Raw genomic sequence first — 144,179 nt, forward strand, 5'->3', positions numbered from 1 at the left:
GTTGTTGACCAGATGCCTAACTGCAACCCCTGGTCACATATGGCTAGAGGAAGAGACTAGCTGACATCCGTTTAGCTGTGAAGCTCTGTTGGTGCACATTCATGAGGATACAGGTGTTCTTAAACTCAGGAGTACATTCTGAGAAGCTTTTTCACGAGCTTCTTCCCCTGACTGACTTTCATGCATTGAGCAAGTATTTACTGAGTGCCTGTCAATGCAGATACTGTTATAGGAACAGACAGCTTAAAAGTGAAGATAATAGTTTAAAGTCCCTGTCCCCATGGGACTTACATTCTAGTGGGATAAAGAAATAGACATAAACAAGATGAATAAACTATGTAGTATATTAGATTGTCAACACAGAAGGAAGAAAGGGTTGAGGGGAGTGCAATTCTATACAGAATGTCCAGGGAAGATGTCACTAAGAAGGTAATATTTGAATAATGACCCAAAGGAATTGAGGGGACAACCCATGTGGCCCTCTGGTTGAAAAGCATATCAGATTGAAGAAACAGCATATGCAAAGGCTCTTTGGTAAGAATGTGCCTGGTTTGTACAAGGACCAGCAAGGAGACCAGTGTGACTAAAGCAGAGAGCGTGAGGGAGATGAGAACAGTAGTTGAAATTAGAGTGTGAGTTAAGTGCAGGTGTGACCAGCTTGTTTCTTATCTGTCCTGACTGGCTAATCCATATGATGTATGCTTGCAGTTGTACCCACTGGGAAAAAATTGTTTTTTCAGTGTCCTTCAGAGCACTGCATTCTCCTTAGATTCCCTAATATGCCAGCAGATCGCTTTTGGCTAGTGCCACACTTAATGCAGAGCCATCTGTAAGCCAGGCTCAAATTGTTTCCCTCTCAGTCAGCTAACTCCTACATAAGGCCCCAGATACGGAAGGAGAGGGCATTATGACAGGATCAGACACACTGGGACTGCAAGTCACATTTCTGAAAATATACTGGGCCTTTGGGACCAACTTGGGCCTGTTCTTCCATATCACTTTATGATGGGTGCAGCCACACCCACTCAATGTTATGACTTATGGATCAGAGAAGACCTCTTAGCGTCCTGTGGCCAGTAGATGAAGGCTCAGTAGAAAGCCTGGAGCTGTTTCTGAAAAGGAGGTATAGTTATTTGCTGAAGAGTACCTGGCTTTATGCCAATCTAGGAAGCCTGTGTCATGATTGGTCTATGAGGACCTGCCTAGACCAGCCTCTGTAAAGTAATCTGACACACAAACTTAGGGCAGCAACATCACAAAGATGTCTGCACTGCAGCCTGGACCAACTAGAGAGCGTTCTCTTGCTCTGAGCCTATTTGGGTCCTGGACCCAATTCCAGTGTGTGGGGTGGAATTTTCCCAAACCACCAAGCAAATCTCTGGACACGAGCTAGATGTCCTACAATTTGACTCAGTTCTGACACTATCAACATGAAGATAGTATCAGATTCTACATGTGAAGGGCTCAGTCCTGTAAAACTGCCCTCCACTTCAAATGCAGATCCCAAACCCAGGTTATCTGTGCTTCTAATTGGCTGTACATCAGAGATTCCCACAAATTCCCTCGGTGGATTTCAGTAATTTGCTAGGGGACCTCACAGAACTTCAGAAACCCATTTACTCACTGGAATAGTTATTTATTGTAAAAGGATGTAACTCAGGGACAGCCAGGTGGACGAGATGCATAGGGCAAGTTACGGTGGAAGGATGTGGAGCTTCCACACTATTGCCCAAAAATCTCCCCATGTTCACCACCCCAGAAGCTCCCCAACCCTCTCCTTTTGGTCTTTAGTGGAGACTTCATTGTTGTTGTTCTTTAGTTGCTAAGTCGAGTCTGACTCTTTGCAACCCCATGGACTGTAGCTCGCCAGGCTCCTCTGTCCATGGGATTTTCCAGCAAGAATACTGGAGTGAGATGCCATTTCCTCCTCTGGGATCTTCCCTACCCAGGGATCAAACCCATGTCTCCTGTGTCTCCTGCATTGGCAGGTGGATTCTTTACCACTGAGCCACCTGGGAAGCCTATACCCCTGCCTGACTATATCACCTCTCTCTATTCACCAGGGAAACAGGGCACAGTTCCTGAGATGCCAGCCTACTGTTCCCGCTTTGCCTGGCAAAGCAATAAAGCCGCTCTTTCTCCTCCATAACTGTGTCTCCATATTTCATTTTGGCATTGGTGCACAGAGAGGCAAGATTTTGGCAACACCAGTGTAAGATGGATTTAGGCCTAACTTCATTTGTTACCTGATTCCCATAGCTCCACCCCACCCTCCGTCCAACTGTAATCTACAATGATGTTCTGAATTTCCCAGGACTAGTGTTAGCTCATCAGTAATATATCAAATTTTTTGTTTTGATTCTAGACATAAGAGCTATTTACATATTAATTTAAAATTTATGGCTTTATTGCTTTGTGATGAGAGATTATTGGCTAATATTTTTACTTTTTAGAATTTAAGGTTTATTTGCAACTTCTGTGCATATTTGAAAAGAAGGTATACTCTGTCTCCAGGGTGCAGATTTTGATATTTATCAGTTGGATTCACCTCAATAATTATGTTACTCATTTCTTCCTTATTTTTTCATTAAAAAAAATGTATACTTGACATACAATATTACATGAGTTACAGGTGTACACATAGTGATTCACAATTTTTAAAGGTTATATTCCATTTACAAGTACTACAAAATATTGGTTGTATTCCCTATGTTGTACAATACATCCTTGAGGCTTATTTATTTTATGCATAAGAGTTTGTACCTCTTAGTTCCCTAACTCTATCTTCCCCCTCCTCACTGGTAACCATTAGTTTTTTTAATATCTTCCTTTTTGTTGTGGCCACATTTCATTTTTTATATTCTACATATATGTGACATACACTATTTCACTTTCTCTGATTACTTAATATTCTTGAAATCCATCCATGTTGTTACAAATGGCAAAATTTCATTCTTTTTATGGCTAAGTAGTATTCCAGTGTGTGTGTATGTATTGGGGTATTTGAATTAGTGTGTATTTGAATTAGTGGGGCATTTATATATATATGTGTGTGTGTTGTATATATGTGTGCATATATATATATATATATATATATATATATATATATAAATAACTGAGTCTTCCCTGGTGGCTCGGAGGTTAAAGCATCTGCCTGCAATGCAGGAGACCTGGGTTCAATCCCTGGGTCGGGAAGTTCCCCTGGAGAAGGAAATGGAAACCCACTCCAGTATTCTTGCCTGGAGAATCCCATGGACAGAGGAGCCTGGTGGGCTACAGTCCATGGGGTCGCAAAGAGTCGGGCATGACTGAGCGACCTTACTTTACTTTATATATGTATATAAATTCCCACACCCAGGATTGAAATTGCTGGGTTATGTGGTAGTTTTTTGAGACACTTCCATACTGTTTTCCGTGGTGGCTGCACCAATTTACATTCCCCCTGAGCAGAGTACGAGGGTTCTCTTCCTTGCCAGCATTTGTTGTGTTTTTTGATGGTAGCATTTCTGACAGGTGTGAGGTGATATATCACTGTGATTCTACAACTTGCATTTCTCTAATCATTAGCAATGTTGAACATTCTTTCGTGTCCCTGTTGGCCGTCTGTGTGTCCTTCTTGGAAAACTGTCATGTCTTAGTCCCATTTTTTAATTGGATTGTGTTTGTGATGTTGGGTTGTATGTGTTGTTTCTATATGTTGGACACTAATCCCTATCAGTCATATCATTTGCAAATATTTTCTTCCATTCAGTACATTGTCTTTCTGTTTTGTCGATGGTTTCCTTTGCTGCACAGAAGTTTTTAAGTTTAATTAGGTCCCCTTTAGTATTGGGCTGGCCAAAAGGTTTGTTCATTTTTTTCCTGTAAGATGGCTCTAGTAGTGCTTAGTTCTCTTTAACTTCATTCAAAACAATTTTGTTAGACTGTATTGTGACAGCTGTCATATCAGGGTGCAGGTTTTTTTTAAAAAATGGTGGATTTTTGTGTAGACATTTTAATGTGGAAGAGGGAAGAAGAAAGCAACATTTTCAGCATATTATGTTTTATTATTTCGAGAAAGATAAAAATGCAACTGAAATACAAAAAAAGATCTTTGCAGTGTACGGAGAAAGTCTTGTGATTGACTGAACATGTCCAAAGTGGTTTGCAAAATTTCATGCTGGAGATTTGCTGGATTGTGTGCCACAGTTAGGTAGACCAGTTGAAGTTGATAGCAATCAAATTGAGACATTAACATTGTTGAGAACAGTCAGCGTTGTACCATGTGAGAGAGGGGTGACATACTCAAAATAACCAGATCAAGCAAGGAAAATCATTTGCACCAGCTTGGTTATTAAATTACTTTGATATTTGGATTCCACTGAAGTTAAGCAAAAAAAAAAAAAAACAAAACCAAAAACCTTTCTTGACCGTATTTCTGCATGTGATTGTCTACTTGAACATAACGAAAATGTTCCATTTTTAAAACAAATTGTGACAGGTGATGAAAAAGTGGTTCTGTACAATAATGTGGAATGGTAGAGACCATGGGGCAAATGAAATGAACCACCACCAACCACATCAAAGGTTGGTCTTCATCCAAAGTGCTATTGGAAAGGAGTCTTCTATGAAAAATGGCAGAAGGTAGTGGAACAAAACTGTGAATACACATAAAAGTAAAAATTTAAGTTGAAAAAATGAAGCATGGCTAAGTCCCTTCACTGTTCACCTGAAACTATCACATTGTTTGTTAATTGCCTATCAGTTCAGTTCAGTTGCTCAGTCATGTGACTCTTTGCAACCTCATGAATCGCAGCACCCCAGGCCTCCCTGTCCATCAATAACTCCCGGAGTTCACTCAGACTCACGTCCATAGAGTTGGTGATGCCATGCAGCCATCTCATCCTCTGTCGTCCCCTTTTGCTCCTGCCCCCAATCCCTCCCAGCATCAGAGTGTTTTCCAATGAGTCAACTCTTCGCATGAGGTGGCCAAAGTACTGGAGTTTCAGCTTTAGCATCATTCCTTCCAAAGAAATCCCAGGGCTGATCTCCTTTCGGATGGACTGGTTGGATCTCCTTGCAGTCCAAGGGACTCTCAAGAGTCTTCTCCAACACCACAGTTCAAAAGCATCAATTCTTCAGCGCTCAGCTTTCTTCACAGTCCAACTCTCACATCCGTAATGACCACTGGAAAAACCATAGCCTTGACTAGATGGACCTTTGTTGGCAAAGTAATGTCTCTGCTTTTGAATATGCTATCTAGGTTGGTCATAACTTTCCTTCCAAGGAGTAAGCGTCTTTTAATTTCATGACTGCAGTCACCATCTGCAGGGATTTTGGAGCCCCAAAAAATAAAGTCTGACACTGTTTCCACTGTTTCCCCATCTATTTCCCATGAAGTGATGGGACCAGATGCCATGATCTTCATTTTCTGAATGTTGAGCTTGAAGCCAACTTTTTCACTCTCCACTTTCATCAAGAGGCTTTTGAGTTCCTCTTCACTTTCTGCCATAAGGGTGGTGTCATCTGCATATCTGAGGTTATTGATATTTCTCCCAGCAGTCTTGATTCCAGCTTGTGCTTCTTCCAGCCCAGCGTTTCTCATGATGTACTCTGCATAGAAGTTAAATAAACAGGGTGACAATATACAGCCTTGACGTACTCCTTTTCCTATTTGGAGCCAGTCTGTTGTTCCATGTCCAGTTCTAACTGTTGCTTCCTGACCTTCATACAAATTTCTCAAGAGGCAGGTCAGGTGGTCTGGTATTCCCATCTGTTTCTGAATTTTCCACAGTTTATTGTGATCCACACAGCCCAAAGGCTTTGGCATAGTCAATAAAGCAGTATACCCCAATAAGAAGTTTAAAACAGCAACAAGAAAAAAAGAAATTTAAGTTAAAAAAAGTGAATATTTTGTTGAATCAAGTTCTTGGTGAAAATGAAAAATGTGTCTTTTATTCTTTTAAAAAACCAAAGGAATTTTTTGGCCAACCCAATCATTTGAGTTTTTATCTCCTTTGCTTTAGGAAACATGTCAGAAAAATAATACTGCTATGATTTATGTCCAAATGAACTGCCTGTGTTTCCTTCTAGGAGGTTTCTGGTCTTATCTTTACATCTTTAATCCTTTTTGAGTTTATTTTTGTATGTGGTGTTATTAGAGTTTGTCTGCTTATTCTTAATATTTGTCCACTTGGCTACCATGAACTGAGAGAAGCAAACCAGAATCTCTTACTAATGGGTTTCTTCATTTCCTAGTATCTCTTGTAGCTTCTGCTTCTTATGGCTATTTGGCACATATCCATAATTATTATTATTATGAATTGCTCTGCCTAGACTTATATTTTCCTTTAATAGAGCTTTGCCTTTTCATCTCCTTTTATATTAAGATGACACCCTTGCTTTCTTTTTGTATTTTTCTGGTATATCTTTGTCCATACTTTTATTTTCAACTTTGTGTAAGTGACTTTGTTTTAGGTATAACTTGCATCCAAGTGCTTGTTATCCCATCTGAAAGACTTTTGTTTCAATAGGTGAGTTTAGCCCATTTGCATTTATTGATTTGACATATTTGGGTTTAGGTTTACTTCTGTCATGAATATGATAGGCTTTTTTCTTAGTCCTAAAATCCACAACATGTTTTCTTGTTTTGCTTTGTATGTTTCTAAAATTTGTGCCTGGGATTTATTTTAAACAGGAATAAGTTGACAGACATGAGACAACTGCCTTTGAAAGAATTTATTACTTATATTTCCCAAGAGAAAAGGGCAGTACCACACCACAAAGGGCCACAGAGTGAATCATCAAGGCTGGTCAGGGGGCGGGAACAAAGGGAAATCCTAGGTGTTTATTGCTGTGGTGGTGGGAAGTGGTTAGGTGAGGACATCCTATATTGAGCAGGAAGTGAAACACAGTTATTGGGACTTGCGGTTGGAGGATTCATAATCAGAGAAAGCCAGATCCCAGGAGAGATGTAAACAGCTTTGGACATTAGTTTGGCCTTGTGAATAATTGATGCCAAATAGACAACAGAGGATTTAAGAAACACAGTAAGAGTTTTTTCTGATAATTTAGATTGTATCATCTTTTTTCTATAATTTCATCTAATTATGAAAAATCAGAGAAGGCAATGGCACCCCACTCCAGTACTCTTGCCTGGAAAATCCTATGGATGGAGGAGCCTGGTAGGCTGCAGTCCATGGGGTCGCTAGGAGTCGGACACGACTAAGCGACTTCACTTTCCCTTTTCACTTTCATGCTTTGGAGAAGGAAATGGCAACCCACTCCAGTGTTCTTGCCTGGAGAATCCCAGGGACGGGGGAGCCTGGTGGGCTCCCATCTCTAGGGTCGCACAGAGTCGGACACGACTGAAGTGACTTAGCATAGCATGAAAAATCAGATGAAAAATCATCTAAAATAATTTTATCATTTGACTTTTAAAACAACATCTATTGTTTTCCCCTTTGAACAATGTATATTAACATGGTATATTTACACTACATCAGTTGATTTCAGTGCTGTCATGTCCGACTCTTTGCGACCCCATGGACCGCAGCACACCAGGCCTCCCTGTCCATCACCAACTCCTGGAGTTTACCCAAACTCATATCCATTGAGTCAGTGATGCCATCTAATCATCTCATCCTCTGTTGTACCCTTCTCCTCCTGCCTTCAATCTTTCCCAGCATCAGGGTCTTTTCAAATGAGTCAGCTCTTCACATCCAGTGGCCAAAGTGTTGGAGTTTCAGCTTCAACATTAGTCCTTCCAATGAACACTCAGGATTGATCTCCTTTAGGATGGACTGGTTGGATCTCCTTGCAGTCCAAGGGACTCTCAAGAGTCTTCTCCAACACCACAGTTCAAAAGCATCAATTCTTTGGTGCTCAGCTTTCTTTATAGTCCAACTCTCACATCCATACATGACCACTGGAAAAACAATAGCCTTCACTAGATGGACATTTGTTGGCAAAGTAATGCCAATGCTTTTTAATATGCTGTCTAGGGTGGTCATAACTTTCCTTCCAAAGAGTAAGTGTCTTTTAATTTCATGGTTGTAGTCATCATATGCAGTGATTTTGGAGCCCCCCCAACTAAAGTCTGCCACTGTTTTCACTGTTTCCTCATCTATTTGCCATGAAGTGATGGGACCGGATGCCATGATCTTAGTTTTTTGAATGTTGAGCTTTAAGCCAACTTTTTCACTGTCATCTTTGAGTTTCATCAAGAGGCTCTTTAATTCTTCACTTTCTTCCATAAGGGTGGTGTCATCTGCACAGCTGAGGTTGATATTTCTCCCAGCAATCTTGATTCCAGCTTGTGCTTCATCCAAGTATGTATTATAGAAACATCTAGTGTATGTAAGATTTATACAGTCTGAAGAGAACTCTTTCCAGTACTCTTGCCTGGAAAACCCCATGGACAGAGGAGCCTGGTAGGCTGCAGTCCATGGGGTTGCTAAGAGTTGGACACGACTGAGCAACTTCACTTTCACTTTTCACTTTCATGCATTGGAGAAGGAAATGGCAACCCACTCCAGTGTTCTTGCCTGGAGAATCCCAGGGACAGGGGAGCCTGGTGGGCTGCCGTCTATTGGGTCACACAGAGTTGGACACGACTGAAGTGACTTAGCAGCAGCATAGTGTATGTGTGTACTATGTATGTAATATATTTCCTCTTCCCTCTCATATCTGTCACTTTATTTCATTGATGTTGTCTGCGCTAACTTTTGTAAAATGTGCTTTTATACTATTAATACCTTTTAACCCTCTATCCTACACATACATATTTACATCACTATCTACCTTCCTTTCTTAAAGTCAGAACTTAATAATTGCCTTTTTTTTTTTTTTTGGTTTTAAATTTCCATTCATTTAATCTATTGGAAGTTGTATTTTAAAGGATTCTCCAAGAATGGTTCACACTTTAAATTCTTAGTTAGGAAGTATCTGTTGGCTTTAGTTAGGAAGTTTTTTGAGGGGCAAATAACATCAGTGGTGGCTGACTTTGTGGCCCCATAGACTGTAGCCCACCAGGCTCCTCTGCCTATGGAATTTTCCAGGCAAGAATACTGGAGTGGGTCTGCCATTTCCTACTCCAGGGGATCTTCCCAACCCAGAGATTGAACCCAAGGGTCTTGTGTCTCCTGCATTGGCAGGTGGATTATCATTAGCATTTATACATGAATGATAATTGTCTGGCAACCCAGTACCACTTGAACTCTCAACATATAGGAAAAAGGCTGGCTTTACTGGTGCTGCCTTCTCACCTAGAACCCAGAAAACTCCTCAGCATTCTAGGTAAGGGGCGTATAACCTAGGCATCCATCCTAGGTTATACCAAATGCCATCCATCCAGTCAGGCATTTCTGGATGAGATTTGTTTTTTTGGGTTTGGCAATTTAAGGAGGCCCCATGAAGAATCCTTTCTTGCTGTTTTGGTGTGAGTGGGGCCATTCTTCCAACTTTCTGCAGAGGCAGTGGGTTCCTTGTGTTCCTGGTACAGAAGTGGCATCCATGGGACATGGAGGCAACAGCACCTTCCTCTCATGCCTTGTGTGGCAGTGGAGTGGTAGCAGCTTCCTCTTCAGAACAGTTTTAGAAATTGCTCCTTGAAGCTTATCCTTCAGCCTTTCAACAGTTCTGACCACTAACCAAAATTCTTTCAAAACCCTCCTTTTTCTGCTTATCCAAGCGTCAGTTTCTTTTTCTATCCAATAGTGTGCAAACCACAGTTCATGGGCCAAATCTGACCCACTACCTGTTATTGTTCAATGGATGGAAAACATTAAGAGTATTTAGCATTCTAGACACATGAAAATTTTATGAAATTCAAATTTCAGTGTCTATTAGTAAAGTTTTTTTGGCACACAGCTACACTCATTTGAGTGTTAAAATGGCACAGTTGAATAGTTGTGACAGGGGTTATATGGCCCAGAAAGCCTAAAATTTTTCCAATCTGGTCTTTTACAGAAAAAAATTGACTCCAGATTTCCAACTAAGAAACTTGGCCAAAATATCTGGGTATAAAATTCTTTGTTAAAAAGATGTGTAGGTATTACTCTACATGCTTCAGTGATGAGTGTTGCTTTGAAGAAATTTGACAGCCAGATTTGTTTTCTCCTTCAAAGTGGCTTATCTATATGACTTCTCATTTAACCTCTCCCTTTACTTCTTATACTTCAGCTAGGACCAGAGAAACTGCTGCTGTCATCTGTACACTCTGTTCACACTATTGCAATGGTAGTTTTACTTTTTGCTCCAATAGGTGTGCAAAGTACACTTTGAGATACTTTATTGCTTCCTTGAGAAATCTTCAGTCATAGGCATTATCTCTGCCTCCCTCATGCAAGGCTGCCTGGAAACTTTTTGCAGTTCTTCCTAGTGTTGGGGTTTGGGGGGTCTCAGTTGTTTCCTAGTTCATAGAAGATGGACTATTACTTTCGTTCTTCAGTTTCCTCATTGCTTTTGAGCAACCTCCCAGGGAGAAATGAAGGAGAATGCCTCCTTGTTACTAGAAACACCTTTTATTCTCTTGTTCTTTTTCTATATTCTTTTTAAAAATATTTTTGGCTGTGCTGGGTCCTCATTGTTGCCTGGGTTGCTGCAAGCGGAGGCTACTTTCTAGTTGTGGTGTGTGGGCTTCTAATTGAGGTGGCTTCTCTTGTTGCAGAGCACGGGCTCTAGGGCCTACAGGCTTCAGTAGCTGTGGCACCCTGGCTCTAGAGCAGTTTCAATAATTGTGGCACTTGAACTTACCTGTTCTGCAGCATGTGGGATCTTCCCAGATCAGGGATTGAACCCATGTCTCTTGCATTGGCAGATGGATTCCTTACCACTGAGTGGTCAGGGAAACCCTTTTTCTATATTCTTAAGTCAAGTTGCTTAAGTACTCTGGTTATATAACACTCTGTGTCCTCATTTATAAATGGTATAATCACCACTTTATATTCACTGGAAGGACTGAGGCTGAAGCTGAATCTCCAATACTCTGGCCACCTGATGTAAAGAACTGACTCATTGGAAAAGACCATGATGCTGGGAAAGATTGAAGGCAGGAGGAGAAGGGGACAACAGAAGATGAGATGGTTGGATGGCATCACTGACTCAATGGACATCACTGACTCAATGGACATGAATTTGAGCAAGCTCTGGGAGTCGGTGATGGACAGGGAAACCTGGTGTGATGCAGTCCATGGGGTTGCAGAGTCAGGCACAACTGAGTGACAGAACTGAACTGAACCCACTTTATGTGTGTTTACCTCACAGGGGTATATAGTCAAAATCTGTTTTACATGCTAGGGCCATAGTGGTGAATAAAACAGTCTTTGTCCTTGTGAAGCTGGATAAAAGATGATTAATTGAGCCAGAATATGGAACTGGAAGTAATGAAAAGTAATCAGGTTTCAGATAGATAGTGTTCTAAAGATAGTGCTAAGAGGATTTGTTGATGGACTGATTAGGGGATAAGAGAAAATTAAGATAACTCCAACATTTCTGGCATTAGAAACCAGCAGGTTACTAAACACTATAAGAAATGTCAGAACACCATGGCAAAAGGGAAGATACAAATAGCTTGTCAAGAGGAAATAAAGGTCACATGCCAAAAATAAAAATGGCTTTGGAAATTCCAAACAGCAACACTGAAAAGTAAAAGCAATAGAGCAATATCTAAAATTCTGAGTGAAGATGATTTCCAAACTAAAATTCTATGTCAGTCCAGGAATAAGGGTAGAATGTATCTCATAAACTCTTCCTCAGGAAGCTACTAGAAAATGGATTCCACCAAAATGAGGGAGTAAAATGAGAAAGAGGAGCCAGAAAATGGGAGAGAAAATGAGAAGTCTCAGACAGATGTGTAGTTCAGATTGGAAAGGGCCAGAGAATTCCAGGAGAAGTCTCCAGTTAAAATAGGTTTTTTGGCTTATCTGACTTGTATTGGAGCCTTGGGTTCAAATTAGTGGTCGGTACATAGAAAGCTAAGTAGTTGAAAAACAAAATTATTAATTTTAAGGGGAAAAAAGTATACAAGGAAGGAGATGAATAATATTCAATAGACACAGTGACATTAAGACTATGTTCAGTTCAGTTGTTCAGTTGTGTCAAACTCTTTGCGACCCCATGGACTGCAGCACACCAGGCCACCCTGTCCATCACCAACTCCTGGAGCTTGCTCAAACTCATGTCCATCAAGTCAGTGATGCCATCTAACCATCTCATCCTCTGTTGTCCCCTTCTCCTCCTGCTTTCAATCTTTCCCAGCATCAAGGTCTTTTCCAATGAGTCAGTTCTTCGCATCAAGTGGCCAAAGTATTGGAGCTTCAGCTTCAGCATCAGTCCTTCCAATGAATATTCAGGACTGATTTCCAAAATCACCAGTTTAATCTCCTTGTAGTCCAAGGATTCTCTAGAGTCTTCTCCAACACCACAATTTAAAAGCATCAATTCTTCAGTACTCAGCTTTCTTTATAGTCCAACTCTCACATCCATATATGACTACAGGAAAAACCATAGCTTTGACTAGATGGACCTTTGTTGGCAAAGTAATGTCAATGCTTTTTAATGTGCTGTCTAGGTTGGTCATAGCTTTTCTTTCAAGGAGCAAGCACCTTTTAATTTTATGGCTGCAGTCACCATCTGCAGTGATCTTGGAGCCCAAGAAAATAAAGTCTGTCACTGTTTGCATTGTTTCCCCATCTATTTGCCATGAAGTGACAGGACCAGATGCCATGATCTTAGTTTTTTGAATGTTGAGTTTTAAGCCAGCCTTTTCACTAGATTTAACTAAAAATTATGATATATAACTAAACTGGAAATAAATGGGGAAGTATATATGTATGTATATACATAGAAGGGTTTAAAAGAACTACACTCTTACATTCTGAGGTAGGTAAAAAGTATAATTTTTGAAACTGAAAATTCAAGAATGAGCATTACTATAGATAGCAAGAATTTACTGTATAGCATAGGGAACTATATTCAATATGTTATAATACACTATAATGGAAAATAGAAAAAATAATATAATATACACATATATATGCATAACCAAATCATTTTGCTGTACACCTGGAACTAATACAGCATTATAAATCAAGTATACTTTAAGAAAAAAAAAGAATTAGCATTAGGAGCATGTCCTTTAGAAAAATGGAGGTAAATGGGAGAACAGTTGAGACTGAACAGAAAATTGGGGCATGTGGAAGAGTGGAACAGAGGCTGCTATAGTCTTGCACAGCTATTTAAATTTTTTTCATTAGCTATAATGTTAAGCTTAATATGTCAATATATGGGTGGACACTAGACTTTAGGTGAGCAGGAAATAGTATATACAGAAGTCTAATTACACATGAAGCTTATATCATGTTATAAATCAAAGTCAGTAAATAAAGCTAAGGGAATTCCCTGGCAGTCCAAATAGTTAGGACTCCATGCTTTCACTGCCAAGGGTCCAGGTTCAATCCCTGGTCAGTGAACTAAGATCCTGTGAGCTGCACAGCACAGCTAATAAAAAAGAATAAAGAAAAAAAATTAAAAATTTAAAAAGTCAATATAAAATATTTCCAAAATTTGGGGGAATTGAAAGTTTCTATAAGATGCTTAATTTTGTGTGTCAGAACTATTTAAATACTTAAATGTAACCCTGTGACTGTTTACCCAGATGGACATTTGATATGCACAACCATGAAATAATTATAAGAATAAAGATCAAAAACAAAACTATAAATAACTTCTAATTACATCATTTAGATAAAATGTAAAATATTTTTAGTCTTCTGGAGAAGTAAAAAATTAACACATGATTTTATCACTTCTTAAATTAGTTCAACTCTCTTTTCCTATTACATTTGGGATGTCATTTTCAGAGAACAGTTTTTTTTGCATATTCTTCATAACAAACCCAGGACAGCCTGGCTTGGTAGTCCTTTTACATAGTTTGAAGTTGGTAAACCTTTGGGCCTTTTTTCAAGAGATAACCTTGGTCATTTAGTGATCCAATAAAATTTTCAAAATCAGCAACCTAGTAGAAAATAATAAAAGAGCCTGTTAAATAATATGCAAAAAATGTGATTTTTAAAATTAATCTCTCAAACAGTAATATACAGTTGTCAAGTTTTGGGGGCAAATTAAATTATTTGTACTTCTTACAGAGAAAGCTGCCTACATACGAACCTTGGATTCTATAACACCTAGCTAATCAAAAATAACTCCAGTATGCATAGAATCTTTTATATTTGTTTTAGCTTAGCTTCAAAATAAAAACTAGACTAACTTTTGAAATTGAATGAGCAATTTTCCATATAAACTGTTTTACATGTTTAAAGTGCTATTATACCCATTTTCACGAAGACTTTTAAGTAGTTAGATCAAGTGGAATCATGTCCATTTAACAAATGAGAAAACTGAGGTTCAATGATGTGTAAGATGACTTGCCCAGAGACTGTCAGAATAACATGGAAACTTGCTATGATGTTTCTCCCATCAAGATGTTGAAAACTCTTTTGAAAAGAAGTTTGAATTTTAGATAAAAACTTTTTTTAAAGCTCTGAGCAACGAATTTTATATCTTAAATAAAACAAGCGTTTGTTTTAAATACACCAAAACAGCCTATTCCATGATTTTAGTCTAAATCTTTTGACATTTAAAAGTTCTTCTATACTAATAAAGCCCTCCTGAAATTATTATAAAAAGATTTACTAATTATTTATTTTATCATACCTGAATGTTTAACTCTTTGGCAATCTGTTGAAGTTGATGAAACTGAAATAAATTATTGTAAGTTCTTTCAGCAATATTGTTGAGAGCAGAAATAAATCTTTTTGCTGCTGACCTGTTGCTCATTCCAGAACCATGCTGGGATCGTTCAAAATCTAGGTTCCCAAATTCATCAGAGTAAGTTCCTAACATGCTTATGGAAGGAAAGAAAAACAGTTACCCAGTGTGTTTCAGCTATAGACATTTTTGTCCAAGTTATAAAAAGAAAAATGTGGAAGTAGCCCTGAGGCTCAGGTAACAAAGATTTAAACATGTATTTACTGAGTGGTGATTGTGAATTAACTATGTATGGACTGGTTGGGGATAAAAATATTTTGGACATAGCTACCACTTTTTAAGAAACTCCCTATATTTAGAAAGAGAAATACAAATGAATTTTTGCATAAAAATACAAAGTTGACAGGCTACAATATAAATACTTGGAACATTCTCTTTGATTCATGAAAAAAAGAAATTCTAAACATACTAAATTTAGGCTTTCCTTGGTAAAGATGTCTAACCAGCTCCTAGGGCAGCATCTGGCAAATAAAATGTGTTAGAAATACTCTGGGAATGAAGTAGAAAGGTTCTGCTGAGTTGCAGTAATGATGGTTAGATATTAAAGGATACACCTATTTCTCCAGCTCTTGCTGCTTTCTTCTTATTTTCACAATATCATCAGGCAAAGAAATACATAATTCACAGTGAATTTTAGCCAGAAGTCTGAAAGTACCAGTTAGAGATTAGCCATCCTCTCTAGTCCAGCCCTGTTGCTGATTGCCTGCCTTAATTCTCGGCTTATATATAATCTCACAGCCAGGCTCAGAGGCAAAGATGTTATTTAATGAGTTAATTAATCAAATATAAATTGGTCACTAGACAGTAGGCTTCCCATGGTAGAACAAAACAGGTGCAATTCCTGCCCTTAAGGAGCTCATAGGAATGAGTTTAAAGGGTTATTAAAAACACAGCTTCATTTTGTTCCCTGAATAGATAAGAGCCCACATGAAACAGAATAAGCTGTACATACAGGAATGAGTCATCCAAATAAGACTGCAGTAACTAATCAAGCAATTAGATGAATATCTGTATTCCCTAGAAATAGAGCATTTTTTAAAATAATTAACTACTTTATTATTTGTTGTTGTTGTTTAATCACTAAGTCATGTCCCACTCTTTTGCGACCCCATGGACGGCAGCCCGCCAGGGGAGCCTCATGTACAGGCTCCTCTGTACATGAGATTTCCCAGGAAAGAATACTGGAGTTGGCATTTCCTTCTCCAGGAGATCTTCCCTTCGTTGGCAGGTGGATTTTTTACCACTAAGCCACCAGGGAAGCCCATACCATATAATTTACCTTATTCTTATTTCTCATCGAACAGTCGTCACAAATGCTTTAGGCTACTATGTCAATTATAATAGCTAGTATTTACCTTAACTATATTTATTTACCATGCACTGGTTTGATCTCCTTGCATCAAATCACTCAATCCTAAAAGAAATCAACCCTGAATATTCATTGGAAGGACTGATGCCGAAGCTGAAGCTCCAATACTTTGGCCACCTGATGAGAAGAGCCAACTCACTGTTAAAGACCCTGATGCTGGGAAAGACTGAAGGCAGGAGGAGCAGGGGACAACAGAGGACAAGATGATTGGATGGCATCACTGACTCAATGGACATGAGTTTGAGCAAGCTCGGGGAGATGGTGAAGGACAGGGAACCTTGGTGTGCTGCAGTCCACAGGGTCACACAGTCAGACATGACTGAGCAAATGAACTGAACTGAACCATGTGTCCAATTTAGCCCTTCCAGCAATCCTATTACTTGAGGATTATTCTTATTTCCGTTTTACAGATGAAGATACAAAGTCTTGTAAGGTTAAGTGACTTGCCAAAGGTTACAAAGCTAATTAAGTGTCATATCTGGGATCTGAGTCTGAGCTACACTGCTTCAGATTTGAAGAAAAGTATGTAAAATGTTTGAGTTACTTTCCTTACACAGAAATAGTTCACAATGATCTCTCAACCTCTGAAGGTGGCTCTGTTCTCTTCTACTTCCTAGTATATTTACAGAGAGAGCTTACATGAACTGTTTCCCATAAACACGGGGTTTTTATAGCTATGTGCTCTATGATATACTGTCAGCAGTTTAGATTTTTCTTATTTAGGCTTCTGCTTCCCAGTTAAAATGTAATTTTACAGGTTCAAAACCATGTTAAGGACAAATATTCAAAGCTAAAGAGACAGAAACTCTGAAATGGAAGATTTAATGAATGAAAAATGATTACTAAAATCAACCTAAAAATCAATGTAGTATATTTACTGAGAGCCTACTGTGTGCAAGGCATGAGTCTAGGCCCTGGGAGTACAGCGGTAAATATGACAGATAACTCTCTTGTCTCAGAGTTTAGACTAAGGACAGAAAGCATGTTAATTGTAACAAAGCAGATAATTCACAATCTAGTCTCAGTTGTGTTTAATTGGGTCTTGATCTCTACCATGGAAATAATGCTAGGTAATTCCAATCATTTGGAATCAAAGAAAGAAGAAAGTGAAGTCGCTCAGTTATGTCCGACTCTGCGGCCCCATGGACTGTAGCCCACCAGGCTCCTCTATCCGTGGAATTTTCCAGGCAAGAGTACTGGAGTGGGTTGCCATTTCCTTCTCCCTTGGAATCAAACTAGCCTTTTTTTTTTTCTCTGAACGTTTTTATAAAAGTTGGTAAATACTCAAGCAATTCAGGGACACCAACTAGTAATCTGATGTGGGTGCTATTTACACTTAATCATGAGACCTCTTTTTTCAGGATCCCAGAAGAAAACTGACAGTCTGAAGTTAATTCAGTTTCATCAGCAAGGCAACTTTGAGAAGTAGAAACAATACAATTTCCATTAGGAAAAGCACATGCAAACATTGTTTGACATGAGTATTCACACATGTAGAACTATTCATAAATGAGAACTATAGCATTTTTATTGAAAAGGCAATTAAAATTTAAGTATAATGCTCACATATGAGAACTAATCCATGGCATCCACAGAACCATGGATTTACTGTAGAGAAACACCAGAGTGGCTACTTGAGGCAGTCTGGGGTCTGAGGTCTTTGGAAACTGATGAAGGGTAAAGCCTCAAAAAACCAATGTTACAGCTGAAGGCAAGTTGCTGAGGTAGTCTGACCCTTGATTTGCCAACAGTCAAATGACGTAGAGCACGTGACATTCTCTAGTAGAACCAGGCACTAGAAGACCCAAAGAAAGGGCAAGAGTTCAATAAAAAGAAAAGAAAACCAGGAGTGGCTATCTGGGTCCACTGCCAAAGGTGGAGAGCTAAAGGCCAGGATACACTGGCCTTAAGAGAATGAAAGAGAATGATACATGCACTTGAGATTGTGAGCAAAGCAGCAGCTTCCTGTCATTAAACAAGAAGTCTCTATTGTTGGTCCCTATTTTTAATTAGGAAAAAAGTTTATAAAGATTTCTAGAATTTTGGTTGGTTTCAGTGACTTACTTTGGATCTGTTAGGTCAGATTCTCAATTTCCTATTGGTCTCATCCCACTAGAAGTCAGGCAGGTAATTGGTTTTTGTGGCCATTCCTTTACTTCATATGCTGCTCATTATAGTGAGTCCTGGCAACATTCTGTATGAAGAAATCTAGTAATTCTAATATTTATAAGGTTGCTTATAAATAGCAACTGGAGGTTCTCTAGCACAAAGAAACAAGTTTCGTAATTTTTACCACAAGACCTGTTAAACCCTAGTACTGAGGCATGTAAAAGAGAAAATTGATAGTTCAAGCACAGTGTGATGCTCAACCAGTAAGATACTAAGATAGAGAGGGTAAAAGTTAGCAACTGGTTGAAAGGGTTTTTTGTTGTTTAGTCGCTTAGTCCTGTGGCCACTGCTGAGTTTTCCGATTTTGCTGGCATATTGAGTGCAGCATTTTCACAACATCATCTTTCAGGATTTGAAATAGCTCGGCTGGAATTTGATCATCTCCACTAGCTTTGTTCGTAGTGATGCTTCCTAAGGCCCATGTGACTTTGCACTCTGGAATGTCTGGCTCTAGGTGAGTGATCACACCATCGTGTTTATCTGGGCCATTAAGATCTTTTTTGTATAGTTTTCTATGTATTCTTGCCACCTCTTCTTAATATCTTGTGCTTCTGTTAGGTCCATACCATTTCTGTCCTTTATTGTGCCCATCTTTGCATGAAATGTTCCTTTGGTATCTCTAATTTTCTTGAAGAGATCTCTAGTCTTTGCCATTCTTTTGTTTTCCTTTTATTTCTTTGCACTGATTACTGAGGAAGGCTTGCTTATCTCTCCTTGCTATTCTTTGGAACTTTGCATTCAGATGGATATATCTTTCATTTTTTCCTTTGCCTTTTGCGTCTTTTTTTCTCAGCTATTTGTAAGACTCCCTCAGACAACCATTTTGCCTTTTTGCAGTTTTTCTTCTTGGGGATGGTTTCAATCACTGCCTGCTGTACAATGTTACGAACCTCTGTCCATAGTTCTTCAGGAACTCTGTCAAATCTAATCCCTTGAATCTATTTGTCACTTCCACTCATAATCATAAGGGATTTGATTTAGGTTATACCTGAATGGTCTAGTGTTTTTTCCTATTTTCTTCAATTTAAGTCTGAATTTGGCAATAAGGAGTTCATGATCTGAGCCACAGTGAGCTCCAGGTCTTGTTTTTGCTGACTGTATAGAGCTTCTCCATCTTTGGCTGCAAATATAATCAATCAGATTTCAGTATTGACCATCTGGTGATAGCCATGTGTAGAATGGTCTCTTGTGTTGTTGCAAGAGGGTGTTTGCTATGCCCAGTGCAGCGCATTCGCTTGGCAAAACTTGTTCGTCTTTGCCCTGCTTCATTCTGTACTCCAAGGCCAAACTTGCCTGTTATCCACAAATCTATTGACTTCCCACTTTTGCATTCTAACTCCCTATGATGAAAAGAACATCCTTTTTTTGGTGTTCATTCTAGAAGGTCTTCATAGAACCATTCAACTTCTTTGGCATTAATTGTTGGGGCATAGACTTGGATTACTGTGATGTTAAATGGTTTGCCTTGGAAAAGAACTGAGATCATTCTGTTGCTTTTGAGACTGCACTCCCAAGTATTGCATTTCAGATTCTTTTTTTGACTGTGAAGGCTACTCCATTTCTTCTAAGGGATTCTTGCCCATAGTAGTAGATATATTGATCATCTAAATTCACCCATTCCCATCCTTTTTAGTTCACCAATTCCTAAGATGTTGATACTCATTCTTGCCATCTCGTTTGACCACTTTCAATTTACCTTGATCATGACCTAACATTCCAGGTTCCTATGCAATACTGTTCTTTACAGCCCTGGACTTTACTTTCACCACCAGACACATCCACAACTGGGTGTTGTTTCTGCTTTGGCTCAGCCTCTTCATTCCTTCTGGAGCTATTTCTCCACTATTCTCCAGTAGCATATTGGACACCTAACCACCTGGGCTTCCCAGGTTGTGCTACTGACAAAGAACCCACCTGCCAGTGCAGGAGACATGAGACATGGGTTTGATCCCTGGGTCAGGAAAATCCCCTGCAGCAGGAAATGGGAACCCACTCCAGTATTCTTGCATGGAGAATCCCATGGATAGAGGTGCCTGTTGGGCTACAATACACAGGGTTGTGAAAAGTCTAACAGGATTGAAGCGACTTGCATGCACAGAATTACCTGGGGGATTCATCTTCTGTATCATATCTTTTTGCCTTTTCATAATGTTCACGGGGTTCTCCAGGCAAGAATGCTGAAGTGGTTTGCCATTCCTTTCTCCGGTGGACCAAGTTTCATCAAAAGTCTCCACCATGACCCATCCATCTTGGGTGTCCCTACATGGCATGGCTCATAGTTTCATTGACTTACACAAAGCTGTGATCCATGTGATCATTTTGGTAATTTTTCTGTGACTGTGGTGTTCATTCTGTCTGCCCTCTAATGAATGAGAATAAGAGGCTTGTGCAAGCTTTCTGGTAAGAGGGGCTGACTGTGGGGAAAACTGGGTCTTCTGGTGGGCATGGCCATGCTCAGTTAAATCCTTAATCCAGTTTTCTGATGGGTGGGACTGTGCTCCCTCCCTGTAGTTTGGCCTCAGGCCAAACTATGGTAGGGGTAATGGCAGAACTCCTCCAAAAGGATTTATGCCAGCATGCTGCACCTCCAAGAACTGCTGCTGCCAGTGTCCCTGACCCTGCAGCAGGCCACTGTCAACCCACACCTCTGCCAGAGACTCCCAAACATTCACAGGCAAGTCTGGCTCAGTCTCTTGTGGGGTCCCGGCTCCTTTCTCCTGGAAGCTGGTTTGCACAAGATTTTGTTTGTGCCCTCCAAGAGTCTCTGTTTCTCCAGTCCCGTGGAAGTTCTGTAATCAAATCCCACTGACCTTCAAAGTCAGAATCCCTGGAGATTCTCAGTCCCTTTGCTGTATCCTCAGGTTGGGAAGTCTGCTGTGGAGCCTAGAACTTTCACAACAGTGCGAGTTCTTCAGTATAATTGTTCTCCAGTTTGTTGATCACCCACCCAGAGGTTGTATGGTGGGGTTAATGGCAACTCCCTCCTCCAAGAGGACTTACGACACATGTCATGCCTCCCAGGATTACTGCTGCCAGTGCCCCTGTCCCCATGGCAGGCCACTGTTGACCCATGCCTCCACAGAGACCCTCAAACACCCAGAGGCAGGTGTGGCTCAGTCTCGTGTGGGGATCACTGCTCCTTTCCCTGGGTCCTGGTTGAAAGGATTGGTAGTCATTAGTTGTTAGTAATTTTACTCATTATGAGACAGCTGCTCTTGTGCTAGCAACAAAAAATTAAGAGGTATCAATTCAAGAGTCCTTAAAGCTTCAAAAACTGTAAGCATTAACTTCACAGTTGCTGACAAATTCTGACATGTTGATTTAAGAAGAAAAGTTATGCTTCTTGCACAGATTACAAATAAAAGGGCAAGAAACAAGTTGCAACTTAATGTTTAGACCTTTGGGAAATAGCATGGGTACCCTTCTACCCATACAGCATGCTTCCAGAGGCAGTAGAGGGAACAGGGTGTCCTCTGGGGACAAGTCAGGGCCAGCCTGGGGATGAAGAAACAACTAGGTAAATCTCTCCCTATAAAGACAGGGAGAAAAGGATCTGAAGCTCAGAGCTACTGGACAATGTATATGGAGAGCTCTAAAGGTCAGAACCAAGAAATTCTTTGAAAGGGGCAATTTTGGAAACTTCTGATCTGTGACATGAGATCTGCCAGTTTTTGAAACCTTCAATGTGTGTAATGAGTCACAGATTGAAGTTAAAAGTTATCTACACAGTCTCATCATCATATCATCAAAGCTGGCAATATTGATAGTGTTTACTGAGTGTCCACTAATGTGTCAGAAACACATTTGTCACTTTATTTAGCCTTAGTGCATGATATCTCTGGAGAAGGCAATGGCAACCCACTCCAGTACTCTTGCCTGGAAAATCCCATGGATGGAGAAGCCTGGCGGGCTGTGGTCCATGGGGTCGCTACGAGTCGGGCACAACTAAGCGACTTCACTTTCACTTTTCACTTTCCTGCATTGGGGAAGGAAATGGCAATCCACTCCAGTGTTCTTGCCTGGAGAATTCCAGGGATGGAGGAGCCTGGTGGGCTTCCGTCTATGGGGTCGCACAGAGTCGGACACAACTGAAGCGACTTAGCAGCGGCAGCAGCATATCTCAGAGCACAATCCTTTGTGCTGAGTTCTACACAAAAGGAGACTGAAAAGCAGAGTGTAACTTGCCATGGCAGCTCCAGTTCAGTTCAGTCGCTCAGTCATGTCTGACTCTCTGTGACCCCATGGACTGCGGCACGCCAGGCTTCCGTGTCCATCCATGGCATCCTTCCCTGTCCATCCCTGTCCATGGCAGCTCCAGGTCAGATTTTAAAGCCCACACTCTGGCAGCAATGCTATACCACTTTTACTCAGAGCTAAAGAGAAACAATTGGTTCTGACTCCAAGCAAGCCCAGAACAGTAGCTCTTAGGGAAAAAAAAATTACTTAAAATAATTTCGTCTTTAAATTAGTATTTTTGCAGCCTCAGATTCCTGACAGATTTATATTTTAAGTACTGTGAGAGCATATTAAGAAGAACTAATTTCTACATTATGATAAATCCACACAATGAAACACTGCAGTTGTGAAAAATAAACGGACACTCTTTAGGCATTGACACGGAATGATTTCAAGATCATTTTCTTAGTGAAAAAACTGAGGTATAGAATGTGTATGCTACCCTTTGTTTATAAAAGGGGAAAAAGAGTATACAGATAGAGAGTTATAATGTATATTTTATATCTGAAATCACACAAAAATTGATTTGTTGTCACTAGGAAAGAGGAAGAACTAGGTAGCTAGTTAACAGTACATGAAGAAACTTTTACCATTAAATAGTGTTTGAACTTTGGAATTTTGAGGTATATGAATGTAAACCTATTAAAAAAATTTTTAACTGAAATGCCTATCTAAAATAATCAGAATAAGATGTTTTCTCATATGCCACTTCTTAAAAGTTAATATGTGCATAACAGGAAACCAAAAAGCACAAGAAGGAAAAAACAAAGGCATCCATGACCACAAGCAGTTTACCATTTGATGTGTTCTTCTAGGTTAATTGATTTTTTTCAAAAACCACATGTCTAAGGTAGTCATATATTATCAGTTAAAATACAAATTTTTTTCTTTTCTGTATAAGAACTATGATCTACCAAATGATATAAAATGCAAAGGTCACAGATTAGTAATATTAGTCAAATCCTAATGCATTTATTGATCCCTGAACCCAGAAATATCACTTCTTAGAATACACTTACCACACATGAAGTATCTCAGAGATTACTCATTGTGGCACTGTTTACAATAGCAAAAGAATGGAAAATGTTCATGTGTCTAGCAGTGGGAGACTGATTAAATAAACTATGGTATATCACAGTATATCTAAACAATAGAATACTATGTAGCTGTAAAAAAACCTTTCTATGTCCTAATAAGGAAAGATCCCTAGATATACTGTCAAATTAAAAAAACAAAAAGATATAAGAAAATGGATTGGCAGTTGCTACAGGCTGGTGGGGCAGGGTGGGGGATGATAAGGGGTGGGGTGGGTAAAATGGATGAAGAAGGTCAAAAGGTACAAGCTTCCAGTTATAAATTTAAGTAATATAAGCATGGTGACTAGTTAGTAATACTGTATTGTATATTTGAAAGTTGCTAGAGAGGAGCTCTTTAAGGTTCTCATCCCAAGAAAATAAACTGTAACTGTGTGGTGATGGACATGTGCAGTGTGGTAATCACTTTGATATATAAAGTACAGAACAACAGTGTAAGTCATATGCTATTTATAAGAAAGTAATGGATGTCCTGGTAAAGAGGAAGGGTAGACGGTAAATAGGATGGGGCAAGCCTTCTCAAAGTACGTATTTTTTTTTAATTGATTTTAGAACTATATGAATGTATCAGTAATCATTCAGGGACTTCCCTGGTGGTCCAGTGCTTAGGAATCTGCTATGCAATGCAGGGGACACAGGTTCAATACCTGGTCTGGGACCTGAGATCCCACATGCCTCAGGGTAACCAAGCCTGTAGAGAGTCTACGGGCTGCAAGATCCCACATGCTGCAACTAAGACCCAAGGCAGCCAAATAAATATTAAAAAATGACCCAATTTTTAAATTACCCATTCATAAAACATTTTTTTAACATGTAAAGATTATTTACATACGAATATTTCAAGCCAGGAAAGTATAATTTGTTCTGAGGAAAACAAGTGATCAAATGCGTTAACTAAAAATAATTTTGCTTGGCCTAATTAAATATATAAATTGAGACAGAATGATGACCGTTTTATTTCATTTGATGAATGTTTTATTTCACTTAAAACAGCACTTAAAAATGTATTCTTACCTGTATTTCATAATTTCAACTATGTCCTCAGCATCTTCTTTAGTTGCTTCCTCTCTCAATTCCAACCTTGCTCGTGCCTTTAAAAGAAAACAACCATCTTTAGATAACAAAAGATAAATATATTTAACATTGAGCAGCTAGAGTATATCTAAGCTTATTTCATTTATTAACTTTACACAAAAACTTCTGTAAAGAGAGACTACAATATAAAAAGTCAGAATTTTAAAATACTATCAACAGCTTGATTATGACAATTATCACTCATTTTTTTTTTTAAGTTGAGGGTTAGGTTTTATTTATTTTTTTTTTTTTTAATTTTTTTAACTTTACAATATTGTATTGGTTTTGCCATATATCAAAATGAATCCGCCACAGGTATACAAGTGTTCCCCATCCTGAACCCTTCTCCCTCCTCCTTCCCCATACCATCCCTGTGGGTCATCTCAGTGCACCAGCCCCAAGCATCCAGTATCGCACATCGAACCTGGACTGGCGACTCGTATACATGTTTCAATGCCATTCTCCCAAATCTTGGGAGAATGGCATTGAAACATGTATAATGCCATATATCACTCATTTTTAAATCCATTTTTATCTACTAACACATCTTTCTGAATGTTCATTCCAGAGGATTTGATTATACCTTTTACTTTCAGGAAATCATGCCTAACTATTAATTTGTTAAAACAACAAAGATGAGTTAATCAGATTCTAGAAGCAAAAAGCTCAAACTGTAACCCAGCTAACTTTAACTGCCAGAGTTCTCTTAGCATTCCATACTTGTGAAGAGATAAAATGCTGTTAGAAAAATAGGCACTTACAGACCTGTCATATATCAAATCAAACACTGCTGAGATATTTGACACATTCCATCTTACCATATGCTCATTTTTGAATACCTAAATTCTTATTCAACCTAAGCAATCTTCAAACTTCAAGAGTTCCCTAAGTGTCATTAAAGAAAAAAACAAAACAAAAAACCCACTACATGGTATGTAACTGGTCCTGCTTTTAAAAAGTGGCTAAACATTGCTTGATATGTTAAATGTACCACAATCTTCTTTTTAGACTTTGCCTTGGGGCATGCAGGATCTTAGTTCCCCAACCAGGGGTCAAACCAGTGCCCCCTGCATTGGGAGCAGGGAGTTCTAATCACTGGACCGCCAGGGAAGTCCCATGACAACCTTTTATTTTTTTTATTTATATTTTATTGAAGGATAATTCAAAAAAGCAGAGACTTTACTTTGCCAACAAAGGTCCGTCTGATCAAGGCTATGGTTTTTCCAGTAGTCACCTATGGATGTGAGAGTTGGACTATAAAGAAAGCTGAGTGCCAAAGAATTCATGCTTTTGAACTGTGGAGTTGGAGAAGACTCTTGAGAGTCCCTTGGACTGCAAGGAGATCCAACCAGTCCATCCTAAAGGAAATCAGTCATGAATATTCATTGGAAGGACTGATGTTGAAGCTGAAACTCCAATACTTTGGCCACCTGATGCAAAGAGCTGAGTCATCTGAAAAGACCCTGATGCTGGGAAAGATTGAAGGCGGGAGGAGAAGGGGATGACAGAGGATGAGACGGTTCAATGGCATCACCGACTCAATGGGCATGAGTTTGAGTAAACTCCAGGAGTTGGTGATGGACAGGGAGGCCTGGTGTGCTGCAGTCCATGGGGTCACAAAAAGTCAGACACAACTGAGCGACGGAACTGAAATGAACTGAAGGATAATTGGTTTCTGGAATTTTGTTGTTTTCTGTCAAACCTCAACATGAATCAGCCATTGATATACAAATATCCCCTCCCTTTAGAAACTCCCTCCCATCTCTCTCCCCATCCTACCCCTCTAGGTTGATACAGAGCCCATGTTTGAGTTTCCTGAGCCATACAGCAAACTCCCGTTGGCTATCTAATTTACATATGGTAAGTTTCCATGTTACACTTTCCATTCATCTCACCCCCTCTACCCCTCTCCTTATGTCCATAAGTATATTTTCTATGTCTGTTTTTCCACTGCTGCCCTGTAAATAAACTCTTTAGTTCCATTTTCCTAGATTCCGTATATATGCGTTCAGTCGTTCAGTTGTGTCCAACTCTTTGCAACCCCATGGACCACAGCATGCCAGGCCACCCTGTCCATCACCAAGTCCCGGAGCTCACCCAAACTCATGTCCATTGAGCCGGAGATGCCATCAACCATCTCATCCTCTGTCATCCCCTTCTCCTGCCTTCAATCTTTCCCAGCATCAGGGTCTTTCCAAATGACTCAGCTCTTCACATCAGGTGGCCAAAGTATTGGAGTTTCAGCTTCAACATCACTCCTTCCAATGAACACTTGGGATTGATCTCCTTTAGAATGGACTGGTTGGATCTCCTTGCAGTCCAAGGGACTCTCAAGAGTCTTCTCCAACACCACAGTTCAAAAGCATCAATTCTTCAGTGCCCAGCTTTCTTTTTGTCCAACTCTCACATCCGTATATGATTAATGGAAAGACTATAGCCTTGATTAGACAGAACTTTGTTGGCAAAGTAATGTCTCTGCTTTTTAATATGCAGTCTCGGTTGGTCATAACTTTCCAAGGAGTAAGCATCTTTTAATTTCATGGTTGCAGTTACCATCTACAGTGATTTTGGAGCCCCAAAATATAAAGTCAGCCACTGTCTCTCCATCTATTTTGCCATGAAGTGATGGGACCGGATGCCATGATCTTAGTTTTCTGAATGTTGAGCTTTAAGACAACTTTTTCACTTTCCTTGTTCACTTTCATCAAGAGGCTCTTTAGTTCTTCTTCACTTTCTGCCACAAGGGTGGCATCATCTGCATATATGAGGTTATTGATATTTCTCCCAGCAATCTTGAATCCAGCTTGTGCTTCATCCAGCCCAGCATTTGTCATGATGTACTCTGCATATAAGTTAAATAAGCAGGATGACAATATACAGCCTTGACATACTCCTTTTCCTATTTGGAACCAGTCTGTTCCATGTCCAGTTCTAACTGTTGCTTCCTGACCTGCATACAGATTTCACAGAGGCAGGTCAGGTGGTCTAGTATTCCCATCTCTTTCAGAATTTTCCACAGTTTAAAATACAATATTTATCCTTCTCTTTCTGACTTACTTCACTCTGTATAATAGGTTCTAGGTTCATCCACCTCATTAGAACTGACTCAGATGTGTTCCTTTTTATGGGTGAGTAATATTCCATTGTGTGTATGTACCAAAACTTCTTTATCCATTCATCTGTTGATGGACGTCTAGGTTGCTTCCATGATCTAGCTATTGTAAATAGTGCTGCAATGAATAATGGGATACATGTGTATTTTTCAGTTTTGGTTTCCTCAGGGTATATGAGAGAAGGTGATGGTACCCCACTCCGGTATTCTTGCCTGGAAAATCCCATGGACAGAGGAGCCTGGTAGGCTGAAGTCCATGGGGTCTCAAAGAATTGGACACAACTGAGCGACTTCACTTTCATGCATTGGAGAAGGAAATGGAAACCCACTCCAGTGTTCTTGCCTGGAGAATCCCAGGGACAGGGGAGCCTGGTGGGCTGCCGTCTATGGGGTTGTACAGGGTCGGAAACGACTCAAGTGACTTAGCAGCAGTAGCAGCAGCAGGGTATATGCCTAGGCGTGGGATTGCTGGGTCATATAGTGGTTTTATCCCTAGTTCTTTAAGGAATCTCCATACCATCTTCCATAGTGGCCATATCAATTTATATTCCTACCAACAGTGCAAGAGAGTTCCTTTTTCTCCACACCTTCTCCAGCATTTATTGTTTGTAGACTTTTTGATGATGGCCATTCTAACCAGTGTGAGGTGATATCACATTGTAATTTTGATTTGCACTTCTCTAATATAATGAGCGATGTTGAGCATCTTTCATGTGTTTGTTAGCCATCTGTATGTCTTCTTTGGAGAAATGTGTTTAGGTCTTTTTCCCACTTTTTGATTGGGTTGTTTGTTTTTCTGGTATTAAGTTGTATGAGCTGCTTATATATTTTGGAAATTAATCATTTGTCAGTTGTTTCATTTGCCATGATTTTTCTCCCATTCTGGGGTCTGTCTTTTCACCCTGTTTATAGTTTCCTTTGCTGTGCAAAAGCTTTTAAGTTTAATTGGGTCCTACTTGGTTACTTTTGTCTTTATTTCCATTACTCTCAGAGGCGGCTCATGGAGGATCTTGCTTTGATTTATGTCATCAAGTATTCTATGTTTTCCTCTAAGAGTTTTATAGTTTCTGGTCTTACATTTAGGTCTTTAATCCATTTTGAGTTTATCTTTGTGTATGGTGTTAGGAAGTGTTCTAATTTCATTCTTTTACATGTAGCTGTCCAGTTTTCCCAGCATCATTTACTGAAGAGGCTGTCTTTGCCCCATTGTATATTCTTGCCTCCAATTTTTGGGCTATCTTGTTCCATTGGTCTATATTTCTGTTTTTGTGCCAGTACAATCCTGTCTTGATGACTCTAGGTTTGTAGTATAATCTGAAGTCAGGAAGGTTGATTCCTCTTGCTCCATTCTTGATTCTCAAGACTGCCCTGCCTATTCGGGGTCTTTTGTGTTTCCATATGACTTGGGAAATTTTTTGTTCAAGTTCTGTGAAAAATGCCATTGGTAATTTGATAGGTATGGCACTGAATCTATAGATTGCGTTTGGTAGTATAGTCATTTTCACAATATTGATTCTTCCCACCCAGGAACATGGAATACCTCTCCATATGTTTATGTCATCTTTGATTTCTTTCATTAGTGTCTTATAATTTTCTGTGTACAGTTCTTTGTCTCCTTAGTAAGTTTATTCCTAGATATTTAATTCTTTTTGTTGCTATGGTGAATGGGATTGATTCCTTAATTGCTCTTTCTGATTTTTCATTGTTAGTATATAGAAATGCAAGTGATTTCGGTGTACTGATTTAGTATCCTGCAACTTTTGCTAAATTCACTGATTAGCTCTAGTAATTTTCTGATACTATTTTTAGGGTTTTCTATGTACAGTGTCATGTCATCTGCAAACAGTGAGAGCTTTATTTCTTCTTTTCTGATCTGGATTCCTTTTATTTCTTTTTCTTCTCTGATTGCTGTAGCTAGAACTTCCACAACTATGTTGAATAACAGTGGTGAAAGTGGACCTTCTATGCCCATTTTTTGAAGAGTTTTAATCATAAATGGGTGCTGAATTTTGTCAAAGGCTTTTTCTGCATCTACTGAGATGATCATATGGTTTATCACATTGATTTATTTGCATATATTGAAGAATCCTTGCATCCCTGCAATAAACCCAACTTGATTGTAGTGTGTAAGTTTTGATGTGTTGCTGAATTCTGTTTGCTAAAATTTTGTTGAGAATTTTTACATCTGTTTTCATTAGTGATAGTGGCCTGTATGTTTCTTTTTTTGTGTTGTCTTTGTCTGGTTTTGGTATCAGGGTGATGGCGGCCTTGTAGAATGAGTTTGGAAGTGTTCCTTCCTCTGCAATGTTTTTGAAAGAATTTTAGAAGAATAGGCATTAGCTCTTCTCTAAGTGTTTGACAGAATTCTCCTGTGAAGCCATCTCGTCCTTGGCTTTTGTTTTTGGGGAAATGTTTGATCACAGCTTCAATTTTCAGTGCCTGTAATTGGCTTATTCATAATTTCTATTTCTTCCTTGTTCAGTCTTGGAAGACTGAACTTTTCTAAGAATCTGTCCATTTCTTCCAGGTTATCCATTTTATTGCCATAATAGTTGTTCATAATAGTCTCTTATAATCATTTGTATTTCTGCATTGTCTGTTCTAACCTCTCCTTTTTCATTTCTAATTTTGTTGACTTGATTCTTTTTCTTGATGAGGCTCACTAAAGGCTTGTCAATTTTGTATATCTTCACAAAGAACTAGCTTTTAGTTTTATTAATCTTTAGAAAGAAACTATCATTTCTTTCATTTCTTTTTCGTTTATTTCTACTCTGATTCTTTATGATTTCTTCTAATTTTGAGGGCTTTTTTGTTGTTCTTTTTCCAATTGTTTTAGGTATGAAGTTAGGTTGTCTATTTTTCTTGTTTCTTGAGGGAGGATTGTATTGCTATAAACTTCCCTCCTAGACTGCTTTTGCTGCATCCTGTAGGTTTTGAGTTCCATGACCTTTAAAATTTTTTTTTATCTACCCATTTCTAATGTTACACAGTAGGAAGAAAAGCAAATAATTACACAAAAAATTTAAGAGAAATCTTATAACCCTCTACCCCCTTTTTAAGCCAAAAGAGCAAGAACTTAAAATAAATGAACCTCTGTTAGACGAATCAAAGATTCCAGCTGCCTAGTAGTGATTGGTGAGCTACTTAACCGCTGGCTCTGCTTCCGGAGCTCAAGGTAAAAATCCTGAAGAATCTGAGCAGCTTCTGTGGATAGCCTTGGATAGACATACTGCCGAGAGTAGCCAATGTACTTTCTCAATAACTGGTGGGGAATTGGATCTATTGTTTCTCCAGGAACCACCTAAAACATGATAAAAAAAAAAGGCCCAAGATTATAAGGATATGTAGCAAATAAAATCTTTCTGCTAAAATAACTTGTTTAGATAAATATAATATTCTAAAAATATTCTAATACTTAGATAAATATTATATTCTCCAAATAAACCAAACTCTGCGGTTCTAGCTCTTGGTCTAGCTGACTTAGATTATTTCAACTGAACTTTATACAAACTCTAGTATTATAATATAAAAGGTGTTTGCTAAGAAAGTTTACATACTACTGCTCTACAACAAGCAACACACTGAACTCTTTCAAACAAAACTGAACCAAATTATTAAAGAGAAGAAACTTACCTTTAGTCTTTCTGATAGTGGCTTATCAGAAACCACTTCAAGTATAGAAGTATTTGAATCCTGACTATTCATACGAGCTACTGTGGCACTGCTAACAGCTCTCTGCTTTCCAGCCCTTATTGCAATCACATGCTCAGAGAGTAAATGATCATGATCTTCATTTGGAGTGTCTAACAGGATAAAGACCAGATCAAATCTGGATAGTAGGGCACTCCCCATCCTAAAGGTATGAAAGAAAGAAGAAACAGTGATTGGAATTAAACAGAAAACCTAGAAAGCTGTTTATTCACTTCTTTACTAATCAAGTTCCATGTAGAACTTAAATAATGAAGCTTTAGGTTAAGGAAACAAGCAATAGCTTCTGGATTCAATTTGCCCACCAACTCCAGAGACATACCAGGTCACATGTACACAGGCTTATATGTACCCATATGTTGAGGATGCTTTTTCTCTCACCATCAAAACCACTAAATTCTTCTCTATGTTCTATAAGACTTCTGATGATTTAGGATCATTGAAATTACAAGCTAGAATGCTTCATGATACATTGAAGATTATCTGGTTGAGAAATTCTTAATCTTTTACATCTTTTGTCTCACCAAAACGCTAAGTCTCTAAAAGCACCTATGCCCATTTAGAAGCAAAAATACCACTTTTTATTAAATATACATCTATATGCCTATTAGTCATTATAGTAAAAGTGCTATGTTCTACTTAATCATTTTTGAATCTACCAATCACATAACTCCTTTATTTGAGACCAACAAACTGAAATGCAGAATGATTAAAGACTCTGACTAACATTCTAGTGGTACCACTAAAACCAGAATCGAAGTCTCCTGTATCCTTGTTCAATAGGATCTTTCTGATCTTGCCAATCTAGGACTTTGTCATTTTACTAAGAAACACTACTAGTAAGATGGCTTTTTTGGTGCTGGTAGTACAGAAATACCCAGAATCTCAAAGTAAAATTGTGTATTTTACTATGTACCATTTCTACAATTCCCAGGCAGTCCAGTAGTTAAGACTCCACCCTGCCAATGCAGGGGTGAGGGTTTGATCTCTGGTCAGGGACCTAGTAAGATCCAACAAGTAGCAAAAAGATTTTTTAAAAAAAGGAAAAAAGTAGCTATTATTAAATATTAGGAAATTAGCATTTTTTTCCCACTAGAATTTTTAAAGTTCTAAATTTTCATCTGAGGCATCTTTTTGTCTTTTTTTCACTTGTGCATCACTTGAGTCTATTTTCCCCTTCCCAAACATTTTGTCCAACCTGTACAGAACAAATTAGAAGAGAAAGCATACTCACATAAAGATATAAACAATGGTTTTGGAAAAAAGTAGGATCACATCACATATACAAATAAGCAGGTAACGTGCTCCTGTCACTTAACAGTAAAGCACAGACATGTTAATTATTAGAGTATATGCAAAGCTACTTTCATTCTTCTAATTGCTGCTTTCCACAGTATAGTCTTACTATAAAGTTCAACCACTTCCCTATCAATGAGCATTTTGTTTCCAGTTTTTGATGGTGATAAACAATGCTGTAAAACCCACCCTGTCAACATATCTTTGTGTATTCTTGTGCCTGTTTCTGTGAATATAACTCCTAAAAGAAATGGCTGGAACAAACAGAAAGTACATTTAAAATAGTGATAAACATGCCAAGCTGTCCTTCAAAATCTCAACTATGTATGTGAGGCCCCATTTCCCCACCCCATTGACAATAATGATTAATATTTAAAATGTTTGCCAAACTGGTAGATGTCAATAGCACTTCATTGCTTTAATGGAGTGTTCTAACACATTTTTGTACATTTATTGGAAACTTGAAACTTCTGTAAAATATCCATATGTATGTCCACAGTTATCTTTATCTTTTTCATATCTATAGGGATTCAATATATTAAAGTATAAATATTTGAAGAGACTTACTTTAAATTCTCAGAAACTGTTTTGGCTTTATTGTAGTGTCCTCCAACTGGATTTGCAGCAGCAATGATGGAAGTTCTTGCAGGGAGGCTACAAACCATGCCAGCCTTAGCAAGACTAATACTTTGCTGTTCCATGGCTTCTAACAAGGCTTGATGTTGATTCCCCATTTTATCAAATTCATCTATTCCACAGATACCTGCAACCACAGTAAAGTAATTCAGACAAAAATTTTTCCTTTGGTCAAGTTTCAAACTTAACAGGAAAGAAATTATTCCACAATATAGCATATTTCCAAAAGTTTCCAACAGTTAAAATTATGAAGTGTCATACAGTCCAAAATTTGTACTTGATTTACAGCAAATAAAATATTGGTCTTATTTAACTGTTATTTAATTAGCATTTTCCACAGGCAAAGCACTACATGTGAGGGTTACAAAAATGAAGATATGAGAGTAACCCTCAAAAAGCTTAGAGTTAAATCTGAATAGATGAGGTAAGTATATACACATTCAAGATAGTGTATTTTAACAACTATAATAGATATGCATCATCATATGAACTTTCTGGGGGTGGGGTGGGATTAAAAGAGGAAGGGGAATCTGGAAAGGTTTCAAGAAAAAGGTGCTATATGAGCTGGGTCTTTGGGAACAGTGGGCAGCATGATTTGAGAAGGAACACATGGGCTCTAAAGTCAGAAGACTGGAGTGCAGGTCTCAGCAATACCCGGTGTTGACTATAAAACCGTACAGTTAATTGTACACTCAAACTCTTTAAATATGAAGACCCACCACTGAATGAAGGCATTTTATGTGCCAGATGTATTTTACATCTAATCCACAGGTTATTGGAGGCCCTCTAACATTATCTTGTAATATTTTTCCTCTCCTCCTCTTCATACCATGATAATTTGGTGGTCATGCCCCAAGGGCTTTGCTATGGTTAAACCTTTGTATACCTACTCTATGACGAGTCAGTGCAGACCTCTCTGGAACTGATGGTATTATTGGAAATTCTCAAGATTACTAGTATAGTTCCTCAGAGGTGGGGACAGGGTAGGAACAAAGTCAAGCTACCTCTTTGCCACTTTTCAAAGTATAAAGCAGGACCTGGCAAACTTTTCCTATAAATGGGCAGATGAAATTTTGATGTTTTGTGGGCCACATACAGTCTTGTCACATACTCTTAGGTTTTTTGTTTGTTCTTTACAGTCCTTTAAAATGGCTTGTGCCCACACACCACAACTACTGAAACCCACATACCCTGTGCTCTACAACAAGAGAAACCACTGCAATGAGAAGCCCTCACACTGCAACTAAAATGTAGCCCCTGCTTGCTGCAACTAGAGAAAGCCTTCAGGAAGCAATGAAGACCCAATGCAGCCAAAAAAAAAAAAAAAAAAAGTTAAAAAAAGATTTAAAAAAAAAATAAAATAGCTTGTGGACTACACTAAAACAGGCTGAAGGGTGGGTTGATCTGTGGACTGAAGTTTGCCAGTCCCTGGTTTTAAAGCATAAAGTTTAAATTATGAACATTTTAAGCTCTTTCTAGTCTGTCTACAATTGATATATCTTGTTACTTGTTTTCAAACAATTTTTGGTCATTTCATCAGATATTGAAGAAGGTAAATATAAAACAGCTCTATTTCTCATTTTTTCCCCTGAAAGTCTTCAGTAGAGATTTTAGTAGGATCCTATTTATCATTTGGTAGGATTATATTTGTTTCTAGAATCTGGTCTCTGTTGACTAATATTCTTTTGTATTTTAACAGTAATATATATATATAGAGAGAGAGAGTTAACGGTGATATTTTTACCATCATAATGCTTGGCTTATCTACATAGATTTGGAAGAGATGGCCATGGAATTTTAACACTCTGCATCTTAAATCCCATTAGCGATCTGCACAGCTAAACACTGTTATCACCTTCAACTTTTTTAATGGAAGATCTGACAGTTTAACAAAGTGTGAAAGTGTTAGTTGCTCAGTTGTCTGACTCTTTGCAACCCTGTGGACTGTAGCCCACCATGCTCTTCTGTCCATGGAATTTCCATGAAAAATACTGGAGTGGGTTGCTATTTCCTTCTCCACGAGGTTTTCCTGATCCAGGGATCGAAACCTAGGTATCCTGCATTGTAGATACATTCTTTACAGTCTGAGTAACCTCTTCCTGTTTCTTATTTTCTTCATCTGCTAACTTAGTAAAAATACTATCACTTCTAACCAGAGAAATGTTTTAGAATTTATGAATTCATCAAATATTTACTGAATGCTTTTTATAAGAAGAGGTGGCAAGAATACACAAAAGAATTATACAAAAAAGGTCTTAATAACCTGGATAACCATGATGGTATTATCACTCACCTACAGCCAGACATCCTGGAGTGTGAAGTCAAGCAGGCCTTAGAAAGAATTACTAAAAACAAAGCTAGTGGAGTTAATGGAATTCCAGCTGAGCTGTTTCAAAGCCTAAAAGATGATGCTGTTAAAGTGCTGCACTAAATATATCAGCAAATTTGGAAGTCTCAGCAGTGGCCACAGGACTGGAAAAGGTCAGTTTTCATTCCAACCCCAAAGAAGGTCAATGCCAAAGAATGTTCAAACTATCATACAATTGCCTTCATTTCACTTGCTAGCAAGGTTATGCTCAAACTCCTTCAAGCTAGGCTTCAACAGTATGTAAACTGAGAACTTCCAGATGTACAAGCTGGATTTAGAAAAGGCAGAGGAACCAGAGATCAAATTGTCAATATTCTTGGACCATGGAAATATTCTTGGACCATGGAAAAAGCAAGAGAGTTCCACAAAAACATTTATTTCTGCTTCATTGACTTAGCTAAAGCCTTTGATTGTGTGGATTACAACAAAATGTGGAAAATTCTTAGAGATGGGAATACCAGACCAACTTACCTGTCTCCTAAGAAACCAGTATGCGTGTCAAGAAGCAACAGTTAGAACCAAACACAGAACAATGAACTGGTTCAAAATTGGGAAAGGAGTACAAGACGACTGTACACTATCACCCTGTTTATTTAACTTATGTGTAGAGTACATAATGTGAAATGCCAGGCTGGATGATTCACAAGCTGGAATCAAGATTCCTGGGAGAAATATCAACAACCTCAAGATATGTGGATGAAACCACTCCAATGACAGAAAGTGAAAAGGAACTAAAGAGCCTCCTGATGGAGAGTGAAAGAGGAGAGTGAAAAAGCCGGCTTAAAACTCAAGATTCAAAAAACTAAGATCATGGCATCTGGTCCCATCACTTCATGGCAAATAGAAGGGGAAAAAGTAGAAGCAGTGACAGATTTTAGGGCTTCCTTGGTGGCTCAGATAATAAAGAACCTGCTTGCCAATGCAGGAGACCTAAGAGACATGGGTTCAATCCCTGGGTCTGGAAGATCCCTGGAGGAGGAAATGGCAACCCACTCTAGTACTCTTGCATGGAGAATCCCATGGACAGAAGAGCCTGGCAGGCTACAGTCCGTGAGGTCACTAATAGTCAGACCCAAATGAGCAACTAACACACACACACACACATACACAGTGACAGATTTTATTTCCTGGGACTCCAAAGTCACTGCAGACTGTAACTGCAGCCATGAAAGTAAAAGATGCTTGCTCCTTGGAAGAAAAGCTATGACAAACCTAGACAGTGTATTAAAAAGCAAAGACATCACTTTGCCAACAAAGGCTTGTATAGTCAAAGCTATTGTTTTTCCAGTAGTCATGTACAGATGTGAGAGCTGGAACATAAAGAAAGCTGAATGCCAAAGAATTGATACTTTCAAACTGTGGTGCTACAGAAGACTCCTGAGAGTCCCTTGGACTGCAAGGAGATCCAACAGTCCTTCATTGGAAGGACTGTTGCTGAAGCTCCAAAACTCTGGCCACCTAATGCAAAGAGCTGATGCTGGGATTGAAGGCAGGAGGAGAAATTCATGTCACCAATTCAGTGGACATGAATTTAAGCAAACTCCTGGAGACAGTGGAAGACAGAGGAGCCTGGCGTGCTGCAGTCCATGGGGTAGCAAATAATTGGACATGACTTATCAACTAAACAACAACACTATATTCTAGGCATGTGGATATAACACTGCAAAGACAAAATTGTCAGTCCTTGTTGTGAAGGTTACATTCTGTTCAGTGTTGGAGGCAGACAATTAAAAAAAGTAAACCATATGGTATATGAGCAAGTAAGAAGTGCTCTGGCAAGAGACGTAGAGTAGGATAAGGCGAACAGGGTCAGTGGGGGTGGGCATTACAGTGTAAAATATGTTGTTAAGGGAAGGTCACACTGGGGTCTTTTGAACCAAAAATTGAAAGAGCCCTGCAGACTATCTGGAGTAAGAAGGTTCCAAAGTACAAAGGCTGCGATGTGGGAACATGACATGCCTGGAGTGCTGGTGCTATACTTCAAGGTATAGCAAGGAGGCCTATGTAGCTGGGGAAGAGGAATAAGAGTGAAGAAACGGGCAGATAATGAGGCAAAAGAGGTGATTAAAGGCCAGAATATGAAATGGTGATTAAAGGGCATCTGTGTCAATATCAAACCTGGCTTTCACCAGGTAAGATGGGAAGGCACTGGAGGGTTTTGAACAGAAGAACAATGTGATCTAAGTTTTAATGGGATTGCTCTGCCTTGTTACAAACAATAGAGCAAGGGTGGTCACAGGCATGCCAACTAGATCAAAGTAATAATCCATGTGAGAGATGATGGTGCAGCAGCAGTGGATAAGTGGTATCCAGAAGGTAGAGCAAACAAAGTCTGCTGACAGCCTGGATGTGAGGTATGAGAAAAAAATCAAGAATGTCTTCATGTTTCCTGATATAAGCAAATAGCAGGATGGAACTGTCATTTACTGAGAGGGGAAGATGAAGATTTTGGCTTTGGACATGCTAGGTTTGAGAAAGTTGCAGAGATACTGCATAGGCAAAGGGATATATATGCCTGGAGTTCAAGGGAGAAGAAACATAAATCTAGAAAACTTCAACATATAGGTAGGTGAAGAGCCATGAAACTAGATAAAATAACCAAGCAGATATGTACAGGCTGAGAAGAAAATACTACAAAACCTAAGTACTCTGAGGAGCCAACCAGTTAAGAGGTTGGGGAGATGAAGAACAAGTAAAGACAGACTCAACAATGAGTAAAGTAAGAAGAAAATCAGAAGAGTGCAGTGTCCTAGAAACCAAGGAGATCAAGTATTCCATTGATGCAGTGATCAGCCTTGCCAAACACGGCTGACAGTTACTGGATTTAGAAATGTGACACTGCTGGCAAACTGGAAGGAATGATCTCAGCTGGACTAGAATCTGGGTACACACCGCCTGACACATACATAGGTATGTTTTCCCAGTAGGGTTAAAACATCACAAAGAGAAACAGGCAGCAGAGCCCAACTGTCGAGCTCTTCCTGCTGAGCCTTCCAACTAGATGTCTTATAAAAAATATTTGTCATATCCTGAAAACATAAAACAATGAGATGGGTATTTCTAGTTTTTTTGGCACTCATTCTCAACTCACTGGTTGGGAAAGTGCTGTCCAAATGACTCTTGGAACAGAATGTAAAGAAAGTAATTGAAAAAGAAAAGACTTTAAAAAAGCCCCAGAATTATTATTATCTGCTTTGGCCTCTTACCTTGATCACCAAGTACTAGGGCACCAGCTTCCAAAGCAAAATCTCCAGAGGAACTATCTTTTGAAAGAGTTACAGTCAAACCAGAGGTGGTTGTGGTATTACCACAAACATACACGCCACGTGGAGCAACACTGCATACCGCCTAGTGAAATGGAGAGTTTAAAAGAATCAAAGTACAAGGGAAATAATACAGTAGTGGCTCACAAACATTAGCTATATGCCAGTCACTCTTCTACAAGCTTTCCCATACAATCTTCACCACCACAGTAAGAGTATTATACAGTATTATACACAGTACTACACACCTGTTACTCATGTAGAACTAAGGTCTGAAGAGAGTAACTCACACAGCTATGAAGGTGTGAGGTTAGGATTAAATCAAACCCAAGCAGCCTGATTCTAGTCTGTGGTCATGTGAATACACAATTGCAATTTATGCTTCAAGTTAAAATAGCAAATATATAAGTATTAATTTTAGTTTCAGAAACCCCACTGCTTCTTTAAACACCAGGAAATAAAATGGCTTAATAGTGTTCACCTTCAAATAAGGTAACAGTACACAGAAAAGTAGTTAAGTAGTGCAAGAGCTAAAAGCATGGACCTCTGGAGGCAGGCAGATCTGTTTAAATAGGTCTTGGCTCTATCTTGTACCTACTGGTGGTGGTACTCTTGAACCTCTCTTGAAACATCAGCTTCCTTATGTTTTATTACATACTGCCTTGAGGGTTAAATGAGATCATATATGCAGACTTAACCTGGTACATGGCATAAAATATGTGCCTCGTACAAGGCCACTGTACACCTCTGTGCACCTCATAGCCCTAGTAGGCAGTGCTTACCCTGCTATGTCAATAGTGTGCTCTGGACTGATGTAGCACACACCTAAGGGAAGCTTTGGTGCCTAGCTAAATAAATGGTAGCTATCATTATTTTTGTTACTTGTAATTTCTTAGTTGTTAGTTTGAGAATATGCTGGCTTACTAAATGGTCAGAGGAAAATAGTTATTTAAAAATATAAATGACTCATAACTGTTCAGTTCAGTTCAGTCACTCAGTCGTGTCTGACTCTGCAACCCCATGAACCACAGCACACCAGGCTTCCCTGTCCATCACCAACTCCCGGAGTTTACCCAAACTCATGTCCATTGAGCCAGTGATGCCATCCAACCGTCTCATCCTCTGTCGTCCCCTTCTCCTCCTGCCCTCATTCTTTCCCAGCATCAGGGTCTTTCCCAAAGAGTCAGCTCTTCGCATCAGGTGGCCAAAGTATTGGAGTTTCAGCTTCAACACCAGTCCTTCCAATGAACACCCAGGACTGATATCCTTTAAGATGGACTGGCTGGATCTCCTGGCAGTCCAAGGGACTCTCTAGAGTCTTCTCCATCATAACTGTTAGTATTAGCCTAATTTTTAAAAACCTTGGCTTAGTGGGGCTAGCAGACTTACATGAAATTCAGATTCCCACACACACTTTTACCCGCATACCTTACCTAAGTATACTGTTTTCATTTTTACCATCTACTCTGTTTCACCTATAACTGGATACTCTGTGTCTCAGTTATCAGGCTTGCAGCAAGGGTTCAGAACAGAATAAAAACAAGTTGGCCCAACTGGCCAAAACAAACAAAATATGAAAACACAGGATTTAAAAAATGTCAGATTAGAAATTAAAATAACTGAGTGATTTTTTGAAGTATACTTTTTATTTAAATATAATGTACATAATTATAGTACATTTAACTGTACAGTTCAACAAATTTCCATGCAACTGACACCCATATCAAGAAACAACATAACTAGCATTCCCAAAGTCCCTTTCCAGGCACCACGCAGTTAGCTTGTAACACAATAAACTAGTTGTGATTTATATGAAACTTTAAATGAATAGAAAAAAAATAAAATAACTAATTTAACACTCAGCCATAGGGAATAATGACTCTGATGGACAGGTTTATAATACAATGAGGAGACCAGAGTTTTCAATTCTGGCTGCACTTCAGAATCACCTGTGGTTATAAACATATAGATGCTAAGACCCTTAATCAAGAGATTCTTAATTCTTAATACTGGGGAAGGCCACGGTATTTTCAAAAAGCTCCAAAGCTGATAGTGATAGGGTTCCTAACCATTCTTACATTGGCTTGGCAGGTGTCACTCCAAGCACAAGCATTCCAAAGGCTGCACCTTCTAGGGCAGCACGGGGAGAACTACTAGGCTCTGATGGGCAGAGCTAGAATCTTGGGGACCAACAACATATTGGTCATGGGAATTTCCTTGTTTTAGACTCAGAGAGAAGCAGTGGAGATGGATGTGATTGACCTCTATCAGACTATTCTTAAAGCCTAATTCAGTGTTTATATAGTTGTATAAAGAGATATTGGGTGAGCCTGCTTTACTTTCTTGAACTATTCTATTCATAGGTAAGGTCACAACAATAAAGACTAGTATAGCAATGCTGGATACAAAAAAAGGTTAGGGGGACTTCCCTGGTGGTCCAGTGGCTAAGACTTCATCCTCCCAATACAGGGGGGGGTGCCCCCCAAGTTAAATTCTTGGTCAAGGAACTGGATCCTGAATGCTGCATCTAAAGATCCCACATACCCCAGTGAAAACTGAAGACCCTGAATGTCACAACTAAGACCCAGTACAGCCAAATAAATAAATAAATATTTTTGAAGAGAAAGAAATCGTATTTTTTTTTTTAAATAAAAAAAAAATAGGGGTTAGGGAAATGGTTAATATTTTACAATAGTTGACATCTTAACAGAGCAGTATGCTTATACAGCGTGTGTGACAGGAGACTGGCTCAATTTGAAAGGATGGTCAGATACAAGTTACTCACTCACACAAACCCCCAACTCACTCACACTATTTGACAAATGATATCCTCTGGAATACAAATACCACATGTTTTAGGAAAATTCATTTGTGAATTATTCATGCATTTTATAAGCAAAAGGTCAAATCCTAAATGTCTGATTTCCTACCTGTAGCATCTGACTTTTTCCCAAGCCTGGGTCTCCAACAACAAGGACATGGGGATCTCCTCGAATTGGAATTCTGTTCTTGTCATCTGCATATTTCTGGCTTCCTCCAAAGAGTGCTAATGCCAAACCTGCTTTAACAAGCTCAAATGTGAAAGAAGAGAGAGAAAAAACAAGAAAGAAAAACAAAGATGACTAGCAAAAGGGGTGCTCCTCCTATATTTAAAACATTTGTGTGGGGATTTTTTTTTTTTTAAAAACATGACTGCATTTTGCTTTTCTCTTTTCCTAAGAAAAGTCTAAAAATACACTTCTTTAATGTAAATGATTAGAAAGCATATAAAATAAGGTATCGTAAAAGTCACCGAGTAAAGACCTACCTTGCCAGGCATTGAATCCATTCCACAAACATGAGAAGTATTGGTTAGCTTCTGCTTTGCCATCTACTGTGTCCAGAGTCACTTTAAAAAAAGTCCATTCCTACTAACTCTAATTGGTAGGAAGTTCTATCTTACAAGGAACTGTGGTTTCTCTCTCACATCATTCATTTATGGAGAATAATGATTCATATTAAACTATGAATAACTAGCCAACAGAAATTACTATTTTTTATAAAATCTTTATATTCTATTTTTGCTAAATTTATGTATTTTTGAGTAAAATGAAGTAAAATACTTACTTCATGACCAAAAATGACAGGGCAAAGCGAGCTGAAAAACAGAATACGATTTATAAATTCTAACTCACATTTTCAGGTGATAAAGAAGATCTACTTTACAATCTGCTTAATTTACTTTACTTAGTACCGAACAGCTCAAGAAACTTTATTCTAACAATAAATTTATCAAAATTCTTGATTAATCTATAAAAGAAAGAATACTTTAGAAATTGTGTCTATGTAAGGGAGACAGGGTACTTACAAAGCATTTACATTACTAGCCTTTAAAACGCATCATAGGGACTTCCCTGGCAGTTCAGTGGTTAAGATACTGCATCAGGGGTTTGATCCCTGGTTAGGGAACCAAGATTCTGCATGCAGTGTAGCACGGCAAAAAAAAAAAAAAAAAAAATTATAATCATGTGTTATGATTATGGGTTATTTTGCACCCTAATACTTTAGGGTAAAGAATTATCTTTTATATGAATAGACATCTTTAGACCTGTGTAGCCAAGTCACTGAAAGAAGGAGACTAAAAGATGAACTGAGTACACAATATTTAAAGAAAGAATAAAATTTCATTTTTTCAGTTCAAAGAATCAGAATAAATAAGGTCATATATGAACGTATCAAGTATTATATTTAATATAAAAAAGTATCTCACATCTGTCAGTTGTATTAACAGGAACAAAAAGGACAGGGTGGGAGACATACAATCAGGAATAAACTCTGAATCATTTTCTCTCTGTTAATATATGTAAACACAAAGTTGGTATCCTGCCATATCCCCTTGGCAATCATTGTTCAGCATGCTCCTGCAGATCACTGCTCACCTCCTACCAAGCAACTGCATCTGTGTGCCAAAAGGCTTTCTATGGCTGCAGAAGCATTAGCAGCAGGCAGCCTAGGCAGAACAGAAGTGCTGGCATATTTAATATTCTCAGGAGCAGCTCCAAATCTAGACCCTTAAATGGAAAAATACTGAGACTAGGTCTCTAGTCAAGTGTCCCAGAGGCCTCAGAAAAGATTAAGCCTTCATTAAGGCACCAGACACTGATTGCCTCCCTTCTCTGTCTCACTTTCTCATTCCCCTCTCAGTATTTCTGGGGATTATCTCCCAGTAAACCACACTTATGCAAATCATTGTTTCTGAAGGAACCTAAACTAAAACAGCCTTCTATTTGTCTTCTCCATTCTCTTCTCAAAGGCTTCCATTTGTTAATCTAGCAAGGGTTGACAAGGAGATCCAACCAGTCCATCTTAAAGGAGATCAGTCATGAATATTCATTGGAAGGACTGGTGTTGAAGCTGAAACTCCAATACTTTGGCCACCTGATGCGAAGAGCTGACTCATTGGAAAAGATCCTGATGCTGGGAAAGATTGAGGGCAGGAGGAGAAGGGGACGATAGAGGATGAGATGGTTGGATGGCATCACCAATTCAATGGACATGGGTTTAAGTGGACTCTGGGAGTTGGTGATGGACAGGGAGGCCTGGCGTGCTGTGGTTCAAGGGGTAGCAAAGAGTCGGACACGACTGAGCAACTGAACTGAACTGAACTGAAGGGGTGACAACATTTTTCATAAAGGGCCAGAAAATAAATAGTTTCACTTTTACTGTCTGGGTCATAACTACCCAACTTTCATTAAAGCAACAATCAATAATTTGCAAATTAATGGGTGGGGCTGTGTTCTAATAAAACTTTATTTACCAAAATAGGCAGCTTTCCTAGTTTGCCAATCCCTGCAAGATTAACAAATGGAGAGCCATGAAAAATTCTAAATTTAGAACTAAAAGGTAAAAGCAAACTGTAGGAAGGAAATCCAAGTTTTTCATACTAACATACATACTTCATTAAGTATGGCAGAAAAAGGACCACTGCACATGTTCACTGTTATTTTAATTGGTAAGAGGTACCAAAGAGGTGTTTTGGTCCTCAACCAGGGAGTTCCGTGGCCACCTGCTACAGACCACTCACCACTCCACCACTTACCACCAGATCACCAGAGTCTCCCTAGCTCAGGGCACCCTATCTATCAGGATGGGTTTGGATGGCTATCTATTCAAAGGATTATCTTTGAGGGTTTAAGAACAAAAAACCCTCAAGGAATCTATACTTTCCCCAGCTTGCTAATTAACATATTAAAGGCAGAAAGAAAAAAAGTGTCAAATTCTCCTAGAGCCCAAAGGCTAAATGACAAGATCAATTTTTCTAATACAATGCACTTCAAAATCTCAGTTCTTTACCTCTGTTTGGTACATCTACTATTTAGTCTCTCATTTTCTATTTCTTCAAAATTATCCAAAAAACTGCCAAAATAACAGCACATTGTGTTAACCATGTTAAGGATATAATGAAATCTCATTTAATCTTTAGAACAACATTCTGAGGCAGGTATTATTATTTCTACTTTAGAAGATAAAAATGAAGGAGAAATTAAATGCCTCAGATTACAAACCAGAAGTGGCTGAAGCAAGATTCTAACTTAGGTTTCAGATCAGATCAGTCGCTCAGTCATGTCCGACTCTTTGCAACCCCATGAATCGCAGCACGCCAGGCCTCCCTGTCCATCACCAACTCCCGGAGTTCACTCAGACTCACGTCCATCGAGTCAGTGATGCCATCCAGCCATCTCATCCTCTGTCGTCCCCTTCTCCTCCTGCCCCCAATCCCTCCCAGCATCAGAGTCTTTTCCAATGAGTCAACTCTTCGCATGAGGTGGCCAAAGGACTGGAGTTTCAGCTTTAGCATCATTCCTTCCAAAGAAATCCCAGGGCTGATCTCCTTTAGAATGGACTGGTTGGATCTCCTTGCAGTCCACGGGACTCTCAAGAGTCTTTTCCAACACCACAGTTCAAAAGCATCAATTCTTCGGCACTCAGCCTTCTTCACAGTCCAACTCTCACATCCATACATGACCACAGGAAAAACCATAGCCTTGACTAGACGGACCTTTGTTGGCAAAGTAATGTCTCTGCTTTTGAATATGCTATCTAGGTTGGTCATAACTTTCCTTCCAAGGAGCAAGCGTCTTTTAATTTCATGGCTGCAGTCACCATCTGCAGTGATTTTGGAGCCCAGAAAAACAAAGTCTGACACTGTTTCCACTGTTTCCCCATCTATTTCCCATGAAGTGATGGGACGGGATGCCATGATCTTCGTTTTCTGAATGTTGAGCTTTAAGCCAACTTTTTCACTCTCCACTTTCACTTTCATCAAGAGGCTTTTTAGTTCCTCTTCACTTTCTGCCATAAGGGTGGTATCATCTGCATATCTGAGGTTATTGATATTTCTCCTGGCAATCTTGATTCCAGCTTGTGTTTCTTCCAGCCCAGCATTTCTCATGATGTACTCTGCATAGAAGTTAAATAAACAGGGTGACAATATACAGCCTTGACGAACTCCTTTTCCTATTTGGAACCAGTCTGTTGTTCCATGTCCAGTTCTAACTGTTGCTTCCTGATCTGCATACAAATTTCTCAAGAGGCAGATCAGGTGGTCTGGCATTCCCATCTCTTTCAGAATTTTCCACAGTTGCTTGTGATCCACACAGTCAAAGGCTTTGGCATAGTCAAGAAAGCAGAAATAGATGTTTTTCTGGAACTCTCTTGCTTTTTCCATGATCCAGCGGATGTTGGCAATTTGATTTCTGCGTTCCTCTGCCTTTTCTAAAACCAGCTTGAACATCAGGAAGTTCACGGTTCACGTATTGCTAAAGCCTGGCTTGGAGAATTTTGAGCATTACTTTACTAGCATGTGAGATGAGTGCAATTGTGCGGTAGTTTGAGCATTCTTTGGCATTGCCTTTCTTTGGGATTGGAATGAAAACTGACCTTTTCCAGTCCTATAGCCACTGCTGAGTTTTCCAAATTAGGTTTATATCTCCCTAAAAAAGTCTGTAACCACTAAAGCAAAAGTACCTCTACATTGTTTCTTCTCTATTGCAGGACAATAACAGAAATAAAAACTATTCTGAAATACTTCTCAATAGTAAGTGACTTCTATATGACTCTCTTTCTTGCTTTCTAAAAGTAAACAAACAACCCTCTGCTCTACATACAACTAATTGGAATTACTTTGGAATTCACTGCCCCATGACTCTTCTGTTGAGTAACCAGTTAATGTGAGATAGTAAATTTTCCTTATTGTTTCAACTAGAGATGAGCAATCTTATTTGTAAAGGTACAAACAGTAAATATCTGTGACCCATCCCTATCACGTCTACTCAACTCTGTCACTGTAGCTCAAAAGCAGTCAGATGCTATGTAAATGAACGAGTGTGGCTGTGTTCCAATAAAAGTCTGTTTGTGGACAGCAAAATCTGACTTTCATGTAATTTTGTGTGTCATGAAATATTCTTCTTTTGATTTTCTTCAGTCATGAAAAAACATAAAAACCAATATTAGCTCACAGGATATACAAAAATGAGTAAATAGCTGAATTATATCTCTTCCACCCTGCCCTTTTTGTTTGTATGAATAGGATTATATAATTGATGAATGGAAAATACTTCTTTATATTCAACATAATACTTCATATATTCATATATGGCCTTATGTATTCTAAATCTTTGAACTGAATATGAAATTTCAGTTCAAATATGAATAGAAATAAAATATGAAATTTTATCCCTTCTTTAAATATTATGTATACAGTTCACCCTTTAGTCTCCTTTCAGTGACTTGGCTGCACAGGTCTAAAGATGTCTAATGAATTGTAATTTGCAACCATTTTGACTGGTTTTCAGTTACTGGTAGCCAAAAGCACCCCCAACATGCACATGATAAAATAAAACTTGAGATAATCTCATACATACTTGACAATGAGTTTAAACAGGTTTTCTTCAGACTGAATCTCCTGGATGGCATAAAGGTCTTTAAGTGAGAACTCCATCAATGCTCCATGCTTACATCCATCCTCGGAAGCCTTTGTTTTCTGTCCTTTGTTATTGCTAACAGAATTTGCTTCAATGTACAAAAGGAACATGCATTTGTCATTCTTATTTCGAGAACCTGTAAATTTCAAAGTACAAAAATACAGTAATTGGTATTTTCATTTTCCCTACAGAGATTCAAGTAGAATGTAAAAGAAAGGCATGGTGAGTTATATTACTAAATAAACGTTTATTTTAGAGGAAAAGTTTCACCTATATAAGAATCAAAGAGTTCTTTAAATTACTGGAAATTCAGAAATATCTTTAAAAGGGAAAAGATGAATGCTGACAAACTACCGAGACAGTCAGATTGAGGAAGTCATACCACACCTTCCTCAGCGTTGGAGACTTTGACAACTCCGGTGATAGTCACTGTGTCTCCTGGGACGCAGCTATCCACGAGATCATGAACAAGCTCACATTCTATTGTTCGTGGAATCCGACCTGCTTCTCGCTGATCATCAGACATCAACTCCTGTATTCTAAAAAGTTAAACAGTTTTCAGTCAGGACTTATACTGACTCTAGGTTATTTCTTCAACATATTAACTATTCAGGGTCCACATGGTGCTAAGCTAGATAAAGGGCCGTTCTTTAGTTTAAAAAAGTTCAACAGTATATCTAAAACTACTTCGGCAATTTCCAATTAAAGATAGCAGAATAGGCACATGCATTAGCCAACTTCCCATTAAAATGTGCACCAAGATGACAGTCACTAAAAGAGTGAAGGGAAATTTGGGGGTGTGCGGAGGTGCCATCAACAAGTAAGAGATATGAAATTTTAGAAAACAGAAAATGGAAAAGTATTGATGGATAAAATAAGGTGAATTCCAGAACACACACAGGAAAAATTTACACAGGTACAAGAGCAGTGGGAGCCAATGTTCTCAGCCCCAGAGAGCCTTCTGAGTTGGAACTGGCAGGAATGAAAACTGGGAGTGGATGGCTGAAACAAAACAGGATAATCAACTGAAAGCAAGTCACTGAATAGCTATTCAGAAATTATTTGGAAGGTGGGTAGACAGGAAGGCAGAAGAATGAGGGCACCCCACCAGAGCCATCAGGCCTCCCCACGCAGCAAAACCAGAGCACTGTTTCAAGGAAACAGACCATCTACTCTGTGAAGGTAGATAAAGTGTCCAGAGCGGAGTCAGAGCTCCAACATAAGGCTCCTCATTCTGGCACCTGAGGAGCCCAAATCAAATTAAAAAACACATTCATAAAGCAAAAGGTGATAGTCAAAACCATACCTTCTATTCAGTGATGAGGCTTTTTGAAGAAAAACTCCTACCTAAGAAATAGCAAAGGAAACCTACCTACCTACTTCAAATTTCTCATTCCTCATCAGATATTTGAGGATGAAATGGCAACAATTCAAAAAGGAGAAGAGCATTAAAAACAAAACAAGCTAACAGTTTCTGAGAAAACATTACCTTCATAAAATAATAATAAGCTGCTATAAAAAAGAAACTATTGGAAAACACAGGTGTGAAATCAGGAAAATTCAGTTCAGCTCAGTCATGTCTGACTCTTTGCGACCCCATGAATTGCAGCACGCCAGGCCTCCCTGTCCATCACCAACTCCTGGAGTTTACTCAGACTCATGTCCATCAAGTCAGTGATACCATCCAGCCATCTTATCCTCTGTCATCCCCTTCTCCTCCTGCCTCCAATCCCTCCCAGCATCAGAGTCTTTGCAATGAGTCAACTCTTCGCATGAGGTGGCCAAAGTTTTGGAAAGTTAAAGACGTATATAAAAAGCAAACATTTACAGAAGGGATACAAGCAAAAAAAAACAAAGAAATCTAGAGAAGAGCATAAAGAAAACAAAGGATGGGGGGATTCCCAGGTGGTCCAGTGGTTAAGTATCCATCTTGCAATTCAGGGAACATGGGTTCAATCCCAGGCCATGGAGCAACTAAGCCCACATGCAAAACTAGAGAACTTACATGCTGCAACTACTGAGCCTCTGTGTTCTACAGCCCAAGTGCCACAACTAGAGGGAAGCCCTAGTGCCTAGAGAACCTTGGGCACCACAACAAAGAGCATACGTGCCACAAATAAGACCCAATGCAGTTAAATAAAAAAAAATTTTTTTTTTTAAAAAGCAAGGGTGAAGGATAAGCAACTAAATGGATAAACCTGAAGGGAAGTACAAAGAGAGAAAACAGAAAGGAGATATTCTAGAGTGGAAAAGAGTGTCAAGCAGAATGAAGACAAGATCAGATAGACTCAAACTTTTCCAGAACACCATAGATAAAAAGATTACAAAGAGTTGGAAAAGTGCTAAACAACAAGATAAAGTCCAAATATGAAGCATGTTAAAATATGAGATAATTCAGTGAAGCATGAGAAAAGATAATCCATTTTTTAAAAACATTCTCTCTTTAAAAAAAAATTTATTTGGCTGTATCTTAGTTGTGGCACATGGGCTCAGTAGTGGCAGCCCACAGGCTTAGCTGTCCCATAGCACATAGGATCTTAGTTCTCTGACCAGGGATCAAACCCACGCTCCCTGCATTGGAAGGCAGATTCTTAACCACTGGACCAGCAGGGAAGTGCCAAAGATACTCCATTTTGATTTTGATGCTTGGTCATTTACCTTTAAGGGGGGAAAAAGCCCAACAAAACAACCCAACCCAATTACACAAATTACATTTCCTTCTCTTGGCATCTGATCACCTGAGTTGATTCTTTGTTGAACAATATTTACATTATCATTAAAAATATAAGTGCTGTTTGTTGGTTTTTATCAGATATGACCTATGAATAATACATGACAGATAATTCTGATTAGGAAACAGAAGCAAACTGGACAATTTAAAAGTAACAGTTTAGCTGAAAAAAGTCCAAAGGTGGAAGGGGAGGAAGGGAAAGCAGGTGTCATTGAAAGGTTGTTGTTGACCCACGAAAAGACGCCGGGATTCTTGGCCTCCGGAGGAGAAGAATTCAATCCAGGGCCAGAGACGAGGCTTGATCGCTCAGAGATTTTGTGTAATAAAGTTTTATTAAAGTATAAAGAATATAGAGAAAGCTTCTGACATAGGCATCAGAAGGGGGCAGAAAGAGTACCCCCCTGCTAGTCTTCATGTGGATGTTATATAGTCACTAGCAGTCTGTTAATGAAAGAATGTCTTAAAACTCAGAATGGCACCAGGTCCCTCATCCATAAGATGTATTTTGGGATAATCTTGGCACCAGATGATTCATCCCGGGGCATAAAACGACTGACTTGAATCTTGTAGAAGGGCAGATTACCATACAAATAGTTTTGTTTACACAGATTAGGGGAACAATGTCTGAGTATTAACATACTGGTTTGTCAAGTAGGTTCTGAGCCATTAGGCGGAACTTGAAGACAGAGTTTGGGGTAAATGCATAGTACATTAACACAGCTTAAGGACAAACATTTCCATAAGAAAAATGCATTGGTTAACTCAAGGTTTGAGAAGCAGAGACATTACTTTGTCAACAAAGGTCTGTCTAGTCAAGGCTATGGTTTTTCCTGTGGTCATGTATGGATGTGAGAGTTGGACTGTGAAGAAGGCTGAACGCTGAAGAATTGATGCTTTGAACTGTGGTGTTGGAAAAGACTCTTGAGAGTCCCTTGGACTGCAAGCAGATCCAACCAGTCCATTCTGAAGGAGATCAGCCCTGGAATTTCTTTGGAAGGAATGATGCTAAAGCTGAAACTCCAGTACTTTGGCCACCTCAGGCGAAGAGTTGACTCATTGGAAAAGACTCTGATGCTGGGAGGGATTGGGGGCAGAAGGAGAAGGGGACGAAAGAGGATGGGATGGCTGGATGGCATCACTCACTCGATGGACATGAGTCTGAGTGAACTCTGGGAGTTGGTGATGGACAGGGAGGCCTGGCGTGCTGCGATTCATGGGATCGCAAAGAGTCGGACATGACTGAGCGACTAAACTGAACTGAACTTCAGGTGAAACCAGGTATCATTATGGCAACACAGTATTTTAAGAGAAACCTCCTTTTAAATTTGTATAGAGAAGGAAAAAAATATCGCTAGTTTGTTTCCTCCTGCCACTTAAGAGAGATAAAAATGTCTGACACTTGCAGCCTATTTCCTCTGTTTGGAGACCCCTGGCCTTCCTGCCTGTTACCCTCTCACCATGTCTCTAATGTCCTCAGCTCACAGAGTGGATGGGTAAAGTGAAAAAAGAGACATGATAATGCTATCTAGAATTATGTATAAGACACGAAGTTGTAGGAACCGTGACCTTCTATGTTGATTAAGTTTTTTAAAACATTTAATATGCATTATTTTAAAACCTTTTAATCACTTACATGATGAATGTAAGCACAAACCCTACTGCAGTTACCCACTACCTTCACTCTCAAAGCACATTTAAAAACTGCCAAACTGGGACTTCCCTGGTGGTCCAGTGGTTAAGAATTCGCCTGCCAATGTAGGGTACATGGGTTTAATCCCTGGTCCAGGAAGATCCCTCATGCCACAGGGCAACTAAGCCCATGGACCACAACTACTGAACCCACACTCTAGAGCTCACGAGCCACAACTACTGAGCCCATGTGCCACAACTACTGAAGCCTGCATGCCTAGAGTCCATGCTCTGCAATAAGAGAAGCCACCAAAATGAAAAGCCCATGCACTACAACTAGAGAGTAGCCTCCACTCGTCACAACTAGAGACAGCCCGAGCACAGCCAAAAGTAAATTAATCAATTAAAACAAAATCCTGGTGAACTGCAATGAGAAGTATCAGAATGACACAAACATGCTAAGATCACCTTGCTTTAAAAAAGTATATTTTAGACTTTTCTTATTAAAAGAACACCTATTTCTATGTCACCTTTGGAAAAACTTAAAAACATAGATAAACAGAAAGAAGAAACTAACAATCATCCTCATCTCACTTCCCAAACAGTATACTCTCAACATGTCTTATTTACCAGTGTTGTTTTTTAAAAAAAGATAAATAAAGTCAGTATTATATACTAATAGTAGAAAACATTCTGTGACCTGCTTTATCACTAAGTTTAGTGTAAACATTTCTGGATGTCATTTCAAAACACTCTCCTACATCATCATAATTAGTGGCTATACAATAATTCACTGTACCATTCCTCTTATAATATTATCTTCAGATGTTTAGGCTATTCTCCATTTTTGGTCATCAACACTGTGAAAACGAACCTTCAGCAAGTAATTTCTGTATGTTTTGTGACTGTCTTCATCAGATGAACTCCTAGAACTGGGACTGCTTCTGATTCTGATATACATTATAAAACTGTCACCCTGATGCATCCAAACATTTCAATGCTAGCTGAAAAACTATAATTTAATTCCTTATAGACATCCAAACTCAGGCTCAGAAAAAAATGAAACTGAATTTACCATATATGGCAGGAAGGTGGCCTTTCTTCTAGGGCAAAAAATCATTTTATCAATAGACTAAAACAACTATCATGTAAGCTGATATTGCATTAACAAAGTTTTACTATAACTGACTCATTTAAAATGAACTTGAGTAATACCTTTTAAAAACCCACAAAAAGGATTTAAATGGTATGGGGAGGGAGGTGGGAGCGGGGTTCAGGATGGGGAACACCTGTACACCCGTGGCGGATTCATGTTGATGTACGGCAAAACCAATACAATATTGTAAAGTAATTAGCCTCCAATTAAAATAAATAAATTTATATTAATAAAAAAAAAAGGACTTAAATGTCCTCTTTTTCTCAATCGTCTACCTCTAAGTTTGATTTCCTAATATTAGGAGATGATCATTCAAATTCAGTTAAAATACTTAAGTCTATTTTTAGTCTGCTGTTTTTACCTGAAAACAAAGAGACTTTAAAATCACTTAAAAGCCATAATAATATAATTAAATCACTGGATCTTCCATGGATCTATGTGGACCTCATAGCACCTTTGAGGCCCTCACTACCCTCTTCAGTGGTGAAGGTATTACAGACACAGGCTGGAAACCGGGATTCCCCATTCACAAGGCACAAGATCACACTCAAGAGTTTTAAACATTTCATCTTCTATAAAATGCTGTGTTTGTAAAGATCTCAGTATAGTGCACAGTTGATTACTGTATATATTGGTTTTGGTTTTTATAGGACAGAAGGAGGTCAAGCTAGGACAGGGCCTGGTAGCAATTTACTTCACTTTTCCCCCATGTTCTTAGAAGTTTCCTGGATAGCACTCTGGCTTCAAAACTATCCATTACATTATATTTAGGGATGAGTTACGAGGCTATAGCCAGAAAAAAATGGGATAAACTGTTAGACTAAAAATATACATACATAGAGAAAACTATCTGACTTTCAAAAAAAAAAAAACAAGTTTTTTTAAATACCTATACAGTAAACCGTCTCATGAATAGTGTGAACATAAAATGAAATATCTATTTCTAAGGGAGTCTCTATTTTAAAACTTGAAAACAATATTATTTTTAGAATATCTTCATTATGGAATGAAACACTGTTGTTTAGCTGCTAAGTCATGTCTGACTTTTGTGACCCCATGGACTGTAGTCTGTCATACAGCTTTGCTTGTATGTAAATCCAGTTCAGTGAGTCACATAAATGAGATATAAAATAATTTCTCAGTAGCAAAATGACAAAATACTTGAACATCAAATTCTTTCTGGAATCTGATAGAAAACAAATCTCAAATAAAGATAATTATTACTTCAACACATAACTCTTCACCAAATAAAACTTTTATATTTTATTACTATCTACACATAAGAATCAAAGTATAATACAGGAATACTGTAAATTTACTTGGCAGTATGAGAGCTCTAAAACCTGCCTTTTATTTAATAGTCTGATTGCTTACTTGATTGACTGCCAGTCCATCGTAACTGTGAGAGGAGAACTACGAAGAGCTGTAAATGACTTCCCTCGACATGCTGGTGCAGGACACTGCAACAAGATTAATTCACACTTAAATTTTGCTAAATTATCATATCTCAGGAAAATCCAAGTTAAAATGCTTCATTTAGTATGTTTACAAGTTGATCCCAGAACAGTATTAAAGTAAGATGAGCTAAAAGCTGCAATGATCTATTTCCTTCTATTACTGATTCTGTTTTTGAGGTACTTTTTCACCTGGTCTCTCTTGATTACTGCTCTTATTCTTTCTGCTGTGGGTATGCAAGGCTCCTTACATGCCTCTCACACTAAGCACTTATTCCTTTCTTTGTATTCAAGTAGTGTCTCAATCCTTGAACATTCCCTTATATCCAGTCCCACATACCCAGCCCCAATCTTCTCTTTTTCAAAAGCCTTTCTTGGTCTTCTTTAATCCCCAGTTCTCCTATCTAATCTCTTTCTGCACTGTCTGTATAGTATTAAATATAATATTTTTATTGTACCACACAGGCAGTCCTCAACATGTAAGTTCAAGTTTTCATGAATCATTTATTTTCATAAATCACTTAAGTATCTCAATATGCGTTTATAAATAAAGAGACTGTGGCAAACTGTGTTTTCCAAATATGGTTGCAATATCTCCCCTCAAACCTTTCCAGAACCTTGCCACTCCCCTATTAAGAGTTGGAGTCTAATTTCCCTCTCCTGGAATGTGGACAGGCTTGTGACTCACTTTGAAACCAACTGAATATGACAGAAGTGATGCTGCTTGACTTCCGAGGCTGCCTCAAAAGAGGCAAAGCCATTCCTGCCGTCAGCTGGAACTCTGCCTCTTGAAGCTATCGGCAGTCATGTGAGCAGAAGGAGTGTCCTGAGCAACTATACTGTGTGTGAGAAGCCAAAACCAGCCCACACAGAAAGATGATATACAGAAGAGATGCTGGCCAGCACCCAGCCACTCCAGTCCCTTGCTGTTCCATCCAGCTTCATAAGAGATCAAAACTTAGAAATACCAAGACAACCAGTTCTTCCAAACTCAACCTACAGAAACCATGTGAAATAATAAAATGATTGTTATTTTGAGTCACTATGGTGATTAGTTATGCAGCAATAGTGACTAAAACAGAGACCACCTGGAACAATCATCTTTCTGATCACTTTGATTCACTTAAGTTCAGACACATGAATAACAAGTTAGCATTTCTACCTACTATATTATAGGGCATGGAAATACCTTGGTCAAATAATATTTACAGAAAATATCTGATTTAAATTAGGATTTAAATTCTGGCCTTGCCAGGGAATTCTCTGGTGATCCAGCGGTTAAGACTCTCTACTTTCACTCCAAGGTCTTGGGTTCAATCCCTGTTCAGGAAATTAAGATTCTACAAGCTGCATGGCATGGCCCCAAAAATAAAATTAAAAAACAAAACAAAACAAACATCTGACCTCTCTGACCTAAAGGCAGTCCTGAATCTTAAGCCCAAATAGTAGATGCTACACATTTATCAACACTATTGATTATTCAGAACCAACAGCTGAACACATTCTGTTCTTCCTATAAGAGAAGGAAGCCTAGGAATTTCAATTTGAGTAAAAATGTAATTAATGCTAAACTTATTAAAGTCTAAGGATGGTAACGGCAACTCTGGAAAAGAAGAATAGGTATGGCAAGTTTCTCTACCTTATTAAAAGTTTTAATAAGGTCAATGTAAATAGGATGATGTAGATCTGGTATAGGAACAGTAATATAAAACAGATTCATGTGTCTACAGGAGTATAGTGTATGACAGATGACATATTACACATCAGTAGAAACAGAAGGATTAATGTAGAAATGGTGACAATTGGGTTTTCACCTAAAAGAATGAAATTAGATCCTCAGCTTAATGCCATTCACAAAGTTAAATTTCAGATGGATGAAAGATCTAAATAGAAAATACAAGACTCAGAAGTACTAGAAGAAGAAAAACATGCCCTGAAAAGATACATGCACTTCAAGGTTCAATGCAGCACTGTTTATAATAGCTAAAACATGGAAGCAACCTAAATGCCCATTGACAGAAGAATGGATAAAAATGTGGTACATACATACAATGGAGTAGTACTCAGCCATTAAAAAGAATGAAATAAGGCCATTTGTAGCAACATAAACAGACCTAAAGAGTGTCATACTGAGTGAAGTAAGTCAGACAGAAAAGGAGAAATATCATATGATACTCCTTATACATGGAATCTAAAAAGAAATGATACAAATGAATTTACCTACAAAATAGAAAAGAGACTCACAGACTTAGAAAACAAACTTATGGTTGCCAGGTGGAAGGGACAGTTAGGGACTTTGGGAAGGTCATGTACACACTGCTGTATTTAAAATGGATAACCAAGAAAGACCTATTGTATAGCACATGGAACTCTGCTCAATGTTATGTGGCAGCCTGGATGGGAGGAGGGTTTGGGGGAGAATGGAGACACGTGTGTGTGTATGTGTGTGTGTGTGTGTGTGTGTGTGTGTGTGTGTGTATGGATGAGTCCCTTTGCTGTTCACCTGAAACTATCACAACATTGTGAATTGGCTATATGCCAATGCAAAATGTTTTTGGTGTTAAAAAAAGAATAAAATTAAATTTTAAAAGTATTGGAAGAAAATATAAGAGCAATGCTTATAATGCTTGAGTGAGGGGTCCTTCTTTAGCCATGCATAAAATGTAACAGAGTCATAAGGAAAAAGACTGATCAATCTAACCATGTCAAAATGTAAAACTCTAAAACAAAAAATGTACCACAAAGTTAAACTAAAGACTGGGAGAAAATATCTATAATGTAAGAAATCAAAGGGCATCTTCCCAACCCAGGGATCAAACCCAGGTCTCCTACATTGCAGATGATTCTTTACCAGCTGAGCCATAAGGAAGCCCAAGAATACTGGAATGGGTAACCTATCCTTTCTCCAGTGGATCTTCCTGACCCAGGAATCAAACTGGGGTCTCTTGCATTGCAGGCGGATTCTTTACCAACTGAGCTATGAGGGAACCCTGTTCAATATCAAAAATTCATAAAAACTTTTATCAATAGTATAAACAGAAAAATGAACAGAAATTAAAACAAAATTCAATAAAGTAACTGAATGGCCAATAAAGATGTGAAAAGATGCTCAAACATAAGAGAAATCATAGACATTCATATTAAAAATGAAATACCATTTTATACCCATCAGTCTGGCAAAAATTAAAAAACCCAACAATACTAAGTGTTAATGAAAATATGGGGAAATTATAACAGCCTAATACTACCAGAAGGGGTGTAAATTGGGACCAACATTCTGGAAAGTACTTTGGCTACAGCCTAAAAAGTTAAAATTAAGCATATCATATAACTGAGGAATTCCTCTGCTAAAGAAACATATATAAGAACGTTCTCGGCAGCATCATTTGTAATTGTGAAAAACTCAAAACAGCACCACGTCTGCCAGGAAAATGCATAAACAGTGACTATTCATTTACTCCACTCAGTAAATGAAAAGAATTAGATATGTATCAAGACAGGTATGAGGAGTGGGAGGGATATATGTATACAAATAGCTGATGCATGATGTTGTACAGCAGAAACACAACCCTATAGAGCAATTGTACTCCAAAAATAATAATAAAAAAAACAGGTAGAACTCCAAAATAACCAAGTGAAAAAAAGGTAGCAATTTGCTACCTTCAGAATATCACTTATGTAAACAAAACAAATCCGATACATATATATAATCAAATATGAACACGTAGATTTGAAGAATACATGCTGATTTCAGAATAGTGGCTCCAGGGGTAGAACAAGTTTAATGGAACTGCAGAGGGAAACAAAGAGACTTTATAATACTTAACATTTTTTGTTAAAAAAATTAGCTAAATATTTGCCAACTCATAATGGTGCTATACAGATATTAGTTACATTATTCTATATATTTTTCTGTAGTTTTAAAAATCTATAGTTTAACAAAAAAAGGAACACATCACTTTCAAACAGCAAAATAAAGGGAAGAAAACAATATGTGTACCTATTAAGTCAAAATATAAAAAAATGAACAGAAAGAATACATGTTAACTTCAAGATAGTGGCTGTCTCTGGGAATGGGACAAGCAAGGGGTAAAAAAGAGACTAAAGTTACACCAGTAATGCTTTATGTATCTTTCAAGATATATCTGGTGCTGGCAAAATGTAAATTCTAAGTGATGGGTAGAGATGTTTCATTTCTTTATTTTCTGTACCCTGAAGTATTTTACAATTTAAAAACCAAAAATAATAAAAATAAGCTCTGTATTTAGAAACAATGGGAAATGGTTTCCATAAACTGATTTGTCTTCTTTATCAAGACAAAGAAGGAAGTAGTTGGGACTCCCCTGGTGGTCAATGGTTAAGAATCCGCCTTGCAATGCACAGGATGTGGGTTCGATTCCTAGTCAGGGAACTAAGATCCCACATGCTGCAGGGCAACTAAGAAGCCCATGCTCCACATCTACTGAGCCTGCCGTGATCTGGAGCCTGCACGCCATGCAATTCATGACACAATAAAGATCTCACATGCCACAACTGCTGCAGCTAACTGATACAGCCAAATAAATGAATAAATAATATTTTTAAAAACAATGAAGTAGTTAAAGAACATGATATCACCTTTGTGGGAAGATTATATTTTCCATCTGGAAGAGATAAACTCTGAATTTCTCCACATGCAGCACAAAGAAAAGCCATCTTGGTACAAAGAGGCTTTGTATTACTGACTCGAACCACTGTTCCTCTCAGAGCAATGTATTTTCCATAGTAATTTGCTCGGACATTCTTCAACCGTGTCAGCGGCTCATAATTATACACCCTAAAAACAAAAATAGGAACGTATTTACTATGAACTCACAGTGAGCACAAAGTTGAGGTTGTCTGTATTTTCACAAGTTCCTTTTAGAAGCTATTATGGAATTCCCAAACCATATCACCCCATATATCAGGAATTTTACAAGTATTAAGTCATCCTTAAAAATAAAAGATGTTAAATCTTCCCTTTTACTCTTGTCCCACTGGCTGTTCTCTATGGGAAAAGGAAAAAATAATGCCAAAGGGAAAGTCTCAGATTCAGCAATTTTTGAGTTTCTAACTTCTTTTTCAAGCAGTATTAGGAAATGTCTTTTTTAAATTCTGGGGGAAAACAAAACAAAAATACCTGATGATCACCTTATTCATCTCTTCCAATGTGAATTTAAAATCTTGTAATACAATACAGATAAATTCAAGAAAAAAGTCCATTTGTTCTGTGTTTAATAGAAATCTAATAACTTGAACAAAATTTAATTACACCACTTAGTGTATTACAGGGATTATTAAATGTAATCAGCAGAGTCTAGATAGGCATATATCCAAAGTTAACACAAAAATTTGCAGGCTCATATATCAACTGATTTGGGCAGAAAAGGTTTATTTCTATCATGATCTCTTTAAATTCAGCATGTTCACTTGGGTGTGATAACCACTGAGTTAGCAATAAAGTCATACCCTTTTTACTGATTTCTTTGACTTTATAAAATGAGGTTCTCATTCTTAAATAGGCTTCAGGGCCTGATTGTGATAATACTTTAATACCAGCAAATTCTTCACCTTGCGTGAATGTGTGGCACATTAACCACTGTTTCCCCATTTCGAGACAATCCTTCTTGGGCTTGTAGCTCAGCTGCATGCCTTTCGAGGTCCTTAGTTAATACCTAGACAAGACAGACATTTACTTAAGAGTTACTTAACAAAATATCCTCTTGAAGCAGAACTCTTTTCCATAGAATATGAAGTTTAGAATATAAACAGTTCAGAGAGATTAACAGAACTCTAACTGCCCTTTAAAATTATGATATTTAATTAAGATCAATTATTTTATAGTGGATTATGTTTTACCTGGGGTTTTGCTGTCCCTGGACTGACAGAAGGTCTGCTACTTTCTGTCTCAACTAAACCTAGTATTAAGTCCTTACAGAAGCCCCCAAAGCTATACATTCTAGATGTATTCTGGTGAAAAAATATTTTCTACTTCTTCAAATTCAATGTTAAGATAAAGAAATAAAGATGACTTCTGAAATAACCAATATTACTTTCTTGGCATTTGACATTACGTAAAATAAATATTTACCATCTACTTGTGTACAAAGCAGCATGCTGCCATGAAAAAAATGATCATCTCTGAAAAAAATGGCTCATCTCTGAAAAAAATGAGATGTGAATACGCAGCTGTAATTGTTACCATAAAGATATACAGACCAAAAAACCATATGAGTTTTGAAAAGGAGTCATGAAAAGGTTTCACAGAGTCATAACTGAGTTAGACCCAAGACATTTGGATACGTGAGGCAAGAGGCATTCTATGCCAAATGGACAGCATGTGTAAGAGGTGCAGGACTCAGAGAATCCAAGAGGGACGTCAGTTTAGCTGGATGGTAGTAAACGGAGAGTGGGAAGAGAAGTTGAACTACGTTATGGAAGGCTTTCAATGCCACATAAAGGGTTTGGGCATCATTTGGCAAGAAACAGTCACCATGGTTTCCAAGGACAAACCATGTTTTACCACGTATGGCAACCGTTAAGGAAAGATGAAAGAGACTGTAAAGATGGAAAAGAGGTGGATTTAAGAGACACTTTAGAAAAAAAAGTGAAAGGATGTGGTAATTTAGATATGAACTAATGAACAAAAGGAGTCTGAAAACAGTCAAGGTTCCCAGTCTTAGGTCACGAGCAGTGTATACATCTTGTGATGAACCTTTGTAATGAACCCTCGTTCGGAAACCCTGACCTCCTCCGCTCTACGTCCAGTCCTCAGTAACACTTTAAGACCCATTATAAAGCCCCCCACACCTATGAAGTCTTCCTCTAACCAGACTGCAATCTTTCAGTTCTAGCAAAGGTCTGTTGATAAAAATTAAGTCTATGAGAAGGTACTGTTACTGTGAAATCTTCCTTTTAAAGTTTGACAAAAGTCACAAAATAAACATTTACCTGATGTATTGCCAGACCCATGCAAGCCAGGGTTTTCTCAGGTGTATCCCTTAATTCATTTGCTATATTTGGTATCAGTTTAGTTATTTCATCATCATTTATCAGTTCTTTAAAATCCACCAAAATACTTCCCTTTCTTTCTATTTCATCCTATAAAATATTAGATATGAAAATAAGGATTGGTTTTTCAGAGTGAATTATCATAAGCATTCAATCACACACTATGAGAAAGCATATAATGTTAATATGGTGATAATAAGTATTCTATGTTTTGTGTCGAGCACAGTTCTAGTATTTAAAATATATGAGTCTGAGTGAACTCCGGGAGTTGGTGATGGACAGGGAGGCCTGGCGTGCTGCGATTCATGGGGTCGCAAAGAGTCGGACACGACTGAGCGACTGAACTGAACCGAACTGACTTATGCCACTTAACAACACTTTGAAGTAGGTATTAATACTATTATACTCTAATAATAGATGAGAAAACTAAGGCACAAAGAAAGTAAGTAATTCACCAACGTCCACACTGCTGTTAAGTGGGAAGCTGGTTGCTGGGCCAAGGCAGTCCACTGTCTATAGTCACAATTACTAGCACCTCAAATACACTGTTCAATAAGACGACACATAAAGGTGGACTAGTGGCTTTGTTGTACAAGAACCTTACCTTATCATATAACTCAATACGCTCTGTGAAAAAACTTTCAAATGCTTCAATCTTCTCAATAAAAGGAATGCTGTCACTGTAAACTAATCCAACAAATACGACATCAGACTAATAATAATCACAAATGTATAAGCATATTTTTCATGAGACAGAAGAAATACTATTTATATACATGGTAGATGGCTTATAATCACTGTGCATTCTGATTACATTTAGATTAGAACTGGTATAAAATGTAAACTTAAGATTCTAAAACAAGTTCAGGTCTGCATAATCTGAAATGCAGACAGGAAGTAGCTCTAAAACCACCAATATCTGAAAATCTTTACAATGAAATGTGACACCTAGTAAGACCTACTAGTTCAAATAGCTTACATGATAGAGCCAAAGTTTAGCACACAGACTAAACTCTTATCTCTTTGCAAAGAAAATCCTACTAGTCCAAATAGCCACTTGTCAGATCCCTTCCTGAGATCAGGGTAGGTAGGTTACAACTTGACTCCAGTCCCAAAACTGTAAAGTTATCTTCCACTTGGTAAAGTTCTGTAACATTTTTGAGTTGGTCTCCCACAATCAGTACAGTGAAGGAGACTGGAGTTTCAAAGTACAACTGGCCAAAGGCGCCTTGTTCTGCGCTAACTGCTAGGGAAATATTGCAGGTATTGGCGGCTAGTGCATCCTAAAGCAACACAAGACACATCAACTATGAAACGTAACATTTCTCATATGACAGAAAAAAAGAATACAACTCTTAATAGGGAAAGCATTTGTAAATCACTTTCTTCATTCACAAAATGAATACTGAGTACATGGTATGAAGCAAGCAGTGCAGTCTAGAGGGAGATGTAACAAGCCCACAATACTATAAGACCATAGAAAAGACAATTCTCCAAATCCATACACACAGATATATGAAGTTAACTGATAAAGGAGATTCCTTAACTATGTTTCTACATAAACTTTGTTGGTTGTTGTCTCTTGGTTCTAAGCCTATCCTTCTATTTTCTGCTCTGTGATTCTATTATCAAGATCTGCACAATATATTTCCCAGATTTCTGTAAAGTTCTGCCAATTAAAGGCAACTTTAGGTATTGGCAGATGGAAGGATAGGAAGAAAGGAATTTATTGTTTACAATTCTTTTCAGCATTTCTCCAGATGTAGAGGATAGCTACAGTTCTAGCCCCCAACTCCAAGCACCAACCATTCTCCTGCCAGAATTACCAGCAGCAACCAGCTTAATTCACCTCAGAGTCTGAGCACAGCTCTGAAAGATATTTTGCAGAGGTCCAAATACAGGTTTGTAGGGTGTCCCTCTAAGGCTGAAACCGCAGCTATGCTGTCGCTCCTCCTTTGAATTCTTAGGTTCTGGAACCTCAGTGTGCACGCATGCTCAGTTGCGTCCAACTTTTTGCAACCCCGTGGACTGTAGCCCATAAGGCTCCTCTGTCCATGGGATTATCCTGTGAAGAATACTGGAGTGGGTTGCCATTTCCTTCTCCAGGGGATCTTCACCACCCAGGGATCAAACCCACATCTCATCCATCAGCAGGTGGATTCTTTACTGCTAAGACAACCAGGAAGTCCAACTTCAGCACTATTTATCTTTTGTTTCCTCAGTCAAAAGGTTAGTTGCTGTTTTCCAGAGCTAATGCTATCTAGGAGTTTACCTTAATGTTCCCTTTTTGTTCTTTTAATCCTCTGTCTATATACCCAATTCCCTGTATTAAATCCTCTTTTTGAAATAACTAGTGTGGGTTTGTTTTTCTGATACAAAAATGAAAAATAACGCTCCTGAAACATAATTTGTTTGGGTGAATCAAGATTAAAGAAAAGGAGATGGAGATATATATATAAAAATACATATACACACATATATATATGTAAGCAGAATAAATTATAGTAATTTGAGATGTAGCATCTAAAGAAAGTTAAGAAAATAAGACTTATAGTACTTTAGCACTTTAAACTCTACCTTCAGAGAAATAAAGCTTCCAGCCTTTATATGGTATGAACTGATCCAATGTTGACTGTAGTAGCAAAGACTGTGGGATTTGTTCTGAAAAAGCAAAAAAACCCACAAAAACAGAATACTGGGTTAATAGAAACATTTTTTTCTAATTTGCTTCCCCTTTTAATGAGACACTGACATGTTATTAACAAATATCTAAATTACAGGTTTCACTAATTTTGGATATTAACATCCAAATGTTACCTTTAAGGGTAACATCAAATAAAAGACAGACAAATTTCAATTAAACTGCTTTTCACAACAGGCATGAACAGATTCCTTCATGGAAGAAAAAAAAAAATTTGAACTACTGTTGGCCTCTCCTACCAGGATGTTTTCCTGTGGCTTTATTCAGGTCAGGTCTGTGCTCTTTTTCTCTCCATTTGCCTGAGAAGCCCCTACCACCTCTTCCACTTTTCCAGCTTTGAACTCTTCCTTGTCCAAATCCTCTGCCTCTGTACTTTCCATTCATGTCTTTTAAAAGATAGAGAATAGGAAAATCCTCATCAAAACTGTAGGGGAAACTGTACTCCTAAAAATGTATTAACACAGTAAATAAGCAAAAATTAATATATATTCTAGTTTGAGACCAGCAAACAGGCTTGAGATGTTGCACAGAATGGTACAAACTCCAAACACTCTGCAGTTACTCTTCTAATCCTCATCTCTTTTTAAGGCATACCACAGATGTTTAAGCAAGTATACTGAATGATTAAACCTTTTCTTATTTTTACCATGGGATAAAAATAAGAAAAAGATACCACACTTGTTTTCAAGGAATTCCCACAACAGAAGTGAAAATAAGAGGTAATTAAGATAACTTTGTAGTGTTGTGAGACTTATTACAGGGCAGCACTGGCTGAACATTATCTTGACCTGTGACTTCAGGAATACATCATTATAGCACCTTACAGTCAGTCCAGCAGTGTTCTATCCACTTTTATAAGAGACACATGGATATTCTTTTTTTAATTAATTTTCATTTTGGTCATTTGTTGTTGTTCACTCAGTCGTGTCCGACTCTTTGCGACCCCATGAACTGTAGCACACCAGGCTTCCCCATCCTTCACCATATGCCGGAGCTTGCTCAAATTCATGTTCATTGAGTTGGTGATGCTATCCAACCACCTCAATCTTTCTCAGCATCAGGATCTTTTTCAGTGATTCAGTTCTTCACATCAGGTAGCCAAAATATTAGAGCTTCAGCTTTAGCATCAGTCCCTCCAATGAATATTCAGGACTGGTTTACTTTAGGATTAACTGATTTGATCTCCCTGCTGTTCAAGGGACTCTCAAGAGTCTTCTCCATCACCACAGTTCAAAAGCATCAACTCTTCGACCGCTAAGCCTTCTTTATGGTCCAACTCTCACATCCATCCACTGGGAAAAATCATAGCTTTGACTATAAGGACCTTTTTCAGCAAAGTAATGTCTCTGCTTTATAATATGCTGTCTAGGTTTGTCACAGCTTTGCCATGCCACAAATCAAAAACTACAATGAGCTGTCACTTAACACCTGTCAGAATGGCTATTGTCAAAAACACAACAAATTTATGTTGGGGAGGATGTGGAGAAAAGGGAACCTTACTACACTGTTGGTAGGAATGTAAATTGGTGTAGCAACTATGGAAAATAGTGTGGAGCTTCCTCAAGAAATTAAAAATAGAACCACCATATGATTCAGCAATTTCACTCCAGAGTACAGGAAGAAAACAAAAACACTAATTTAAAAAGGTATATACACCCCAACATTTACAGACACATTATTTACAACAGCTAAGATATGGAAGCAACCTAAATTGAATGGATGAAGATGTGGTATGTACACACATACACACACACAATGAAACATTACTCAACTATGAAAAACAAACTCTGCCATGTGCAACAAAATAGATACAGCTGGACAGTTTTATGCTTAATGAAGTAAGTCAGAGAAAGGTACTGTATATTTTCACTTATAAGTGGAATCTAAAAAATAAAACAAAGACTTCCCTGGTGATCCAGTGGTTAGGAATTTGCATCCACATGCCTTTGGGGCAACTAAGTCCCTGTGCCACAAATTACTGAGCTCCAGCTGGGCAAATACTGAGGCGCAGGAGCCCTGGAGCCTGTGCTACGTAACAAGAGAAGCCACTTAATTGAGAAGCCAGGGCACCACAAGGAAGACCCAACACAGCCATAAATAAAAAAATTTTTTTAAATGTTTAAAAACTAGTAGAGAGGGTTGTGGGTGGAATCGGTAAAGGGGATTAAGAGGTACAAACTACTAGGTATAAAGTAACTGAAAAAGATGCAATGCACACAACAGGGAATAGAGCCAATATTTCATAATAACTTTATGATTGGGATTTTCTTTTCTTTACGGTTTTTTTTTTTTTTTTTTGGCTGCACTGCATGCAGGATCGTAGTTTCCTGACCAAGGATGGAACCTGTGCCCCCTGCGGTGGAAGCACTTAGCCCAAGGTATTCCCTTAAGTATAACTTTAAGTGAAGTATAATCTATAAAAATTTAAACATTATATTGTACACGTGAATCTAACATTATAAATCAACTACACTTCAATTTAAAAAAGTTCCTATCCTAAGGATAAAAATAAGAATTTATCATAACATAGACTGTAGGGCCGGAGAAGGTAATGGCACCCCACTCCAGTACTCTTGCCTGGAAAATCCCATGGGCGGAGGAGCCTGGTGGGCTGCAGTCCATGGGGTCTCAAAGAGTCCGACACGACTGAGCGACTTCATTTTCACTTTTCACTTTCATGCATTGGAGAAGGAAATGGTAACCCACTCCAGTGTTCTTGCCTGGAGAATCCCAGGGACGGGGGAGCCTGGTGACCTGCCGTCTATGGGGTCGCACAGAGTCGGATACGACTGAAGCAACTTAGCAGCTGCAGCAGACTGTAGGGCAATTCATTCCAAGGCAGCCTATCCGCATCTTTATTTAAAGCATTTAATTAATAAATAAGTTAATAAGTTCATGATGTTAAGGAACTAATAGGGCTTTGATAATATATAAACCACGTCATATATTAAGAAACTTTAGACCAGAGGAAATAAGCGAACTGATTAAGATCAAAGTTGTCTGGTGACAGTACTGGGCTGAAACTTCATCTCTGCCATTCTTAAGCTGAAGCGCTGCTTCCAAACGCTACCTGCCGCGTCTTTTACAAATGAGGTAATATGGTGAGAATAACTAGTAAAAATTCCAACACAAATCCAAGAGGTAGGTCTGGAGAAGGAGTAAAACCCACTGTCGGGCTGCTATGCTTGGTTATATACGCCACTTCACTTACGTCTCCTCAAGACTAAGCTCTTACTTGCAAAAGACAGAGGTCCCAAAACACTCAATTCACTGCTCGGCTGACTCTCGCTTCCTCTAGTGGGAAGGCAAGGCGAGGTGAGAAGAGACTCCGCGGTGCGAGCTCCTCAGGTGACTCTACCCAAGCCTCGCAGACTTTTCACCCTTAGCTCTCCTGACGTTCCGGCGCAGGACCAAGGCTTGTCTGTTGGAGCGGCTCGAGGACCTCAACTTCTCCACCTAGGCCGCATAGGTTAGCCAAAAAACATCTAGAGTAGGCAGCCACAACAGCGATGCAAACCAAACTTTCCCTAGTTCTTTCTTGGCGCTTCTGTGACGCAACTTCCACCCGAAGCCGCGCAGAGATGTGAGGGGCGGGACGGAGGACAGCCAATCAAGGAGATTAGCCAGACGGAAGCCGCGAGGCTACCGGAAGCCCTCCCTAGGTTCCGACCGGAAAGCGGAAGCGGCGCGCAGCACGTGGGGGCGGTGCCGGTCGGAGGCTTTGCGTCCCCTTAGGTTTCTGGAGGTGAACCTGCGGGCGGCAACGGCCTAGCGCCAGGGTCGGAGCGCGAGGAACTGGAGAGACGCTGCGGAGCAGAGACCCTCTGAACATCATGGAGAGCTCTGAGGAGCAACCAGGCCCACAGCCACAGTATCCCGGGAATCACTGCATCCGCGACGGCGACTTCGTGGTGCTGAAACGGGAAGATGTGTTTAAAGCAGTGCAAGTCCAGCGGAGAAAGTAAGTCAGGTCTCTGGCCTTAGGAGTTCTCCGCCGCCACCTTCCAGACATACTCTCTCACCGGGGTCCCTTTCTTGGTTCTCTGGATTCTCAATCTTCTCCCTCGTTATCTCCTCTTGGATCTTTCCACTGAGGACTTAGCCCCCAGGATCCCATCCTTGGCCCTCGGGATCACCCTCACGCCTCCTGTCTTCCAACAGAGCCGTGACCTTATTCCTGGTCCTCTATCTTATGTATCTTACTTAATCTTTCCAGAGTCCTTTCCCCATTCTTGGCCCTCGGTCGTGTGCCCCGCCCCTCTTCAGCAAGCCCCCTCTTCCCCCCTCCTCGCCCCACTTCCCACATCCTGGGGTTCTTTCCTCAAATGTTGGGTTCTTCTCTCTTGTCTTCTCACAGAACCCAGCCTTCACCCTCTAATCTCATCCTTGCCTCCCAGAACCCCCTCATCACTATTTTGTGTTCTTGAAACCAACACCTTTTTCCCCTCCCAGATTTTCTGATTAGAAATGTGTGCTTGCTTCCAAGTACATAATTTCTATAAAATGCTTATATTAATTAAGCTTTTAAATTTAAATATAGCAGTACAGCAAAGTCCTTAGGTTATAAGTTTGACGAATGATTCCACAGTTAACACAACTGTATAACGACTATACAGGTGAACCTTTGGTTTTTCTTTCTCGTATTGTCCTTTTAAGTTGCTTTATCACAAGATGTGGTTGTTCGAATGTGGGTCTTAAAAAACATACTCTTTTATACTAGGCTTTTCATTCCCAAGGAGACAGACAGCAACATCTTTATTTCTAAAAAGTATTCTTAAGACATACTTTGAAACACTTTTTATCAGTTTTCTTGGCAGAAGCATAGCATTAGTTTCCATTTTATTTAGAAAATGATTCTGAGCTCAACTGCATTCCAGGGCAGACTGTCCCTTCACTTTTTCCACAGGGCTGCACTCATCTGGTTGGGCAGAAGCAATCCTGGCTCTGTGAGCAGACTCTGCACATCTCATTCTTGCCCATGTCCTTCTGACTAGGTCCCACTTTCCTGACAGCGACCTCCTGTCAGGCCAGTCAGTTTGAGTGATGTACCCTTCTTTGCATATCAGATCAGCTGCCAGAGGGTCAACCCAACCCAGCTCAGAACCAGTGTTTCACAAGCACTGGACTACTCAAAGGATGAGGCAGGGGATGGTGCACAATCTAGTCTGAGCTGAGTTTCAGCTTCTCTGAGGGGATTCATGTCCACAGATATTTTGAGTGTTTATTATGTGTCAGTCATTGAGGACCCAGCAAAGAACATGAATTGGCCCTGTCTGATTCGCTTAGGATCTTGGAGAAATTCACTCAGATGATTCAAGTGAGGAGACTTAATGAAGATGTGACAGATACACATACAGAGTTATGAAAAGGTTTAGAGCACCAGTAGAGACTTGTGATGCATCCAGGGGTCTAGAAGTGATGGGAAGCCTTTGGCCGGGGTGATGTGGTGCCATCTGATTCTGTCGTGGTCAGCCTCTCAGGGCACACAGAAAGAGAAGGTGTGGGATGGGGCACAAAAACTAGTCAGTACACGTCTTTCAGAATTCAGAGTTCTATCGGTGTGGGCCATGTCCTGAAGCTAAACAGACTTCCTGAGATCCATTGGTTCTTTGTTGAATAGACTGTGTCATGTAGTGGAAAGAACCAGGCTTTGGGTTCAGGCAGACTTGGATTTGAATCCCAGCTCCTACTATGTAACTGCATTTTGGGCAAGACACTTTTCCTGAGCTTCAAGATTGCTCATCTGGAAAGAGCTATGTCCAGGATGACTAAATTGAGAATTAAATCAAAGTGTGAACCATCTGACACATACTACCTAACCTCTGATCAACACTCAGCAGGTGTTATTTCTCTTCTTTTGAAAGGAAAGGTTTTTTTGGCTTTTGTGGGATTTCCTTTTTAAATTGTGCTGTGCTTCAGTCATGTCCGACTCTTTGCAACCCTATGGACTGTAGCCTGCCAGGCTCCTCTGTCCGTGGGATTCTCCAGGCAAGAATAGTGGAGTAGGGTGCCATTTCCTTCTCCAGGGGATCTTCCCCACCTAGGGATGAAACTGGTGTCTCTTAGGTCTCCTGCATTGGCAGGGTGGGTTTACTACTAGTGCCACCTGGAAAGCAAAATCTGGGTAGTGGGAAAAGCTAATTGCCTGGGCCTCAGTAGAGCATTGTCAGTGTTAGGCATCACTTACAAATGTGTAAATTGTCAGTAATGTTTACAGGCAAATATCATTTGGTTTTACTGGATAATTTTCAAAGAAAATGGCCATTAGGCCAGGGAATTTGTTAAATCCATGTCATCTCAATGATTGTTCAGTTTTGAGGTTTTCTTGTGTTCAGGAGGTGTCACAGTATGTGTTTTAGTGGCACGGCAATCTTGGCAACACTTTATGCTACTCAGGAAATCTGAAATATGCAAATTTGGACATCTTGTCAGTGCAAATTGGAGCCAGACCAGTGCCTCGGAAAAATAATGTCTTCTGTCCCTGTTTCTCATTCCAAATTCTTTGTTTTTGTGCCTTGTTTGTTAATTTTATCTATCTGCCCGTAGCCCAGTTCTCTTTCGTTCATTTGTCAGTTCATGGTCAGAGATAATGCTGCCAATTTTCCTTTAGGGAGAGTGATTATGAAGTAAACTAGGTCAAATATATCTTTCCTAAATTGAGTGCAGATGAGATTCAGCTTATTGATTGCATTTTTCCCCCCAGGAAAGTAACTTTTGAAAAACAGTGGTTCTATCTGGATAACATCATTGGCCATAGTTATGGAACCACATTTGAAGTGACCAATGGAGGAAGCCTTCAGCCTAAGAAGAAGAAGGAAGAGCCTACTTCAGGTGCACTATACTGCTTAGGATGAATGAAATAGATGCTCTTGAGCTCTCCAGTCAGAAACCTGTCAACCTGAATTAATTCTGAAATGCTAGCCCAGGCTGTTCCCAAAGGAATCTGAACTCACAATCTGAGAACTGTAGCTCAGTAGAAAGAATTAGGGTTTGGTTTTGGCTTTGAGATATCCTGGGTTCTAACTCCAGCCCATCATTAACCAGCCCTCTGACCTTGGGCCAGATATTTAATCCCATGAATCCTTGCAACTTCAGTGTAAGAGCAGGTGTAGGGCCCTGTTGGTGTCTAGAAGTTACCGACTTTTGAGGTAGTTAGCATATAGGGAAGAGGATAAGATGTCGGGTTTTTAATTCAACTGACTAGGTTTAAGTTCCAGCTTCATCACTTACCTGGTAACTTTGAGCTAGTTATTTGGTTTCTCTAAAGTTTATCTGTAAAATAGGACCATAACACATGCTTAATGACCAAGCCATAGTGAGTATTCAATCATATGACACATAGGAAGTTTTTAACAATGCCTTGCCTGTTAAAGTAACAGCCCCATGGGTTTAGTATTATCATTAAATTGAATCCTTAAATTTTTATTAAAATAAGTATACTTAAAATAAAATTATTATTAAAACTAAATAATTAAAATACTATTGAAATTCTGGTTCAAACCACTTTATTAAATATTTATTAAATATTACTTCTAAATATTCATATTTTTATTAACCATCAAATACATTCCAGGCATGATTAAGCACTGCAGTTACAGCAGTTTGTTAGATAGGCCATCCCATAAAATTTATTTAGCAGTGGAAGTGTTAGTCATTCAGTCTTGTCTGACTCTTTGCAACCCTATGGACTGTGGAATTCTCCAGGTAAGAATACTGTAGTGGGTTGCCATTTCTTCCTTCAGAAGATCTTCCCAACCCAGGGATTGAACCTGGGTCTCCCACATAAGGGCAGATTCCTTGCCATCTGAGCCACCAGGGATGCCCACTTAGCAGTGGGAAATGCCAAAAATAATCAAGTAGACAAGCAAACAGCATAATTTCAGGTGGTGATGTGTGCTACACAGATGATGGAGCAGGGAGGTGTACTGAAGGCTGATTGAATGAGGTAAGACTTGGCTAAGATGGTGAGCTCAGCCCTGAGTGATGTAAAGAGGATCCACCCACTTGGAAACGTTGCAAGAGCATTCCAGGTGGAGGGAGCAGCAAATGCCAAATTCCCGCATTGTAACCACGCTGCTGTGTCTGAGGAACATGAGGAAGTGGAGTGGCTGAGTACAGGGCTTGAGAAATGAGACCTGAAAAGTAGCCAGGTACCAAATCATGTATAACCTTGCATGTCGCCTTTAAATTGCTACAGGAAGTCACTGTGTGGTTTTGTGCGTTGGAATAGATGAGCCAGTTTGCATTTTAAAAAGAACTCTGCTGTCCAGGTGGATTGTTAGGGAGCAAGAGTGGAAGCAAGAATATGAGTGAGAGGCTTGGGCTAGTTGGGACAAGAAAGAATAGTGGATTGGGGTGGGGGCAGTGGAATTCATTGGAAAAGACCCTGATGCTGAGAAAGATTGAAGGCAAAAGAAGAAGAGGGCAGCACAGGATGAGATGGTTAGCATCACGGACTCCATGGACATGAATTTGAGCAAACTCTGGGAGATAGTAGAGGACAGAGGAACCTGGTGAGTACAGTCCATGCGGTCACAAAGAGTCTGACATGACTTAGCAACTGAACAACAAAAGAAGTAGAACTGAAAGGCCAAATTTAACTGTCTGATGGGCTGGATATAGATATAAACTTAGAAGAAGAAAGATTTTTAAATAATTTCAGATAATATATGTCATAGAGCAATTTTCTTCCTTAGAAACCAAAGAAGCGGGCACTGATAATCGAAATATAATTGATGATGGAAAATCTCAGAAACTTACTCAAGATGACATAAAAGCTTTAAAGGACAAAGGCATTAAAGGCGAGGTAAAATTCAAAGAATTTTTTGTTTCATTTTCATTTTTTATTTAGGAAATTGGTTGCTTTTTAAAGCAGACTTTTCCTAAGGTAAGATGTAAAAATACAGTACATTTCTATTAAAAATAGCTTGAAGTGTTTATGCAGTGTATCAAAGATTTTGTTTCTTATACACAGGAATGTAAGTGAATGACATTACTAATACTGTTAACAAAAGGGAATTTGATAACTTATTGCATCTTAGAGCTTGACTTTGTTCATTTTCAATAATGTTTTCAGCCAGTGTCTTCAGGACTGACAGTGTACATTACTTCTTTTCTCCCTAAATTGTATATATCTGTTCTTTTACTTTGATTTAAATGGAGTTATAAGGTACTAATATTTTAATACAAATTCTGGATAGAGTCTAAAAATACTAAGTTCATCCATTTGGACTTCTGTGAAAAAGGGCCTGGAGAATCAGACTTTTGGATACACTCTGTGGTAAGAAACCTTTGAAGTTATCTGTGCTATGAAAATAAAGTTTCAGGAAATCTGCTTGCTCCTTTTCTTATAGGAAATAGTTCAGCAATTAATTGAAAATAGTACAACATTCCGAGACAAGACAGAATTTGCTCAAGATAAATATATAAAAAAGAAGAAAAAGAAGTAAGTAATTATGCTTTTAAAAGGATGAAAATACAAAATATTTTTATAGATTTATAAAATGTATTATTTAAATAAAATATTTTTAGACTAGCTTTTTAAAACTAACATTCTGTTTTTCTTCCCCCAGATATGAAGCCATGATTACTGTTGTGAAGCCATCCACCCGCATTCTTTCAGTTATGTATTATGCAAGAGAACCTGGAAAAATTAAGTACGCTTTGTTTCCTTTCAAAAGTATAATTGGGGGAAAATATATCTTTAAGAAAGTCATGATTTTAAATAAAATGAAAATCTTGCTCATCTGCATAAAGTATCCTCCTACTTCATAAATTGTAAGTCCTTTTTTACTATTGCCTCCAAAGCAATCAATAATCTTATCAACATCATTTTTATGAAACAAACAAAACTTGAAAAATGATGGTTAAAATAGAAGACTTTGCTTAGCTAAAAATGAATACATTATTCTTTTTTCCTTAGCCACATGAGATACGATACACTCGCCCAGATGTTGACATTGGGAAATATCCGTGCTGGCAATAAAATGATTGTGATGGAGACGTGTGCAGGCTTGGTGCTGGGTGCGATGATGGAACGAATGGGAGGTAAGATTTAATGTTTTGATGTTCATTAAAAGCCTACCATGATTTGAGTAGAGGAGTCTAAAAAATTCAAACTCATGGAAAGTGAGGTTGAGTTACTGGAAGTTCATGAAATGACTTGGGTGTGCCTGCACAGCTCCAGTCTCTGGGAGCTTTCTCCACAGTCCACATCTCCCAGCCTGAGCTGTGTTGGCATCCCTAGTGGCAGTGTCCTTTCCAGCTTCCATGCCAGTGGGGGTGGTTCTGAAGCCTGTGACTGGCTAGGACTTCAGGACAGTGATTTCAGTAAACTCTTGGGTAACTGGTGCTCATTTTATTGGCCTGAATTGAGGGGAGGGAATAGGGTGGGAAGAATACTAGGTATGTATTCTATCCTAGAGGAAAACAACACAGCCTGATTTGCCTACCCTTTCTCTGACCCTGTTGAAGATAAGAACTTTTAACTGCCTGTTTAAAGATTGGCCAAGAGAGAATCTGAGAGCCAGTTGCCAATCATGTGACATACAAATTTGTAGGCTCACAGGGTTTTACTGTAGTGTCAATGGGGGTATGCTTCTTTAAGACTTCCTGTGTACCTGTTTGGAATTCTGTTGCCTCCATTGGGAAGATACATAGAGTCCAGACGGACCTCCCTGAGGAGGTGCATCATCTTCAACCTCTGAACAGCATAAAGCAGAGAAACTTTCAGTCTCCATAACATGGCATACCCTGAGGGTTGCGTAGTCAAGTTGTCTCCATTAAGCAGATGTCTGTTTCTTTTATCTTTTCAGGTTTTGGCTCCATTATTCAGCTTTATCCTGGAGGTGGACCTGTTCGGGCAGCAACAGCATGTTTTGGTTTTCCAAAATCTTTCCTCAGTGGTCTTTATGAATTCCCCCTCAACAAAGTGGACAGTCTCTTAAATGGTACATTTTCTGCCGAGATGTTGTCTTCAGAGCCGAAAGACAGTGCTTCAGTTGAAGAAAGTAATGGCACACTGGAGGAAAAACAGACTTCTGAACAAGAGAATGAAGATAGCATAGCAGAGGCCCCAGAGAGCAATCACCCAGAAGAACAAGAAAGAATGGAAGTTGTCTCTCAAGATCCAGACTATAAGGAGCCTAAAGAGAGTGGCAGTAAAAAGGATTATGTAAGAATGTTAAGAGTTCCCACTACCCTCATAATGCTTTCCCCAAGGCTTCAGTTAACTTCATGTAAGCCTTGAGATTTGATTTGACTTTAAGAGCATCAGCTCCCAAGAAAATAAATATCAAAACAGAGAAAGAGTGTGTGTGAGTGTATACATGTGTGATTTCATCTTTGGGATGGAACTTTAGGATACAGAAGCATTATATAGGTAGCTCCATGATGGTTTTATAACAGCAGGGATCTTATGTGTTTTCAACTTCCCTATAAATGATCTCCCTCTGTTGCTTTAGTTCAAGTTGATAATTATTGTTAAAATGTTTGGATAGACTAGTATTTCCAAAAACCTGACTCAGCATGTTGGTTTCTTATTTTTCTTCTTGAAGATTCAGGAAAAGCAGAGGAGACAGGAAGAGCAGAAGAAAAGACATTTAGAGGCTGCTGCTCTGCTGAGTGAAAGAAACGCAGATGGGTGCGTTGATGAAAGATCACAGGCGATGTCTTGGTGTTCAACGGCTCTGCTTCAGGCAGATTAGCACTCTCTGCTTATCTGCTTTGGTTGTAGCGGGAACAAACATGATGATTCTGTCTTGGATTTGTAAAGAAAGGAGACTGCATCTGGCAGGGGTGGGAAATTGATTATGCTGATTTCAGAGTTTTAAAAGAAATTGAAATTTCTCCAATGATAGCACATGATCAGATGGGGCTTTGCAGTCCCACTAGCTGCAGTGGGTGGGGCATTCCAGTTGATGTGATACTGGCTAAGGGCAAGGGCTAAGGAAAATCTGACAGGAGAGGTAGACTTGGGTATCTACAAAGCCAATATTACAATGTTGAATTTGTTTCCAGACTTTTTTTTTTTTAATCAAGAATGTCATTAAATTCCACCTCGAGTTGCCAAGCACCATGAGAGTTTATAATCCAATTTGTGTTTCTTAGAAAGTAATAGTTCATGATTTTACTGTTTGGAATCTCTAGAATATTGTATTTAAAAGTCTTCCTTGTGTGAGTCATGCAAATAAATATATGAATATTTTAGATGCATTTCAAAACCTGTGCTCCACCTTGGAACATAGAGAAATACTTTGTCTCACTGTCTTGCAGTTTAATTGTAGCTAGTCGTTTCCATCCCACTCCACTGCTGCTGTCTTTGCTGGACTTTGTGGCTCCTTCAAGGCCATTCGTGGTCTACTGTCAGTATAAAGAGGTAATACTGAAATGGAATGGACTAGAATTCTTACATCTAAACATTGAAGCCCTCAAAATAATTATTAATAGAACTCTGTATATGCCTTTAGCCTCTGTTGGAGTGCTACACAAAACTTCGGGAAAGAGGAGGGGTCATCAACCTCAGACTGTCTGAAACCTGGCTCAGAAATTACCAGGTACGTACCTGTTCTTACAGCCAGTCCCTGGTAGCTACTCTCCTTGGTTGCCAGCACAGTAGTGCTGAAAGCTGGGGATCTCCCTATTTCTATCTACAGAGATGAAAGAGTCTCATGTCTGTAACTCAAAGTGCCCTGACCTTTCCTGACCCTTGTATCATGTCATGGTCAGTAACTCAAGTCCAGAGACACTTAAAATGCAGACAACTGTGCTTATGTTTCCCCAAGGCTTTGAGAGCACTGTACAGTGAATAACTGATAATAGCAAAATTCCTCAGCTAACAAGAAGGTGACCCTTTCCTCTTTGCTGGGATGTCTTTGCAGCAAGTGTTCAGGATTTCCTGGTGGAGTCTGTAAGTTCAGGTTCTCTGAAACGTAGAAGTGTAAGAGATTGATTGGAGAAACACCTTTGAAAGATAAAGAGAGAGGGAGCAGGATTAGGCAGGGAGAGTTGCCAGACCATCGTGCCGGTCTGATGCCTATGACAGAGTTGGAGGACAAAGCGGGAGGAAGGGCTTGTGTGCTGCTCCGAGAAAGTCTCAGGATGATGAGGAACCCCAGAGCAGAGATTGCCCACTAGAGGAGTGCAGTATTGGACAGTTGTGGTACCTGTGCTTGGCTATCAACTTGGAATAACCCATAGCCTCCATATGTGTGACTGTCAAAGGCACACATCTTAAAGGAGCAGCAGCTAAAGGCTTTCTGTTGCTTCACCTCAACAGCCAGTTCCCTGTTAGAGATCTAAGACGGAGGGGGCACCTCCATGACTGTCACAGGTCCTGCTTTGCTTCCTGGACATCTTACTTAATCCAGGACATTCTGCAGACCTGGAAAACCCTGCACTTCATAGTAGTCATCTTATTTAGTTCTAGAAACAGGAGAAAAGAATTTTTGACAAGAGTTAACGGGGTGTTGGAGAAGGAAGGCTCTGGCTATATGTCTATAGCTACTTCTCCATGGACCCAGCTCCGCTGTTGACCATGAAGCTTTCTGGAGCCAAGAGGAAGAAAGCCAGGCCCAGAGCACTACACAAACCAGTTGCCCTTTTACCTCCAGGAACTTGCTTCAGGTTTAAGAGAAGTTATTTCACTTATATTTTTCGAAGAAAATCCCTCAAATCAATTTCTATACTTTCATCTGCACTATTATGCGAAAGAAGGACCTCCTTAGGAATTGGTCTGATTAAATTGTTCTCTCTTCAAGAGAATCTGCGTCATTTAAATTCTGGTTTCTGGCATGTGTATTGTGAGCATGGCCTTATCTGCTTAGGGAAACATGACTGTCTTTCTGTCTTGATTAGGTTTTGCCAGATCGAAGTCATCCCAAACTACTGATGAGCGGAGGTGGAGGGTACCTTCTCTCAGGCTTCACTGTTGCCATGGACAACCTTAAAGCAGACCCCAGTCTCAAATCTAGCACCAGCACTTTAGAATCTCACAAGACTGAAGAGCCAGCAGCTAAAAAACGGAAATGCCCAGAATCTGACTCATAACTTTTTAAAAATTGCTTTGATTTTTGTTCTCAGACATTATACAGTTAGTAAGTAAACCTTAAATGCCATTACTAATTGTGTTTTCATATCCTAAGAATAAGAACTTGTTTATACACCTGTTCCCAGGAAGGACAAGTAAGCCTTTTGTCCATCTCTGACATAGCTAGGTTTGGACTTTCAAAACCTTGAGCCTAAATACCTGCATCTGGGGTAAGCAATGGTCTGGTATATGGCCAGTTCTGTTTATTTCACAAAAATCTTTAAGTCCTTTCAGTACTCTGTGCAAATTTCTTGAGAATTTAGAGATCAAAGAAATATATTTATACAAAATTTTGTTTATATGTTAAGCTAAGTGGAATAACACATCATCAGTGAAACTTGGGTACTATAAAGAAGGAATTTGTGGAAGAAATTTACTCTCTTCATTACGTTCTCTTCAACCTAAGCAATATGAATGTGTGTGAGATTTACAGTACCAAAAATGTCCATCCTTTTCCTTTCAATGGAATAAACTTTTAAAAAATATTGTACTATTTTAATAGTTGATAACCTGGAAAAAACTCTTGAGTATTTATTTTATTGCTCTTTTTGTCAATAGGTGTAGTAGGGTACTTTTTTGCATTGATTTGCCAAACCTCTCATTCTTTTGTTCCAAATAAAGTGACTAGAATTTTTATGTACTATTAAAGGAAGCAAATGGTTTTTTCTCTCCCCAGAGACTTATGGAGATAGATAAATACATGTGTGTGAATGTTGGTATATGCACATATATATTTATGTACACACACATGCACATGGAGACAGAATGCACTGTATGAACTATAACAAAGTTGAGTGCAGGGCTTAGACCAGTCCTCATTGCATTAGTGTCACTCCTTGTCAAATGTATTTTAAAGTGCCTTTTTTGGTGATTATTAATGCTGGTTTGTTGAGCTCTGGTATGAGTGGGGGTTAGCCTTTCTAAGCTCTGAAAAAAAGTATAATCAAATTATTTTGGTCATCTGCTACAGCCAAGAAAAAATGTTTAGAGAAAGTCAAGGCTCTTGTCCATTGAGAATCTGAGTCTTGCTCATTAAACATGTTCATCATGTATGTTGTTAATGTCATTATAGAATAGATGTGGACCATCCAGCAAGGAGCATCTCAAAAAGAAAAAAAGATTGCTCTTTCCTAATAGCATGTACTGTTCTAAAAATGGCCAGTTGTGATTACCAACAAGTACAGTTCTGATTCCTCTTTCTTAAAACAATTGCTTTTAAGGAATAAAAGCATTTCGTAGTATGATCTGTCTGACTTATATTAATGATGCGGTTAGTGATGCCACCTTCATTCGCTTTCAGCTGATTGTGACACATGGTCTGTGTAAGAAAACATGCCTGGATTGGCATTTCCAATCCAGGCATGGATTCACTGAACATGTCCATGAAAACACTTGTCACCCGCATGCATCCAGTCAAGTCTGGTCAAAGAGAACACAATATATGCACAGACAGATTCAGTAGTGGCTGGTCTCCACTGGTCACTGTTGTTAGAACCATACCCTACTTGAAACTCCAGCAGTTTTCAAGTCCCATCTCATTCAGTTCAGTCTAGGGGTCTGCACTGCCAAGGCCCTGTGTGCCCGTATAGCTACCCTGGAGTTGACTTGTGAACTTACTGCACCAGGTTTACCTATTACTTTTTCTCATTCATGTAATTTACTTAATCTTTGAGTACTGATGATTTAATTCAGTGGTTTGAAGATTTAGTGTGCACCAGAATCCCCTCGTGGGCTTATTAAAACACAGATTGTTGAGCTCCACTGAGTTTCTAAGTAAGTCTGTGATGGGGCAGAAAATTCACATTTCTAAGTTTCCAGGTGACACTGGTGCTGCTGGAGCATAACCAACTACTTGAGAAACACTTATGTGTGGACACCCAAATCACACGTGTCTTGTTTGTAAAATGGACATCACCTTTGGAGCAGGTAAGTGGGTAATTCTATGGCTACTGGACATCCAGTCACCAGGAGAGTTATGCGAAATAGCACTTTAATGAGTGGCCATCAAAAAGTAAAGACAATCATTAATGTCCATCATACTCTTCATTTGATTAGGGTACTTGGAAATATAATGTGTTAATTAGATTTTTTTAGCTTAAAGGTATACTAAAATTGTATGAAGCGATTTTTTTCAGCTTTATTGAGTTATAACTGACATAATATTTTGTAAGCTTAGGGCGTTAGTGTGTTGATTTAATACACATGTATTGCAGAATTATCACCACCATAGCATTAACTAACACCTCCACCTGTGACATAATTACCATTTTTGTGGGGGTGGGGGAAGGACATTAAAATTTTACTCTCATAGAGCCTGTACAGGGCTGGCCAAAACATGTCGGGAGCAGGCTCTGAGGCCGCTGGGCCCCAGCTGCCACCTTGGACATTAAATTTTTAGAAGTTATCAGACTTTCCTGTGCCGTTCTACCAGAAATTCAGAAACCTGAAAGGAAAAATCCAGTTTAGAGAGAAGGTTCAAAGGATTGCTATAACTCTTCATATTCTTAGTATGTTGTCAGATACCACTCCTTGGAATCATGTCATCAGATTCTGTAGATCCTTTCTATTGTATGAGAGTTACTCTTGCATCCAAAGAGGAACTCTAATGGAATTGGATATCTGCCCAATTGTTACATCTGTTTGATCATGCAGTTGTTAGCTGGAACCAAAATCATTGAAATTGGAGTACACGAATCAGAACCTTGTTCAGGGAGCTCAGAAATTTGGTACAATCATTACCATTGGGTAAGCCATGGTTGTATGTATGTCATGATGGGCATGTATGGGGATCTGCTGAAATGGATGCTGGAATCTGTCTCCTTATCATTCAGGATGTTTTCTCAGACTTGGTCTCTTACCTGTGCTGTCAGCCAGGCGGCTGTCATGATGGTAGTCACTGCCTGCATCTGTATGTCAGCTTGGTCACATTTATATTGTTCCTTATGTCACTGGGTTACGTACATTGTTGGTACAACATGCTGTTGAGTTTAATTGCTATTTAAAATGTCTCACAACAGTCTGCTGTAATTTGTTATTGAAATAAAGTTACTGTGTATAAACAGGCACAGAGCAAGCCAGATGATAAAGATCTATGTCTAAGTCTAAACTTTTTTTATAAGCAGACAGTAAAAATTCTTTGTAATGGGTTAAAGTTTACTCTCAACAACTTTTAGGTATATAACTATGATTAACTACAATCACCGTTTTGTTGTTGTCCAGTCGCTAAGTCATGTCCAACTTTTTTCAACCCCGTCCATGTACTGCAGTGTACCAGGCTTCCCTGTCCCCCACTATCTCCCAGAGTTTGCATCCTCATCTACTGAGTCAGTGGATCCTGTCTAACCATCTCATCCTCTGCTGCCCTCTTTTCCTTTTGCCCTCGTTCTTTTCCAGCATCAGGGTCTTTTCCAGCGTGTCAGCTGTTCACATCAGGTAGCTGCCGGGGTCCAGCCCCGGTGGATCCAGGGAATTCGAAGCAGGGACGGCGTCGGCGAGGATCAGGAAACAACTGCTTAATTAAACTTTAATTAAGGATATAAAGAGTAATAGAATAAGGATAGCTCAGTAAGGAAATACAGTGGAGAAAAGAGGCTGAAATAAGGATAGCTCAGTGAGGCAATTCAGTGGAGAAAAGAGGCTGAATAATTCAGCCAGAAGGTGAGAGAAAGAACAACATGGGGAGACCAAGTTTCGGTGAACAAGGCCCGCACTTTATTTTCCAAAGTAATTTTTATACCTTAAGTTATGCATAGAGGATAATGGGGGAAGGGGTAGAGTCATGCAGTAAGCCAGGCTTTCTTCCTGCAAACTTATCATATGCAAAAGTTTAGGTGATTTGCATCATCTTCTGGCCCCATTTAAGACCCTTTCTTCAGAAAACTTATTTTTCTCTAAAGGTGATTAGTCAGGCGCCACCCTCCAAAAGCATTAGATAAAGTTGCATTCCTACAGAGCAAAGGTGTGGTGGGCTATAACAAGAAAAAGAATTAACTCAAGGGTCCCAGGTTACAAACATTAAAGCTACTATTTACACCGATTATATTAATCAATACACTGCCAGGGACACAGCAGGTAAGGGATATGGAGACTTAGCCGCAAACATTGGCCCAACAAGTGAAAAACCCTTCACCAATACAATTTCTAATCAATCTTTTAACTGCTCAAAGGAATCTATATTTAGACAGTTTAGAACATCTCATGCCTCTCACAGTTGGGAGGCTCTGAGCAATCACATGTGGCCAGAAAAACCTATTCAGGCAGGCTAGAGGGTTTCCAAAGGAGTTTGTAGGTTGAAACACTGTCACACCCAGGAATTATTAACTGGAGCTGTAAGCTAACTCTTTTTTCAGAGAGAGGTAGTGGGGGACAGACCCCCGTAAAGTCTGAGGTGTAGGTAAAAGCACAAAGCAGAAAGTAGGCAGACTCTGGTTTGGGGGGTAGATGCTCGAGAATTTCCAGGGAGACTCCTGAGGCTTGATCCCGCCTTTGCATATGCCAAGCCTCCTTCCTCATGACCTTTGCCACGGGCGGAGCTCACTCCCCGTGGGTAGCCAAAGTATTGGAGCTTCAGCTTCAGCCTCAGTCTTTCCAATGAATATTGAGGGTTGATTTCCTTTAGGATTGACTGGTTTGATCTTGCAGTCCAAGGGACTCTAAAGAATCTTCTCCAGCACCACAATTCTAAAGCATCAATTATTTAGTTTTCCTTATGGTCCACCTCTCACATCTGTACATGACTACTGGAAAAACCATAGCTTTGACTATACATATCTTTGTCAGCAAAGTCATGTCTTTTCTTTCTAATATGCCGTCTAGATTTATCAAAGCCTTCCTTCCAAGGAGCAAGTGTCTTAATTTTATGACTGCAGCCACTGTGTGAAGTGATTTTGGACCCCAAGAAAATAAAATCTGTCACTGCTTCCACTTTTTCTCCTTCTATTTGGTATGAAGTGATGGGACCAGATGCCATGATCTTAGTTTTTTGAATCTTGAGTTTTAAGCCAGCTTTTTCACTCTCTTCTTTCACCCTCATCAAGAGGCTGTTTAATTCCTCTTCACTTTCTCCCATTAGAGTGGTATCATCTTCATATCTGAGGTTGTTGCTATTTCTCCCAGTGATCTTGACAGTCATCATGTCTACATTAATTCCCCTGAATGTATTCATCTTAGAACTGAAAGCTTGTGCCTTTTGACCAGTATCTCCCCATCTCCTGCACCCACCAGCTCCTGGCAACCACCTTGTTTTAAGGGAAGTTTATTGAATTTGTTACATTATTGCTTCTGTTGTTTTTATGTTCTGGTTTTTGTGTTTTTTTGGTTGTTGTTTTTTTTCTATGGCTACTAGGCATAGGAACCTAGCTCCTCCACCAGAGTTTGAACCCACACCCTCTGCATTGGAAGGTGAAAACTTAACCACTGCACCAGGAGGGTCCCCAGCAACCACCATTTTACTTTGTTTCTATGAGTTTTATATTTTTAGATTCCACATAAAAGTGACATAGTATTCACCTTTAGCTTATTTCAGTTAGCATAATGCCCTTGAGATCTATCCATGTTGTCACAAATAGCAGGATTTCTCTGTTCATTGCTGAATGATACACCATTGTATATACATACCACATCTACCCATTCATCTGTTGGCAGACATTTAGGCTGTTTCCATTATCTTGTCTATTGCAAATAATGCTGCAATGAACATGGGAGTGCAAATACCTCTTCAAGATACTAATTTCATTTTCTTCAGAAACATATTCAAGGACAAAAAGTCTATACATTTTTACACTCCCCCTACATTTTGTATTTTTGATATTTTGTCTTTATCATGTGCCATTTCCAGGTTCACTTTCAAGTACTGAAAGTGAAGTCACCCCGTCGTGTCTGACTCTTTGCGACCCCATGGACTGTAGCCCACCAGGCTCCTCTGTCCATGGGATTCTCCAGGCAAGAATACTGGAGTGGGTTGCCATTTTCTTCTCCAGGGGATCTTCCCCACCCAGGGATCGAACCCAGGTTTCCCGTATTGCAGGTAGACACTTTAACCTCTGAGCCACCAGGGAAGCCCACAAAGTACTGAAGCATGTCCTAAAAATCTGATTACTAAGACTCACTTTGTTCTACTCTTCCTGATTTTGGACTCTATAGAAGGGATCTGATTGCATCTGATATTTTTTACTTCAAATAGAATGTTGCCTCTGGGCTAGTGATTGGGACATTTCATTTTCAAACTGCCAGAAAGTTAACAAGGCACTAAAGAAACTTTGTTTCAAAATGTGGGTGGGCTCAATGTGTTGTTTGTTTGGTCTGCTTTGTGTTATCATTCTAAAGCAGCACACTTGGAAAAGTAGAGAAATTAATCCAGAAGGTGGAAGTGAGAGTGGAAAGTCTTTTACCTTCTGGGAGTGCTTTCCCCAAACAAATAAGTATAAGTAATGTATCCTTAGTTCTTTTTCATTACCTGTGAGTGACAGACTAAGGCAGAGAGGAGGCAAAAATAAGAAAGTACATGATTACTTTAACAAATCACACCCAGTCTGGTGCATGCCAATTTTTTTTTTTTTACTAAAAAAGTTTTTTAAAGTTGGGGGGAGCAAAAAAGAATAATTTTGTGATATGTGAAAATTCCATGAAATTCAAATTGTGGCACCCATAAATGAAGTTAACGACAGAGGATGAGATGGCTGGATGGCATCACTGACTAGAGAGACGTGAGTCTGAGTGAACTCTGGGAGTTGGTGATGGACAGGGAGGCCTGGCGTGCTGCGATTCATGGGGTCGCAAAGAGTCGGACACGACTGAGCAACTGAACTGAACTGAACTGAGGCTAATTTGCCCAAGTATTATCTGTCCATGGCTGCTTCCATGCTATGGCCAAGTTGAATAGTTGTGACAGAGACCATATGGCCCTTAAAGCCTAAAATATGTGCCATCTGTCCCTTTCAGGAAGAGTGTGCAGGACCACAGATTTAAGTGAAGTGATTAATACAACAGGAGAACAGCATTTCAGAGTGTGGTGGGAACTGGTTTGGAGCAAGCAAAGAAGTGGTGCTAGGGCCCCAGCCATGGTCTGAGGGGGCAGTCCAGAGGGGATAGCTTTGCCCCAACAACTGGGGAATTGCAAACATTCCAAGAATATGGAGACACAGGATTAATCTGGTTTGGAGAAGAGGGTATGACTCAACTAATGTAGATGCAAAAAAAAGATTCCATTGGATGCTTCAGTGCTTTTTTAAAATTAATTTCTCTTAATTGGAGGCTAATTACAATATTGTGATGTTTTTGCCATACATTGACATGAATCAGTCACAGGTCTACTTGTGTCCTCCATCCTGAACCCCTCTTTCATCTCCCTCCCCACTCCATCCCTCTGAGTTGTCCCAGACCACCACAGCTTTGAGTGCCCTGCTTCATGCATCAAACTTGCACTGGTCATCTATTTTACATGGTAATATATATGTTTCAACGCTATTCTCTCATATTGTCCCACCCTTACCTTCTCCCACATAGTCCAAAAGTCTGTTATTACATCTGTGTCTCTTTTGCTGTCTTGCATATAGGGTCGTCGATACCGTCTTTCTAAATTCCATATATATGTGTTAATATACTGTATTGGTGTTTCTCTTTCTGACTAATTTCACTCTGTATAATAGGCTCCAGTTTCATCCACCTCATTAGAACTGACTCATGTATACCCATGGCTGATTCATGTCAATATATGGCAAAAACCACCACAATATTGTAAAGTAATTAGGCTCCAATTAAAATAAATTAATTAAAAAAAAAACCTGACTCAAATGCATTGTTTTTTATAGCTGAGTAATATTCCATTGTGTATATGTACCACAATTTCCTTATCAATTCATCTGCCAATGAACATCTAGGTTGCTTCCATGTCCTAGCTATTGTAAACAGTGCTGCAATGAACACTGGGGTACATGTGTCTCTTTCAGTTCTGGTTTCCTCAGTGTGTATGCCCAACAGTGGGATTGCTGGGTTGTATGGCAGCTCTATTTCCAGTTTTCTAAGGAATCTCCACACTGTTCTTCATAGTGGCTATACTAGTTTGCATTCACACCAACAGTAAAAGAGAGTTCTTTTTACTCCACACCCTCTCCAGAATTTGTTTGCAGACTTTTTGATGGCAGCCATTCTGACCGGCGTGATATGGTACATTTTGGTTTTGATTTGCATTTCTCTGATAATGAGTGGTGTTGAGCATCTTTTCATGTGTTTTTTAGCCATCTGCATGTCTTCTTTGGAGAAATGTCTTTATTAGTTCTTTGCGCATTTTTTGATTGGGTCTTTTATTTTTCTGGTATTGAACTGCATGAGTTGCTTGCATATTTTGGAGATTAATTGTCAGTTGCTTTATTTGCTATTATTTTCTCCCATTATGAAGGCTGCCTTTTCACCTTGCTTATAGTTTCCTTCATTGTGCAAAAGCTTTGAAGTTTAATTAGGTATCATTTGGGTTTTTTTGTTTTTATTTCCATTACTCTGAGAGGTGGGTCATGGAGGATCTTGCTGTGATTTATGTCAGAGAGTGTTTTGCCTATGTTTTCCTCTAAAGAGTTTTATAGTTTTTGATCTTACATTTAGATCTTTAATCCATTTTGAGTTTATTTTTGTGTATGGTGTTAGAAAGTGTTCTAGTTTCATTCTTTTACAAGTGGTTGACCAGTTTTCCCAGCACCACTTATTAAAGAGATTATCTTTTCTTCATTGTATATTTTTGCCTCCTTTGTCAAAGATAAGGTGCCCATAGGTGCCTGATTTATCTCCGGGCTTTCTATCTTGCTCCATTAATCTGTATTTCTGTCTTTGTGCCAGAACCATATTGTCTTGATGACTGCAGCTTTGTAGTATAGTCTGAAGTCAGGAAGGTTGATTCCTCCAGTTCCATTCTTATTTTTCAAGATAACTCTATTTGAGATTTTTTGTATTTCCATACAAATTGTGAAATTATCTGTTCCAGTTCTGTGAAAAATACCATTGGTAGTTTGATAGGAATTACACTGAATCTATAGATTACTTTAGGTAGTATACTCATTTTCACTATATTGATTTTTCCAACCCATGAACATGGTATATTTCTCCATCTATTTGTGTCCTCTTTGATTTCTTTCATCAGTGTTTTATAGCTTTCTATATATAGGTCTTTTGTTTCTTTAGGTAAATTTATTCCTAAGTATTTTATTCTTTTCATTGCAATGGTGAATGGAATTAATTCCTTAATTTCTCTTTCTGTTTTCACATTGTTTGTATATAGGAATGAAAGGAATTTCTGTGTATTAATTTTATATCCTGAAACTTTACTATATTCAATGATTAGCTCTAGTAATTTTCTGGAGGTGTCTGTAGGGTTTTCTACGTAGAGGACCATGTCATCTGCAAACAGTGAGAGTTTTACTTCTTCTTTTCCTATCTGGATTCCTTTTATTTCTTTTTCTTCTCTGATTACTGTGGTTAGGACTTCCAGAACTATGTTGAATAGTAGTGGTGAAAGTGGGCACCCCCGTCTTGTTCCTGATTTTAGAGGAAATACTTTCAATTTTTTGCCATTGAGGATAATGTTTGCTGGGGGTGTCATCATATATGACTTTTATTATGTTGAGGTATGTTTTTCTATGCTTGCTTTCTGGAGAGTTTTTATTGTAAATGGGTGTTGAATTTTGTCAAAGGCTTTCTCTGCATCTATTGAGATATTCATATGATTTTCATCTTTCAATTTGTTAATATGGTGTATCACATTGATTGATTTGCAAATATTGAAGAATCCTTGCATCCCTGGGATAAAGCCCTCTTGGTCATGATGCATGATCTTTTTAATATGTTGTTGGCTTCTGTTTGCTAGGATTTTGTTAAGGATTTTTGCATCTATGTTCATCAGTGATATTGGCCTGTAGTTTTCTTTTTTTGTGGCATCTTTGTCTGCTTTTGGTATTAGGGTGATGGTGACCTCGTAGAATGAGTTTGGGAGTTTACCTTCCTCTGCAATTTTCTGAAAGAGTTTGAGTAGAATAGGTGTTAGCTCTTCTCTGAATTTTTGGTAGAATTCACCTATAAAGCCATCTGCTTCTTGGCTTTTGATTTTTTGAAGATTTTTGATTACAGTTTCAGTTTCCGTGCTCATGATGGGTCTGTTAAGATTTTCTGTTTCTTCTTGGTTCAGTTTTGAAAGGTTATAGTTTTCTAAGAATTTGTCCATTTCTTCCAGGTTGTCCATTTTATTGGCATATAATTGCTCACAGCAGTCTCTTATGATCTTTTATATTTCTGTGTTGTCTGTTGGTATTTCTCCATTTTCATTTCTAATTTTATTGATTTGATTCTTCTCCCTTTTTTTCTTGATGAGTCTGGCTAATGGTTTGTCTATTTTATTTATTTTCTCAAAGAACCAGTTTTTAGTTTTGTTGATTTTTGCTATAGTCTGCTTTGTTTCTTTTTCATTTATATCTGCTCTGATTTTTATGATTTCGTTCCTTCTACTAACTTTAGGATTCTTCTTTTCTTTTTCTAGTTACTTTAGGTGTAAAGTTAGGTTATTTATTTCATGTTTGTCTTGATTCTTGAGGTCAGCTTGTATTGCTATGAATCTCCCTCTTAGCACTGCTTTCACTGAATCCCATAGGTTTGAGGTTATCGTGTTTTCATTTTCATTTGTTTCTATGCATGTTTTGATTTCCTTTTTTATTTCTTCCATGATCTGTTGGTTATTCAGAAGTGTGTTATTTAGCCTCCATATGTTTGTATTTTTAATAGTTTTTTTTTCCTGTAGTTGATATCTAATCTTATCTCATTGTGATCAGAAAAGATGCTTGAAATAATTTCAATTTTTTTTTAATTTACCAAGGCTAGATTTATGGCCCAGAATGTGATCTATCCTAAAGAATGTACCATGTGCACTTGAGAAAAAGATAATTCCATTGTTTTGGGGTGAAATGCCCTGTAGATATTAATTAGATCTTAATTGGTCCATTGTATCATTTACAGCTTGTGTTTCCTTGCTAATTTTCTATTTGGTTGATCTATCCATAGGTGTGAGTGGGGTATTAAAGTCCCCCACTATTATTTTGTTACTGTCAATTTCCCATTTCATACTTGTTAGCATTTGCCTTATGTATTGAGGTGCTCCTATGTTGGGTGCATATATATTATAATTGTTATATCTTATTCTTGGATTGCAGAGAAGGCAATGGCAAGCCACTCCAGTACTCTTGCCTGGAAAATTCCATGGACGGAGGAGCCTGGTGGGCTGCAGTCCATGAGGTCGCGAAGAGTCGGACACGACTGAGCGACTTCACTTTCACTTTTCACTTTCACACAATGGAGAAGGCAATGGAAACCCACTCCAGTGTTCTTGCCTGGAGAATCCCAGGGACGGCAGAGCCTGGTGGGCTGCCGTCTATGGGGTCGCACAGAGTCAGACACGACTGAAGCGACTTAGCAGCAGTTCTTGGATTGATCCTTTGATCATTATGTAGTGTCCTTTGTCTCTTATCATGATCTTTATTTCAAAGTCTATTTTATCTGATATGAGTAATGCTACTACTGCTTTCTTTTGGTCCCCATTTGCAGGAAATATCTTTTTCAAGCCCTTCAGTTTCAATCTGTATGTGACCCTCAGTTTGAAGTGGGTCTCTTGTAGACAGCATACGTAGGGGTCTTACTTTTGTATGCATTCGGCCAGTCTTTGTCTTTTGGTTGGAGCATTTAAACTATTTACATTTAAGGTAATTATTGATAAGTATAATCCTGTTACCATTTACTTTGTTGCTTTGGGTTCATTTTTATTTTATTTTATTTTTTTAAGGTGTTTTAGTCTTACCTTTATTTTAATACTGTTAACTTTTTATTAGGAGAAGGCAGTGGAACCCCACTCCAGTACTCTTGCCTGGAAAATCCCATGGACGGAGGAGCCTGGTAGGCTACAGTCCATGGGGTCGCTAGGAGTCAGACATGACTGAACGACTTCACTTTCACTTTTCACTTTCATGCACTGGAAAAGGAAATGGCAATCCACTCCAGTGTTCTTGCCTGGAGAATCCCAGGGACGGGGGAGCCTGGTGGGCTGCTGTCTATGGGGTCTCACAGAGTCGGACACGACTGAAGCGACTTAGCGGCAGCAGCAGCAGCAGCAGCAACTTTTTATTACAATTTTAATAACAGCTTGAACAGATTTAAGGGAATTTTTTTTCAGACAAAATTCTCTGTTCTCCACAGACCACTTTATATTTACTGATTGAATAGGAAAAGTAAGAAATCATGTGGCACTTCAATAGACTACTTTTCAGTTGTATAAACTACTTTTTCAGTTTCACATTCATGTCCATTATTTTGCTTACTTCTTAGAATGGTCCATAAAAGTAGATAGGTTGTAAATGAAACCAAAAGCACAAGTAACAAAAACTAAAACGAACTTCTGGGAGGCAAAAAAACAATATGTTGAAAAGCTAACCTACAGAGACAGATAAAAGTATATGCAAACTATATGTCTAACAAAAAGTTAATATCCAAAATATAGAAAGAATCATATAACTCAATAGTAAAGAAGCAAATAATTCAATTAAAAATTGGGCAAATAACAAGAAAAAAATTCAGTAACTATATATAGTGACAGATGTTAACTAGACTTATTGTGGTGACCATTTTTCAATATACACAAATATCACATCATTATGTTGTACACCTGCAATTAATATAATGTTATATGTCAATTATACAACCCACTCCGGTATTCTTGCCTTGAGAATTCCATGGACAGAGGAGCCTGGCAGGCTACAGTCCATGGGGTCTGGGTTCATTTTTATAAACCTTTACTGTGTTTCCTGTCTAGAGAAGATCCTTTAGCATTTGTTGAAGAGCTGGTTTGGTGGTGCTGAATTCTCTCAGCTTTTACTTGTCTGTAAAGTTTTGATTTCTCCTTCATTTCTGAATGAGATCCTTGCTGGGTAGAGTAATATTTGTTGTAGGTTTTTCTCTTTCTTCAACTTTAAGTATGTCCTGCCATTCCCTTCTGGCCTAAAGAGTTGCTGTTGAAAGATCAGATGTTATCTTATGGGGATTCCCCTTGTGTGTTATTCGTTGCTTTTCCCTTTTAATATTTGCTCTTTGTGTTTGATCTTTGTTAGTTTGTTAATATGTGTCTTGGGGCATTTTGCCTTGGGTTTATCCTGTTTGGGATTCTCTGGGTCTCTTGGACTTGTGTGGCTATTTCCTTCCCCATATTAGGAAAGTTTTCATCTATTATCTCCTCAAATATTTTCTCCTGCCCTTTCTTTATGTCTTCTTCTGGGACACCTATGATTCAAATGTTGGGGCATTTGACATTGTCCCAGATATCTCTGAGGTTGTCCTCATTTCTTTAATTCTTTTTTCTTTTTTCCTCTCTGCTTCATTTATTTCTACCATTATATCTTCCACCTCACTTATCCTCTCTATTGCCTGTTATTCTACTGTTGTTTCCCTCCAGAGTGCTTTTGATCTCAGTTGTTGCATTACTCATTATTGATTGATTCTTCTTTATTTCTTCTAGGTCCTTGTTAAACATTTCTTGCATCTTCTCAATCCTTCTCTCTATTCTATTTATCTGTAACTCCCTTTGTTTTTAAGATTTTTGGATCTTCTTTACTATCATTATTCTGAATTCTTTTTCAGGTAGACTTCCTATCTCCTCCTCTTTTGTTTGGGTTGGTGGGCATTTATCATATTTCTTCATCTGCTGAGTATTTCTCTGCCTTTTCATTTTGTTTAAATTGCTATGTTTGGGGTGCCCTTTCTGCAGGCTGGAGGATCATAGCTCCTCTTAATTGTTGAGTCTGCTCCCTGTGGGTGGGATTGTACTAATGGCTTGTCAAGGTTTCCTCACTGGGGGAGCTTATGTCTGTGTTCTAGGTGGGTGGAGCTGGATCTCTCCTCTCTGGAGTGCAATGAAGTGTCCAGTGGTGAGTTTTGGGATGTATAAACATAAACCCCATAAGGGTTTGGCATGACTTTGGGCAGCCCGTCTTTTAATATTCAGAGTTGTGTTCCTGTTTTGTTTGAGAATGAGTGTGGTGTGTCTTGCACTGGATCTTGTTGGCTCTTGGATGGAGCTTAGTTTCAGTGTAGATGTGGAGACTTTTGCTTAAACTCTTGTCTATTAATGTTCCCTGTAGTCAGGAGTTCTCTGATGTTCTAAAGTTTTGGAGTTAAGCCTCCTGCCTCTGGCTTTTGGTCTTTCTTTTACAGTAGCCTCAAGACTTCTCCATCCATATAGCATAGAAGATAAAGCCCCTAGGTTATTTGTGAAACAATTCTCCACGGCCAGAAATACTCAGAGAGATTCACAGAATTATATAGAGAAGAGAAGAGGGAGGAGGAAGATAGATGTGACCAGAAGAAAAGGGGTGTCAAAAGGAGAGAGAGCAATCTAGCCAGTAATCAAATCTCTAAGTGCTCTCCACAGCCTGGAACACCCAGAGAGATTTACAGCATTATGCAGGGAAGAGAAGAGGGAAGAAGGAGATAGAGATGACCTGGAGGAGAAAAGAGAGAGTCAAAAGGGGAGAAAGCAATAAAGCTGATAACCAAATCCCTAAGTGAAAATGGATACTGAAGATTAGATTTTTAGACATATAAAATCAATAACAAATATCAAAAAGCAAAGATTAAAAGCCTAGAAGAGAAGTTAGACTCAAAAATACAATATTAAAAAAACACACAAAAAATTAAAAAGAAATATATGGAATTTGTTTTTAAAAATAGGAGGGTGTTTTTTGGAAAGGTAATAGTAGGCTAGAAAAATGAAAGTTAAAGGAATAATAAAGAACTAAATTTTTTTTTAAAAATTAGAAAGTGATGATAGTAAAAATATATCTGAGAATTTCTCTGAAGCTGTTGTGGACAGTGTGGGATCAGTTCAGTGTCAAATAGTCCCTTGTTCTGGCTTGTAATTGTTCCCAAGTTCTATAGTTGGCCCTCAAATGTAGTCTCAGCATTTACTGCAGGGTTTTAACCTATTGCAGCACTTCCCCAGGTGGTTCCCCCTTTTTGTTTATTTTGGCTTCCTCTGTTTGCAAGTCTCTTCAGTGTCTAAATTCCACCCTGACACAAGGGGGCCAAGGTGGCCACTTACTCAGGTTCACTTGTTCAGTAGTGCTGTGGAGAGGGAGGGACACTGCAAAGAAATATTGCTGGCATGTTGGGGAGTGCTCGCAGTGAATGAACCATACTGGGTTTGCCACAGCCAAAGGTGACACATACTTCCCAAGTCCACACTACTCAAGTTCTAGGGTGGTCTGCAAGGGCACTGTCCCAGGTGAGCTCTGTATTTTGTGCACCTCCCACATCTAAGCCGCTCAGTTTCTCGGATGTTCCACAAAACCACAGACCCAGATGGGCTGTGCATTTTGTGTCCTTCCCAGGTCCAACCGCTCAGGCAACCGGGTGCTTGGCGAGCTCATTGTCCCAGGTGAGCCGAGCATATTATTCACCTGCCCAGTCACAGCCGCTCAGTTTCCTGGGTGTGCCACGAAAGCACAGTCCTAGGCATGCTGTGTGTCTCCTCTGGGGAGCTGATCTCAGGCTGTGACACTCCTGGCAGATGTCAACCATCCAGGATCCCAGGAAGACGTGGTTAGCAACTAGAAGTCTGCTTACAGTCTAATGGAAGATGCGGTCTCTGGGGCCGAGATTATAGCAGCCCCTTGCCTTCTGGTTCTGGTTGTTGCACGTCTGCCTCTCTGCCTCCAGGGATGAGGATTTTGCTTGTTTCATGTATTGGTTTTTTGGCTGTGAAACATGTGGGATCCTATCTCCCCAACCAGGGATCAAACCCACACCCCCTGCATTGGAAGGTGAAGACTCGACCACTGGACTGCCAGGAAGTCCTTGGATGCTTCAGTGCTTGATAGTAAAACTGGAAATGGCAGAATCCAGTTCTTCTAACATTACTGGAGTTGATACAGTTTTTCAGAAATATTATAGAGAAAGAAGGTTTACCTAACATTAAGTTGAAAGTAGACTTTTTTTTAGCCATGCCATACAGCATGTGGGATCTTAGTTCCCTGACCAAGGATTGAAACTGCACCCCCTGCCTTGGAAGCCCAGAGGCTTAACCACCAGACAGCCAGGGAAATCCCAAGGGCAAAAGTCTTTTTGAATCTTTTTACAAAGTTGTCTCTGTTTCATATTAGTATTGCCAAAGGGATATTGATGCCATAAACCTTAATCCTGACAGTGCAATTGAGAAGATGAAGCATGATCTTTCCAGAATGTTGAAAAGCTACTGACTTTTTCCCTAATAACCTCATATAATTTAACCAAGGAATTGTTGCTAAATGAATTCAGTGAAGGAATTGAACTTTCAAAAGACTACTGACAGCCAAATTCAGCTTTGGAGGCAGATCTGGAAACTGCTGCAGCACTGGTTTTCTAAAATATGTGAGACTTCTTATTGGACAAATTCAGTTAACTTTTTAAAAGAAGCTCTACATCAAAGTAAGCTTGACACAAAATCCAAGTGCAAATAAATGCTTAGTAAGCACACAAGATGCACACGTTGAATGGATAGAATGGGTTGGTAAAAAAGAAAAAAAAATCATGAGCATGTAAGTGGTTGGGTTTTAGAGATAAACCAAGAATAATTTAAATTTTTCTTTTGTATTTAAAATGTAAATATTTTTCTTTCTGAGTAAAAAGTAATTCCTGTAACTACTGAAATAGTTTAAAACTTTAAAGCAGTAAGTGAATGTACAGCAGGGGAGAAAAGATATAAAGTGAAATCCAAAGCTCTTTCTCAGTCCTCTAAACCTATTGGCAGCATTTGACCCCCTTCTGTGACAGTTTTCCTCTCCTGGTTCCCTGCTTCCTTTTTAGCCTTTCTTCCTCCATCTCTGTTACTGGTTCTTCTTCATCTTTGTGATGTAAGTTTAGGAGAACATTAGTGTGCCCCAAGGCAAAGAACTGCACCTTTTCTCTTTTTTGTCTACACTCGCTCCTTGGTTGTAGAAAGTTCAAGGGATTGGATGTAAGAAAAAGAACCATGAGGTGGCAGGAGCGCACACTTATTGGATGATAATGATACTCTGATGGGTTTGCAAGGGTAGGGAGGGAGGGGTGTCCCTCACAGCAGGAATCTGTCCAGAAGCTACACCAAGGGGGTTGCTACTGGAGGGGAGGAGGGCAAGGGAAATCCCAGGGAGAGGGGAATCAAAGTGGTGCCTCTGGTGTCTAGGTAATGCCATTCAGCAGCGTAGCAGGAAGTCCCTGGGTCAGAGAGCTCCAAGGGGCAGGAGTCTCATAGTTTGTAAGGATTGAGGTCTGTCTTGTAGTCACATGGTTCTATCTTATCAATGGCCAGCAGATGCTAGGTATAGTTTGGTGGAGGTATATGAAGCAGATGGGCCCTGAATGTGCAAAAATGTACTTCTTTGGGACATGTTTAAAATGAATTTTGATGTTCAGTCACTCAGTCATGTCCAACTCTTTGCGACCCCATGGACTGCAGCATGCCAGGCTTCCCTGTCCATCACCAACTCCCGGAGCTTGCTCAAGCTCATATCCACTGAGTTGGTGATGCCATCCACCTATCTCATGCTCTGTCATCCCGTGCTCCTCCTGCATTCAATCTTTCCCAGCATCAGGGTCTTCTCCAATGAGTTGGCTCTTGACATCATGTGGCCAAAGTATTGGAGCTTCAGCTTCAGCATCAGTCCTTCCAATGAATATTTAAGGTTGATTTCCTTTAGGATTGACTGATTTGATCTTCTTGTAGTCCAAGGGACTCTCAAGAGTTTTCTCCAGCACCACAGTTTGAATGCATCAGTTCTTTGGTGCTCAGCCTTTTTTATTGTCCAGCTCTCAAATTCGTACACAACTACTAGAAAAACCATAGCTTTGACTATGCAGACTTTGTAGGCAAAGTAATGTCTCTGCTTTTTAATATGCTGTCTAGTTTTGTCATTGCTTTTCTTCCAAGGAACAATTTCATGGCTGCAGTCATCTTCTGCAGTGATTTTGGAGCCCAAGCAAATAAAGTCTGTCACTGTCTCTATTGTTTCCCCATCTGTTTGCCATGAAAAGATGGGACCAATGCCAATGATCTTTATTTTTTGAATGTTGAGTTTTAACCAAATTTTTCACTCTTTTCATTTTCATCAAGAGGCTCTAATTCCTCTTCGATTTCTGCCATAAGGGTGGTGTCATTGGCATATCTGTGGTTATTGATATTCCTCCCCTCCATTTGGATTACAGCTTGGGCTTCATCCAACATGGTATTTCCCATGATACACTCTACATATAAGTTAAAGAAGCAGGCTGACAACATACAGCCTTGACATACTCCTTTCCCAATGTGGAACCAGTCTGTTTTTCCATGTCTAGTTTTAACTGTTGCCTCTTGACCTGCATACAGATTTCTCAGGAGGCAGATGAGGTGATCTGGTATTTCCATCTCTTAAAGAATTTCCAGTTTGTTGTAATCTACACAGTCAAAGACTTTAGTCAATGAAACAGAAGTACATGTTTTTATGAAATTCTCTAGCTTTTTATATGGAAAAGGCAATGGCAACCCACTCCAGTACTCTTGCCTGGAAAATCCCATGGACAGAGGAGCCTGGTAGACTGCAGTCCATGGGCTTGTGAAGAGTCGGACACGACTGAGCGACTTCACTTTCACTTTTCACTTTCATGCATTGGAGAAGGAAATGGCAACCCACTCCAGTGTTCTTGCCTGGAGAATCCCAGGGGCGGGGGAGTCTGGTGGGCTGCCGTTTATGGGGTCGCACAGAGTCAGACACGACTGAAGCGACTTAGCAGCAGCAGCAGCAGCTTTTTATATGATCCAGTGGATGCTGGCAATTTGATCTCTGGTTCCTCTATCTTTTCTAAATCCAGCTTGTAAATCTGGAAGTTCTCAGTTCACATACTGTTAAAGCCTAGCTTGAAAGATTTTGAGCATTACTTGGCTAGCATGTGAAATGAGTACAATTGTGCAGTAGTTTGAACATTCTTTGGCACTGTCTTTCTTTGGGATTGGAATGAAAACTGACTTTTTCCAGTCCTGTGGCCATTGCTGAGTTTTCCAAATTTGATGTCATATTGAGTGCAGCACTTTAACAGTGTCACCTTTTAGGATTTGAACTAGCTCAGCTAGAATTCCATCACCTCCCACTAGCTTTGTTCTTAGTGATGCTTCCTAAGGCCCAGTTGACTTCACATTCCAGGATGTCTGGCCCCAGAGTGTCTCACAGAATCATGATGATCCGAGTCATTAAGACCTTTTTTTGTACAGTTCTTCCGTGTATTCTTGGCAGTTCTTCTTAATATCTTCTGCTTCTGTTAGGTCCATACCATTTCTGTCCTTTATTGTGCCTATCTTTGCATGAAATATACCCTGCTGCTGCTGCTGCTAAGTCGCTTCAGTCGTGTCCGACTCTGTGCGACCCCATAAACGGCAGCCTACCAGGTTCCTCCATCCCTGGGATTCTCCAGGCAAGAACACTGGAGTGGGTTGCCATTTCCTTCTCCAATGCATGAAAGTGAAAAGTGAAAGTGAAGTCGCTCAGTCGTTTTCGACTCTTAGTGACCCCATGGACTGCAGCCTACCAGGCTCCTCCGTCCATGGGATTTTCCAGGCAAGAGTACTGGAGTGGGGTGCCATTGCTTTCTCCTGAAATATACCCTAGGTATCTCTAATTTTCTTTAAGAGATCACTAGTCTTTCCCATTCTATTGTATTCCTCTATTTCTTTGCATTGTTCACTTGGGCTTTCTTATCTCTACTTGCTATTCTTTGGAACTCTGCATTCAGATGGGTATATCTTTTTCTTCTTTGCCTTTTGCATCTCTTCTTTTCTCAGCTATTTTTAAGGCCTCCTCAGACAACCACTTTGCCTTTTTGCATTTCTTCTTCTTGGGGATGGTTTTGATCACTGCCTCCTGTACAATGTTACAAACCTCCATCCATAGTTCTTCAGGCATTCTATCAGTTCTAATCCCTTGAATCTACTTGTCACTTCCACTGTATAATCAATCATAAGGGATTTGATTTAGGTCATACCTAAATGGCCTAGTGATTTTCCCTCCTTTCTTCAATTTAAGTCTGAATTTTGCAATAAAGAGTTCATGATCTGAGCCAGAGTCAGCTCCCCGTCTTGTTTTTGCAGAGTGTATAGTTTCCTCATCTTTGGCTACAAAGAATATAATCAGTCTGATTTCCATATTGACCATCTGGTAATGCCCACAAGTAGAGTCATCTCCTGTGTTGTTGGAAGAGTGTGTATGCTATGACCAGTGTGTTCTCTTGGCAAAACTCTGTTAACCTTTGCCTGGCTTCATTTTGTACTCCAAGGCCAAACTTGCCTGCTACTCCAGGTATCTCTTGACTTCCTACTTTTGCATTGTACTCCCCTGTGATTAAAAGGACTTTTCTTTTTTGGTGTTAGTTCTAGAAGGTCTTGTAGGTCTTCATAGAATCATTCAACTTCAGCTTCTTCAACATTAGTAGTTGGGGCATAGACTTGGATTACTGTGATATTGAATGGTTTGCCTTGGAAACGAACAGAGATCATTCTGTCATTTTTGAGATTGCACCCAAGTACTGCATTTCAGACTCTTGTTGACTGTGAGGGCTACTCCATTTCTTCTAATGGATTCGTGCCCACAGTAGTAGATATAATGGTCATCTGAACTAAATTCGCCCATTCCTGTCCGTTGTAGTTCACTGATTCCTAAAATGTCATTGTTCACTCTTGCTATCTCCTGTTTAACTATGTCCAATTTACCTTGATTCATGGACCTAACATTCCAGGTTCCTATGCAATATTGTTCTTTATAGCACTGGACTTTACGTTCACCACCAGACACATCCACAACTGGGTGTTGTTTCCACTTTGGCTCCCCCTCTTCATTCCATCTGGAACTGTTTCTCTGCTCTTCTCCAGTAGCGTATTGGACACCTACTGACCTGGGGGTTTCATCTTTCAGTTTCATATCTTTTTGCCTTTTCATATTATTCATGGGTTTCTCAAGGCAAGAATGAAGTGATTTGCCATTCCCTTCTCTAGTAGACCATGTTTTGTCAGAACTCTCTAACATGACCTGTCTGTCTTGGGTAGCCCTACATGCCATCGCTCATAGTTTCATTGAGTTATACAAAGCTGTGACCCATGTGATCAGTTTGGTTAGTTTTCTGTGATTGTGGTTTTCATTCTGTTTGCCCTCTGATGGATGAGGATAAGAGGCTAGTGGAAGTTTCCTGGATAGACTGGCTGTGGGGAAAACTGGATCTTGTTCTGGTTGGCAAGGCCATGCTCAGTAAGTCTTTAATCCAATATTCTGCTGATGGATGGGATAATGCTCCTTCCCTGAGTTTGGCCTGAGGCAAAACTATGGTAGGGGTAATGGCAGTAATGGCAACCTCCTTCAAAAGGACTTATGCCAGCATGCTGGGCCTCCCCAGACTGTTGTAGTTAGTGCCCCTGACTCTGCGGCAGGCCTCTGTTGACCCACACCTCCACCAAGACTCCCAAGCACACACAGGCAAGTCTGGCTCAGTCTCTTGTTGGGTCATGCTCCTTTCCCCTGGGTCCTGGTGTGCACAAGGTTTTGTTTGTGCCCTCTGAGAGTCTCATTTTCCCCAGGCCTGTGGAAGTTCTGTAACTAAATCCTGCTGACCTTCAAAGTCAGATTCTGTGGTGATAAAATGAATGGATGTATAAAATTTGAGTCTGCCACTGACAGGTTTTTGAGCTAACAGTTCTGAACCTATACTGAAGAAATAAACAACTTTGGGGATGGTATACAGAGGGCATCTTTGGCTCATTTTTATAACACTTGGTGATCTCACTCACTTTGGAGGCTTTATATACCATCTCTGTGATGGTGACTCCCACACTATGTCTTTAACAGACCTTTTCCTTGAGGCCCAGGCCCATAAACCCAACTCAACACTTCCCACTTGGTGTCTTGTCCAATCTCAAACTTAACAAATCCCAACCTAAGTTCCACACACCTCCCTTCCAAACCAGTCCCTCCTGCAGCCTCCCCCGCCTCCGTTCTAAGCCCAATTGCTAAGGCCTGAAACCTTGGAATCATCCTTGACTCCTTTTTTTCCATCCTGCCACACCAAAACCATTGGCCCTCCCTGTTATCTGCCTCCAAAATAGATCCTGAGTTTGACTACTTTTCCCCATCCCCAGTGCCACCACCCTGCTGTAAACCATCACAATGTATACCAAACCATGTCAGTCTTCTGGAGAACTCTCCAATAGCTGAAGCAAATGTCCTTACCAGGACCTACAAAACCCTGCATGATCTGGACCCTGCCACCCCTCTACACTCATCCTCCATGGCTGTCCCCAGGCTGCCTCCTTGTTTTCCAAGTGTTCTAACCATATTCCTGTCTCAGGGCCTTTGCATCTGCTGTTCCCTCTGCCTGATATGTCTTTTCTCAGATGTCCACATGGCTCATCCTGCTTCCTTTTGGTCTTCACTTTCTCATTGAGGCCTGTTATGTGTCCAAGTGACTAATTCCTGAGCAAAAAATAGTAATTATTGTATTTAGTTATTTAGCACCTGAGATCTCCCAATTATATGTTATAATAATATAGTATGTTGTATATTTTCATTTTGTAATGAGAGAATCCTTTCTCCCCTCCTGACCCATCACTTGATAAAATATTAGAAACCATGACCATTAGAATACTCAACTAAAAAAAAAAAAAAAACTGTAAAGTAACTATAGGTGGCTGGATCTGCAGAAGGATTTGGGAGGACGGGGCAGAGGCCATCTGTTTCTCATTGTATCAGGTACCTACGGTACCCTAACAAAGTGCCACACCTGGGTGTCTTAAAACAGAAATGCAGTCTCTCACAATTTTAGGGGCCAGAAATTCCAAATGAAGGTGTCAGCAGGGCCACGCTCCTCCTGATACTTCTAGGTGCTAATCTTTCCTTGCCTCTTCTGGTAACCCCAGGCGTTTCGTGGCTGGTGTCAGCATAACTACAGTCTCTGCCACTGTCTTCACATGGCCATCTTCCCTCTATGTTTGTTTCCATATGGCCTTCATTCTCCTCTGTGTCTGTATTTAAATTTCCCTCTTCATATTGGATATGGGGCCCTTAATGACCCCAGTATAATTAGATTGCATCTGTAGAAACTCTTATTTCCAAATAAGGTCACATTCACAGGTGCCAGGGGTTAGGTCTTCCACATAGCATTTTGGGCTTCTCTGGTGGCTCAGACAGTAAAAAATCTGCCTGCAATGTGGGAGACCCAGGTTTGATCCCTGGGTAGGGAAGATCCCCACAGAAGGGAATAGCTACCCACTCTAGTATTCTTGCCTGGAGAATTCTATAGACAGAGGGGCCTGGCAGGCTACATACATACAGCCTATGAGGTTGCAGAGTCAGACATGACTGAGTAATTAAACACACATAGCATTTTGAGGCACATGATTCAACTCGTAACACGATAAGCCTTTTAGGACTACTTGATGATTTACCATCAACATACATTATTTTGATTAAAGAAGGTGAAAACATGACCTGGGTGGTCCTGGACTTATTGAAGAAATAGTGGCCCCACAGAGGTCCTAATTGCACTCTGCTGGGCACCAAGCTCAGGTGGGACTCTCTGGATGTCTCTTGCATCCTTGATAGGGCATTCATGCCTGCACATTCCCCTGCCCTGAAGTGTCTGCAAACTAAAATGAAAGGTTGTGCACAGGACCTCACCAGGCAGTGAGCCAGAAGGAAGCTGTGTGAACCATCTCCAAGCCTGAGGCATCATGCAGTGCTGTGCTCCATTTACCAGCATCTTCCCCTCATGAGCAGTGCCCACTGCATGTGTGTGAGAGACTTGCCAGGCTGGAATTTGATGCACTGCAGTGTTTCTCTCATCCAGTAAGTAAACACCTATTCATTTTGGGCCCATGAGTTCTCTTCATTTAGGAAGTTATTTTTATTTTTTATTGGACTGCACTGAAGAAAGGAAGAGATATATTGCATTTTATATATTGCAATATGTTAAGCATTTCCTAGTATCTTCTATCCAGAGAAGGTGATGGCACCCCACTCCAGTACTCTTGCCTGGAAAATCCCAGGGACAGAGGAGCCTGGTGGGCTGCAGTCCATGGGGTTGCTAAGAGTCTGACACGACTGAGCGACTTCACTTTCACTTTTCACTTTCATGCATTGGAGAAGGAAATGGCAACCCACTCCAGTGCTCTTGCCTGGAGAATCCCAGGGACGGGGAAGCTTGGTGGCCTGCTGTCTATGGGGTGGCACATAGTCGGACACGACTGAAGCGACTTAGCAGCAGCAGCAGTATTTTCTATCAAGATGCATTGAGACAGGTGGTTATAACTGCAATGTATTATAACTATGGTTACATTATTTGCCATAAAATAAGCTTGCCTTTGAATTTTCTTATGTTACGGTTTCCCAGGAGCAATCCCTGAACTAAAAAGTTGAGGACAATCAGTTTATCTAGGAGGTGATCCCAGGAAACACCAGTAGGGTCACCAGTAGGAGAAGGACAGAGAGGTAAACACAGCCTATAATGGGTGCATTAGTGAGGTCATCTGTGGCAATCCCCCGGGGAGTTGTGGGAGGCATAGAATATGCGGCTCAGAGTTAACCCACCTGAGGGGTGTGGGAGCTGGCCTGCTTGCTAAATTGTTTAAATGGGTTAGATTTTGCCCCCAGAAAAAGATATGTTGACGTTCCAAGCCCTAGTTCCTCCAAATGTGACTTTATTTGGAAATAGGATTGATGCAGATGTAATCAGTTAAGATGAGGTCATACTGGAGTAGGGTGGGCCCTTAATCCAGTATGACTCACATCCTTATAAAAAGAACATTGTGTGAACAGGAGAAACTCATAGAAAGAAGATGGTTATGTTAAGATGGGTGCAGAGATTGGAGTGATGCTGCCACAAGTCACAAAATGCCTGAAACCACCAGAAGCTGGAAGAGGCAAGCAAAGATGTTCTTCTACTGACTGGGAGGAGTGTGGCCCTGCCAGCCCCTTAATTTTGAACTTCTGGCTACGAGAGAAGAAATTTCTGTTGTTTTAAACTACCCAGTTTGTGGTACTTTGTTATGGCAGCCCCAGGAAACCGGTACAACATTTATATATCAACTCCTTGCCTCACAAGGACTGCCTTCCACAGCCACTTGGAGAAGGCAATGGCAACCCACTCCAGTACTCTTGCTTGGAAAATCCCATGGACGGAGGAGCCTGCTAGACTGCAGTCCATGGGGTCTCGACGAGTCAGACACGACTGAGCGACTTCACTTTCACTTTTCATCTTTCATGCATTGGAGAAGGAAATGGCAACCCACTCCAGTACTCTTGCCTGGAGAATCCCAGAGATGGGGGAGCCTCGTGGGCTGCCGTCTATGGGGTCGCACAGAGTCGGACACGATTGAAGTGACTTAGCAGCAGGAGCACTCTCACTTGCCTCTGCAAGAAGCCTATCATGATCCCATGGTGAGAAAAAAGGACCCTAAAGAGATAATAAGCAGCCTTTGAAAAGTGTGTGCCCCGATTTAGAACAATTTGCTGTCAGTTTCATCACAATGATTGGCTTGCTCTCTGTATGATAGAAGGATCACCGAGAGTTAACCTCAGAATAATCTGGCTGAATCACAGGCCATTCTTGACTTAGTCAAGAGGAAGAGAACCAGGCCTTCCAGATGAATAAAAGTCATGGTTGATGCCCAGAAAACAACTCTTTCCCTAAACTGCCAAAACAGTAGTAATAAACCAAGCAGAAGCCACCATATGTGAGGAATGAGATGACAAGTAAAAGGAAGAGATCTTATCTGTCAGTCTTGCTGGGAGAAGCTGCAGCCATAGAAATGCTAGCAGCCAGTGTTTCCTACACCATTGCCTACACCAGGCACTATGCTGAGTGTTTTGCATAAACTCAGTCATCCTCATAACAATCCAATGAACAGATATCCTTGTTTTACTCATGTACCCGAGCTCCAGAGAGGGAAAGTAACTTGCTCAAAGTCACACAGCTACAGAGTCAGAGCCTTGTCTTCTTAAACAGCAGAAATCAAACAGGCCCTGAAGTTCCAAGGATCTGTCTGGCCTATCCCAGATATGATTCCCAGTCGGGAGTTCTTCCCACTATCCAAACTTTCTCCTCAGCCCTGAAAAATGACTCTGGGCTGGCTATTCCCAGAGCTCTCCAGGTGATAGGATTTTAAAATTAATGTCTTATAATCATTTTTGAAACAGGTTCTTTAAGTCTATTTATCCTTTCTCCAGCCCAGGGGAATAGATGCCTTTTCCTGATCTCTTTATCTTTATATCCTCCACAGCTGCTGCTGCTAAGTCGCTTCAGTCGTGTCCAACTCTGTGCGACCCCATAGACGGCAGGCCACCAGGCTCCCCCATCCCTGGGATTCTCCAGGCAAGAACACTGGAGTGGATTGCCATTTCCTTCTCCAATGCATGAAAGTGAAAAGTGAAAGTGAAGTCGCTCAGTCGTGTCCAACTCTTAGCGACCCCATGGACTGCAGCTCACCAGGCTCCTCTGTCCATGGAATTTTCCAGGGAAGAGTACCGGAGGATTCTTTTATTTCAGATGTTTGCTCTTTTCCTTTTTTCTTTTTTTTCTATTCTGCATCCAAAGACCAAGAAACCAACAAATCTTAGTGCTGTATTTTAGAATTTATTTTGAAGAATGGATCTGAAAGTCAGACTATTAGCCCAAGGGAAGCTGAGAACATGACGCTTTTGGCCTCAGGTGAATCTTTTATTACTTCAAACTAAGACATTTTTTCAAGGACAGTAGCACAGTCATTGTCACAAGCATGTTAATATATCTACTTTTTGATAAAGAGTATACTACAAGTCATGCTATTCATATTTTCAATAGCATTCTGGCAAAAATTAAAGACATTTCCAATTGTGTCAAACATTGGATGAGTAAATTCTACTTTCTGCCTTTGGGTAAATAAATGGGGTCTTTCAGTGAAGTGGTGGATAACAGATCATGTGAAGGCTCTCTTAAAATCTGCCCTTTACTCTAATGACCATTAGCCCCTTCGGTTACCACTGAACTTCTCAGCTATTTTCTGTAGTTCCAAATCCATCGCAGCCAAGTTTTCAAGTTCTTTTTCCTAGAAAATATAGAAAAGTGGAGGCATGAGGTCCCAGATCAAAAAACAACCTACCTTTTTGTAGTTTGAGGGAGTATGACCAGAAAAGGGAGTTTTTGATATGTTAGAGGCTATAGAAGATACCCTACATCAGTGGTTTTCAAAATGCAGTTCCTTGACCAGCAGCATCAGCATCACTAGGGAACTTATCAGAAATACAGGTTCTTGGGCCCTACCTGGGGCTTACCTACCAAACCAGACACTCTAAGGCTAGAAATCCCATATGATTCTGATATACATTCAACTTTGAGAAGCACCAACCTACATAATCAATACTGGGAGAAAAAAAAAAAAAAAAACACTGTTAAGGAAGGTAATGCTCCAGGAATGTTACTTCTCCCAGACATAGATGTCTGAATGTTGTAGGCTGCTGCTGCTGCTAAGTCGCTTCAGTCGTGTCCGACTCTATGCGACCCCATAGATGGCAGCCCACCAGGCTCTGCCGTCCCTGGGATTCTCCAGGCAAGAACACTGGAGTGGGTTGCCATTTCCTTCTCCAATGCATGGAAGTGAAAAGTGAAAATGAAGTCACTCAGTTGTGTCCAACTCTTTGACCCCATGGACTGCAGCCTACTAGGCTCCTCCGTCCATGGGATTTTCCAGGCAAGAGTACTGGAGTGGGGTGCCATTGCCTTCTCCATGTTGTAGGCTAGGAGATAATAAAGAGAGAACAAAGCAACTAATTTCTGTGCCATCTGTTCTTTCCTACCCTGGGAAATAGTGATGAAAAGTCAAATGACCAAGGAGAATACACTAGGCCAGTGGTTTTCAACCTTGGCTGAATATTGAAACCACCTGGGAGCTTTAAAACATCCTGATGCTCAGGCAGCACCCAGTACCAGACAGAATCTCTGGGGGTGGGTCCCAGAACGTCAGTAATTTTTTCAAGCTCTCCAGGTGATGACAATGTGTAGATGAGGTTGAGAAGCACTGCAGTGGGAGGAAGTTGACAGGGATGTGGACAACGGCTAGATGCCAGGTAGAAATCAAACCTAGATGTTGTCTCCATTCCCTTACTAGGTCTACAGTCTCATGGTGATTAATTCCCATCATTTTCCCCGTAACATTAGATAATCTTGTACATAATATACGAACATTAACTATCTGAAGTTAGTTTTAAACAGAAGCCCCACACTATACCTCTTCCTCCGTCAGAACTCCTTGGCCAGCCTTCTCCTCTTCATTTTCTGCTGTGTGTTGTGGGCTCATCTGCTCCTCGGAGTCATAGAAGTCTGGGAACTCAGCTGACTTCTTCCTGTAGTGAAGGAGCTGGTCCAGTTCAGCCACTCGGTCATACTGCCTTTTTAGATCCAGTTTGGGGACCAGGTTTCTCTTCTCATACCCCCAGTTTACATCCTCTTCAAAGGGCTTTTTCTCCCACCAGTCATAGTTGTATTCTGGGAAGAAATTTTTCTCATTCAAGGTCAGCCCGTTTTCCTCTTCACCCTCAAGAAAACTGTCATCCATGTGGTCTTTTCTCTCAAAACGGCTGCTCTTCCACTGGGGAGGGTCGTAGAATGGATTGAGTAGCTCCCCTAATCTCTTTTCAGTGATGTGAAGGGGAGCATACTGTTTGCCTCGAAGCCTAGCCTCTTCCCTGTTCTCGTCAGCGTCTCGCGGGTCTCCCTGCAGCTGCCACTTCGCTCTGGCTGCTTCCTCACCCTTTTCCTCACCATAGTCGAGGTAATTTCTCAGCTCGCCTGGTAGGCGGCGCCTTGCCTTGTCCCTCTGGCTTTCCTGAACACGGTGGTGCGTTTCACCCAAGAACCGTTTCTCATCTGTTTGGCCTAGTGTGGAGTAGGCCGCCGCCTCCCCTCCCCGGGCTTTGTAGCTGGGTCCCCGGGCCGGACCCCTCTCTTCCTTGCTTTCCTCGCTGTATCCCTGCGCCATGTTTAGACCCGGGCTGAGGCCATGTCTCTTGTTTTCCTGCTCTAGGCTCTCCTCGCTGGGACGCCTTAGAGCCTGGTGCTCTTCACGTCCTCTGCCCCCGAATCGTGCCCCCTGCAAGTCTCCAGGAGCCTGGGCAGCTGAGTGTCTCCTCACTTCCTCCCCATATTCGGCTCCCTCCTCCAAAGCCCTAAAGTGGGCTGGATGGCGGGCTTTCTCTTCGTCTGAGGTGCCCGTGCCCACGTGTGACTCCTCCTCGAGGGGAGGATTCCCCTCCTGAGAGGACCTGTCGGGCCTGCTCCTCCCGTGGTGGTGCCTTGGCCTCGAGCGCCGTTTGTCCACCTCGGGGCTGGCATCCTCTTCGCTTTCTCCGGGTGCTTCCTGGCCCTCCGGATGGCGTTGCAGCTCTTGGGGCCAGTTCTCCTGGCTCTTAGTCTCCTCTCCGCTCTCCTGGCTGCTCCTCTCCCGGCTGTGCGACTTCTCAAGGCCCTTGGCAGACTGTGTATCATATATGGACACTAACTCCTCTTTCTTAGCCGGAGTCTGGTTTCTTTGGTTGAGAAAAGCCGTTTGTGCCTTTCCCGGCCCTTCAGACAGTCTCTCCTCACTGCCAACTTCCCCACGTTCCCTTTTCTGATATTTCACCATTTCTTCCTCCCTGTTCTGTCCCTCGCTCTTAGAATAGCGTGTCTTTGCTTCTTTGGCCACTTGACTTCCTGGGGGCTCGCCTGCCCGCTCTCGGCTATGCCCACCGCTCTCCGTGTCTGCTGCTGGGACTTGGGCATCCCCTTCCGCTGAGTCCTCCCTACTGGAGAGCCTGGGGGCTTCTGAGGTGTCAGCTGGGTCTCTCAACAATCTCACTTCAAACCTTGTGTTTTCATTTTCACTTTTCTCTTCATCTTTGAGCTCTTTTCCATCTATAATGAAAATAAAGAGTATCACTTCAGAATTAGCTTGTGGTTCAGTAAGCACCAGCCTCAGTGATCACCACAAACCCTAAAGATCCTGAAAATCCTTGGGTAATTTTTTAAGTTAATTTTTTAAGATTACTTTTGAAAGAAATGGTATGAAAACTCCTTAGCTGTATTTAAATTTGATAATAAATATTCTATATATTTATTTTTTCATAACACCCAATAAACATTTATTTTGGCTGCATTTTCTGGGGGGGACTTCTTTGCTGCCTGTGGGCTTTTCTCTAGTTGCAATGAGTTGGGGGTCTACTCTTCCTTGTGGTGCACAGGCATCTCATTTCGGTGGCTTCTTTTGTTACAGAGCACAGGCTCAGTAGTTGTGGTGTATTGGGCTAAGTTGCTCCAAGACATGTGGGAGCTTCCAGTTCCAGGGATCAAACCTGTGTCTTCTGCATTGTTAGGTGGATTCTTAACCACTGGATCACCTGAGTATCTTTCAGTGACCAAATTGAAACTCAAATATAGGTTTATAAAATACTATAAAAATTCTATAAAATGTTAGAATTTAGAACCAGAAGAAACCTTAGAATTTGTGTAGTTCAACCTCCTTGTGACTACAGAGACATTGAGGCTCAGAGAGGTATAATTAAGGACCATTCTTTCCAAATTTACTCTAAGTAAGCCTTTAAAAATTAGCATTGTGTAAATATCTTCCACTAGAACCCAGCTAAGTAAAGTTAAATAGCAAAAATGGGAAATATCAGATTCAACAGAGGATTAAATTTCTTTAATTATTAGTTTGTTGTTGTTCAGTCACTCAGACTTGTCTGACTCTTAGTTTATCAGACTTTAATTATCCAATCAACTGTATAAATGCAACTTAGCAGTAAGTGACAATATAACTTAATAATTGGTGATAAGCAGGGTGTGTATTTCTTCCGAGAAAACCGCACAGCAGTGGAAGGGACCATGTCCTTCCCTCATTCAGGTCCCATCTACCCCTCCTGTTCTTAAATGTTGAGAATGAACTTCAGTAAAGTGAGATATCTTTGTATTACACAAGTCAACAGTTACAGTAGATGATGTAACAAATACTTTAACTGAATATTGTTTTCTCTCATCTTTTCCAAATGTTGACAGCTTTTTTTAAAGTTTTTTAATTTTAATTGGAGGATAATTGCTTTACCACGTTGTGTTGGTTTCTACCATATATCAACATGAATCAGCCACAGGTATACACATGTCCCCTCCCTCTTGAACCTCCCTTCTACCTCTTACCCCATCCCAGCCCTCTAGATTATCAGAGAACAACCAGGCTGAGCTCCCTGCTCTAAATGGCAACTTCCCATTAACAATCTATTTTACACTCGGTAATGTATATCTTTCAATGCTATTCTCTCAATTTGTCCCAACATCTTCTTCCCCCGCTGTGTCCATAAGTGTATTCTCTACGGCTGAATCTCTATTCCTGCCCTACAAATAGATTCATCAGTACCATTTTTCTAGATTCCATATATATGTGTTAATATACAATATTTGTTTTTCACTTTCTGACCTACTTCGTTCTATATAACAGGCTCTAGGTTCATCCACCTCACTAAACTGACTCAAATTCATTATTTGTTGATAGCTTCTTTACTAAGGTAAGGTTAGGTAAGGTGAAGTCGCTCAGTGGTGTCCAACTCTTTCCTAACCCACAGACTGTAGCTTCTCTGTCTATGGGATTTTCCAGGCAAGAGTACTGGAGTGGGTTGCCATTTCCTTCTCCAGAGGATCTTCCCAACCCAGGGATCGAACCCCAGTCTCCTGCATTGTAGGCAGACACTTTACCATCTGAGCCACCAGGGAAGTCCCTTAACTCAAGGGCATCCCACGAAAGGAGATAATGCAGTTAACACTAAGTTGTTAGCTTGGAGGGCTTGGATTTCAACTGATGTCACTGAGTTCAGATAGAACAACTGAAGTCAAGGCCACTCACAGCTCTGTGCCATCCATGGTGAGAGCCACCAACCCTTTGTGGCTATTGAGGACTTGAAATGTGGCTGGTCCAAACTGAGACATGCCATAAATATAAGATGTGACAAGATGTCAGATACTTCAGATAAAAAAAAGAATGTAAGATGTCTCAAATTTTCATATTGATTATATGTTGAAATGATAATATTTTGGTATTATAAATATATTGGATATATAAAAATTATATTGATAAAGTAAATGGGACAAAATTAAATGTATTATTATTTAATTATTCAATTTATTATTATTTATTCTTTTTACTTTTTTAAGGTGGCTACTGGAAAATTTGAAATTATATTTGTGGTTCACATGGTATTTCTACTGAACAACTCTTGATGATTCATTTTGAATTGACATTTGCAAAACAGAAAAAATTGGTCTGTTTTGTAAAAATGTCCAAGAAAGCAGTCTATTCCTCTCTGCTTAAAAGCCTAGTCTGGCATAATAATATTCTCATGTTTTATGAGGCAACTGAAATGTCCCTGACCTTTCACACCCAGACACTTGAGGGCTAGCTCCTCACCAATGCCTCTGCCTTTTAAGAGCCAGTGATGGTGTGTGTAGCACTGAGGCAGGGCTGACCAGGTAGGCACAGATAAGCAGGGAGGATCTGAGCAGATACTGACATCATTCAAACAGCATCTCAGCTTCCTCGGGCAGAGGCTGTGTGGCCCATTTCCTACTCCCTGCTGGTAAGGAAGATAATTATTTTTATTTTTTTCTGGTTAAATATATGCTGCCTACAGCAGCTTGCCTGAGACTTAGCACTTTTTCCTAAATTTAGCTTTTAGCCCCTTCAGGTGAGATATGAGGAGGGCTGTGATTAGCAGCATACAGTTTTGTCAATCTGAAAATGAAGGTGTAAAGCTCACTCTTACTTCAAGTAAAAAGGGGAAAAATGCACCTTCCTTTCCCGACTGTCATGTTGCAAAGAGGACCAGATCAACCAGGTCAAATAGATTTTTTTACCTGTTAAATTGGACCATGAATTCCCTAAGGTCTCTTCAAACCATAAAACAATGATTCTTCTTTATTCCCCAAATGTTCATTTGCTCAGCACATCCAGAGATGTGCTGGAGAGAGTGAGAGTGGAGATGGGCTGGGAATGGGAAGGAGGCTGCATGAAGAAATTCATCCATCTAGTTGGCAGAAAACTCCATTAGTTTTCAGTGAAAGAGAAAACCAGAATAGGACAAAAGTGTGGACAAAGAATGTCGCCTGCCAAGTCAGTAAACAAAGGATGTTATTTATGGTCATCAAGACATCAGCCACACCTAATTGTGTACCCAGAAGGGATTTAGGAAGGAAAAAATAAGATAAAAGTACATAATCCAAGGGATGACTTCAATAATCCCAGACTCTTGCATTTTCCCATATGTAGAGAAGTACCAAATTCATTAACTTAAGATGTCTAGTTATCTTCAATTACCAGTAAACTTTTGAAGTTCTGATTACCTGGTTTTTGTTGCAAAAACTCCTATATATCCTGGCTCCTCCCTTACCTCTTCAAAATAGTCCCTCAGAGCTATCTGAGAGGCTGTTTCCTGGGCTTAAGTCCTCAATATGTCCATGGAATAAAACCTAATTCTCAACTTTTGGTTGTGCTTTTTTTTTTCAGTCAACAGAAGTTATGAACTGGTAGCCCAGAGGTGAGTTGTATTTGGCCTAAATAACATTTTCAGTAAATTTGAATTCAGAGGCAATACTTAAATGCTAGGAGATACTGCTCAGAAAAATCTAACTTTTAAATTATTGTGAAAAATCTCAAGATCTCTCAACAGAATCCATATTTCTCTCACAATAGGATTGAAGCTGCGAAAAATCTACTCCCCTTTAGAAGGGGCATGTATCCTCCAGTTTGTGAGTCACTTCCTGTCCTGTTTTACTCCTTTCTGTTATCTGTCTGTCTGGCCCTGACTGGTGTTTGAGTCTCTGCCACCCTGGAAGAGCTCAAATTTTCCTGATCTCAGTATTGAATGGCTCTCTGGCTGTGACGTCTCTAAGGTCCTGATAGACATGGGTCATTTGATTTTTGCCAGTTTTCTTGGGGATCTCTCAAGAGACCTCAAAAAAACCCAGGGCACAGCCAATGATGAGCAAAAGCTAGAATCCTATCTGAGGGTTAAGAATCTGATCTTGGCAGTTAACAGCAGTTTGCCCTATAATCAATAACTCTTCTAAGTGACTGAACAACAAAAAGCAATCATGGTTCTTTGATGACCTAGTCTGACAGACCCAGAACTTCTACATTCATCTGGTAAACAAAGAAAGGGGAAGGGAGAGAGCAAGATGGGTTGGCCCAAAGGAGCAGATTTTAGTCCCTGCCAGGAGACCCACCCCTGCTCTCACTCATTCCCTGCAATGGTTAATAAGCTCATTCAAACAAGCTAATTTCTGTAACCGCTGGAAGAGAAAGTTGGGGAGAAATTCATAAAAGTATTAGGCTGGGAGTGGTAAGGAAGCTTCCTTCCACTGTGCATGGGGCTCCTACAGCCTCAAGCTCCCACACCTCCTATGGTTATCCTGAAGCCCTCAGTGGTGGATAGAGTCCCCCAGGTTACTCTTTTGGCTAGTCACTAATACTTTTTTTTAAATATAATTTTATACATGGGGCCTCATGTGCAGCAATGGAAAGAGAGTATTATCTTGCAATGGGAGATTTTGAAGATGAAAAGAAAAAAATAAAATCTTTTGTTCATAGCCTGACTCAAAATTTAAAAGTAGAGAAAGATGTTAAAGAGAGCAGAGCTTTTGGGATTTTTTTTAAATCAGTTTGACTTTATGATAAAAGAGATGCATAGTTTTGTAAAATTTGTCTCTTTGAGTCAACTCCCAATAAATACTGGTTGTATCACTCTTCAAATTTTGTTTTCAGCATAAGCTGTTTTGCAGAGAAACATCCCAGTCTATACTCAGAAGGCCATCACTCTGATTTTTTGGATGCTCTAAGTCTGTCCCCACCCCTTCCAAGTCTCAGGCCTGAAACTCCTGACACCATTTGGTAGTACCGCTCATTCTAACAATGGGCTTCCCAGGTGGTACAGAGGTAAAGAATCCGCCTGCCAATGCAGGAGACTCAGGTTCTATCCCTGATTCAGGAATATCCCCTGAAGAAGGAAATGGCAAACCACTTCAGTATTTTTGCCTGGAAAATTCCATGGACAGAAGAGCCTGGCAAGAGCTGCCAAGAGTTGCATGTGTGCACTTGTGCATGCATGTGCACGCACACACACACACATTCTAATAAACTATGCATTAAAACGGCTTACCCAATCTGTTACATAAACCGGCCAAAAGTCTCCCAGTCACCTTTCCAAGCTTCTAACTCCTCATTGTCAGAAGAGTAGAAAGCAAAGAGAAGCATAATTTTTGTATCCTTTCATAATTTCAAAATTTCATAATTTCTTCTATCCTTTCATCTTTCAACACTTCTCCCCTCTGTCTAATCACAAACAAGCATTCCCCATACCTCCCTCCACTAAATAAAAGCCTGTTTTAAAATTCCAAACTCTCAAACCAAGGAATGTAAGAACTGATAAACATCTCACAGACTATCATTGAGTTCAACTCCCTCATTTTATTTGAGGAAATAAGCCCAGAGAGGCAAGGGGTCTTCCCCATGGTAACACTAGCTACTAAGTGAAGTGGCATAGCAAGGACTAAAAGCCATAGCTTATCTCCCCAGATACTGATTGAGCCTGTACCCTTCCCACTGCATGACACCCCTGGGTCATAAGGAAGTAAAGTGGAAGTTGAAAAGAAGGGAGCAGGAGAAAGGACAGATCTTTGACCTTATTCAAAGGACAAAGATTTCCTGCAGTGGAGGGCACTTACTCTTCTTCAGGACTTGTCGGCACTCGGGGGTGATGGGTGGAGCGCTGGACTTCAGTAGGGCATTTGAGAGGACCTCGATGATGCAGTGAGTCACCTAGGGGGGAACCCAAAAGTAGGTTGGCAAAGCTGGTATCACTGGGATGGACTACTTAACCCAGAGCTGCTGTCAAGAGAAGCTTGACTGTGTGACCTGTACTTATGCAGAATCCTTGGAGGAATGTAGATTCACAAGGTCTGTACTCAAACCTCCCAGGCCTCTCCACAGAGCAACACAAAAAGGCACTGGGTCAAGACTGTCCAGAGAAAGAAATAAATACCCACTTCTGAACAGATTAGAAGGAAAATGGTGTGATGACAGCTATCCTCATGAGCACTAAAACATCCAGGAAGAAGGTAAAAAAAAACAGGGCAAGAGGGACATCACTTACTCCCATTTCCACATTGTTTTTTGTTTTGTTTAGTTTGATGAGATAATGAGTGGGAGAATCTAGAGTCTAGATAAAAGTCTAGATTTCAGAATTCCATTTCAACTTACCATTTCTTCATTGTGGTTCCTGATGTCCACTGGCATAGAGCTGATGGCTTAGCAGGAGAAAAGGAATGGGAAACAACTTGAGTTGATTTTGGAAGCTGTGTGTCTGCAAACTCACAAAATCACCCCACCCCTAGCTTGTTACTTGGAAGGAGGAACAGAGTCAGAGCTGAGCAAGGGGGAGACAGTTGGGGATGTGTGCCTCAGGGACCAGAATCACCCCAGTTGCATGTATACACACACACATACACAGACACAGCTGTTTTCCCTTAACATGTTGTAAACAAGATTAGGAATCTTATATCCAATATAAATCATATCCACAGAAGGAGACCTTCTGGGATACTGACAATGTTCTATTTTCCATCTGGGTGCTGATTACACAGGTGTGTTCAATGAGTGAAAAATTCAGTAAGAAGTATACTTTAATTTTTTGGCCACGTGGCATGTGGGATCTTTCTTTTTTCAAAAAACTCTTTTTGAAAATAATTTTCTTTATTTATTTTTGGTTGTGCTGGGTCTTTGTTGCTGGGTAGGTTTTTCTCCAGTTGCAGCGAGCAGGGACTACTGTCTATTTGTGGTACGCAGGCTTCTCATTGTGGTGGCTTCTCTTGTGGAGCATGGGCTCTAGGACACAAGGACTCATTAGTTGTGTGCACAGGCTTAATATAGTTGCAGAACATGGGCTTAGTTGCTCTGAGACATGTGGGATCTTCTTGGATCAAGGATCAAAGCCATATCTCCTGCATTAGTAGGTGGATTCTCTAGCCCAGAACCACCAGGGAAGCCCAAACTGTAAACTTATGATTCATGCAGTTTTCTATATATATATCAATAAAAAATTAAAAGCAAACCTAGTTTAAATGAAACCAGGGTGCCCTCCTCAACCTTTCTGCCTACTCAAAATGGGTAAAGATATGTGATTCTCTCTGCTTCTTCCAGTCCCCAAGAAAATATTTTCCTGAAATTCACTTCCTTTACAAAAACTTGGTTGTGATTATTTTATATAATTAATTACCCTGTTTTACCCCAAGTCTTTTCTTAGACAAGCGTGCTAATGTGGCTGTATCAGTGTGGCTTCCCATCCCCCATGCTGTCTGCATCCAGGTAAAGAACATGAAAGAAAGAAAGAAAGTGAAGTCGCTCAGTCGTGTCTGACTCTTTGCGACCCCACAGACTGACTGTAGCCTACCAGGCTCCTCCGTCCATGGGATTTTCCAGGCAAGAATACTGGAGTGGGTTACCATTTCCTTCTCCAATGGAAATTATCTAATTTTACCAGGACAGCACCGAGTCCATGATAGCACATGCAAATAAGTGTTTAACAGAGGTTCATGAGATATTGCAAAAAGATAAATTTTAATTTATTTAAATTAAATTTTATGAGATTCTGTTTATTTTAAACCCATGATTGAGGTGCTTTTGTCCTCTTAGGAAATGCTTCAGGTGTTTTTAATTTTGCAGTGCCTTTTTCAGTTGCTTTGACTTTTTTATCTTTCACTTTGATTTTGTTCTGTCTAAGCCCTTTCCACTGGAGGAGTTCAAAGCATTTACATATAGGCCCATCTCCATAGTTCTCCTGACACTTCCAGTTATTATTGCTGGAGAAGCTCAGTGCAAAAGATTCTTCCAGGAATTTGAAACAAGTGAAGAGATATTTGGAGCAAGAGCAAAACTCTCAGACATCAGAGATGTAAGCTATTCAAGTGCAGCCACTTATTACTGGCAACCTGACCTTTCCCAAATATTTGCTTTCAAAGTCTCTTGAACTGCTTCCCCCTAGTCAAACCATAGCACTCAATTTAGAAATAAAACTCCTATTTCATTTACTTACCTTACTGAATTTTCCTTATCAAAGCACAGCCTGAGATCTACTTCAGTAGGGACTTAAGTAATGCAGTGTGTTAAATTAAAATCACGGGTAAAATATTTGAGAGGTGGCTGACAAGGTATGACCCCATGATGTTCCTAAAACGTAGTTCATACAAAATCTGGATGGCCACCTTTGACATTCAGAGTCTAATGTGCTGGGCCATTATTTTATCTCCCAAATGACTGTTATTTGAGAACATTCCTACTTCAGCACTTACTCTTTCCACCTGATATCCGGAAAATCCCCTGAAAAGCAGTAACTGAGAAAATTACTCCTGTGATAAATTAGAAGGTGCCTTTTTAAATTCTAGCTTTACTAAACTTTCTTTGGTAATACATTTTCTTGCTAATAACTTTTCTTTTTTCTCCCTACAAATGTATAATAGTTGCTATTATTAACTATTTGGAGCAGAGGAATATTTTTCTTTAGTGACTCTAAATAATTTGTAACTTATGATTGTTTTTATAGAACAGTCCTGTTTCCCTGATTGAGGCTCTTCAGATGTGTTTGATGGAACTCAGATCTCCTTATGAAAACATATTATGCATCTAGTGAGATATCTAAGTTCTATTGTATCTCTTCCAGTAGAATCTGTGACAGCAAAGTAATAACCAAAAATATGTTGATACCCCTAAAGTAGCTTACTTTATTTCTGTATAAGTTAAGATTTAGGGGTCACAAAAGAAAACCCAATGATTATGATAAAAGTGAAGTAATCAAATGGCAGAAAAACTTTCAAATAATATCACATGGTAAATCTGAGAATAACTTCCAAAATATTAGTATTCCATAAGACTAACTGCTGAGTTTTCCAAGTTAGCTGGCATACTGAGTGCAGCACTTTCACAACATCATCTTTCAGGATTTGAAATAGCTCAGCTGGAATTCCATCACCTCCACTAGCTTTGGTCATAGTGATGCTTCCTAAAGCCCCCTTGACTTTGCATTCCAGTATGTCTGGCTCTAGATGAGTGATCACACCATTGTGGTTATCTGGGTCATTAAGATCTTTTTTTGTAGGAGAAGGGGATGACAGAAGATGAGATGGTTGGATGACATCACTGACTCAATGGACATGAGTTTGAGTTAGCTTTGGGATATGATGAAGGACAGGGAAGCCTGGGGTGCTGCAGTCCATGGGATTGCAAAAAGCTGGATACGACTGAGAGACTGAACAAGAAAAACAAATAAGACTAACAAACTAAGGTTTCATCCCAGAGTGAAAATAAAACAGCTATAAAATAATACAGTAAGCAAGCTCTTTTGAATGCAGAAACCATCTTACCTAGTGTAATATGAATAGCATGTAGCTCCTGAATGCATATTAATTTTTAGGATGCATAGTAACTTCTGTAGAAAGATATAGATCTCCTTCCAGAAGCTCATAATGGTAGGAAATAAACCAGATGGTTTCCGAACGATTCCTGTGATTTTGGTAAATAACAAACTCTGCTCGAAGGCTACCATGTCTCATTTCCAAGCATTTGAAGGAGGAGGGAATGGGGAATAGAGGTTTTTTTTTTTTCCTGGGGTGAGAGAAAATGTTCTGAAATGTTATAATGGTTACACAATCTGTGAGTGTTCAAAAAATCACTGATTTATGCACTTTAAAAAGTATAGATTTTATGGTGTGTGAATTATAGCTCAGTAAAAAAACTTTTTTAAAGAATATCATGATTTTAGTGACATTAAAATATAAACCCTTCTTAAAATATTAGCTTGCAAAAGAGCCATAAATATTTTACCACTATAGGGGCTTCCCTGGTAGCTCAGTGGTAAAGAAACTGCCTGCAATGCAAGAGACTGGGTTTGATCCATGGGTTGAGAAGATCCTCTGGAGAAGGGAATGGCAACCCACTCCAGTATTCCTGCCTGGACAATTCCATGGACAGAGGAACCAGGTGGGCTACAGTCCATGGGGTCACAAAGAGTCAGACGCGACTGAGTGACTAATACACGTGTAGGTAAATAAGTCTCAGAAATAACATTGTTTTTGTGGTCTATAGCACAATGTATAGCACAGATTTAGCCTATTAAGCAATTCCTTTCTGCAAATATTTTTCACCAGGAAGGACTCTAAGTATTTATTTGGCTTTCTTTAATTAAATCATGAACATTTGTAGGCAATTTGTAACAGTGACAGAAGGTTTTGAAAATTCTGACTTTGCAATAAAGAAATTACCTCTGGCTTTTGTCTCTCTTTACATCTGGGATCCAGTAATTACTGTCAATGGAACCCTCATATTCATGGATGGCAATGCTTCAATTCTAGTTAGGAATTTCAATCTTAGATAAGAACAATATTCTATGAGGTCATTAAGACAGTTTAAAAAAAAAAAAACCTCCAGTTTAATCTGGTGGCAGCATATTCACTTTTCAGTGGACTTGTAGTGACTTCAGCATACAAACACACACACACACACACACACACACACACTTCCCCCCGCCAAATTTCCAAAGATCATTGAGATTCAGAGCAGTTTGAAAGATTAATCCCACAATTTTCCACACATAAAGAAACTGTCAAATATCTACTACTTAAAATTTCATCCTCCCAAATTGACTAAAACAATTTATTTTTACTACTCTAAGAATATTTTTGTGGTTATTTCACACTCACTATTTTTCTGGAGCACAAAAGTCAAAATATCTATTGCACTTCTCATTTATAACTTAAAGATGTATTAATCTGAGTGTGAAATTACCTCTTCCCAGAGACAGAAATATAAAATACAGAAAAATATTACATTAAACCTGTGGATAAATGAACATACATATGTGTCATTTCTTAACATATATGTTAAGAAAAAAGATATATACATATCTACATAAGAGACTTATCTTTATCTCATTATGTTTAAATAATATTAACAGTCATAGAAATTATACAGTTGCCAACTAATATAATAGGTATACTCGTGTCTCTCCGTGGTCATCTGGCTTTAAAAAGCCAAACACACACTTAATTGCAGATACAGAAAAAGACTATATAACAGCATTTCTCTAAATAGATGGAGAGGATGTGACATTTTAGACATGAGCTAGGAAGTCCTCTGGCTTTTTCCAAGTCATATGTTGGGGGGGGGGGCAGTTGAAAGGAAACACTCAGGGAAGGGAAGAAATTAAGAGCCTCAATCAAGAGGGAGAGACCTTCACTCAACCCTCCCTCTCACCCAGTATCCGCCAGCCAAGATGCCCAGAACTGCCAAGGAGACAGAGGCTGGCGCTGTCCGCGGTGCTGAACGGCCAGCCGCGCCCACTCACCTGCAACCACCGTGGCTCCCAGAAGGCCGAGAAGGGCGGCCGGCTGCATGGCCTGGCTCGTCCAAATCTGCGCGGAGAAGAGGATAGCAGTCGGAACGGTGAATGAGAAGGGGACGGAAGGCGAGATGAAGATGCTGTGGGAAAACAACCTTGTATCCTGGTCCCCGCGGTGTGGAGTGGTTGGCGCAGGCCCTGCTCTTTTAAAGGGCAAGCCAGGGCCGCAGGGCTGGGAGGGGCTGGCACCCTGGAGGCGGCGCCCCCTCGCTTAGCTCTGACGTCATGAAACGGCCTTCAGGGGCGGTGGCGCACGTAGGTAGAAATTTACGCCAGTGCAGTCGCCTCGGTGCTCTGAGTCTTCAGCGCCAGTGGAGAGTTAGGCAGAAAGGGTGGAAGGATGAGGGGAGGTAGCTCAAATCGAAGTCCAGAGGGGAAAGGAGCGAGTCCTGCTTAGATTGTCGAAATATATTTCTCATCTTCCCCGCATCCCGCCTTCCCCAACCCCTCCAAACCACCCCCACCCCCGACCCCAGCCGCCAACCTCCTTATCTAGAAACGTGTTTGAGGCTGTGTATGAAAATATCAGTCGCTTCAGTCGTGTCCGACTCTTTGGGACCCGATGGACTGTAGCCCCGCCAGGCTCCTTTGTCCATGGAATTCACCAGGCAAGAATACTGAAGTGGGTTGCCGTTTCCTTCTCCAGGGGATCTTGGACCCAAGAAGGATTGAACCCAGGTCTCCCGCATTGCAGGCAGATTCTTTACCATCTGAGCCACCAGTGAGGCTATGTATCTTTTTCATTATTGTAGTTGGCCGATAACCAGTTCCTATATTCAGACTTGGTTTTCTTTTCTTCTAATTATTTTATAAACTTTTTATTATTTTTGCTTTTGACATTTAGATTAACATGTACAGTGCAGAGGTGGGGTCCGCGGAAGATTTCCCATGAATTCTCTCAAAGCAGGATGACGGAGGAAATCAGTATTTTCTTTATGAACAAGGGCTTTAGAATAAACATCCTATGAGATAGAGGCATGGTCAATTTTTTGTTTTTTGGCTGAGCAGGAAGCGCAGAATCTTAACCTCTAGACCTCCAGGAATTCCCACTTTTTGGTTAGCATCAGAGAAATGCCACACAAGAAACTCCAGCAGGAATTCCCACTTTTTAAAAAAAAAGCAGAAGTCTATTTTCTATGTCTGTTTCTCCATTGTTGCCCTGTAAGTAAATTCTTCAGTACCATTTTTCTAGATTCCATATATATGTGTTAGAATATGGTATTTATCTTTCTCTTTCTGACTCACTTCACTCTGTATAATAGGTTCTAGGAAGGAGAGGGTGAGATGTATAGAAAGAATAACAAGGAAACTTACATTACCATATGTAAAATAGGTAGCCAACAGGAATTTGCTGTACGTCTCAGGAAACTCAAACAGGGGCTCTGTATCCACCTAGAGGGGTGGGTTGGGGAGGGAGATGGGAGGGAGCTTCAAAAGGGAGGGGATATATGTATACTTATGGCTGATTCATGTTGAGATTTGACAGAAAACAGCAAAATTCTGTAAAGCCATTGTCCTTCAATAAAAAAATAAATTTTAAAAAATCAACACCTAATTTTTCTGGGAATTTGTTTTTTTTCTTTTTACTGAAATGACTGTATTTCCCAACTGCTGTGTAGTTTAACTTTGGAAAAAACCTAGAATTCATATGTGCATGTTAATGGGCATGTTTCTGGACTCCTCTAGAATATCAATCCGTCCCATTTCAGTGGTCTATTTGTTCTTGAAGCAGTTCCACAGTTTATTTATCATCATATCTTTTAAATATGTCTTGATCTGGTGGAAAAGTTCTTCCCCCCTTATTTTTCTTTATGAAGTTATTAGTTATTCTTGGCCCTTTGCACTTTCATATAAATTTTAGAAGCAGTTTTCAATTTTCATGAAAAAAGTCTGTTAAGATTTTGATAGGAATTTATCAAATTTATAGATCAATTTGATTACAACTGACATCTGTAATCTGTGAATTGATTTGGGAACAAATGACAATAGTGGACTGACGGTTTTTTGATTGCTGTTTTTGTTCTGGATATGATTTTATCTGAACTTGTACAAAATACTATTACCATAGGAAAAGAAAAGAAAAGCTACATGGAAAAACATATCTCAGGAATGCTCTCAAAGAAAAATTGAGGAAAACAAACCCTTGGAAACCAGGTTTTAGAAAAAAACATAGTTTTGTACATGACTCCTGAAATAGGTTACCCATCAGGATCCAGCTAGTAAAATGAAACTACTAGAAGGAATTTTTTTTTTTTTCCAAGAAGGAATTTAATTTAGGAAAAATAGGGATTAGAAAAGCTGAAAAGCAAATAAGAGAAAATGAGGAAACCCAAAGATTGTTAACTGCAGGCAGCTCGTATGCCCCTAGGGAATGGTAGGATAAAGAAAGGATGTGTCTTTGCTAGATTATGAAGGCCATGGAATCATGGAGGAAGGGCAGTCTGGTGGGAGCTAGAATCACAGAAGAGAAGCAGCCACTGCTAGAAATGCATCCTCTCCTCCCAAGAAGAGAAACTGGGAGAAAAACCCTGACTTCTCCTCTCTTTCAGTGCAAGTACCTCTTAGTGGTGGAACATAACTGGGAATGACTGACAACAGAGACTAAAAAATATAGTTTGCAGGGAAGGGTCAGAAAGCAAATGACAAACAAAAGGCATATACATCAAAATTACAGGTTAGAAGTTCAGGTTCTGAATGTAGATTTTTCTCTCAAAATGTATTAATTCATTTCATTTGCTTATATCAAGCACTGTGGTAGATGCATATTCCATTGGCTACAGCAGATTAGAGTCAGTCCCAACATTAATGGTGAAAGAAAATACACTCCCCTGCCTGCTCTAGCAGAGTTCACTAGTCAGAGAGTAAAGATGAGAGAGATGGAGGGTAGACTCCAGGTCTACAGAGGATGGGGAGAGAGCATGGCATGCTGTGAAAATGACATTACTATGGAACCTGCTGCTCTGCAGGTATACATCTACAGAATTCCCTGTGTTTGTGGTCAATAAGATAAACATTTATCTCTGTGACTTTAAGGGTTTTTTTCCTAATACAGAGTACCATGTTAATAAGTTTTCCTTAGATAATTTGATCCTACAACACATTTAGTACCTGGTTTCTTAGGTCAGATTCCTAACACACTTTGACATAATTAAGAAATAACAAACCAAATTCTCATCTTAAGAGAAGAAAGAAACTTTTCTAATCCACTACATTATGGGTAATAGAAATCCATATAGCTTGTAAGAAGATACATATTAATAAAAATTAACACTTCGCTTATTAAATGTTAGTTTGCTTTATAGCTATAGAGATTAGTGTGTGTTTGGTTGTTTTCTGCTGTTTCAGAATGTAGTTAACCATGATTAGTTTTGTAGAAATAAAGGACCAAATTTTGGGAGGACTGTTTAAAAAATTAACATATCTCAAAAAAGGTCAAGAGATAGAGCTACAACCATTCAGGTGTGACAGAACAGGGAACGTTCCTCTTGAATTTGGAGTTTGCAGAAAATTGGATGTACTAGATGAACAAGTGCCCTTATTTGTCTATATACTGTAGAGTATGCAAGAAACAGATATTGAGGACTAGGTGGGAAAACCACAATTTGGGTCTGGTGAGTTGATAAGACCATTAAGCTCTCGACAAATCTATTACAGTTAGTAACATATCACACGGTAGGGATTTAGAATGGAGAGTGCTTGCTGGTCTTCACATGTTCCTCCTCCTAATACACACACACAGCAGCAGCAGCAGATACTCCTACTTTTCTGCCCATTTCCTTGATTTCCCTCATTCTTACCATTTTGGAGCACACTGCTTTGATTTCCAGTGGCCAAAATCTGCATTTCTCTGCCTGATGGCTTTCTCTGGTTACCAGAGTCAACAGTTCTATGCAAATGGCAACCTGAAAATGCTGAGAAACTGAGGCCCCCAGAAGCAGCCCTCGCCCAAAGATGAGATGTGTAAAATCCCTAGACTCACAGCTCCTTCAGCTCCCCGCAAAGGCTCTGAGAGCTTTCCAGCAAGACGGAGCTTAGTTACACACAGTGGAAGTTTTTGATAGCAAACTATATATGGGTGACTTTCTTTTCCTGTTTTGCTTTTCCACTCCCCATTGTTATTTCATGGAATTATCTACAGAATAAGTTATTTGAAGTCAAGTCTTTATTTCAAGGTCTGCTTTTGGGGCAAGTTGAACAATGACACTTATATTCACAAACCTAAATAGAATTTTTCTTGTTATGTCTGATTGATTATTGGCTGAAGCCTCAGAGGTAGGTATCGTGGGTTTTAAGTACCCACATGTTTCAAAGAGAGGAGCCAGTCACATTTCTGTAAGACTGAAATAGCAGAGTGGGTGTCACTATGTAATGGAAAACTACAGGTACAAACTTAGAAATGCAAAACTATAAAGGGACTGGTTAGAGAAAGGACTTTTTTTGAAGAGAGTTTGCAGGGAGCCCTGTACTGTTTTGTGATGTTTCTTCCTATTTCTGCCAAGTCAGGGGCTGCAAGAAAACAGCTCACATAAAGTGGGGTTGTCTGCAGGAAGGGAAACTGACATTTCATTTCCTTGCTAGATGCTTGCTCAACTGCAGAAACCCATAGACTTCTTCCAATGACACTAGGAGAGAATGGGAAGGAGATCATAGGGAAATTTAATTTGTAGCCCCAAGATTTTGAGAGTGAAGTGAGCAAGGTGGAGGTGGGCAGGAGGCCAGATGGAGTAGCCTCAATGGTGAGCTGGGGAGACAGGACAGTGGCTACAGCATCTGCACATGCAGAGATTTTCCCTGGGCCAACTGAACTCCGTGAAATGTTACTGGTCTCAAGTCATCCCCCAAAGCTTCTGCTTGAAGGGGCAAGGGGATCCCTGGAATGTGCTGATGATGGTAGCTGAGAGGTGTTATGAGAGGTCAGAGAGCATCATACCTGTCAAGGACTGGGGGAGTAAGGAGGTTGCCAGGGAGGAATCTGAAGAATCAACAGAGGTCCCTTGGGAAAGGATCAGCCATCATCTGGAGATGTGCCATGATAGAGGGCACTGAAGACCAAGAGAGGACCACAGATGATGCTGGCCATCTCTGACACCTCCACTAACACAGTCATTTTCCACTTCGTTCCAAACCGACAGGAGCTGGAGGGAGGGGTATGGTAGGAAAGAAAGAAGCAAGGGCCCGTACTTATCTCTTCCTTATGACTGGTTCTGGGTCAGGCAGCAGCTGGGAGATAGAGGGGCTTTGAATTGGGTGAAAAATAGAAGTTTGGACTATTGTAAAGATCCAGAGTTAATGAAAAGCTATTGTTTCTGCCTGAGATATTGTCCAAGGATCAGTAAGGCAGCTTTGAAAGAAATGCTTGAAAAAAGGAATGAAGATGTTTCCTCAGTGTACCTTCCAAGTTCATCATGTTCAAATGATTTATGTGTAACATAGGACAGAAAAGTGTTTGCACATTATTTACACATATGAGTACTGCAATATAAAGGGGAATGCTCTGATGGGACCAGAAATCATGAAGAATCGTTGAGCGATAAAAGCAGATGGGTACAGACTGAAAGAGAAAAATCACAGCTTTTAAGACATGCTTAGTCACTCAGCCGTGTCCAACTTTTTGCGACCCCATGACCAGGCTACCCTATTCATGGAATTTTTCAGGCAAAAATACTTGAGTGGGTTGCCATTTCCTCCTCCAGGGCTCCTAAGTTTGGACTAATGATTGAAGGAGGTTTGAAGTTCTGTCAAGCCCAGAAGCAGGCAGAGAATGTTGGGCTGAATGTTGAGGAGTTTGAGTGGAGTCCCTAGAGGAAGCACACAGATTGCATGACCTTCCTCCTCCTCCAGTACTTGTACTAAGATGTCAGGATCTGCATCCTGTTCTGTTGGGTTCTTTCCACCTCTTAGGAGCAACCTCTTTCCGTCTCTGATGTCTTGATGTCCAGGAGACTCTTTCTTCTCTTTTTCTGAAAATTCCTGCTCTATATGACATTCTTCATAGGGACTTTTAAAGTTTGGTTTCATTTGAAAATATGTATTTCAATTTGTGGAATTTCTAGCAACAAGCCAGAAATAGTGGTCCTCACAGTAACTTCAAGTCAACATGTCTGATACTGGAAATCAGATGCAGTCCTGTGCTGATTGTTTTGAAATTTCCCTCTGGTACTCTCTCTGGCGTTTCTCTCTATGCTTACCCTCAGGAGTCATGAAATGTAAGTTGGTTTCACCTTGTGATTCTAAGAAATCTATTGGACTTAACAAGTTCTCTTTTCTCTGAGAAGAGGCATTCTTTTGCTAATGCTGAATTTTTAATTGTTTATGGCAAATATTAGAGCATACCAACTCCCCAGGCCTCTCCTCTACAAAAATGTATTCTCCAGAAAACTCCATGTAGGCTAATTTCAGTTTTATACCTATGAATATTTTATTTCTCAGTAATTCATAATGATCCTCAAGGAGCCATTCAGTTCAGTTCAGTTCAGTCACTCAGTCGTGTCCGACTCTTTGCAACCCCATGAATCGCAGCACGCCAGGCCTCCCTGTCCATCACCAACTCCCGGAGTTCACTCAGACTCACATCCATCGAGTCAGTGATGCCATCCAGCCATCTCATCCTCTGTCGTCCCCTTCTCCTCCTGCCCCCAATCCCTCCCAGCATCAGAGTCTCTTCCAATGAATCAACTCTTCGCATGAGGTGGCCAAAGTATTGGAGTTTCAGCTTTAGCATCAGTCTTTCCAATTAAGTAAATATGCTTAATCAGAAACGTCCCAAGATGTAATTGACCATGTTTTTGTTCTGTGTAGCATGTATATATACATATAGTAGGCCACTTCTTATCAGTTTTATTAAAGGGTTGTTCTCCATCTTTTTTTCCCACTTTCCTAGCTGCCTTTCCTTTCTTTTGCATTCACTCACATAGCTAAGAAAACAGCACTGAACAATATTATCCTGCCATATAAGCACAATAAACTTGTAAATTGCCTAAACTTGTAAACTACCAATGGATGGGCCAGTCTTAAAATTTTTGTCTTTCAGAAGGCATATTATCCTATCAGGTGTGAAAACAAATATTGGAAGACTTACTGCATTTGGTCCTTTCTCTCCAGCAATACAATGAAGAGCTAATTTCAGAGCTAACTTCAGATCAGATCAGTTCAGTCGCTCAGTCGTGTCCGACTCTTTGCAACCCCATGAATCGCAGCACGCCAGGCCTCCCTGTCCATCACCAACTCCCGGAGTTCACTCAGACTCACGTCCATAGAGTCAGTGATGCCATCCAGCCATCTCATCCTCTGTCGTCCCCTTCTCCTCCTGCCCCCAATCCCTCCCAGCATCAGAGTCTTTTCCAATGAGTCAACTCTTCACATGAGGTGGCCAAAGTACTGGAGTTTCAGCTTCAGCATCATTCCTTCCAAAGAAATTCCAGGGCTGATCTCCTTCAGAATGGACTGGTTGGATCTCCATGCAGTCCAAGGGACTCTCAAGAGTCTTCTCCAACACCACAGTTCAAAAGCATCAATTCTTCGGCACTCAGCCTTCTTCACAGTCCAACTCTCACATCCATACATGACCACAGGAAAAACCATAGCCTTGACTAGACAAACCTTTGTTGGCAAAGTAATGTCTCTGCTTTTCAATATGCTATCTAGGTTGGTCATAACTTTCCTTCCAAGGAGCAAGCATCTTTTAATTTCATGGCTGCAGTCACCATCTGCAGTGATTTTGGAGCCCAGAAAAATAAAGTCTGACACTGTTTCCACTGCTTCCCCATCTATTTCCATGAAGTGGTGGGACCAGATGCCATGATCTTCGTTTTCTGAATGTTGAGCTTTAAGCCAACTTTTTCACTCTCCACTTTCACTTTCATCAAGAGGCTTTTGAGTTCCTCTTCACTTTCTGCCATAAGGGTGGTGTCATCTGCATATCTGAGGATATTGATATTTCTCCCGGCAATCTTGATTCCAGCTTGTGTTTCTTCCAGCCCAGCATTTCTCATGATGTACTCTGCATATAAGTTAAATAAACAGGGTGACAATATACAGCCTTGACGAACTCCTTTTCCTATTTGGAAACAGTCTGTTGTTCCATGTCCAGTTCTAACTGTTGCTTCCTGACCTGCATACAAATTTCTCAAGAGGCAGGTCAGGTGGTCTGGTATTCCCATCTCTTTCAGAATTTCCCACAGTTTATTGTGATCCACACAGTCAAAGGCTTTGGCATAGTCAAGAAAGCAGAAATAGATGTTTTTCTGGAACTCTCTTGCTTTTTCCATGATCCAGCAGATGTTGGCAATTTGATCTCTGGTTCCTCTGCCTTTTCTAAAACCAGCTTGAACATCAGGAAGTTCATGGTTCACATATTGCTGAAGCCTGGCTTGGAGGATTTTGAGCATTACTTTACTAGCGTGTGAGATGAGTGCAATTGTGCGGTAGTTTGAGCATTCTTTGGCATTGCCTTTCTTTGGCATTGGAATGAAAACTGACCTTTTCCAGTCCTGTGGCCACTGCTGAGTTTTCCAAATTTGCTGGCATATTGAGTGCAGCACTTTCACAGCATCATCTTTCAGGATTTGGAATAGCTCAACTGGAATTCTCTCACCTCCACTAGCTTTGTTCGTAGTGATGCTTTCTAAGGCCCACTTGACTTCACATTCCAGGATGTCTGGCTCTAGGTCAGTGATCACACCATTGTGATTATCTGGGTCATGAAGATCTTTTTTGTACAGTTCTTCTGTGTATTCTTGCCATCTCTTCTAAATATCTTCTGCTTCTGTTAGGTCCATACCATTTCTGTCCTTTATCAAGCCCATCTTTGCATGAAATGTTCCTTTGGTATCTCTGATTTTCTTGAGGAGATCTCTAGTCTTTCCCATTCTGTTGTTTTCCTCTATTTCTTTGCAATGATCGCTGAAGAAGGCTGTCTTATCTCTTCTTGCTATTCTTTGGAACTCTGCATTCAGATGTTTATATCTTTCCTTTTCTCCTTTGCTTTTCGCTTCTCTTCTTTTCACAGCTATTTGTCAGAGCTAACTTAAGAAAGTACAAAGAAACCTTATAGACATTTGACCCAAGGGGAAAAGTGATGCCTGGGTCCTACAGACTAAAGCAGAAGTCTCAGGATTCATCAGACCAGAGTCTTGGGCCAGTTCTAGCCTACAGGTCGAAGAGGAGGTAAAAGGAGCATCTAAAAGACCCCACTGAATTTATAGCCCAAGGAAAGGTTGAAGAAAGGTCAGAGCATGAGGGACAGCAGTTGCTTCAAGGAAAATGGTTGAATCACTGAAAAGTGAACTTGAATGCTTCCCACTCCTGAATTCACCCAAAACAGCATGAAATGGACAGACAATACTTCTTCAAAAGCTAAAGCAATAGTTTGTTTGCATAATAAGTCAGTGTTTTATTATGATATTCTGGACACCATTTTAACAGTGGAAATGTAGAGGGATAAAGAAAACAAAAAGTGTATTTAAGAGACCAAGTGCCATACACACAAGTTCCTACCTTCTGATTTAGGTAAATTCACATATGGGTGTTCTTGGATGCTGCTACATCTTGATTTGAGGGAAAAAGTCACAAAGGAGTAATGAAAGCCTCAGAGAAGGTATCAAAAAACCAAATCAGTCAATAGCCCCCGAGTCTCTGGTTTCCATAGCCTATTTTCCATTTCTCCCTGCCCCTCTACATGAAAGGGAGGTGCAAAGAGAATTTTGGGAGGCTAGGAGACAGTAACTTCGGGACCATGTTCTATCTCCTTGTCATTCTGCTTCAGTTTATGCATCCAGACTATGAGCTTCATCATCATCCTGTCCCAGGACCTAATAACATCCCATGATTCTATCTTTAAAAGTGAAATGATAATTTGCATAAAATGTGCTATTACAAAGCACTAATGAATGTTTAGTTAGGAGGCTCCAAACCAAACCAGTATTACTCCTGGAGCCATTTCAGAGCAACTTGTCCTAGAGACATCCAAGGGGAGAGAATCCATGAATAGAATGTCAGACACAAGGAGAGGTTCCCCAGGGACCCACTTCAGTTAAGAGCCTTCTCAATGTCCCTCAGCTCATACCTGTGGGTTGTGACCCACTTGATGGGCCAACTCTGCTCTTGCTCTACAAGGAAACAATAACTCCCATAATTATATTCTTGGAGTGGGGGTGGGGCTGCTGAAGTGGACATTTCTGTGAACACTGCAAAGTGGGTGGTGGGAGGATTTTCCAGAACTCCTGGGAGGGGCACAGGTCTTTATCATCTCTGTCTCTTGACAGCATTTGATCCAACTTCAGTGATTAAGGAGGTGTTCATCTTGAGATGTGACTTGACTGCCTCTGCTGATTTCAACTATCCACAACTAATATACTTTACCTGCGCCCATGAGCTCAGCCTTGCCTTCATCTTAGGACCTCTCTCATCCTCTGTTAGGAGAGATTCACAGAGTTCAGCATTAGGCCACATTTCTTTCTATGTGGTTGGGCTCAACCCAGCGTCTGACTTTTTGTGACTTTTTTATTTCTGACTACTCTGCCACAAATCTTGGGATCATCCTCAACTCCTCTATTCTCTTACTCCACTAGTTGATCTTTAGAAAATCCTGGAGACTCTTGATTGAAAATAAGTAGAGAATCTAACTACTGGTTTCCAGCTCTAACTACTAACGCTGCTGCTACAAGTTACCACCATCCCTCAGGTAGATAAATGAATGTCCACCTCACTGCTCTTCCTGCCCCTACTTGGGTCTCTTTATAGTTCATCCTCCAAAGAACAGCTAGAAACAGACTGAAGTGTGTAGTTGTGTCATGTCACTACTCTACTTTGAAAATGTTCAACTGGCTCCCATCTCATTCAACCAGTCTTTCATGATCTGGCTTCCTTTACCCCTCTTGCTTCTCCACTCGTGTGCCCTCACTCACCTGCTCCAGCTGTACAGGCCTCTGTGCTGTTCCTAAAACATGCTAAGAACCCTTCTGACTCAGACCCTTGGTGCTTTCTATGCATTCAATGCCACCTTTTCAGTGAGGTCTTCCCAGAACTACCCCCTCCCACTTTGCCAGCTTTCCTTATCCTTTCTCCTGATTTTTTGTTTTCCAAAAAATAAGTAAAAGAGCACACTTGTTTTACTTATTTGTTTGCTGCCTACCTCTCCCACTAGAGTGCAGGCTCCATGGGGTCAGGGGGTTTTGCCCATTTTATTCTGTACTTTCCCTGGCATCTAGGAAAAAGCCTGGCACACACTGACTGCTCAGGGCATGTTGAGTGAGTGACTGATGCAAAACTAGATAGGGGAATCATTATTAGGGAGGACATTCAACCAATAGGGTGCTGGTCTATTATGATCTATTTTTGAGAACATTAAAACTATGGCATTGTGTAGCATTTGCTGGGTTAAATTCAAATGTTAGATTATTATTAAAAAAAACTACTCAATTATGTTCGACTTCCCTGGTGGCTCAGATGGTAAATCGTCTGCCTACAATGTGGGAGACCTGGGTTCAATCCCTGGTTTGGGAAGATTCTCTGGAGAAGGAAATGGCAACCCACTCCAATACTCTTGTCTGGAAAATCTCATGGACGGAGGAGCGTGGTAGCTTACAGTTCATGGGGTCGCAAAGAGTTGGACACAATTGAGCGACTTCACTTTCTTTCTTTCTTTCAATTATGTTCAATGACTTCCCTGGTAGCTCAGCTGGTAAAGAATCCACCTGAAATGCAGGAGACCTGGGTTTGATCCCTGGGTTGGGAAGATCCCCTAGAGAAGGGAACAGCTACCCACTCCAGTATTCTGGCCTGTAGAATTCCATGGTGTCACCAAGGGTCCAGGATTCTGGCCTGGAGAATTCCATGGGGTCACAAAGAATTCCATGGACTCTGCCGGGAGCAGGAGCTCCGCCCCTGGCAAAGGTCATGAGGAAGGAGGCTGGGCATACACAAAGGCGGGATCGAGCCTCAGGAGTCCCCCTGAAAATTCTTGAGCATCTAACCCCAAAACCAGAGTCTGCCTACTTTCTGCTTTGTGCTCTCACCTACACCTCTGACTTTATGGGGGGCTGTCCCCCACTACCTCTCTCTGAAAAAAAGAGTTAACTTACAGCTCCAGTTAATAAAGTTCCTGGGTGTGATAGTGTTTCAACCTACAAATTCCTTTGGAAGTCCTCTAGCCTGCCTGAATAGGTTTTTCCGGCCACATGTGATTGCTCAGAGCCTCCCAACTGTGAGAGGCATGAGATGTTCTAAACTGTCTAAATATAGATTCCTTTGAGCAGTTAAAAGATTGATTAGAAATTGTATTGGTGAAGGGTTTTTCACTTGTTGGGCCAATGTTTGCTGCTAAGTTTCCATATCCCTTACCTGCTGTGTCCCTGGCAGTGTATTGATTAATATAATTGGTGTAAGTAGTAGCTTTAATGTTTGTAACCTGGGACCCTTGAGTTAACTCTTTTTCTTGTTATAGCCCACCACACCTTTGCTCTGTAGGAATGCAACTTTATCTAATGCTTTTGGAGGGTGGCGCCTGACTAATCACCTTTAGAGAAAAATAAGTTTTCTGAAGAAAGAGTCTTAAAATGTTAACAGGCCTCCAGGCCAGAAGATGATGCAAATCACCTAAACTTTTGCATATGATAAGTTTGCAGGAAGAAAGCCTGGCTTACTGCATGACTCTACCCCTTCCCCCATTATCCTCTATGCATAACTTAAGGTATAAAAATTACTTTGGAAAATAAAGTGCGGGCCTTGTTCCCCGAAACTTGGTCTCCCCATGTTGTTCTTTCTCTTACCTTCTGGCTGAATTATTCAGCCTCTTTTCTCCACTAAATTTTCTCACTGAGCTATCCTTATTTCACCACTCTTTATATCCTTAATTAACGTTTAATTAAGCAGTTGTTTCCTGATCCTCGCCAACACTGTCCCCGCTTCGAATTCCCTGGATCCACCGGGGCTGGACCCCGGCAGACTCTATGGGGTCACAGAGATGACAGAGTGGCTTTCACTTTCATGTTCACTGGCATTTACAATGTTTGGATATTTGCTAGAAGCTACAGTTTTTTGTACATACTACTAAGCTGAGTTTCTCATTTATTAGAAATTTAAAGAAATTCATAATAATGAATAAAAAATTTCTAATATTTCACTTTCAAGTCCTAAAAATTAATGTTTTTGGAAAATTTAGAAATACTAGAATGAGTGAAGATACAAAGAGGTTAGCGAGATCTGTTTTGAAACTTTACCCAGGGTCAGTCCTATTCCTGGAGGACAAATAATGGTCTCCAAGAGGCATAGGTTTCCACAGGAAGCATAGATATTTAGTAAATGTCACAGGCTAAAGAAGCCATAGAAAGTTGCTTTTGTTTATCTTGTCTCCCATGATTGCAATTTCATTTAAAACATAATTTTACTCTGTCTTGGCTGACAAGTCAGCTCATATGCTCATGGGGGCTTAAAAGAATGTGGCAACCTGAGCTACTGTTTGGTTGTAGAATCAGCAGTTTCTTAACTACTCTGAGGCTGAAAGTGCCCAGGGCCAAAGAGCAAGATCTGCAGCTTCTCATGCCAACTGCATGTTTTCCATCCCAGACCAGTTTAAGTGGAACAAGATGTGATCAAACCATATCAAGTTCTCAAAGAACAGTGACTGCTCTCTTAAGAATAAATTATTCTTTTTCACTATGTTGGAGACAATTGTGTCTGCAGCAGATGCCCTCTGGTCCTGGGGACTGGCAAGCAAAGAGAGGGCATGAATGAAAATCATCAAGCACATGCTTAACTTCTTGCTTCAATCCAAATAAAAATGGGAGCCTCTTTGGCTTCTACTAGCAGGAACCAAAATTGTCCTTTGAAGCCAGGACAAAGCCTGCAAAGAGTTCACAACTCTTATACTTTGGCCAGTGTGATCAACAATGGTCATGCTCTGTTCTGCTCACATTTTAATATGTGGCTAGAGGAGAGGAGAATTAAAATTAAATTTTAATTTTAGATGAAATGGACCACTCATTTTGGTGTAACAAACATTTTTGTATGTGGCCTGTGATATTATGATTTGTAATAAGAAATGTATATATTTGTCTCTGTCCCTGTTTCTGGCACAGAGCTTCTAAAACCCTTGAAATTTCCTAAGAGTGATAAAGTTGCTTTGATATTCATAACAAATCTCTTTTGATTTGAATTTATGTTAAGAAGATGACTTCTGAAAGCACCTAAGGATGGGAGCTGGTTTCCAGAGGAACCAACCATCCACATGATTGGAGATTTAGAACTTTCAGTCTCATCCCATTTCTGAGGAAGGGACAGAGCCTGGAAGTTAAATTCATCATGACTACGTAATGACTATGTTTGACTATGTAATGATTGACTATGTAATTAATTATGACTATATAATGAAGCCTCCATAAAGATCCCAAAGCATGGAGTTTGGAGAGCTTCTAGGTTAGTGAACCAAACTGCTTCCATGTGCCACCACACCAAGCCCCAAACTCCATGAGGACAGAAGCCCCTTTGTCTGAGACCTCACCTTGGAAACCCTTCATTTATAGTCAGTCAGTCAGAAGAACAGATACTGTAACAGAGCAGGATGAGCACAGCCCTCAGCAGGCAGCCATTGCTGTGCCTCCTTGCTCCGCCACTGGTCAGTGCCTCAGTGCCTCAGTGGGCCCTGCCCACAAGCAACCAACTGTCAACGAGCGACTGTTAATTGTCCTGCTCAACAACTGTTCAGCACCACAGTGGGCCCTGCCCACTGGTAACTGTCAGTGGGAGACCACTGTGGGGAAGTGATTGAGTCCAAGGGTCAGTGTTGCAGTGGTCATCAGGTAGAGAGTGAGGTTAGAGGCAGATTCAGGCCTTCTCCTGGAGGCCCTCTATCTTACCCAACTTTGGGTCAGTGAGTGAGCTAGAAGACCCAGACACCAGACTGGGGACTATGTCCTGCAGGTCTCCAGAGCCCTCACCAAGGCCCTCCGCTAGCCTTGGTCCAGCCCTTGAGGCAACGGTGAACCTCTCCCCCATCCCCATCTCTGAGACCTAATAGAAGTGGCCATATGCCTGGGTCACAATCTGTGAGACCTAGTCTTCCCATTTGGGTGGCCTGAGGAGACTGAGGGCCAGTTAGGTTGGGGTCCAGGCTCCCTTAGGGATAACAGTTGGGCACATTGTGAGAATCTGACCCCAAAGGAGCTGCCAAATGAGATCTGCCTCCTCTTAGCCAGGACTGGAACCTTGGAGGGTGAAAGTTGTGCCTTGGGACTTTGCCCTTTCTTGTCAGGATAGAGAATAACATTTATCTGGCAGAGATTTACAGGAACATGGTTACCTGACCATGCCCTTACCTCAAGAACAAAGGATCTGACACCAAGAAGTCTACAACAATTAACTGTTGGGGGCCAGAGTGAGGCACTCGGCCCATGGCAAAGGTCATGAGGAAGGAGGCTCGACATATGCAAAGGCGGGATCGAGCCTCAGGAGTCCCCCTGGAAATCCTCGAGCATCTACCCCCATAACCAGAGCCTGCCTACTTTACTACTTTGTGCTCTCACCTTCACCTCTGACTTTACAGGGGGCTGTCCCCCACCACCTCTTTCGGAGAAGGAGTTAACTTAGAGCTCCAGTTAATAAAAACTCCTGGGAGTGACAAGAGTGTTTTAACCTACAAACTCCTCTGAAGGTTCTCTAGCCTGCTTGACAGGCTTGTCCGGCCACATGTGATTGCTTACAGCCTCCCAACCGTGAGAGGCACGAGATGCTTTAAACCTTCTAAAAACAGGTTCCTTAGAAAAGTTAGAAAACTATTAGTATAAGTATAATGGGCTGATGAGAAATTGTATTGGTGAAGGGTTTTTCATTTGTTGAGCCAATGTTTGTTGCTAAGTCTCCACATCCCCTGCCCTTACACACATTAATGAATATATAGACGAAATAAGTATTAACCTTTGATATAAATCACGTTAGACCTTAGGCTAAGTAAATTCTTTCCTTAACTAAAACCCACTATACCCTCACCCTATAGGAATGTAACTTTATTTGGGTGGCGTCTGTTTTAAGAATAATCACCCCTGGAGAAATAAGTGTCCTGGTTGACTGACCGCTGTCACAAGGAGAGGGTCATAAATTGTCAGCAGGCCCCCTGGCCAGAAGATGATGTAACACCCCTAAGACCTCTGTATACATTTGTATGAAGCACCTGACTTTGATAAAAGTCAGGACTGCTGACCCCGTGTGACTTTTGCATAACATCTCAGTGTAAAAAAGTAGACCATGGAAAATAAAGAATTGGGATCAGTTTCTCGAAATACTGGTCTCCCCATGTCGCTCTCTCTCTCACTCTGGCTGAGTCTCCATCTGGAGCGCGGAACCCACCAAGCTTACTAATTTTGCCTGGGCTTCTAAGATCCGACCGGGGAGGCCTCAGTGTCTCCTCTCCTTCGGGAGAATGGAAGGACGCCTGAGGCCTACGTAAGTGGTGCAAGCTTCTTGTCTTGAAGTTTTATAGGTCTCCCGCGTAAACCAAGCTACTCAGCCTCTTTTCTCCACTGAATTTTCCTAGTGAGCTATCCTCATTCTATTACTCTTTACATCTTTAATTAATATCTAATTGAAGCTATTGTATCCTGATCCTCGCCGATGCTGTCCCTGCTTCGAACTCCCTGGATCAGCCAAGGCTGGACCCCAGCAATTAACCATGCCCATCCCTTACCTTTTGCTTTTACAAGGATTTGCAGAAAGCATTCAGTAACTTTGGGGTTCTTAGAGCATGAGCCACCCATCCCTTTGTATGAATCTGTAATAGATCCTTCTCTGTTCCAAACTCTAGTATTGATGGGCCTCACTGTGCGTCAGGCACATGGACTTGAGAATTTGCTAACAATACCAACTTAGACTTGTGATTGGCACCTGAAGTGGAGGGCAGCCTCGTGGAACTGAGCCCTCAACAATGGCATCTGATGCTATCTCTGGGGTTGACAACGTCAGAATTGAGTTGACTTGTAAGACTCCTAGTTGTTGTCTTACCATTGCTTAATAGTGCAACCCCTTCCCCCACCAACAAACTCATGAATTGGTTCATCAGAATCTTTATGGTCAGAGAAGGGGAGAATTAACATTAAATTTTAATTTTAGATTAAATGAATCACTAATTCCAATGTAACAAACATGTTCTGAGCTGCTAATTAGGTATAAAGGTATATGTAGATTTAAAAAATGTAGGTTATGTAGGTGCAGGTGCTGATATAGATTATGTAGTTTATGTAGATACTGTAGTTGCTGTCAATGACATAGATGTAAATGCATATGTAGATTCTTTAGATATAAATACAGATGTAGATAGATATCAGTTAGAGATGTAGGTGTGCATGACATAGCTGTAAACATGGGTGTAGATTAAAATTTTCAACTGTAGCACTATTGATATTTTGAGCTGGATAATTCTTTGCTATGAGGGGCTGTCCTAGATGCCAGGGGCCCTCTCTCCCCTACTCTCAAGTTGTGACAATCAATGATGTTTCTGGATGCCGCCAAATGCCTTTTGGGTGCAAGTTTCTGGGGTTGCAAACCAGTGATGTAGACAATGTAGATAATTGATATATGCAAATATGGATGTAGCAATAGATGATGATATGAGTAGATACAAATTATATAAGTCTAAACATAGATGTTGGAGAAGGAAATGGCAACCCACTCCAGTGTTCTTGCTTGGAGAATCCCATGGACAGAGAAGCCTGGAAGGCTGCAGTCCATGGGGTCGCACAGAGTCGGACACGACTGAAGCGACTTGGCAGCAGCAAACATAGATGTAGATGCTTTTGTACTTTTAAAATTTTTATTTATTTATTTGCTGTGTCAGGTCTTAATTGTGGCATGTGGGATCTTTGATGCATCATGTGGAGTCTTGTTGTGGCACATTGACTGTCTGGCACATGGGCTCAGTAGCCGTGGGGCACGGGCTTAGCTGCCCTGAAAGTCATGTGAAATCTTCCCAAACCAAGGATAGAACCCATATCCCCTGAACTGGCAGGCAGATTTTTAACTGCTGGACCACAGGGAAGTCCCTAGGTGACATATTTGATATGGACAATGTAGATGGCATAAATATAAATTTTATGATCTGGGCAGGAAAATGTAGATGTTAATGATGCAGATGACATAGATTAGGTATAGGTGATGAGATAGATATCTAGATAGATTAAAATAGAAATGTTTCTCAATTTGAATTTAAGTTCTTTGAAGGTGATATTCATATCTCCAAAAGCAATTTGAAGCTGTTCATTAGTGATCTGTTGATTGGTTAATTAGCTCTACCACTTCAGAGCCACCTAAGTTCTCTTCAATATTTCATGTATGCTTTCTATTAAGAAAAGATTATCTTCAGGAAAGTTTATGGGAATTTAAAACCCTGAGTTATAAATAAATGTATGTGGGCAGACAGTAAATACATTTTTTAAATATCCTTCATATATTTTCCCAACACTTTATTATGAAAATTTTCAAACATGCAAAAAACTTGATGCAAATTTACAAGGGCTGTATACCCACCACATTTTACCATTAATATTTTATATTTTACCATTAATGCTTACTGTGCTAACTTATTTCATGTCTATCCATCCATCACCCCATCTTACTTGTTGATGCATTTCAACCACATCCTGCACATGTTTTTAATTGATTTCCTAGAAGACTAAATTCCTGAAAACTGCTTTGACTTCATATAATTACATACTATAATTTTACTTGTGATGGTCATAGGCCACTTGAGAGTTCTGCAGAATAAATCTTTGTAGTATTGGGAAGGTTGTCATAATGTTTATTAAAAATTTGAAGCTAAAGGGGATATATGTACATGTATGTATGTATATGTATGTATGTATATATGTATATGTATGGCCGAATCCCTTCCACTATTCACCTGAATCTATCACAACATCGTTAATCGCTATCCCCCAATACAAAATTAAAAGTTAAAAAAAATTTAAGCTGAAATTTAAGAAAGAATAAGCCCAGAGCTTACTAAGGAGAAACACTGAGATCAGGGAGGCTGTGGCATTTCTCACACCTCTTTTGGGAGAGTTTTCAGACCAAGGGTAAGTAGATTCCTTTCAGGAATGGTTCAGTGTAGTGTTGCCTGAAGTGAAGTGAAGTTAAAGTTGCTCAGTCGTGTCTGATTCTTTGCGACCCCATTCTCCAAGCCAGAATACTGGAGTGGGTAGCCTTTTCCTTCTCCAGGGGATCTTCCCAACCCAGGGATCAAACCTAGATCTCCTGCATTGCAGGCGGATTCTTTACCAGCTGAGTCACCGGGAAAGTCTAAGAATATTGGAGAGGTAGTCTATCCCTTCTCCAGGGGACCTTCCTGACCCAGGAATTGAACTGGGGTCTCCTGCATTGCAGATGGATTCTTTACCAGCTGAGCTACCAGGGAAGCCCAGTATTGCCTGAAGACAGAAATTTCCCAGACGATCTATTAAGGTCCTTTTCAATAGAGCTAACTGATTCTGAGATCACTCAGTTTTTAATAAAGGTTAATAATCAGGGTAAAAGAGGGAGAAAAAGGATGAAAATTAGAAAGACATGAGACTCAAGCTATCCGTTTATTAATATAAAATCATATGGCAAGACTCAGATGGCCTTTCAACTCATTCAATAAATCTTGGCAAGATATTCATACATCAGACTACAACTGAGTATATGTTTCTGCTTTTACCAATGTCCCAGCCTTTCTTTCTAGATATTGCCAAGTTGCCAACTCACCACTGGCTGACTCATAGTTTACACCGATACTATCTATAGTCCTAAAGGAATGTGACCTTTTCCCTTGGAGATGAGAAATACTATATCCCCTCAAGATCACATACCGAAATCATCATGTTTAGCAAATGGTAAATCTCTCCAGAAGATCAAAGCTGACAGTTTAGTTCAGATCAGTAGCTCAGTAGCGTCCAACTCTTTGCGACCCCATGGATGGCAGCACACCAGGATTCCCTGTCCATCACCAAATCCCAGAGCTTGCTCAAACTCATGTCCATCGAGTTGGTGATGCCATTTAACCATCTCATCCTCTGTTGTCCCCTTCTCCTCCTGTCTTCAATCTTTACCAGCATCAGAATCTTTTCCAGTGAGTCAGTTCTTCACATCAGGTGGCCAAAGTATTGGAGATTCAGCTTCAGCTTCAGCATCAGTCCTTGCAGTGAATATTCAGGACTAATTTCATTTAGGACTGACTGGTTTGATCTCCTTGTAATCCAAGGGACTCTCAAGAGTCTTTTCCAATGCCACACTTTAAAAGCATCAATTCTTCAGTGCTCTGCTTTCTTTATGGTCCCAACTCTCACATCCATATATGACTACTGGAAAAACCATAGCTATGACTATACAAACCTTTGTCAGCAAAGTAATGTCTCTGCTTTTGAATATACAGTCTAGGTTTGTCATAACTTTTCATCCAAGAAGCAAGTGTCTTTTAATTTCATGGCTGCATTCACCGTCTGCAGTGATTTTGGAGCCCAAGAAAATAGTCTCTCACTGTTTCCATTGTTTCCCCATCTATTTCCCATGAAGTGATGGGACCAGATGGCATGATCCATGATCTTTGTTTTTTGAATGTTGAGTTTTAAGCCAACTTTTTCACTCTCCTCTTTCACTTTTATCAAGAGCCTCTTTAGTTCTTCTTCATTTTCTGCCATAAGGGTGGTGTCATCTGCATATCTGAGGTTATTGTTATTTCTCCCAGCAATTATGACTCCAGCTTGTGCTTCATCCAGCCCAGCATTTTGCATGATGTACTCAGGATAGAAGTTAAATAAGCAGGGTGACAATACACAGCCTTGACATACTCCTTTCCCAATTTTGAAGCAGTCCATTGTTCCATGTCTGGTTCTAATTGTTGCTTCTTGACCTGCGTACAGGTTTCTCAGGAGGCAGGTGAGGTGGTCTGGTATTCCCATCTCTTTAAAAATTTTCCACAGTTTGTTGTGATCCACACAGTCAAAGGCTTTAGGGTAGTCAATGAAGCAGATGTCTTTCTGGAATTCTCTTGCTTTTTCTATGATCCAATTGATGTTGGCAATTTGATCTCTGGCTCCTCCGCCTTTTCTAAATCCAGCTTGAACATCTGCAAGTTCTCAGTTTATGTACTGTTGAAACCTAGCTTGAAGAATTCTGAGTATTACTTTGCTAGCATGTGAAATGTGTGCGATTGTGTGGTAGTTTGAACATTCTTTGGCATTGCATTTTTTGGGGATTGGAATGAAAACTGACCTTTTCTAGTCCTGTGGCCACTGCTGAGTTTTTCAAATTTGCTGGCATACTGAGTGAAGCACTTTCACAGCATTGTCTTTTAAGATTTTAAATAGCTCAACTGGAACTCCATCACCTCCACTAGCTTTGTTTGTAGTGATGTTTCCTAAGGCCCACTTGACTTCACACTCCAAGATGTCTGGCTCTAGGTGAATGGTCACACCAAAGCTAACAGGGACCTGTCTAAAATACACTGGCTGTGGACTATGGAGTTTCCAAACACCTAGGTTGTTGCTGAATTGGGAGTAGGAATGAGTCAGTCAGTGAGACTTATTCAGTTTTTCCAAGGCTGTGGTCAGGGTCTGAGCTGCTAACATGTTACCAGGCAGGGCTGAAAAAGGACTAAACCGCAGAGTGACCCTGTAACATGGGTGGAGATGTACTGAACGATAAATGGTGAAATAAGTAATCTGTACCAATTAGAAATCTGGTTTGGAGTAGACAGAGGATGAGTACCTACTGGTTGACTCTGGGAAGATTTACTCTGGGCTGAGTGGATGGGGAACAGAAAGGTTATCCATGAGTCTGGAGGATGAGAGAACACAGTGTAGCAGATGCTGAGGCTATCCTGCCGGTATCACCCTGGGCCTTGACATTTTGCACACAGCAGCCAGATTTCCAACTGCCAGCATCTGCTTGTTTACCAAAGGTCTTCATCTGGTGGTTTGCATTTGCTCTGTTCAGACATGCAGCAGGCCTGAAGTGCTGGAGAATTAGTGCCTTCCCAGCTGCAACCTTCCACCAAACACTGTGGAATTCGTGCTTATATCCAGTTCCCTAACTCCTTGTGCAGGATAACTGAGGCTTACATTCTGTCCTGACCCCCAAAGTTCCCCAATAGGGTTGAATTCCGATTGTCTGTGGTGGCAATTTCCTTAAACATGAGCTTCCTACAGGCTTCTGTCCTTCCTGTCTTGCGTCCCTACTCAGACAAAGTACTTGCACTTGAATTTGTATCTCAGTCTACTTCTAGTGAAAGTGAACTCGCTCTGTTGTGTCCGACTCTTAGCAACCCCGTGGACTGTAGCCCACCAGGCTCCTCCGTCCATGGGATTCTCCAGGCAAGAATACTGGAGTGGGTTGCCATCTCAGGGAACCCAAACTAAGACACACAGAAAGTGAAAGTGAAGTTGCTCAGTCATGTCCGACTCTTTGCGACCCCATGGACTGCAGCCTACCAGGTTCCTCTGTCCATGGGATTTTCCAGGCAAGAGTACTGGAGTGGATTGCCATTTCACACAAGCAGTGGACAAAAGCTCTGAAAGTCCCTCTGGCTTTTTTTTCCCTCTCTTGTAATCTGTTGGATAATGATAAGAGGCTTATGGGAGTGTCTCGATGGGAGAGACTGACTGAGAGGGAAACTGGGTCTTCATCAGAACAAGAGGGCAGAGAGAATGAAAAACTCTGAGGGCATCAGAGGGCAGATTGTGGAATGAAAACCACAGTCACAGACTACTAATCACAGATCGCATGGACCACAGTCTTGTCTAACTCAATGAAACCATGAGCCATGCCGTGTAGGGCCAGCCAAGATGGACAGGTCATGGTGGAGAGTTTTGACAAAATGTGGTCCACTGGAGAAGGGAATGGCAAACCAATTCAGTATTCTTTCCTTGAGAACCCCATGAACTATATGAAAAGGCAAAAAAATATGACACTGAAAGATGAACACCCCAGGTCAGTAGGTGCCCAAAATGCTACTGGAGAAGAATGGAGAAATTATTCCAGAAAGAATGAAGAGATGGAGCCAAAGCAAAAGCAACAACCATTTGTGGATATGACTGGTGATGGAAGTAAAGTCTGATGCTGTAAAGAACAATATTGCATAGGAACCTGGAATGTTAGGTCCATGAATCAAGGTAAATTGGATGTGGTCAAACAGAAGATGGCGAGAGTGAACATCAACATTTTAGGAATCAGTGAACTAAAATGGACTGGAATGGGCAAATTTAACTCAAATGAGCATTATATCTACTACTCTGGGCTAGAATCCCTTGAAGAAATGGAGTAGCCCTCACAGTAAACAAGAGAGTCCAAAATGCAGTACTTGGATGCAATCTCAAAAATGACAGAATGGTCTCTGTTCATTTCCAAGGCAAACCATTCAGTATCATATTACTATGATACTGAAGTTTATGCCCCAACCAGTAATGCCAAAGAAGCTGAAGTTGAACGGTTCTATGAAGACCTACAAGACCTTCTAGAACTAACACCAAAAAAAGATGTCCTTTTCATTATAGGGAACCGGAATGCAAAAGTAGGAAGTCAAGAGATACCTGGAATAACAGGCAAATTTGGCCTTTCTACAAAATGAAGCAGGGCAAAGGATAACAGAGTTTTGCCAAGAGAACACAATGGCCATAGCAAACACCTCTTCCAACAACACAAGAGAACACTCTACACATGGACATCACCAGATGGTCAGTACAGAAATCAGATTGATTATATTCTTTGTAGCCAAAGATGGAGAAACTCTATACAGTCAGCAAAAACAAGACCGGGAGCTGACTGTGGTTCAGATCATGGACTCCTTATTGACAAACACAGACTTAAATTGAAGAAAGTAGAGAAAAGTACAAGACCATTCAGGTATAACCTAAATCAAGTCCCTTACGATTATACAGTGGAAGTGACAAATAGATTCAAGGGATTAGATCTGATAGAGTGCCTGAAGAACTGTGGACAGAGGTTCATGACATCGTGCAGGAGGCAGTGATCAAGACCTTGCCAATAAAAAGAAATGCAAAAAGGCAAAATGGTTGTCGAAGGAGGCCTTAAAAATAGCTGAGAAAAGAAGAGAAGCTAAAGGCAAAGGAGAAAAGGAAAGATATACCCATTTGAATGGAGAGTTCCAAAGAATAGCAAGGAGAGATAAGAAAGCCTTCCTTAGTGATCAATGAAAAGAAATAGAGGGAAAAAAATAGAGTGAAAAAGACTAGAGATCTCTTCAAGAAAATTAGAGATACCAAGGGAACATTTCATGCAATAATGGGCTCA

At 40.1% G+C, this 144,179-nt stretch overlaps 3 protein-coding genes across 11 annotated transcripts; 1 reads left to right on the forward strand and 2 right to left on the reverse strand.

Annotated features, from left to right (window-relative positions):
* Positions 1-9,717: 9,717 nt before the first annotated feature.
* Positions 9,718-67,837, reverse strand: MCM8 (minichromosome maintenance 8 homologous recombination repair factor). 6 transcript variants are annotated; one of them, XM_044927908.1, is made up of 19 exons: positions 67,531-67,836; positions 64,535-64,739; positions 64,172-64,255; positions 62,199-62,281; positions 61,535-61,684; positions 60,155-60,258; positions 59,183-59,381; positions 54,486-54,571; positions 47,983-48,134; positions 47,536-47,731; positions 42,740-42,770; positions 42,064-42,204; positions 39,077-39,218; positions 33,434-33,629; positions 31,496-31,715; positions 30,954-31,163; positions 24,691-24,767; positions 14,695-14,884; positions 13,727-13,996 (listed from the first exon to the last, which is right to left on the reverse strand). In XM_044927908.1, exons 2-19 carry the CDS (start codon positions 64,677-64,679, stop codon positions 13,904-13,906), a joined length of 2,499 nt encoding a protein of 832 aa, XP_044783843.1. In that variant the 5' UTR covers positions 64,680-64,739; positions 67,531-67,836; the 3' UTR covers positions 13,727-13,903. The 6 variants fall into 6 exon arrangements, with proteins under 6 accessions (XP_044783846.1, XP_044783843.1, XP_006047801.1 ...); XM_006047739.3 differs by having other exon boundaries at positions 64,535-64,681; positions 67,531-67,835; XM_025264034.2 differs by having other exon boundaries at positions 64,535-64,681; positions 67,507-67,835.
* A 141-nt stretch (positions 67,838-67,978) lies between these two features.
* Positions 67,979-79,625, forward strand: TRMT6 (tRNA methyltransferase 6 non-catalytic subunit). Of its 3 annotated transcripts, XM_006047740.3 has the most exons (11): positions 67,979-68,256; positions 70,999-71,126; positions 72,992-73,101; positions 73,649-73,740; positions 73,868-73,951; positions 74,218-74,342; positions 75,110-75,468; positions 75,851-75,936; positions 76,569-76,671; positions 76,763-76,849; positions 78,150-79,625. In XM_006047740.3, the coding sequence occupies exons 1-11, from the start codon at positions 68,129-68,131 to the stop codon at positions 78,339-78,341; spliced, it is 1,494 nt and encodes a 497-aa protein (XP_006047802.2). In that variant the 5' UTR covers positions 67,979-68,128; the 3' UTR covers positions 78,342-79,625. The 3 variants fall into 3 exon arrangements, with proteins under 3 accessions (XP_006047802.2, XP_025119821.2, XP_044783848.1); XM_025264036.2 differs by lacking the exon at positions 70,999-71,126 and having other exon boundaries at positions 68,004-68,256; XM_044927913.1 differs by lacking the exons at positions 70,999-71,126; positions 72,992-73,101 and having other exon boundaries at positions 68,118-68,256.
* Positions 79,626-105,032: 25,407 nt separating this feature from the next.
* Positions 105,033-120,263, reverse strand: CHGB (chromogranin B). Of its 2 annotated transcripts, none has more exons than XM_006047741.3 (5): positions 119,859-120,263; positions 114,725-114,771; positions 114,190-114,283; positions 106,679-108,342; positions 105,033-105,499 (listed from the first exon to the last, which is right to left on the reverse strand). In XM_006047741.3, the coding sequence occupies exons 1-5, from the start codon at positions 119,905-119,907 to the stop codon at positions 105,416-105,418; spliced, it is 1,938 nt and encodes a 645-aa protein (XP_006047803.2). In that variant the 5' UTR covers positions 119,908-120,263; the 3' UTR covers positions 105,033-105,415. The 2 variants fall into 2 exon arrangements, with proteins under 2 accessions (XP_006047803.2, XP_044783850.1); XM_044927915.1 differs by lacking the exon at positions 119,859-120,263 and adding an exon at positions 116,556-116,577.
* Positions 120,264-144,179: the final 23,916 nt, after the last annotated feature.

Source organism: Bubalus bubalis, chromosome 14, assembly GCF_019923935.1.
Source record: "Bubalus bubalis isolate 160015118507 breed Murrah chromosome 14, NDDB_SH_1, whole genome shotgun sequence".
Lineage (NCBI taxonomy): Eukaryota > Metazoa > Chordata > Mammalia > Artiodactyla > Bovidae > Bubalus > Bubalus bubalis.

Excerpts from the sequence above, each read along its gene's own strand:
- TRMT6 (XM_006047740.3), top strand. The coding sequence starts at position 68,129 with ATGGAGAGCTCTGAGGAGCAACCAGGCCCACAGCCACAGTATCCCGGG. Across the intron at positions 74,343-75,109 it reads GATGATGGAACGAATGGGAG|GTTTTGGCTCCATTATTCAG; the intron begins GTAAGATTTAAT and ends TTATCTTTTCAG. Across the intron at positions 75,937-76,568 it reads AGTGAAAGAAACGCAGATGG|TTTAATTGTAGCTAGTCGTT; the intron begins GTGCGTTGATGA and ends ACTGTCTTGCAG.
- MCM8 (XM_044927908.1), bottom strand. The coding sequence starts at position 64,679 with ATGAATGGAAAGTACAGAGGCAGAGGATTTGGACAAGGAAGAGTTCAA. Across the intron at positions 60,259-61,534 it reads TGGGTCTGGCAATACATCAG|GTATTAACTAAGGACCTCGA; the intron begins GTAAATGTTTAT and ends TGTCTTGTCTAG. Across the intron at positions 33,630-39,076 it reads CCTAGTACTTGGTGATCAAG|GTATCTGTGGAATAGATGAA; the intron begins GTAAGAGGCCAA and ends CTGTGGTTGCAG.
- CHGB (XM_006047741.3), bottom strand. The coding sequence starts at position 119,907 with ATGCAGCCGGCCGCCCTTCTCGGCCTTCTGGGAGCCACGGTGGTTGCA. Across the intron at positions 114,772-119,858 it reads GGGAGCCACGGTGGTTGCAG|CCATCAGCTCTATGCCAGTG; the intron begins GTGAGTGGGCGC and ends TCTCCTGCTAAG. Across the intron at positions 105,500-106,678 it reads GAGTTCTGACGGAGGAAGAG|GAAAAAGAACTTGAAAACTT; the intron begins GTATAGTGTGGG and ends TATATTTTCTAG.